The sequence below is a fragment of the Antennarius striatus genome, chromosome 16, assembly GCF_040054535.1.
Source record: "Antennarius striatus isolate MH-2024 chromosome 16, ASM4005453v1, whole genome shotgun sequence".
Classification (NCBI taxonomy): Eukaryota; Metazoa; Chordata; class Actinopteri; order Lophiiformes; family Antennariidae; genus Antennarius; species Antennarius striatus.
Window position 1 is genome coordinate 17,641,347 of NC_090791.1, and position 144,179 is coordinate 17,785,525.

At 42.9% G+C, this 144,179-nt stretch overlaps 3 protein-coding genes and 1 long non-coding RNA gene across 6 annotated transcripts; 3 read left to right on the forward strand and 1 right to left on the reverse strand.

The window, feature by feature from the left end:
- Positions 1 to 37,305: 37,305 nt before the first annotated feature.
- On the reverse strand, positions 37,306 to 91,547 carry plppr2a (phospholipid phosphatase related 2a). 3 transcript variants are annotated; one of them, XM_068336948.1, is made up of 8 exons: positions 91,418 to 91,547; positions 83,402 to 83,517; positions 63,977 to 64,165; positions 44,261 to 44,381; positions 42,342 to 42,592; positions 41,981 to 42,157; positions 41,084 to 41,211; positions 37,306 to 40,219 (listed from the first exon to the last, which is right to left on the reverse strand). In XM_068336948.1, the coding sequence occupies exons 2-8, from the start codon at positions 83,468 to 83,470 to the stop codon at positions 40,111 to 40,113; spliced, it is 1,044 nt and encodes a 347-aa protein (XP_068193049.1). In that variant the 5' UTR covers positions 83,471 to 83,517; positions 91,418 to 91,547; the 3' UTR covers positions 37,306 to 40,110. The 3 variants fall into 3 exon arrangements, with proteins under 3 accessions (XP_068193049.1, XP_068193051.1, XP_068193050.1); XM_068336950.1 differs by having other exon boundaries at positions 41,068 to 41,211; XM_068336949.1 differs by having other exon boundaries at positions 37,306 to 40,493; positions 41,068 to 41,211.
- A 6,502-nt stretch (positions 91,548 to 98,049) lies between these two features.
- Positions 98,050 to 122,030, forward strand: LOC137609556 (paralemmin-1-like). Its single transcript, XM_068336651.1, has 8 exons — positions 98,050 to 98,233; positions 112,433 to 112,484; positions 114,201 to 114,281; positions 117,072 to 117,163; positions 117,363 to 117,468; positions 118,177 to 118,201; positions 119,435 to 119,515; positions 120,214 to 122,030. Exons 2-8 carry the CDS (start codon positions 112,440 to 112,442, stop codon positions 121,062 to 121,064), a joined length of 1,281 nt encoding a protein of 426 aa, XP_068192752.1. The 5' UTR covers positions 98,050 to 98,233; positions 112,433 to 112,439; the 3' UTR covers positions 121,065 to 122,030.
- A 1,970-nt stretch (positions 122,031 to 124,000) lies between these two features.
- On the forward strand, positions 124,001 to 129,654 carry LOC137609909 (uncharacterized). The gene is made up of 3 exons (XM_068337268.1): positions 124,001 to 126,133; positions 127,960 to 128,033; positions 128,322 to 129,654. Exons 1-3 carry the CDS (start codon positions 124,027 to 124,029, stop codon positions 128,418 to 128,420), a joined length of 2,280 nt encoding a protein of 759 aa, XP_068193369.1. The 5' UTR covers positions 124,001 to 124,026; the 3' UTR covers positions 128,421 to 129,654.
- Positions 129,655 to 141,231: 11,577 nt separating this feature from the next.
- Positions 141,232 to 142,597, forward strand: LOC137609085 (uncharacterized). Its single transcript, XR_011038294.1, has 3 exons — positions 141,232 to 141,392; positions 141,750 to 141,881; positions 142,209 to 142,597. It is a non-coding gene; the product is annotated as an uncharacterized lncRNA (long non-coding RNA).
- The last annotated feature ends 1,582 nt before the right edge of the window (positions 142,598 to 144,179 follow it).

The window sequence follows — 144,179 nt, forward strand, 5'->3', positions numbered from 1 at the left end:
CCACTTGGAAAAACATCTCCCTACCTCTCCTCCCATCTACACCTCTCCCATCCTGCCCTCAATCTTAGGTCCAGTAAGCTCATCAAACTCTCCATCCCTAAAGCCCGTACTGTCTTTGGTCACAGTGCTTTTCGATTTGCTGCAGCTAATGATTGGAACACTTTTCAAAACATCCTCAAACTCTTTGTCCCCATATCACTCACTGCTTTTAAACAAAACCTGCATGAAATTGTAGTTGACAGCTGCACTTGTTGAGTCTCTCTCTCTCTCTCTCTCTGTCTCTCTCTCTGTCTCTCTCTCTCTCTCTCTCTCTCTCTCTCTCTCTCTCCTCTCTCTCTCTCTCTCTCTCTCTCTTTCTCTCTCTCTCTCTCTTTCGCTCTTGCTCTCGTTCTCTTTTGTATTGTATTTATTTTTACCTCAAAGGGCCACTGCTGTTTGTTCAGGCTGCATTTGTAAATAAGAACCTGTTCTTAATTGCTTGCCTGGTTAAATAAAGGTTAAATACAAAATAAATATTGTCTGCATTTCTACCAAAGTCCATTCTTCCATTTTCTGTCACTGCTTATCTTGAGCAGTGTTGACATCCCAGCTGATGTCGTCTGAGAGGTGAGATACATAGCAGGCCCAACAAAGACAATATAAAAGCAGTTTTAGAATCACCAGTTAATCTCTTCTGGGATGACATGCAGACTCCTCACAGAAAGGCCCCAGAACCTACCACTGCACCACCACATGACCTTACTAATGTCACAAAATCACCATAACAGCGTCCATGTGGCAGTGGGGTCTGGTTAGAACTCAGTGGCTGGAGAGAGAGAGCGCGTAGTTCAGGGAGGGAGAGCTAATAACAATGTGGCACTGATTGCTCTCTGGTGGGCAGACATTTGTTGAAGCTGAAAAGATTGCTTATTTAGAATGCGGTTTTGTGTTGAAATTCAGACAAAACACCATCTCTGTGTCACTGAGAGTACCCCATGAGTGGAGGCATAGAGCAGCGCTGCAGTCTAAACCTGTCGAGCCCATCTGCACTTGATTCGCATCACCATGCAACCACACGGTTGTGTTAGGTAGTGACTGAGCTCACGGCTCCATGTAAGCAAGGACAGAAAACGCATAAAGCAACGTTGATGAATAACTTCAGAGCCCTCTCTTCCTGTAACAATCCGACTGAGAACGCAGAAACGTGCTCTATAACATGATGAGGTTATTATTTTTATATTCAAGTCAGAAAAAGTAGCATTTTGCCAAACACAGCATAACATAGAGCAGAAGAACACACTCAGTCACCACTGTAGTGAAAGAGGAGATGCGCTCACCCTGCAGGAAAATGTATGAATTCATGAGCAGCCTTCGCATGGTGCAGTCAAAGGAAATGCACAGCAATCCTTATGTGCTTCATCGTCATGTTATTGACAAAGGTGACCGGGGGGGGGGGGGTCATTGCTGCCTGCTAATAAGTTGTATTTATTCTGGAGTGGGTTGTTCTGTGTCATGGCAGCTGTCTGACATCTTTGTTCTGTCAGCTCTGCAGAATGAATAGCTGATTCAAGGTTGCCTGTCTGGTTCCACCTTACACACACACACACACACACACACACACACACACACACACACACACACACACACACACACACACACACACACACACACACACACACACACACACACACACACACAAAAGCACACACACACACCTCATTCTCCTGCATTGAAATTTCCTGCATGTTTACTAGGTAGCCTTGGGAGAGCAAGGGTAAAGTCAACACAATGACAGATATTTGAAAGATAATTACAAATGTATTGGTCCTATTGAAATGCACTGAAAAGGAATCATTCTGTTGGTTCTATTAAAGCCGTGCCTGAGTCAGAGCTGGAGAATGGAACGCACTTTGACTGAGAGAGCAGATATATGAAGCTCACAATGCTCATGAAATATGGAGCCAGATGCAGCCTTGAGATGAAAATGCTGTAGGAGACATCCTCTGCATCGTTCGATACGGCCAGTAAGCAGCATCAAAAATTAGATTGAGGTTTGATTCGATACAAATTTAAAGAGAATTAGATTTTAATGTAAAAATGGTAATTTGTTTAATATTTCCTTTCCCGTCTAGCAGAGAGGAAATAAACCTGATTGAGACAGCGAGGGTGTGAGAGAGCACACAGGGATGGATAAATTATGTTTGTGTCGATTTAAAAGGGGCTTTGAGATGGAATGAATCAAATCCCTCCTCTAACAATGAAGAGCCTCACAGATTTACTAAAGCATCATCTGCAAGCAGATACAATATCAATCACCGGGAAGTAAAGAGCTGTGGGGAAAATAATTCAGTCTGATAATTTCAGATAATAACCTAAGACAGGAGTGAGTGTCCAAACAGGGCTGGTTGTGTTACCAGTCCGTTTCTCTCCCGTTTTGGATTGTGAAGTGAATCTTTGGGGCACATTTACACAAATAAGTAAGCATCTGCTGCGGAGACGCCGATGACAGAGCGGCGCCTTCCTCCAGGCTGAGTCTCCTGAACTCACCTCAACCTCCAGACCGACTGTGAAGGCAACACATGACTCATTATATGTAAATACAACTTATAACTATAGCATGCTAATCAAATCAATGCACAAAGTCTTTGTGTTGAACTCCCTGAAGAGTTTGGGGAGGCTTTGGTTACCCGATTGATTTAATTAATATAGTCAGGCTCGCTAAACAAATCATTAATTTACATTTTCAAGCATGGAATTTTCATGTCCCCGACGACTTACTGTAATTAACCTGTAATGATGATGATAATGAGGACAACAACAGCATTGTTTATTAAATTAGGGTGTAATTTAATCCAGAAGGCTACTTAGAGCCCGAGGGAGTGAAGGACAGGCAGGAGCTGGGTGCAGCAGAGGCCTGGAGCCGGAGGGGTGTTTGGGTTAGCACTGCCTTTGTTGGTTCAGTTTTAGACAAAACGTAAAGTCTGCAATATATATTTTTTTTCTCAACCTTGAGGGCATTTCCTGGAAGGAGAAAGGAGTTTGGCTTTAAGCCCAGGACAAAGAGGTGATTGGTTTTGCAGTGGATGTTCGTATGCTGAGCACAGACGTGTATTTATGTAAAGTAGAAGCAGCAACGATACGGAGCAGATCCGTATGAAGTCCATGTTTGCTTTTAGTTGAGGGAAACACTGGATCTGTTGAAAACAATAGACGTGTGCACACACAGTAATCATGGTGATTCTATATCTGATGAATTGAAATAGTGAATTTATCAGGCTCAGTTTATGATATTACATGTCATAATAAGCCAAGCTGGCATGACACGTTTCCTTCTGTTTGTACTGTCTGCACTACAGAGCTCATCAATACCAGAGTAATCCTTTTTATTTATTTACATGTCTTTCCCCCCGACTGATACTGATACTGACCTTTCTACAGGGACGTGCAGCTTCAGCATCAATCTTTCAGTGATATGTATTAGAAGCGTTTCGTGGTTCGTGCTTCAGCTGCAGACATCATGGAGCTAAAATCAGGTTCATAGGCTGCAGCTGATTGAAGGCGAAGCACGTGGGTCGTGTGTGTGTGTGTGTGTGTGTGTGTGTGTGTGTGTGTGTGTGTGTGTGTGTGTGTGTGTGCATGTATAGCACAAACCTTTCAGGCATCTCAGTTTCCCAATGACATCATGATGGTCTGATCGTCACCCTTCATCATGAAAATCTACAGCTAGTGTTTAGAACCACGGCAGCATCACTATTATTTAGAACAATATTTCATTAGCGGTGTTTTTTTCTTCAGGATCTGGATCAGTAACTGTTAAAGACATCAAATTTGAGGCCGAACTGGATCAACACAGTTCCAGCTACACACTGATCTCAGTTCAGTCGGAATCATTATTAACATTATTATTTGTTATCTGGTGAGTGTTCTGTGAGAGCCAGCCTGGACCCCCGGATCTGGAGGATTTAATTTACCCACATCCAGACTCTGTTGTTGTGGTGTTGTTTTTGTCCAAGCATTGTAGATAATATACAGTAATTGTTATGTGATGTTATATAACTTGATAAGTCCTAACCTGTCACCTATGAAATGTTGGTCAAAGTGCTTCACACCGAGGTTTACATTTACAAAGCATTTAAAGTGACAGAATGAACAGGAAGAACATAGAGACAGGAATGAAAAATTCAAGTAAACTTGACAAAAATACAGAGAAATGTGTAATTTCATGATAATGTGATTATGTTAATAATGATAATAAATAAAAAAGGAGGAATCATTAATATTAAGATAAATTGAATATATAAAACTAGTAAAAGTAGGTAAAGAGAAGAGAGCTTTTAGGTTTCTTCTAAATGACCCCGTCAGCTGTTTTGTTTTTTACTTTGGGTGGCGTGTTCCAAGGTTTGGTTCTTTGTCCATAAATTCTGCATCCCCACAATTCTTTTTTCACATAGAGCAGCAGCTGGTGATTGCAGTGCTCTGGAAGGCAGCAGGGACTTAGCAGTGGAGCTCGGTGCTCGCCCATTAAGAGCTTTGTACATAAAGAGAGAACCTTGAAGCCAGTTCTGGATGTAACGGGGGCTCAAGTCCGACTGATAGTCTCTCTCTTCTTGTTCATTCTACGATGGGAAATGAGCTGAATAGAAGAAATAATAAATATATTATAAAAATAGCAGCGCTCGTATTTTTATAGGTCTTTTTTTTTTTTTTTTAAATTGCCTCAATGTTATAAGGGTTGTGTTGGTTGGCGCTAGTGTTTATATATATTATAGCGTTTAGTTTCATTTCACACTTAAACCCTCACATGTACAGAAAAGATCTTGGAATTGAAGCAATTATAGTTCTGCTTCTGATTAGTCAAAAAAAAAGAAAGAAAGCCTTCTCCGGCCATGTGGACAAAAGCTTCAGCCTTTCTTCTCTGGAGCCATGAGACGGAGGAAATGTCAAGGCTCTACCACGAGGCCAGCGGCATTTGGAGCTCTGATTGGATATTTTCTCCGATAACCTATAAAACACAATCAAGCACTGAGAAAAGGCCAGAGAGGATATTAAATTATCTAGAGAGCACACATAAAGCAAAAGTGGGGGGGGGGGGGTAGGGTTATTTTAGTTCAGTAAAAACAGCATTTGATAGGGTGGAGTAAACTTACCTTGAATCATCTGTTGCGTTCAGGATCAGGAAACAAATGGAACGCCCATAGCAGGAACCTGAATGCGTCACAGATGAATTGGCTGGCATAATGACAGGCTTTAACATAGAACACACCACGGTCATGTTTGCACAACGTTTAGTTTACAGACGTCAGGAGACACCGATCATCCTGACAAGGAAAAACTGATGCTCCTCAGCGCTCCGGCTTTCAAAGAGAGTTTAAATTCATGCTTTTATTAAACACTAACATCGGTTGTAATCCCCAGAAAACACTTGGAGGAATAAATAATTGTGCTGTTGTCTTTAGTCAATTACAGTAATTATTAACCTCCCCTGGGCCCTGTGATGAATGTTTGAACTTATCAAAGCACAAAATATTTAATTATCTCAGGAGGAGACTAATTAGTGCTTTATTGTAGGTAGTGAGTCCAAAACAGTTATTATTCCAACAAAAAAAACGACAAAACCAAGCGATCTAGAATAGTCTTTGGTTAAGTTGTAATGTTTCAGGCAGAACACGACGGTTTCTGTTTTGTATTGAATGAATCAAAATAAATTCTGGATGTTCTGGATGAACATTCATGCTGTTATGTCTGATGTATGTCTAGGTGCTGCCAGTGACCTTTAATTTGTTCATCAGGGAATTAAGTAGTAAGGCCATTGATCATTCCATTCATTGTTTGACTGCTGGATTCAAAGACAAACTGGACACACTGGAAATCCTTGGACTTAATAAGCTCCTTTTTTTGGCTGCTACAACACGAGCATAGGAAATATAAAGTGCTGTATAATTAGAGCTATTGATATTCCAGTTGAACCAGAGGAGCAGATGCCCAGTGGGGCTCCTGGGTGCCAACTGTGATTATTTTTGCATTTGGAGTATTTTAGATTTGGGATACATTTATCACCCCTAAAATAAAAATTTTTTTTTCCAAAAATGTGAGAAATTAGAAATCTGTATTCATGAGTTTTATGTCCCTGCTCTAAGCACATGGAAGAAAAATTGCAGCGGAAAAAGGAACTGTAAAAATAAAAAAATAATTTTATATATATATATGTATATATATATGTATATATATATGTGTGTGTGTATATATATATATATATATATATATATATATATATATATATATATATATATATACAGTATATACTCTATATACTGTATATATTTTATATTTTTTGCAAAGAGAGGCTGAAGCTCAAGTTTAATAATAATTAAGCTCCATCCATTATGGTTATTTTCTCTGGCCTCTCAGAGGAAAGCAGCACCCCCCCCCCCCAGCATTCAGAATAATATAATCTTAAATGGTGTAGAATTTTAGATAATTACAGAGTTGAACGTTTTTTTATTTAAATTAATTGCCACAATGTGCACAAAATCAACACAAGGATGGTTTTCCTCGAGGATGCACCACAGCAGATCTCAGGCTCCGTTTCACACCTTGATGCCCCCCCTCCCCCCTACATTCATGTAAGCTTGGAACCTGCATTAAGCGTTACCCCTCCAACACCCAAAAAAACAAAAGAGCTAGCTGCGTTCCCTCCAAGCAGATAGTAAAGCATGAATAATTTGTGTACGGTCCCTGAGAGCAGCAGTGTGTGTGTGTGTGTGTGTGTGTGCAGTGTGTGTGTGTGTGTGCAGTGATCACACATGAAGAAGTGATGAGAACACAATGTGAGCAGGACCCTGACTGCATCATGCAGTTGTGGTTCTGATCACAAACACAAGATGGCACACTTGATTCTGACTTCTGATGCCACTTCAGAGGGATCAACTCTCCTTTCCTTCAACATTACATTACATCAGGAAAATACTCCCAACAAATGTAGTTGTTTTTTTTTTTTAGCAAGTAGACAGTGAGCAAAATAAAAACTTCCAAATCCCACCGGACGGAGCCCATCTCCTGCAAGGCTGAATTTAAAATGCAGCTTTATGCCACGTTACATAATGCTGATGGTACTAATGTAAAGCAGTTGGACTGAAACGGGTAGCTAGATCAGCCTGTGCCAGGTCCCAGTATGTGTGTGTGTGGGGGTGTGTGTGTGGAGGTGTCAGAAAAGAATGAAGGGGGGGGGGGGGTGCATAAGTTTGTGGAGAACCATGCGCAATCTATTCTATTGTACGCCCACACAACTAAACTAACTACTGTTACAACTAACAAACTGCGGCAGAGATGCTGAGAATGGATGTGTGCAGATCAGAGAGGACGCAGGACACACACTCTGTCCACACAGTCCAGTGACACACACTGTCCACCCGTGTCCACTCACATCCGGTGGGACACACACTGTCCACTCATGTCCACTCACATCCGGTGGGACGGTCACATGTATAAATGGTCATTCAGTCAAGTTAAGGAAGTACATCTAGATGTCTCCAAGCAGAAGAGGCTGCTTGGAGACACACACACACACACACTCAAATATTTATATTTATATGTGTGTGTACGTGTCTGTGTATACTATTCATTTAAAGACCAGTTTATCATTTAAAGAGGAACTTCATTTCAACACCTATTTCTGCCTTCCACCCTCGTAGAAGATAAATGAACAGGAGAAACGTCACGTCACACCTTTTCTTCTTCCTTGCTGTACAGTTGGGGAGTCTGCTACAAGTTACACACATTTATTGAGTTAAAATATTATCACCTGTAAGTTCACGGCTTAAGGTTTTTTTTGGCATGTAACTAATCAAAATTAAGTTTGCGTTGAGAAAATAAACATATGTAAGGTTAATATTTAGTTTTTCAAATGTTCTTGTCTGTTAAATCTTGTTGTTTTGCATCATTTGATACGCACCAAAGGAAGAAGAGAAGAAGGATTTGGGATGCAGGCGGTGTGAAAGTTTGGAAAACAATGCTATAAAATGATAATGGTTGTATATAGGATATAGAAAATATAATAAGTAAAACAGAAAAATATACACAGATATCTGAACACTACTTTAACATCACACACACGCACACACACACACACACACACACACACACACACACACACACCATTCATATGCACCTGTCATTATTTACCTACAGCCGCTGTCAGTGTGATTTAACCCCACTTGTCCTCCGTGTCGGGGCTTTGATGAGCGCCATCAGCTGCTCCTCCTTTCTCTTGACATGTGAGCAGCTGGGGTCTTTTGTGTTATGACTCCCGCTGCCACATCTGGTGTGTGTGTGTGTGTGTGTGTGTGTGTGTGCGTGTGTGTGTGTTTGACAAATTCTGCCACATCTGGGAGGCGGGCCAGCTGTCTGGCTCCTCAGCCGTCCTGCAGACTCCCTCGCTGTCACTCTGGGTTACCTGAAGCTCACCCCCCCCCCCCCAGAGGTGAGACGCCGGCTTCGTGTCCACGCTCAGGGCGTGTGTGTGAGTCTGTGTGTGGGTGACAATCTGTGCATGTGACACCGGGTACATGCATGTCCTGCGGGCCGAAGGCTGCAGTCTTCACACCTCTCGGTTAAAAACACCCCCAGAGAGACACACCAGACGCTGCAGACGGGAGGGGGGGGTGGGGGTCAAAGAGGTTTAAGCTTTGCCAAATGTAGCAGAAGAATACACATCAAACTCCAGAAATACAAACACATGATGGAAAAAAAATGTAGTGAATGAGTTTTGTTTTTTTATCGCAGCTTTTATATTTTAGCGAGACTTGGTGATATATATGAACCAGCTGAACCCCCCCCCCCCACACTCCCAAAAAACCCGCCTGGAGTCCAGCCAGAACTCTCTGTCTGCTCTGGATCTCCCTCTTTCCATCGCACCAACCAAATATATTTTACAGCAAGTGAAATATTTAATGTTTCACACCCGAGGCGTCGCTTGTTTAATGGCTGCACCATGACATTAAACATAAAACGGTAGACATGGTGAGCATCATTTTATACATTATCCATGGCGCTGGGCAACTATCCTGGAATTTTAACTAGAATTTAAAGCATTCAGGCCTTTTTTTTCTGTTTGGAGGGGGTTATGAATTTGTAAAGATAGCAACGAGGAAGTTATTCATCTTGGTTTATTTCTTTGAGCATAATCCAATGAAAACAAAAATATATTCTTTATTTTTTTATTTAACTCAGCGATTGTAGAGAACTCATTGTAGCGTTGGTGCAACAATGAAATGCAGTTTATCATCCGATCCGTGGGAGCAGAGAGTCTACATTCATGAACACATGTGGACACAAGGAGCTGAGGATGCTGTCATTGAGATGATGAGGTGAGGAAAAACAAAGAGGATGGGCTTGTATGTTTCTTTGTGCAGAAGGAAACACACGTGGTCTTCATCTTCATTCATTTGCCGCGAGCAGAAGTTTTTCTTTTAGGGATGTAACTGTAACTGCATGGTGAGTGTGTAAAGTATTATTTGGCTGCACAACATCCAACAACTCGCTGCCGAATACTGATAGCTATTTGCAGCCCTAATGGAGACCTGAGGGAGATCAGAGAATTCTGGACCGACTCTCGGCTGCAGAAACACACACACACACACACAAACACACACACAAACACAATGCAGCGCACAGCACACTGGAAAACACAGTATGGTAGCCTCCCAAATCTCTCATCATCCTATCTGCTGTTTCAAAAGCATCATTTGTGTGTAATTGCGTGAAAGCCTTGGAGTGAGGTAGTACTACTATCCATGTGAGGACATTTCTTTTGGGTGAATATTGGTGAGCGCTGCCAGTTCTACCTCCAGATCCGTGCAACATGCATCTCTCCCCTAAGCACTCCACCACTGAAGAATCTTCACTCTAATTAACCGAAATTACAGCAATTAGCAGACCATTAATCACACCCTTATTAGTTTAGCCAGGCAGAGAGGGGGGGGGGGGGTGAGGAGAAGGGATGCAAAGATGGAAAGTGCAATCGGATGGGAAATGGAGGAGGAGGAGGAAGGAGAGAGAGAGAGATGGGGGGGGAGAGGGGTTCTCCTCTTGGCACTGGAGCCGGCTGTGATTTCACACTGCCTTCTGTTTCACATAGTGTAGCTTTAGGAGCAAAACAATGGCTCTCTGATTACTACGTGTCTAGTGCTGTATGGTGTGTGTGGTCATACTTGAGTTTAAGTGTGTATGTGTGTGTGTGTGTGTGTGTGTGTGTGTGCTGTTGAACAACACTTGTGAAGCAAACACGCCTTTGTGCAGTTTTTTTGTTTTTTTTTAAATGCCCGGTGCAAATTTTTTAGATTTGATAGTGGAAGTGAATATTTTAGTGAGACGAGTCCAAGAGACGGGGTTTGGTGGGTGGCAGAGAGGGAGTTGAGTTGGCATAAGTACTGGTATGTTTAAGCATTAAAAAGTGTGTGTGTATGTGTGCGTGTGTGTGTGTCTGAATGCATGGTGAGAATATGCGTGTGTGTGTGTGTGAGCCAGAGGGAAGAGGTTGAGGAAGGAGTGAGAGTGAAGCGGCTTCAGAGGACGGATTTCTAAACGCCCTCCATCTGATAGCGTCTCCCATCTCCTCTTCCCTCTACCCCACCCCCCACCCCACCCCCAACTTCAACTCGCCTCCCCTCGTCAGCAAGCGGGGTCAAATGTTATTCCCTCCTCGTTGTCACGGTTGCCAATCACCTCACATTCAGTAGCAACTGTTTCCAAGGCAACGGAGAGATCCGGTTGCCAGGCACCGAGAGGCAATGCATGTGATTGTTACTTATTTATTTAATTCTATCTTTATCTATTTGTTCATTCTAAATGCGTCTGCACTTGTGTTCACGTGCGAGCCCTCTGTGCATCAGAAACACGCGCACACACACACACACACACACACACACACACACACACACACATCTACGTGTCGCTCTCACATGCACACACACACATACATACATGCGCTGCTTGTTTTTTTTTGTTGTTTTTTTTTTTTCTTTTGCACCATTCACCCGGCCACGCCACACAGAGCGCTGCGACCCCCGGCGCTAACTAACCAGCTAACCCATCTGCATTTACCACAGGTGTGAAACGTGTGCGCTGGATGACAAACAGTGATTATCATCGCAATAAGGATCCTAATCTGAGCTGTGCTCTCCTTCCTGGCCTTCTGTTCCCTCCTCTCATCTGCCACGTCTCCTAGGAGCTGCAGTGATAAAGACAGGACCTAATGAGAGGGCTTTTATTGCACTGTGATTTCCTTCCTCCACCCCCCCAGCCCCTATATCCATCCCTCTATACCTGCAGCATCCTTTTCTCTCCTCCACCCATCCATCAATCCATCCAATCCCTGCAGCCACTCCAGCACACATCAGGCCTTTTGTTTGTCTCCATAAATATTTCAGGGTAATTGTAATGGAGTGACCCATCAAGGGGGAAATTACAGCTATCACCGTGTGGCCAAATCCAAGATGTACTCATTCATTCAGTCTATTGTCTCTATTTGCTTTAGTGCTGTGGTTATTACAGGGCTGAAGTATAGCAGGGGCAGCGTGGATGGGGGAGGAGGAGGAGGTGGAGGAGGAGGAGGAGGAAGGGGACGGCGGTTCATAGCAGAGGAGAAAATGCTCCAGTTGACCAGGTTGATTCTGGTCGGCGTCTGATTTGATGTCAGCCCATGTTTTGGCTGCGTTCCCTGTTGAGAGAAGTCCTCTCTGGTTTTTGGACAGAAAAGTTAAGAGATTATTCATCTTCATCATCAGCCTGGAGTGAGGAGGAGAATGAAGACGCTGCTGATTGGAGTACAGGCATGTAGGCAGCGTTATTGGATATACAGGACTGCAGATATGCAGTGTAGGCAGTTCAATTGTTCATTGGAACGACATAATAATGTGTGGAAATAGATTATATACTGTATACACACACACACACACACACACACACACACACACACACACACACACACACACACACACACACACACATTGCAGATACAGTTACGTTGTGTATTCACACAGGTTTAGTCTTTTAGAAAAGATGTTTTTCTTTGGACATGTTGATCCAGACAAGAACACGTCAACCACTATATTTTGTTGAAATATTCCGGATCATTTTTAGTTTTACACCTTATTTTCTTCTTCACCTCCACCTCTAGACGCTCACAGACATACAGTATGTTATCATGGATCTCTATTCATGTCATGGTGCCCAGAATATAAACCACAGGGACCTTGGAGATCGCATGTTTTTTTTTGCTTTTTGTCTCCCCTCAGGTCAAAGGTTACTCTTCATCATGGGAACTAAGCTGACACAACCGACAAACATTTGACAATCATTGTTCCCAGAGGATGAACCCTGCTGACTCACCATTCTCTGACTTTCCTTTTTTTTTTTTTGAATTATAAAGTCCACAGTTATAGTTTCAGGAACAGCTGTGAATATATAACAGGCAAAATATTTTTTAAAAATTAAATTTTTATAATACATGTACTGCAGATGATAATTTATGTTTTATGAATAACACATTTTTCAAATTCTTTTTTTAGATGTGTCAGAAATAGTTTGAAAAATGTGACAGCGGAAAAAAAAAAAGTGTTATTTTAAAAAAAATTTCAGTCAAAACTGAACCTAAAATGTTCAGCTGCTATCATCCAAAAAAAAAAGAAGAAGAAAAACCACAAATTCTCACTTTAAAAAAAGATTGGAAAAGGCAAGCTTTTAAAAAAAATTTTTTTTTTAGTGTTCATAAATGTTAAACTAAGTAAATATTAACACATCAAACTAAGAGGAACGACCCCGAACAAATCACACCTGGAAGGCTGGGAGGCAGCCGCTGCCTTGACACCAACTTCCTGTTTATATCCATGGTTCAAAAGTCTTTTTGGAGATCTTGATGTGACACACACATCAAATGAATTTCATACCCCCGGTATGGCCTGGGCTGGGTTTGACCCAGTGGACGATGTGGAGACATTTGACCTCAGTTTGTACTCTTTCTGACTAATACACACTGGTCAGAGTTGTCTCAGCGTTCCACACCGACATAGCCGCACCTTTCAGGACCAAACGTTGTGCCTTTAGCTGAAACCAATCACGGCTGCTGTGGAGCCATTTTCGCCAAGCCCGACATTTAAAATCAGATTAAAGTTTTATTTTTCATCGCTCCTAAAATGCTTACTGATCTTTGTGAATTCATGAGTATTGTAAGAAACTCCAAAATGTCACACGGTAATTCATTGAAAACCAGTTCCCCCTGGTGCCAGGGACCGTTCAAGCCCATAGAACAGGTTATTAAAACAGGTGATACACATTTTTATGCAGAAGAATTTACCGTCTGATTGTTTCAGCTCTGTTAATGATGCTTTCTGGGGGAGGGGGTGCTGCTGCCGTATTATAATGTGAGGCGTTTATGTTATTGTGCCACCTCTCTGTATATAGTCTCAGTATTAATCAGATATCATAGGAAAAAAAACAAACTAGTGGAGCAGGTAATCAGTGCAGGCAGGGAAATCAATTGGATCTTTAATTGCTGTGTGGAAGAAGAGACAGAAAAATTGCACAGGCACCCATATACACACACGCACACACGCACACAGACACACACACACAGACACACACACAGTGAGGGGGACAGAGGCTGATATGTGTGGAGTCTCTAGGGAGTGGCGTGGAGAATCCTCTTGGCTGGGAATATCCAGGGTTTAACACACAGACACAGTTTTTGTCAAAGGGCCTTTTACATGGATGAGCCCAGCATCACGTTCACCCACTGTGAAATAGAGGGATTTGAATAATCTTATTACACCCCATTACAATAACACTAATATGATCCAGTAACCTGCAAACTCCAGCAGAGAGGAGCCGCCGATGTGACCGACCCCAGAGCATCAGACAATCACAGAAATAACAAGTGTTTATCAAGGGAGCAGCGATTTTATTACTGTACTTAATCGACATTACAGCTCAAACAATGTATTGATTGGTGATTAGATCCAGACATCAGGTCCTTCAGTGACAGCAGCATCACAGTGTTATTAGTACATTATCACATGGTGGATGATCGGGATTAAATGTACTCTGACAACCAAAATAAAAGTACTTTTACCTTTTAACTTGTGTGGTACATGTTTTATATAATATTATGATATATACTAAGATTGTTGTCTGATTGTGTCAGTAGCATTTTAATACTGCTGCATCACTATAAAGTACGCAAAGGCAAAACCTTCAGGGGTTTCTTTTTTGTAATTGGATTTTTTTTTATTTAAATTTGAAGACAGAATATTTATCTCTGACAATTATTATTAATTATCTCAGTGTATTTTCCTTTAATATCCATTATGCACCGTTAAATTGGTTAAAAAAAAAATCCAGTAATTTAGCTAAAATGAAGACATGCAAATTAAACACTAGGATGGTGGATCAACATCTCTGCATGGATTTTCACAAACTGATACTTGTCGCCATCCGAGAACAACGATAACTGCTTATTTATATTTATATTTATATTTATAACAGACATCTTTTAAACCTGACAAGGGAAATAGTTAGAAAACAATTGCTGGAGCAAAATCTTGTGTCTAATAAATATGTGACTGTGTGGATGTTTGGCTCCGGTATTCGTTATGCAGTGTGTGTGTGTGTGTGTGTCTTAGTGTGTGTGTGTGTGTGTGTGTGTGTGTGCTGATTGGTGCTGAAGCGGCTTTGAAGAGTCTTCCTCAGGAAACAGCTGCGTGCTGCAGTTTAAATGACACGGCGAGCGCGGCGACACTGACCTGAAGCAGCCCAACAATGAGCTGAACGTCAGTCAGCGCGGCAAAGCTGCAGACTCAGGTGATAACTCTGTGAACAATCACCGCCGGGAGCGACCTCCTTCACATTGTGTTCACTCTGTCACCGATACATGGTTGTTATAATACTGATGATTAAAGCAACTGTTGGGATTCTTTCGCTGAAAAAATGAAACGGTAAAAAGCAAAGTTTATTCCCTGAACAAATCGTCTTTTAAAAGCTTATTGCGTGTTCTTTTTGGAGTAAAGCATGTTGTATTACTCGTATTTACAGTATTTTCCGCACTATAAGGCGCACTGGATTATAAGGCGCACCTTCAATGAATGGCCTATTTATAAAGCACATTGGATTATAAAGCGCACTAGATTATAAAACGCATCTGAGAACTCACCTTCAGCGAATGTTCTATTTTAAAACTTTTTTCATATATAAGGCACATTGGATTATAAGAAACTGAGAAAATTGAAGGCTTTTCAGTGCGCCTTATGGTGCGGAAAATACTGTATATGTTATAGTATAATTGGAAACACTGCGGTGAAAGTACAGTATTTTCCACACTATAATGCGCACCTATAAGCCTTTAATTGTCTTGATTTCTTATAATCCAATGTGCCTTATATATGATAAAAAAAAAGTTTTAAAATAGACCATTCACTGAAGACGAGTTCTCAGATGCGTTTTATAATCCAGTACGCTTTATAATCCAGTGAATTTTATGTATGAATATTTTTTTTTAAATTGGCCATTCATTGAAGGTGCGCCTTATAATCCAGTGCGCCTTATAGTGCAGAAAATACTGTACTTTATGTATTTGTTAGACGAGAACCTGAGTCCGCTGGCAGCCGGCCCCTCATATTGCTCTTGTCTGCTGCTAACAGGTTTCTGCCTTATTGCCCCCGTCTCTGTTCGGTCTCCTTCTCTTTCAGCACCCCCCTCCAGGCGGCCCTGAGAGTAGACTGAGATTTATCTCTGACTTTCTAAATGTGTTCCTGCCCGTGCCCCTACCTGCCTTCAAGCCTGTTTGCCCGCCAGCCTGTCTGGATATTGGATTTGCTCTTTGACTGTGACCTTATACACGGCGATCCACAGGAGCCGGTGCGACCGCTGGACCTTCTGTCCCGACGTGCAGAGTCGTGCCTTCCTGCCATCGCCCCCCTCCCCCCCCATAACTAAGTCCTCAACAAACCCCCCGCTTCCCCCACCCGTCTCCCACCATGTGCACTTATTGGATTCCCCTCTTCACCACACACTCTGATAAGGGCATCTGTCAAGCGGATGAACAATCGGAGCTTAAAAAGGTGTGTGATGCACGCTTGAAAGGATCTTACTTCCTGCAGAGGCCAAGAGGATGCTGGGTAGAAGAACAGGGGGGGGGGGGGGTCTCAGGATCAGGACTTCAGGAGAGGGGTAGGTGATCTTCATATCAAGTTTGTGCCCTGAGGAGGGGGGTGTTGTTACATCCGTTAGCTGTCGGCGATGATGGCTTCCGCTCAGCTACGCGTATTCTCAAGCAATAACATCGACATCTGTATTATCAACCCAAGAATACCCGTGGTCGAGACGGGAGCAAACTGTCACGCCACCTCACTCCCCTCCACCGTCTCTCCTGTCGCTCTCTTGTGTCCCACCCCCCCACCCCACTCCCTCTTTTCTCTGTTCCACGCTATAGAGCAGGAGAGAGCTGGAGGGAAGGGTGGGGGGTTTCATAATCTGCTGAAAGTGTCCAGGTCCTGCAAGAAAAAAAAAAAAAAAAAGGAGAAAGAACACAACTCTTCTGGGTCTGATTCAGGAAACAATTACAGCTGCAGCTGATGCTGATTTTTTTTTTTTTTTCCATTATCGATTAAGCCGCTCATTTTGTTTTTCCCCTCATTAACTAATTGTCTATACAAATTTAAAGAAAAGAAGTAAAAAAAAGACACATGTGACGAGGAAAACAACGGCAAAATCACATTTAATAGCTGGAATTGAGATTTGGTGTATTTTTTGTTCATCGAAATGCTAAAGCAATTAATTGATTTGGAATGCATTCCAGTTTATTTTTCAATCGATCGATGCATCGACAAATCGATTCAGCTTCGCCATCGCTCGTCGCCAGGTTACGCCTGTCGTCTGTAGACGCCACAGAAGCTTGTCTTTAAGAGACGGACGTTATTGATGAATGCTGAACAAATAAGCATTAAAAAAAAAAGGGAACTTTTATCTTTCTAATTGAAAGCTTTTTTTCTCTCTGCTGTCAGGTTTCTGTTTTTTCAGAGGCTCGGTGGAATGAGTGTTAATATCTCCTGTCACCTACAATGCGACAGTGTTGTTTCCGATGCCGTAAATATTCTCTACTCACTATTTCTCCTGCCACGCCAACTGTATCTGCAGTCTGCAGCAGCCGAGCAAAAAAAAAAAAAAAAAAAAAAGAGAGGAAAAAGCAGAGCGAGAATGTGATGGACCACTGCGCTCACATGAATAGTCGTTTTGTCATCACACACTAGGGTGCAATAAAGTTTAGGCTTTTTGTTTTTCAATGCTCCAAGCCCCCTGACTGAGTGTGAGCGGAGGAAAGTGGGAAATATGAGCTTTTGCCGTTCCTATCCCTGTGTTTATCAGTGAGCGCCACAGTTGCATCTGAAGGAGGTGGGGAGGGTGGGGGGAGAGAGGTCTGCCCCCGCAGTGCTACCGGCTCCAGCCCCCACATGGAAGGGAAATCAGGAGGAAAAAGGGAAAGGGGAAAGAAGAGGAGAGGAGAAGGTGGAAGATGTGTGTGTGTGTGTGTGTGTGTGTGTGTGTGTGTGTGTGTGTGTGTGTGTGTGTGTGTGTGTGTGTGTGTGTGTGTGTGTGTGTGTGTGTGTGTGTGTGTGTGTGTGTGTGCGTGTGTGTGTGTTGTTGTCGTTGGGGGGGGGGGTTCAAGGGAGATGGGACGAAGATGGGAAGAAGGCGTGACGACAGCGAGAGACGTAAAAAAAGTGGTTAAAGGGAGACTGGAATGGGGAGAAAACGGAAGAAGTGTGTGTGTGTGTGTGTGTGTGTGTGTGTGTGTGTGTGTGTGTGTGTGTGTGTGTGTGTGTGTGTGTGTGTGTGTGTGTGTGTGTGTGTGTGTCATTCATTTGATAGAGAGCAAGAGAGAGTGTGTTTGTATATGAGAGGGAAAAAAGAAACAAAGGGGTTGTGGGGGTGGTGGTGGTGGTGGTGGGGGGTATCAGCTGGGTTCGGACTGTCATTCTATGACATGATTGGCTGTGTCAGGAAGAGATAAGCAGTCTTCACACACACACCCCCCCCACCCTGCCCTCGCATCTTCAAGGCCTCGGAATCAAACGGAGGAGAACACTGCCGCGCTCCTCTGCACTGAAAAGAGACTACATGAAAGAAGTGATTCCTGCTATTATTCTAAACACCTCTGCATGTGAAACACCACACTTTTTTTCAAGAGATGGATGTGGAGGAAAAGGATGAAAAAAGGAAAGCAAGGAAGACGGAAAACGGGCTGGTTTGGAAAAACGTTAGGATTCTTCACAGGAGGTTGTAGTCTTGATAGCGCCCTTGTGGTTCCAAGGAACTGAGATCTCAAATCCCCGTGTCTTTACGGCGCTTTCTTCCTCTTCCTCTCATCATAATCTCTCACATTAGACAGCATTATAGGGAGGGGGGAGATGGAGCATCTAAGTTCCTCCAGGACTTAACATCTCAGCTCTTAAACGTCACGGTGGCCTGTCCAACCTGCTTCCCCTGACTCCGTCAGCACCTTCCCATGTGTCATCTAAGAGAAATCCCCAAACTAATCCTCCACCATTACTATAAGCTCTGACACTCATGTAAAGATCTGCGGGATTATAGAATAGGCAGGTATTATAAGGTATTACCAGGTATTAGTTTTTAAAGTAGCAGCTTAAAACCTTCACGACTGATGACGTGGAAGTCCAGCCGAAAGAAGTTCTTCAACATTAATTCTATTAATTCCACAAGTGCTGTCTTGCAGAGAAAAGACTGAGAGGATGGTGTAAAAAATTCAGATCACAGACGCTTTATAAAACCCATAACTTTGGACTCACACATTGAGGATTGATTGTGTGGATCTGAGCGAACATCGGGATGAGAGTAAAGTGTTGTAACGCTTAGACCCAGTGAGAATAGAACACACACACACACACACACACACGCACACACACGCTAGGCTTGTCTGAAACAGACAGACTGTCTGCGAGGCTGCACAAGCATCACCGGGAATCTCTAGTGTGCGCCCAAACAGCTCCCCACTATGCGCCGCATCAATTATTCAACATATTTATCTATGCAATTTGACGGCCTCTCCCCTCTAAAGCTCTGAACAAATTGTGGAAGCAGCTAATATCACTTCTGGGCCTGTGGCTCGAAATCGGTGCGCGGAGCAAACCCCAGAGGCCGAGCACAAGAGGCGGTAAACAATCACTTGACACTTTAGTCCTTATATTTTTTGATCCGTCTGGCTAAACGCAGGATGTGAACTTACGCACACCTCCGCTCTGAGGCGCGTTACGCTCTCAACAGGGCCTTCTTTTATGAAAGAGACAATAGTGGTAAAAGATGTGCACAAGAGACCTGTGGAGCTTTTCACCATACTAACAAATCAAAGCATCCCTTCCAACCCCCCCACCCCCCCATTGGTATGGATGCACATAAATACACAAATGCATGTGCACTCTAACAAGCACACCCCCCACCCCTACTCATTTCTCTCTCTTCCTTTTCACCAAACCAGCATTTAGCATGACACACGCCAAGGAGCCGGGGTAGCCAATTATCAAACAGATGTCAATGTATGCGTTACAATACTAAGGGGAGCCCAATTACCACACAGATGTTTTGTTTTCCTCCTCTCGCTCCTTGCTTTTTTCTTTCTTTCTTTCTTTTTTTTTTTTTTTTTTACCCAGCATCCTCTCTGCTCAAGGCCCTCTGAGAATGGCCCACCCCCACCCCCCCAAAAAACCCACCCTCCACAAGTCACACTAACTAAAGTGCACACATGTGCACACACACACGCAGCCTTTAGTGAGCCAAATGGAGAGGATGTCAATCAACAGGGTGGAGGAGAGCGGAGGGGTGGATGGAGGGGTGGATGGAGGGGTAGAAGGGGGAGGTGATGTGTGTGAATGTGGGTGGTGGGAAGCAGGAGGAGGAGTAGCTGTAGGGGCCACGGATCAGAACCAAGGACAGCTCCCAATGGAGAGATGTGTGCCGCTTTGCTGCATTACTAAATGGAAGTCTCCGCTGTTTACACACACATACACACACGCAAACACACACACGCAAACACACACACACACACACACATACACGGTCAATAATCTGTTTGTGTGTCTGTGCCTCTGCGTATTGCACATGCATGAGTGTTGTGTGTGTGTGTGTGTGTGTGTGTGTGTGTGTGTGTGTGTGTGTGTGTGTGTATGAAACGCTCACAATCACACTTGCATATACATGTGCAATCACATTTTCCTGAGCACTAAATACCATTTAGTAATCAACTGTTAGCTCATTCCTCCTTCTCCTCTTCATCCATCTCTCCTAATGGATTCAGCTTGAGCCAATCTTTTCCTGTTTCCTCCTCCTCCTCTTCTGCCCTTCTTTTTTCCTCCCTTCTCGTCTTAAAAAAATAAAAAAATAAAAAATAAAAAAGGGGAGCAGAGAGCCTAAAAGACGGGGAGCTAAAGCCGAGCCGAGCCCACATGAAACCAAGGAGATGGAACTTTATGTCTCTCTGCTGCTTGATCAATAGGAATTTAATGGACAAGGATTGAGTTCAGGGAGTTCATGCTTGCCAACGTGCCTGAGGGGCTGAGCCCGTGCGCGCGGAGAGGCAGGCAGGGAGTGCGCGCGCACACACGCACACACACACACACACACACACACACACACACACACACACACACACTGAAAAACAGCTATATTGAATTGCAAATTCTATAAATATATAATGTAAAGACTCAATCAAATCTATAGACCGAATGCGCTCCGATACAGACTTGAAATAATAATTCACTGATTATTAAATGACCTCCTCTCTAGGAGGGGAGGGGGGGGGTGGTTCTGTACGAGAAAGCCTGAATATTTCATTGAAGTGAGCTGAAACCAATCAATTGAAGAGGACACCACATTACAGGAGCCGCTCCCGCCTCTCGGATGAGCATGAAGAGCAATGTTTAGCCCAAATAGAGCCTGACATCAAAAACTTACACAAGAAGAACATAAAGAGAATACCAAATGAGGGCCAGAGAAGAAATCCGCCTCTTGTTGGCCCCCGCAACATCAAATAATGCTCAATTTCACAGCCACATAACTCTGATTAAAACGTCCTCTCCCGTTTATCCCCCCCCCCCTTTTACATTTACTTTTTCAAAGTCTTTTCTGTTCTCTCGTCTTTAAAACAGCCGCGCGTAAAATCAGCAACAAGCGGAGTCACGTCAAACTCTTGACTTCAGTCTCAGATTTTGGGATTTTAAAAAGAAAGAAAGAAAGAAAGAAAGAAAGAAAGGGATGAGAAGACAGCACCTGGTGAAAAGGATGGAGAGAAGAGAGGGAGACGGGATGATGGGGAGGCTTGGGGGTTTATGCCACGACATCGCTGTTGGCTTCTCAATGCGACTCCAAACCCTTTTGCGCGCTCCTCTCTCCTCCGCCCTCGCCTCCGTGGAGAGGCGGCTACGCGGTGGACACAAGCCCACCTGACAACACGGACACACTGTGGCCATATTGGGCCGCTTGTTCCTGCGTGACATTTATTCTATTACACGGCATTTTGTAAATCAAACGGATTAGAAGAAGAAGTAGAAGAATGGCAGCATATCTGGAAGGATTTATTCCATACTCACCCCCCCCCCATTGTTGGAAGTCTGTCAATTCGTCCTCATGCGCGCAAGTCGACGTATTGGCAATATCTGGAAATCACACTGAAGGAGGGGGGAGACGCCCCCCTCTCTAACTCTCTCTTTTTCTCTCTTTCTCCCTCCATCCCGCCCCAAAAAAGCCTCTCCCTCCGAGGAAAAAAAAAAATTACGCACAAGGGAGAGAGGGGGGGGGGAGAGAAAAAAGATCCCAGAGGCAGATTCTCTACACCCTTCATCCTCCCTTTAGATCCTGGAATCTGTGGCTGTGTTCTGTCCCTCACCTCTCATTCTCTCCTCATCTCTCTCTCCTCATCTCTCTTCCTCCTGCGCCCCCCCCCCCTACCCACCACCACTATTGTTGCGAACCAAACGTGGTCAAAGGGGCGCGGCAGAGGCGACTCAACGACTCAGGATTCAGAGAGGAGGATTCAGAGTCGGGGGTGCAGTGACAGCTCAGAGGGGTGTATTAAGCTGCTGATAATAAACCATCAGGCGCTGCAGAAATGAAGCGGCTCCATTTATGGTCACTTTGCGTCGCCTCGATCTTCTTTGTCTTTACTCCGATTGGCTACAATAAGCAAATTAAATCATATTTCTCTCACGGAGTTTTTTTGTTCCAGTGTAACCTCCATCAAGTGTTCAAAAGCCGGGTTCTCATTAGGGGGGGGGGGGGGTGGCAGGCTGCCTGGAGCGCTGCGCTCCGGAGCCGCTGCCCCGGACATGACCGCGTCGCCCGTTCGGCTAATTAACTTTTCAAAAATTACAGATGGTCCGTTCCCCCCACACACACACCCCCACACCCCCTGCATTCAAATTCTGGACGGATGTGATCGATATTTTTCTGTTAATTCCGGGGCCGCGCCCATCTCCTTACAGGAAGGAAATCAGCACTGTGCGTAAAATGAAGCAAAAAAACAAACAAAAACCGAGATTCTTTTCTTTATAATGTTTTTCCCTTCAAAAATCAAATCAAATCAAATCAAATAAAAAAAGAATAAAAAATAAATAAAAATGGAGCTGATGGACAAGAAGGCGAGCGCATCACTGCCTGGTGCGCAAGTAAAGGAAGTCTCACCGCCTGCCCATTCAAGAGCACAATCTGTGTGTGTGTGTGTGTGTGTGTGTGTGTGTGTGTGTGTGTGTGTGTCTGTGTGTGTGTGTGTGTGTGTGTGTGTGTGTGTTGCTGTGGCCCACTGTGAGCATTGCAGCTCCCTGACAACAACTTCTCAGTGACTGGCTCTATATCCATCCTAATCCAATCCCATGGGATTTCCACTCGTTGAATTTCCACAGCTAGAGGACTGGCAGGTTCAGCGGGGATCTCTGCTCCCCAAATCTCCCCAAACCTCGCCTCATCCGCCGGGGGATTACACAGCTCAGCTCCCCGGTAGCTCTGGAAGTAGAGGCAGTGTACTCCAGTAGTAGTAGTGGTAGTAGTAGCAGTGGTAGTAGTAGTAGTGGTAGTAGTAGTGGTGGTGGTGGTGTTTCTCCATCATTGCCTAACAGCTCTGATGAGGGGTGGGGGGTGGGGGGCACCTGGTGGGACTGCACCACCATTCATCACGGTTTATGATTTGTCAAAGTGTATCAGGATGCAGCGTTTCACCGGGCTGGAGGGGCATTGATGGAGGGTCCACACACACACACACACACACACACACACACACACACACACACACACACACACACACACACACACACACACACACACACACACACACACACACTTAATCAGCTGTAACATTACATAATAGTGCAGAACGCCTGTCAGTCACACACCGGCTGCATCTTCCATCACAAGCATCACAGAGTGGACCCAGTGTGTTGCAGGAGGCAAGAACCCCCCTCCCCTCCCTGCCCCCCCCCCCCACCAGTGGTCAGCCGGTGGTTGTTTGGGGGCGGGTGGAGCTCAGACAGGACAGTTGTGAGTCCTGTGGCTCGCCTGTTTCCTGGCTCTTCGCTTCTCTAATTTCTCCTCTCCCTCCTCCGCTCGCCCCCCCCCCACTCAACCCCCCCACCACTCTTTTGCAGTCTGCTCAGATCCCTGTGGTATGAGCACATTTCTCATTCCCTCTCCTTCTCTCCCTCACCCCTTCGCTCCCTCAAGATTGCTGCTTTATTAAACAGACTTTCCCTATCTTTCATTTGCCACGCTCCCCACCCTGCTCCCCACTCACACACTCTGTTTTTTTATTTATTATATTTGCCCCCTTCCTGAATGCACACACGCACACACACACACACACACACACACACACACACACACACACACACACACACACACACACACACACACACACACACACACACACACCGGCTATGCTGCGTCAATGCGCTCCTTTCTGCACATACGTCTACACTCCCACCATATGCTGCTCGGTACAGAAGAAGCTACAAGAAAAAAAAAGAGGGGGGGGGGGGACGGCTCCTCCATTGTCTCCTCTACATGTCTGGTGCTCAATCCTCACTTCACCTTACCTCATCTCTGTCTTTGTTCACCCCCCTCCGTGGCTCTTATGTGCTCCGTTCATGGCTCTCCCCTCCCCCCCCCCATGCTCTCTCCATCTCTTTCAGACCCGGGGCAGCTATATTTAGCGGCAGGTTAACTGCTCCTGTCAAAGGTCTGATTTGTATTCTCTGCATGCGAGTCTGACTCGGGCCTTTGCAGCAACACAAACAAAAGGCCCCAGTTTGAATATGCACTGAGCCCACTGGCTTAGGAATCAAAGCCCTCTCTCTGCCCCGCTGCCAGTGGCGCCACCTGCTATGGAGAGGGGAGAAGGAGGTGATGGTGGTGATGGTGGAGGGGTTGGGGAGTTAGTTTGTCGGGACTCAAAAGTCGAGCTCAATCCCTTCCTAACGTACACATTCATCCAGGGAGGAGCATTCCCGCTCAATGGGCCTACTTTCACTGTGTTGCACCACACACTGAATGTGTTTGAAGGAGGGGGGGTGGGGTAGGGAGCAGGTGGGACCAGCGCACCTTCCCTCTCTGGATGACAAGAAGAATACGTGATGGCGTGAGGGACAGGACATGAGGATAGAAAAGGAACCTCTCTCGCAGGAGACGAATTGAGAATAGAAATCTCTCTTTCCTCAAAGTCAGCCCCCGGCTGACGTGACAGGGGAGATTAAAGTGAAAGGCACATACATTACACGCTACCGTACACGGATGGACACATGGGGAGTCCGTGGAGTGGAAGTGGAAGTGGAGGAGAGGTGTGAGACCCCCCCACCCACCCCCGGTCTCATCTGGTCCGGTGGCGGCTCTGGGTGACAGGCTGAAATGGCTACATCAAGAGGTGCCGTCCCTCTGATCCACATTACCCACAAAGCAAAGCGACACCAGCCATCCTGACAGCTCGCTGTCAATGGAGGCTAAGGCCTGCATTTACCGCTGCTAGCCCTCCCTGTCATGTTCACCAGTTTATCACGGCAAACAATGACGGAAGTAGACAAAAGCAGATTCTCGTTTTTCAGCGGGAAATCAGTTTTGACAAATACTACAAATGTTTCTAGAAGATTCTATTAGGCGGCAGCGAGATCAAATATTTCTGACTGATGCTTCCTGTCAGGAATCCTGTAGTCCATAATTTCTGTTTTATTTGCCACCTGTCTGCCTGCTTCAGACTTCCTGTTCTCTGTTTTCCTGTTGAATACCTGCCCTGTCCCTACTGGTGTCACCTGTGTCTGCTTTCCTCCTACACACATTCATAGTCTGGGTTCTTTACCCAGTGCACCATCCTGCTGTCTGCTCCAGCCTTGTTTACCTACGTGTTGCTACATTTAGTCTGGTGTTTGGCTGCAGTTGGAGCCTCTTCTATGTCATGCAGCTTCTGGTGCAACAATAACTCTATTACAGTCTTTAATATGCACCTGAACACTGTTGTCCATACTGAACACATTGAGTTTAACCCTAGAATACCATTGCCAAGTGATGACCAGCGATGTTGTTTGGTCTAGAGACAGTGTCACTGAGGAAAAGACAGGAGGCAGAGCTGGAGGTAGCAGAGATGAAGATGCTGAAGTTCTCTCTGGGAATGACCAGGAAGGATAGGATCAGGAATGAGTACATCAGAGGGACAGCACATGTTAGAGGTTTTGTAGATAAAGTCAGAGAGACCTGACTGAGATGGTTTGGACATGTCCAGAGGAGAGACAGTGAATATATTGGTAGAAGGATGATGAGTTTTGAACTGCCAGTCAGGAGGCCTAGAGGAAGACCAAAGAGGAGGTTTATGGATGTAGTGAAAGAGGACATGAAGGTAGTTGGTGCGAGAGAAGAGGATGCAGAAGACAGGGTTAGATGGAGAAAACTGATTCGCTGTGGCGACCCCTGAAGGGAGAAGCCAAAAGGAGAGGAAGAATACCATCGCGTGATTTTCATCTGAGCAAATGTATGCACATGGTTTTCAACATGTTGTATTTGTATGAATGTCATGGATCTGGGCAGCTTCAGCGTTGTCTCTCTTTAAAGATGTGGATGTTTTCCTACCCAGACTGTTCCTTCACAAGGGAAGCCTCAAATGTCCTGGAATCAGTGCACCAATCACCAAGTTTCCAGTACAGTGCGCCCTCGGGCATTTCCGCATCAAAGCTCGAGACTTCACCTCATTGCGGATTCTGCCGTACGCGCATTCTGTTGGCTCACGGCATCCAGAAGTGTGCTACTTTCCATGACTCTCGGACTTCTGTGGGACACAAAAGTGCTCTAAACAGTTGATAAGAGTGTGGGAAAAGGTAATACAGATAGAAGGTGGTTTACTATCAGTATGGGGAGGGTTCATAAACGTTTAAATTGCCGTAAATAACAAGATAAATAGTTTGTCGCTCTATTGCAGAATTCACCAATCGTTTGTGGTTCCTGGAACGCATTAACCGCAAAGAAGGAGGGCACACTGTGTTATTATTTTATTTATTGGGGTTTTTTTGTTCCTAATTTCTCAGTAATTTTGGAACTTTTGAAACCCCCACCCCCAACATGTCACAGTTGCAAATAAAGGCACTCCAATTTGTCATGTCTTGTCATATTTTTACAGATTTTGTTGAAAAGTACTTTTTGTTGGGTATATTATATTGGGTAATGATCACCCAGCATTGGTAATGGTGTTATTATTTTAAACGATAGTGTTCTAGGGTGCAGAACACATTTCTCAGCAAAAATTCTCTTAGAGTAACAATCATAGCAGGAGATGTTCCTTTCCTTGAAGCAGAGATCAGTTAATGATGGGCTGGTTAGTCAGAGACACCAAATACAGATTAATCTGCTCCAAACAGACAGTTAGAAAGCAAAAAAGAAGAAGATATTACTGTTCTAACACTTATAGAGCTATAGAACATGGCTGCTTCTGCAGGTTAGCACATGGGGCTGCTGAGCTATGACTGGACAATCCCTTCCAGGGGAGGGTCTTCAGGACACTCGTCCCCTGAATTTTGATAAACAAGAATTGGATGTGTCTCCTGATGGATCAGAGGCCCCATTGGTCTAGCTGTTGCACTATTGAGAGACGTCGCTGGTTCAAACGTCAACGAGACGTAAGGTTAGGACACACAAACTCTCCAGCCAATCTCACCTGCAGCCCTTTAATCAATTTAAACTGATTAAATCACTGAGAAGTATGAGAATAGATGAGCAGTGATCTGACGCCTCGTCCGTCACAGCAGTAATCCGTCTGGAGATATTGGTAAAAAAATAAACAGGGAACACTCTTGATTCTGGTCTCGGCCCCTAGCAACAGGATGTAGCTTGTCAGATCGCTTAACCCTTCAGGTCTGAAACACCAGTGAGTGTGAATTTTGTGTTACTGTATTATGATGTGAGTGTGAGATTGGGGCCATGTGGCCGGTGTTTTGAACGCAAACAGTGACAGTTGGTGTCCAGTCTGCTCAGTTGGGTCCTGGCACGGCCAAACGTTATCAACAAACATGACCAGTGGTTGGATCCCTCCATCCATCCAGTCTCTACACTCCTTTACAGGGTCAGAGGAGGGATGGAGCCCAGCAGACAGCTCTACACCCCGGACCAGTCACCAGGTCAGCATCTCTGTCAATGAACGACTATCAGCTCCCCCAGATTACAGGGACCCCGGAACCCAGAACCATACCGCCGGTGACACGCCTAACAAAATAATAATCAGAAAAATAAAACGGCTTCTCGATCTGCGTTACATCTGAGCAGCATCTCAGACTCTCAGAGCCGTGATAATGTGGAAAAATGAGCAGACATGTAATGAATACATTTCCTGCTTGACAGAAACGTATTTGAATATTATTTCAGAGATGTTACACTTCCTGCCTGAAAGAGTTCTTCAGCTTCAAAAAGAAAGTTTCACTAGGATTATTTTGTGATTAGAACATTTACACGACACTGATTCTATAATAAGGCTTAGCTACTGTATGTAACAGTGATTGTGTTTGAAATACTGTAGGTTCCACTGTGATTCTGTCCGTCTGTGAGGTTGGTGGGTTGGTGGGAGGGCTGTGGGCAGGAGAGTGGCGCTCTGCTGCGGTTACAGGATGATGTCATGCAGTCCATTAGCTGCTTTTGTGGTACATCCAGAACAATTTCACCCACAGTCACCATTTAACTTCATCATGTTTACTGGATGAGCAGGCAGAAGACAGAAGGAAGTGTGTGTCAGTGTTTGCGTGCTGTGTCATGACACATTTATGACACGGCTGATACAACACACACACACACACACACACACACACACACACACACACACACACACACACACACACACACACACACACACACACACACACACACACACACTGCTGCTGGTTTCCAGTATAAACCTGATTCTTGCAGGTGTTCTGGTCTTTGTCAGTCAGCTCGTTCACCCTCTTCCTCCTCATCCTTCTTTCCTCTTCCTCTCCTCTTTTCATCCATGAGCTCCATGTGAAACAATTCTCGTCTGAAACGCAACCCGAAAAACCTTTTAGAGAGATTTTTTTCCTACATGTGGTCGATACATCAACGTTCTGCGGAGCGCTGCCTTTTGTTTTTCACAAATTCTCCAAACTTTTTATTTCTTGCATTTCCATGGCAACAACTTGTGCCTCGTCTCAAGCCCATCTTGTGAAGTGTGTATTATTTCTTTGACAAAGTCCACAAACATATGAGTTGTACAACATGTTTCTTTTGCCAAATACAAATCAGACTATTAATTTTTTTTAATTTTCCATGGCAACGGTTTGGAGCTGGTCTTGGCCTGAGCAGCTGGGGAGACGTTTGTCTGGATATCAGAGCATACGTTGTGCATTTCATGTAGCTTGAATTCATGCAAACACAGTAGGTTTAACTCAGCAGGGCCCGGGAGGGGACGTCTCTGATGGCTCTTTATTTATAGGAGTTTGGGATGTCAAACTATATTGCTCCGATCCTTCAGCTACGTTGACAGGTCGTGCTTCTGCACAATCACAACACCAGGGGCAACTTATAGTGACAGACAAATGAACAAACATTTACAACATTTTACAGATGCTTCCATTCCATAAAACAAATCATGGCTTGGCATCTCCGCCTGCTGTCCCTCCCTCCTGTCTTTTCTTTTTTTCTCTCAGTCTGTCTGTCTGAGGGCTGAATTGCTCCACCAAGCTGGCACCCATAAACATTGAGCGATCTTTGTGTTTGCAGCCGTCTTGAGGAGACTGGGAGATGTTTGGGGGCTTTATGGATATCGACTCGTCCTCTGTTCCCTGATCCCCGGTTGTCCTCCATCAGACTGGAGCCCCCGAGTCGGCTGGAGAGCCTACACACCTCCCTGAAACAGCCTGAACGTGTACATGTGTGACGGGTAGCAGGTCTGTCGGTCAGTCTTCCCTTCAGTCGGACCGGCTCGCAGAGACATTCGATGCTTCACACATAATTAAGATTATGATATGCTTGTTTTTCATTTATCCTGATCAGTAGGGTGAAATAGTGCAAATATGACAGCTGCAGTGCGGTTGACTTGTCCTACACCCATCAGCTTGTTCTCCTGTCAACAGCTCACTCAAGGGGAATGTCCTCAGTGTCTATTAGCTCGCTGTTTGTCTGTGTGTTTACTTGTGTGTGAAACATGTCTTGGACCTGTCATCAGTCAGATTTACTCCAGCAGCGGCAGGCAGGCAGGGGTGAGGAGGGGTGAGGAGGGCTGGGAGGCAACGACGCTCAGTCCCACAGCTCCTGTTAGTGTGTGTGTGTGTGTGTGTGTGTGTGTGTGTGTGTGTGTGTGTGTGTTTCAGGTCAGCACCTCACCCACAGCCCACTGATGATGACCATGCCTGATGATGTCATGGTATCGATCAGCAGGGCGTCTGCTGTGGGATTTGGTGTCAGAGCCTGGAGAGAAGGGAGAGGATGGGCTGGAGGGGTGAGGCAAGAGAGAGTGTGTGGGGGGTGGGGTGGGGGGGAGGGAAAGGTAGGGGGAGACATGTATAGATAGAGAGAGAGAGAGAGATAGATAGATAGATAGATAGATAGATAGATAGATAGATAGATAGATAGATAGATAGATAGATAGATAGATAGATAGATAGATAGATAGGTAGGTAGGTAGGTAGGTAGGTAGGTAGGTAGGTAGGTAGGTAGGTAGGTAGGTAGGTAGATGGATGGTGGACCTGGGGGTGTTGTGGGGGGAGGATGTGAACCCATCATTCCGTCTCACGCCGCTCTGATCGATGCGCTGCTGAGCATTAGGACCACATTAACAGTGTGAACGCATCGACTGGTGAAATATCGGAATAAACATTCTGTGCAGCCACATCTAAAACGGCGTGTGCGGCGTCACCCCCGTCCATAATGAACTTTAATGAACATGCTCCTGCGTGAGCGGGCTTTTATGAAGTGGGTGTAGGATCATAAAGGTGCGGTGGGTCGAATCCAGCGGATTGTATGGACTCTAAGAGTCCAGCTGTGGGCTGTCTACGAGAAGAAGAAGAAGCAGAAGCAGAAGAAGGGGAAGAAGCCCTTCCTTCACCTCCTCCTCCTCTATCGCTCGCCATCCTCTTCCTGGAACCTGCCCATGCAATTGGATTTAGTGTCTATCTGTGTGCCTGGCTTTTCTCAACCCTCTCTCCGCTGCTCCAGCGGCACTCCACTTCCCTCTTTACTGCCCTCCGAGGCTCGTCTGTGCATGCTAATTGGACGATAATGCAGCCGGTGTGGTCCACAGCTATACCCGACATGACGGTGCAACAACAATGGAGCTCCTTCAACGGGCTCGCCGCTGACTGCCCGTCCACGCCGCCGCCGCCGCGTGGACCGGCGTGTGCAGGATGTAGCGTGTGTTTGCATATTTGTGCGTGCAGAGAGTGATACCCGGGAGTCTGGTGATACAGTTGCTGTTTGTGTTTAGATAAGGGAGCTAAGAGAGGGAGCTGGGGGGCTGGGGGGGTGGGGGGGGAGACAGACAGGCCATTGTTTACCTCCATCGATCGATTACACTCCCCTCTCCGCTAGTCGTCACGTTCCTGTCTTTTCGACACCATCCATCCATCCATGCATCCATCCACGCATCCATCCGTCACAGCTGACCCGTGACACGCTGACGGTTGCACCTTTTGCCCCGAGCTGCCCCCACCCCCCCCATCTGCAATTCCCCCACGTTCTGCTGGGGGGAGCTGAGTAATGGCTGGAGGAACGGCTTAATAACATTACAGCTGACATGAGGGGTGGAGAGCGGGGGCTATGCATACAGGGGTGAGGGTTAGTGGGGGTCTAAGGGGGTGGTGCTGTGAAGGAGGGAGGAGGGTAAGGGGGAGGGGCAGGTGCATCACTAATGGCTTTTTAAAAAGGTTACAGCATGTCGCTCCCTCTTCATAATGGGGCCCTGGCTGTGCTGGAAATGCAATTTCCGGGAAAGATAATGCAAGGAGTGAAGGGCTGTGTGTGTTTGTCTGCATGTGTGTGTGTGTGTGTGTGTGTAGGTGTGTGTGTGTGTGTGTGTGTGTGCGTGTCGAAGTTGGGGGTAGAAAAAGGAGGATGGGCGGGTGATGTGTACCTTGTGCTTACGTTGAAGAGGAAAAAGAGAGAGTGAAGACAGAACGATGGTGGAGAAGAGTGGAAGGGAAGGGGGTGGAGGGGGGGTGGGAGTGCAGGCGTGAAAAAAAAAACATGGGGGGGTGGAGGAGGTGGTGTGTGTTTGTGTGTGTGTTTGTATGTGCGTGGGGCGGGGGGGGGGGATTTACAGATTGTCTTGGATGCTTAGAAAAAGAGAACAGAGGAGTCAGAGGAGGAGAGAGGTGGAAGGGTAGGGGGGGGGGCAGAACGCTGGGGGAGACGCATGGGCGATGAGCCTGTGGGTGAGGGCATCAATAGTTAATGAAGACGTTATCTGTGGACACTGCCAACGTGTATCTAAACAAACATTATCCCTCAACCCTTCAGCATCCTGCACGCTTGGTTAAAGCCCCGTATACTAATTAACCCCCGCCCCTCCCCCCCCCGCTGGATAGCAGTCTCAACTCTGCCTGATTGAATCTCTCTGCTTTTTCAATGGGCGACTGTAATTGCTAGTCATGTTAGAAGGACGATTTAAGTGTATACATTATGTTCCTGTCGGTGCTGCACACTTTGATGCTGTAGTAATACTTTCAATTTATTTCACACCCTCTGCACAGAACACAAAATCAATACCTCACGGTTATGTGTAATTTCATTGAGTCAGCCTGTAGTTCTGCCTGAACAATTATAATTTAACTAAATTAATATTGAGCTGACATCTGGTAGCTGTGCATGTGTGTGTGTGTCAGAGAGTGAGAGAAAGAGAGAGAGAGAGAGAGAGAGAGAGAGAGAGAGAGAGAGAGAGAGAGAGAGAGTGTGTGTGTGTGTGTGTGTGTGTGTGTGTGTGTGTGTGTGTGTGTGTGTGTGTGTGTGTGTGAGAGAGAGAGAGAGAGAGAGAGAGAGAGAGGGGGAATGCATGTGCATTATTTTCATGAAAAGAGAAAAGAGAATAAGAGCAGCAGAAACATAAAGATGCTCTCTCTCTCTCTCATACACACACACACACACACACACACACACACACACACATACACACACACACACAAACACACACACACTCCTCCCCTCCGTCCATCCCATCATGACTCATGCTGCTCGTCTCTCCTCCACCTGACCATGATGATGACATGTTGAGCGTCCTCCATGGAGCCCCCCCCCCCCACTCCCCTCGCCGCCGACCTGATGGCCCCCCTTCAACCTGCAGCAGCATCTTCCAGAACCAGGTCCTGTATCCCGTCACCGCGGAGACGACACACACACACAGGACGGAATTTGAGATTCAAGTGGGAATGTCTGGCTGTTATAGATTTTCTGCTTCCCTCCTCGTCGGCCACCTGCCTGTGTGCACTGATGTAAGACTCGGGTCCAGGAATGAGACCATAAATCAGGGCCGGAGTTAAAACACAGTGGATTTTGTTAACGCTGGGATGTAATCCACAAATCATTCAATCAGTGCTTTACTCCGCTTCCATTTTACAAACAGGCTACTGTAATAAACTAGCAGTAACTGTGAGACAACCACAGCTTGTGACATTTTTATCAACTCCACTGATTTAATTGGGCTCATACATGATCAAAAAATATTTAAATGTTTTATTTTGAAAGATTAAATAGTGAACCTTTAAGGAATTAATCTAAAATTGACAACATGCACATGGGAAAAAACCAGGACCAGCGCCACATGAGGTCACGTCCACACGGGCTGCAACCACAGCCGTGCTGTTCTCATCAGGTTTCAGAAGAACAATAAATAAATATAATACTTGTGATAGATAATCTGTGTTGGAAGCTTCTGAGATCTGGAAAAAAAAATTGATAGCATACAGATGGAGTGATGGATGGAGTGACGATTAAACCCCCATTCCAGAGGGGGACGGAGGTGATGGCAGGCGAGACTGCAGGAAGAGCTCTGAAACAGTCCATCCATCCATCCATCCATCCATCCATCCATCCATCCATCCATCCATCCATCCATCCATCCATTAGTGATCCATTCAAATACATTTACTAAGCCTGAGCAGTAGAATAAAGATGATCCTCTCCTTGGTCGTCGTCGAAATTAAATGCACACGAAAAATAGTTCTGACATGATGGATCAAATGGATGTAATTTTTATAATAGCAATGTTAATTCTAGTCTTTTTTTAAACAGTAAAAGACTTGACTTCACATACAGTCCTGTACCGTCCTTCTCTAATGGTGCTTTGTCTTTCCACACACTGTATTATATACTTCTCATAGCAATAAACTCTAAAAATGTAATAATAGAGTTTCATTTTATTTTCAAAGCAAACACAAATACACCTCCAGAAATACCCTATGTATATATTTTCCTTTGCTTTTATTTCTATGGCTTCTGCTCCTGATACTCATCTCCAGTCTATAAATCAGTCAGCACCGGGATGCTATTAAAACATTTAAATACACTGATCACGTTTACCTCGCAAACCAAATGAGCATGCTGGTTTAAAATAAAATTACCTAAAATTACCAGAAAACTCCTGTGACTGGAATGCAGAGAAAGAAGCAGAAAAGCATGGAATTAAAATCCCAGCCAACTAACAGTGGGAGCCGCGCTGCCCACACTAATGAGGCTTGTATGGGCAGAAAAAGATGCAGAAAGATGCTGCAGGTGCGATTTCACCAAGGAAACAGCGTCATCCTTTGAACCTCTCTGACTGGGGTGTTTAGTGGCGCTTAAATTCAGTCATGCTGAGGGTTTTTTTTTTTAGTAATTGCAGGTGCATCTCTGTAAACTCTGGAGGATTGTGCTGGTGGTAATTAGTGTCAGCTGTACTGTAAGGTTTCTTTGATCAGTTTTTTTTAAGTGTAATTCATGGATAGTGTTTTTCTGCATTTTAGTTTTGGCTATGAATTCCTGAAACAAGTCAAAAAAAAAAAAAAAAAGCCACCCTCAGTGGAAAATCAAGCATGCAGAGTGAAGGGTTTTGGAGACACTGATGTAAAAAGTCATTTTTTCCATTATCTGTGACATTAAGAAAATGGATCTCATTATGTCTCATTAGCGTACACAGGTGCAAGATCATATCATTAACCACAGTGATTGTTCCTTTCATTTCATGACACAGCTTGAGAAAAAAAAAAAAAGCAAGATGAGAAAGATGGGTTTGATGCCTCACGTGACCTACATTGCCATCTTGTGGATGCAACCGGAAACACACGTCACATCCTACTGTCGTGTGTGTGTGTGTGTGTGTGTGTGTGTGTGTGTTCGTCACCAGACAGTAAAAATAAAAATAAATGTTTGCTTGAACTTTAAATTTCACTTCATTTCGTCTCATCTAGTTGTCTATCGTGCGGAACAACAGCAGCTTCCCTGTGCTGGGGGTTGAATTATAGTGCAGGGAATTCATTCTGTTTAAATCAACACAATTAGAATTCCCAGTTTATTATCATTTCTCTTTTCTGTTCCGGCGGATGCTTGGATCAGAAGATTCTGACTCAGGTGAGGTGTGCAGTAGTACCACATCGAACCACGTGGTGGCAGCACCGAGCCTCACCTCCTAGCGGGGCTTGACCTCTACGGATGTAGTTTTACTGTAGTTTTGGTCTCACGCCCTACAGATAACTCAGTTAACCAGGTTTAGAGAGTTCTATCTATCCGGTGAGAACTACCTGTCGGATTAACTTTTTTTGTGTGTATTCTGATCAATTTTACAGTCATTTTGAGCTTTTTCTTGAGCTCCGATTCTAAAAAAAAAAGGCAGTGTAGAGTGTAAAAAAAAAAAAGGAAAGAGAAAAAGAAAGAGGGACCACATTAACACATCCAGCTCAAAACAGATTGAAATCCATTCAGACAATGTTCATGTAATCATCATGTGTTTGTTTTTATGGAAACAGGACACATGGATGCTTGACAACACTCCCGTCACAGTGCCCTCCATCGTCTCACCCAGTGAACGCAGACTTTTCTCGTTTCCTGGTGACCTTTCTAAGCATCAGTGCTGCCACATCATGTTTTTAGGGAACTAATCGAAAAAGAAAAAAACTTTTTGTGAAGTACACACTCAAATTTTGGTTGTAAATCAAAATTAATTTAGTGGCAAAACATTAGCTTTCAAATTGTCACTTCAAAACAAGATGATGACATTTATAGGGCTTTTGACAAATATTACAAAGACATAGTTTGTCCCCCATCAGCATCAAGCATCATCATCACACAACAGACTCAACTTAATGTAGAAAAATTGACACTTTAAAAACTTTATGGGGGCACACATTTCCATCATCCATCCCATACAACCACAGAGACACACAGCATGCTATCAAAATGAACATTTTATTCTAGCTGACATTAGTTGCGCTAGCGGCAGCATAGTTTGGCATAGTGGCATACTGGTTTTTATTCACCCACCAAAACAGACTTCCAATAGTGTGAGCGCCCCCCCCCCCCCTTCATGATTCACGATTGAGTTCGACGTGATCTGTGTGCTAAACGTGTCTTTGAACACAGAGACGAACACATGTCTCCAGTCCCTCACAGCAGGCAGACCTGCTTCAGGACCGGCCGGAGAGATGGGGGAGTGAGGACGGCCTCCTCTGGACAGCGGCGTTTGAGTCCTGACCCCCAACGGCACCTCAAGCCCGTCCGGAGTGGGGAGGTGTGGGGGGAGAGCTCCAGAAGTGAACGGCTTCAGAAGCAATCAGAACATAAGCAGTCTGAAGGTGGGAATAGTAATGAAAAGACATTTAATGTGCTATCTCCAATTACAGAGGAGTTCATAATTATAATACCAGCTGGTGCATTAAATGAACTAATAAGCAGAGATTGGTGGATTACAGTAGGAATTACCATGGAAACAGAACAACCACAATCCTGAGAGTGAACCAGATGCAGATCCACCTATCAGAGCATCTCCACAGATGTCTTACAGCGAACGTTGCTGTCCAGCAAAAACAACACCGCCTGTTTCCCAATCGGATCGCTTTGAAACGTTAACGCTTTCAAAGTTTAAAAATGGAGCCATAAAATAGTCGCACCTTTCAAGCTTGGAACGTTGGGTCGTCGCTGAGTCGTTATTGAGAGAACACCAAAGTGTGTGTCCCGTCCACGTCTCTGCAGCTGAAGTCTCTGCACACACAGACGGGTGTGATGGGTTCAGCGACTCTCTTTGTAATGGTTTAATTCTACCTCAGTAAAGTAACAGAGTACTTCCTCCATCGCTTTGTAAACAGAACTATGTACCATGAAACAGTACTGTATCACTAAGTAGCACTTTGTAATACACCAGCTTCACGCCGAGCATATTTCTGACAGTAGTACTGATGAATATCACGCAGTAAAGAGACTAGTACTGCTATAAGTACTGTAGTACAGAGTGGGTCTGATGAGCCCACAGACACTCAGTGGACATAAATCCAAGCCATCAGGTTGTTAAATCTGCTCATACCACAAAAACAGACACAAGAACACACACACACACACACACACACACACACACACACACACACACACACACACACACACACACACACACACACACACACACACACACACACACACACACACACACACACCTGTGTACACAAACACTAGGTGAACACATCAGCACACGCACACACACAAATCACACCATCTCCGAGTGCGAATGTAGTAAGAAAACAAACAGTGCACATCGACACCGGCAGTGTTGGAAAACCGTTTATTGTTCTCATCGCACATATCTTTACAAAACAGAGGGTTTGTGCAGCGGATCAGAGGAAACGTGCCCCCCCCCCCAGAGCTGCAGGTCTGAAGGAGGTCGGTGTGGTGTTCACACGTCACTCAGTTTGCTCTTTGATCGGACCAGACGCCACTGTTTGGACACTCAGTCTTGTTTGTCACTAGTGGAAAAATGTGTGTTTCACTTTCTGCTGTTGCATTTTTTACGTTTTAACAATATTTTAAGGCATTACTTCTTCAAGACAATGAAGGCGTAAAACGCAAACGGGAAAACAATGCAACAGAAGGATTTCGTGCAGGAACGGTCAAAGATGTGTCGCTCACTTTGCAGGCCGCTGGTGTTTGTGTCATTGCACTCGGAGCCGCCATTCTTTATTAGGTACAATATGATCAATAAGTGTGCAGAAACTCTGTCACATGGTAACAAATGGACATCCAATGGCTGTATAACACCTATAGCCACATGTTCCTCAGGTGTCCCAGTGACATCTGGAAAAATCTACTTCCTATCTTGTGCATGAGTTTTAAGGGATGAAAACTGAACTCTAATTACAGTTTTATTCATTTTTCATTGTCAGCTCTGCAAAGTCTGATAGATTACACATTCAGAAGAGAACGCCAACGACGCTGACATAAAGCAAATGTACCATCAAGTGATCGTTTTGGATGGATTACTGTCACGTGATCGCCTGCATGGCTTCATTGTTTGCAACGTTTCAGTGATTCAAATTCTTAAAATGACCCAAATTATGTTCTCAAGATGTAATCATTTGGGATCCCCGGTTCAGCTTCTGCAGTTCTGTCTCACCAGGCGAGACGTGAGCCATCAAAACATCTTCTGTTAAAATCAGTGAATAAAAAAGAAAAGCAGTAACCACTGCTGGATCGACTCCAGACTTCAGTTTAATTTTTGGCACATGTTTCCATAAAGTTTCATTAAAGTTCATCAAACAGTTACATAACTAATTAAAGCTCCATATAAAGTAATGGAGCATCCCTTCACTCCTTACTGAACGGCTGCTTACATCCACCTCTCCTCCCCGTTTCATTGTGATCCAACAAGTAGTAAATGTGTGATGAACAAAAATGGCAGAGAAAGAAAAAAAAGCTTAAATAAAAGAAAATAGAAAATAAAAGTGTAACTTTGTCTCTTTATCCAGATCCAATTCAAAATTTATTGGACTTCCTGTTTTGTTTACCCCGAGTTACTGGAAACATGAACAATGAAACACTGAAAGCTGTTCAAACAGCTTGTGACTTGTTTCTGTTAGTTTGACATATGATGACTTTCTCGACTTTAAATATTTGTTGAGTGAGCTAGCAGAAGATCCTAAATGCATCTGGAGACGGAGCATCAGTCAAGCTCTAATGAAAATTCAAACAGAAAGGTCTTCAAGATCATCACCTCTTGAAGACGCAGTTACAAACAAAATAATCGTAAGCTCTGACCCAGTCCGGTGGACGCAAAGCCTCATTCAGATAGTGAACACTGTGGCTGTTTCCCAGCCAAACCAGAGCTGGTTCACAATGAAGCATCTTCATTAACACAGCTCTCTATCATCAGCAGAAATACAACATCTTTTTGCCAATGTCTACATCGAGTGTTGGCGATGCTTGCTTGTGTAAAAATCACACTCTCAATACAAAAAATGAGTTATATACAATATCATACAAATGGTTTACAATGCTGAAAAGTGAATCGAGAGGAAGGGACGTACAGTAACACCAAGGTTAGAGGGAAAAACATCATTGTGCTCGTGTGTGCTTTAAACATGTTGAATACAGGGGAATAAAAATACATAGAAGCAGGGAGGGGTGTGCAAATCAAAATCAGCAAAACTGTCACGCCACAGGGAGCGCTTCTAGCAACCGTACTGTATATACATGTTCATAAATAAATCTGTTCATAGAATTGCAAAAAAAATAATCACAATAGTTATTTTGTTTCAAATCTGGAGATTCCAGTTCAGATTGATGAATGTTGTTCATGAGCAAGAAAAACAAAAGTCTGCTGGTATCAGAGAAAAAGATTTCTGAGTGAAGGCTCCGCATCTCAGAAGAGGACAAATAAGAAATATTTGTACATCAGCAAAGATGCAACTTTCCGTGAGAAAAACCTCAAAGAGGAGTGAAGATGTGAAGATGTCTGGTAAAGAGACATGAAGAAGACTCTCTGATTGGTGTGAAGCTCATGTGGAGTTGACTAGGGCGTGGATACTCAGGATAATGAGGCTGTAAACTGTTTGAATGCATTTAGATAAGGAAGAAAACAGACTGTGTTTTTGAGTATGGCTTTCTAAAATGATGTTTTACAGTTTAATCTCAGCATCAGACATATCCCCTCAATGGGTTTCTTTGGTCCAACCTTTGGCAACCTCCTGACAGCTGACATCAAAGCTGCATACAGGACGTTCTTTGCCAGGTTCAGATTCCCGTGTGGGACTCCATCATATGGATGAAAATTCAATCATACTGTTGTAAAAAAAATTCTCGGTGGTCACAGTTTGAGTTCTACACAACTGAGTTCATACAAAAACTTCAACTAATTCTGTTTAAAAGAAAAACAACAAAAGATCTACTTGACCGTACTGAATGTTCAGCTCTTTAGCCTGCTGGGTATCCAGCAAAGAGACAGTTTTTGAAGAGTTTGCCTATCGGTTCCCCGGGTTTGAGAGGGCAAAAGGATGAGGAGAGTCTTAAAGGACGTCTAGACCTGCGTGGAATAGGAGCGATGCAACGCTGCATGGCGGCCAGCTGGATGTGCGGCACAATGTGGCGAGTGCGGCTCGGTTTGGTCTAGACTTCGCTGGAAATGGAGCGAGACTGTATGAGGACATCGGGGGTGGCGGGGAACCGATAGGGCTGATGGTCATGTGATCTCGGTGAACGTAGATTCCCTCGGAGTCTGCAGGGGAAAGAGAGGAGTAAGACAGAGAGAGAGAGGACGGGGCAGAGAGAAGGTGAAAGAAAGAGAAAAGTGAAGAAAAAATAATCAAGAGCAATGCATGATGATGGACGGGAAAGAGGAGAAAACAGACGCGTAGAGCCAAAACAGAAATAAGGCAACAGATGATAGGGGGAGTGAGGGGTGACGATGACAGGCAAGAAAGGGTTAAAGTGGGTTAGAATGGTTGGACGTAGGTGTTGTAAGGTGGGGAGGAAGACGAGAGTGCAGGATGCTGGAGGAGAGTGAGGGACAAGGGAGCAGATTGAGAGGAGAGAGGTAAGGTGGGAGACAGGGGAGAAGAGGTCAGGTGAGGGTTAGTGACGAGACGGACAACAGAGGACGCTAGACATTTCCTCATGCTAGATGCTGCTCCGCCCCTCAGATGATGCCTTTGGACAATGAGGCAGAACAAACAACCTCAGGCAAATTTCAAATTTCTCTCCAGCCAGCTGCTTTGGGCTGTAACAAAAAGCCGATCTGGAAGACTTACCTCAAAGGCATAAATGAGTCTAAAGCCCTGATAGCAAGGACATGTCTTAATGGTTCAAGAGTAAGGGACCTAGCATTCTCTCTCCATCCTCTAAATGCATTGATCAGCCGACAACTCGGCTCAGAGACTTAAAGGATTCGCTCTGATGGTCTTGTTGAGACTCCGGGTGCAAGTGGGGCTTAGAGCATGCTCGTTTAGGGATTTGTTCTCTTTGGGAAAAAGAAGAACAATGGATTCAGGAAAGAGATGAGGTATTCCTGTCTCAACCTGTCTTTTGCAGGGGCAGCTGTGGCTAACACCCACCCCCGCCCCTTACCTGAGGACCACTTAACTTTTCGAGTGGACTCTCCACACAGGGCAGCGTCACCATTGGCATTCCCAGGACAGACTCTGGGCGATGTGGTCGTGGTGGAGGAGGACTTGGCTGCAGCTGTTGGAAGTTGTTGATAACACAAGTCACCTGCAGAAAATCAGAAAGGAGGAGAAGTTACCCGTCACGTCACACATCCCCACTTAGTGGTTTGTCAATCAGGTGATACAACGCGTTGGGCATTTTATTGGGCAAACTGGTAACTTAAGAGCGTGGAAAGTGATGGTGACAAAACCAAAGAAGCTTCTCTAACAGGCTAGGCTTTTGGGTGATTTAGGGTCGGAAATTTTAAATAATACTGGCAGAAACTGTCCAACAAGACGCTGGGACAAAGTCCTCCATGTTACAAACCAAACAGCTGCTTCAAACAATACCTTTCACTTTTCAGTCTACAGTCGCACAGCGACATACCACCAAATCCAACAGAGACTATAATTATTTTGTGGTTCCACATCACATATCTGTCATTTTGCCCCTCGATCCTTCTGTCTCTCACCTTTACCCCAATTTATCTTCCACATCCCACCCTCATCCAAACTAGTCAAAGTAGAGGACAGTTCACCTTGAGTCTTCGATCTGATGGAGGCTACTGCATGTTAAAAGGCAGTTTTTCCTCATCATGTTTTCCTCTAGTTCTTGTTCATGGTGGATTGTTGGGTCTCTGTAGGATAAAGTGTTGATCTAAAGCTGCTCTTCTTCTAAATTGTCTCGACATAACTTGTGTTGTGAGTTAGTGCTATGCAAATAAATTGACATGAACTGAACTGAATTCATACCAGTCCTCAAAGTAAACCAATGATAATAGATAGATATGCCAGACCAATTTAAAGTAAGATTTCGTAGTCTTGTCTCGTCTCACCAAAAACACAGCAATGGCTCCTCCAGTAAAGAATCCAGCCAGCACATCGGCCCAGTGATTTCGGTACTCAGACACCCTGACAACACCGACTAGCATGGCCAGACAGAGCAGGGTGAGGCTGATGGTGGGTTTGGTTAGCCGTGTGCCTTTGGTCTTGAACACTAGTGTCACGTACATCTGCATACAGGACAACGTGCACAGTAGAGGCACACAAGGACAGGAGGCAACACAAGACATACAAGTATGTATGCATCGCTACAAACTACTCAGTTTTTCAAACAGGAACATTATATTTCCTAAGTAAACTCAAGAAAGTGGGTTCAAATTACAGGTGTTTCACTTCCGGCATGCTCCAACCTACCACTGTGTACACTGCTGAGTACACACTGAGCGCCGCATCCTTCGAAGGGAAGGATTTACGTGCAGACATGACAATCAGTGGGTTGCCTGTGCAGGCGCGGCGCTCTGCGATATACTGCATCGTGGACTGGCAACCTAATGCTGTGTAGTTTGGTCGACAGGCAGACAGGAAGTGAGGCGTCTGGTTTCCTGTTACCACCTGGCCGGCATTGGCAAAGATGGTGGTGGTGAACAGGCCGAAGGCATAGACACCTAGGGAAAAATGAGTGGACGGGAGAGTTCAAGAGAAGGTAAGAAAAGTTCATGTTCCACAGATAATGAAACCAAACCAGCTTGGACTGAGATGTTCTAGCACATGGGGTCCATACGAGGACGTCCACAGCTGTCATCAGACACCAGATGAAGAGCCTGAGGTCTCAGAAAACACTGGACATCAGCGGAAAGGCATTCATGAGGCATTCAGACGAAGTATCCTCAGAAAGAAATACTTCATTAACATATAAAATTATACACTATAATAATATACACACATATTAATTAGCTACAGCTGGTAGTTTCTTATGTCATTTCCTGACAGGTTTTCTGAGACCTGGCACCTTTTCTTCTGATATCTATGACCTGATGTCCTGATAGACGGTCTGCCCAGTGTGCTGCCTGCCAATAAATGTTTTACACTGACGAAAGATCGTTACAATCGTGTGAGGGTACACAACAGCTGAAATCTGTGAACCACCATCATTTGCCTCAGTAAAATAAGCTGTGCTTAACATTAGACAGAAAAAACAAAAATTTTGTTCGACTGTGGTGTCCGCATGTCTGTTTCTCTAAGTGATGTGATTCCAGTATCATCCCAGTTCCCATCACATACGGCTACAAATCATCTGTTCAGTTAAAGTCTCACCATAGGGCACTAAAGTTAAACCAAACTGGCCTGATATACTTTTGAAAAGGTCTCGTATTAGCTGACTCATACTTGGTGACTGGGGGATATTTTTGTCTCATCATTAGTTGCCCACCAGAGACAAGCGTGTGTAATTGTCCAGTTGTACCACTCCTTTGTTTCTGGTGTGCATGACTTGATCTCTACTTGTCTGTCTCTCTTCGTTAGGAAGACCAGTGAGCTCTAATGGGTAAATTATGGCAGAAACAGGAGCCATATTTTCGAGCCTGATGTACTGCGTGTCGACTGTATATTAAAGTTACTGCTCGCGGTCAGCTCAGCCTGGGCACAGTTCTCTAGAGTCTTACTGACTTCACAACTGGAACCCACTGACACATGTCTGTAATTGGTCCTAAATCTATTTGAAAGCTGCTCCAATGACGTGTGTCGCCCTGACCTAGAGGTTATGATTCAAACAGATGCTGCTCATGGATAGAGAGTGGAAAGCACTGCCTTTATAGGAATGGATCTATAATGGGCAGATGGAGGTGAGAAGTTAGTATGAGAACAGGCATGTGAGTCATGTGAGTGTGACATTTGTGTCAAATGCATGAAACCTGGCAGCTCTGGAACAGCACCACTAAATAAAGCAGTCTGTAACAAGTTTTACATCCTTAAAATAGCCCCAACACATTATTATCAGCTGAGGTGTGAAATTGTCACTGAAGTCTCAACCTCAGCTGATTCAGTTGATGCAAATTTCATCCTACTAAATATTCACGATTGCCTTCCTGCCTTTATCCTTGAATATCTTACCCAAAAGATTAGACATGTATTCCAGATTCTCATCCAATTAACATCTACATGATTCCACCTAATAAACTTTCATGTGCTGCAGGTCACATTTCAAAAGTCAACTTTGTATTTTGTGTAATGTTAAACATTTATGTTCGTTAGTCTCCCAGTGAAAGCCTGACCTGCCACAGATATTAAAATGTGCTTTGACAGGCCTGTAAAGAGCAGAGGGATGGCGTGTTCACCTAGGAAGCGTATTATGCGTCTCAGCAGGGGGTTGAAGTAGCAGCAGTCTGCAGTAACAATGGTCTTCTCCTGGGTTCCCTCAGCCTTTGTGAAGAAAGCACACACCTCTCCAACAAGAATCTGTGCACAGACACACAATAAACACAAAGGTGTCCAGAGTTTAGAATGAATTGGAAAATAAACAGGTTAGAAAACACTGTGGTAATACAACGGAATAAATCTGGTGTACAGTAGACGTTTTAAACTGTCAATATATTTCACTGAATTCAAAGTATTTTACAGTAGTACCTCGAGACACAAGCTGCTCAACATACAAGTTATTTAAGTTACAAGGCGTCACTCTGTCCATATTTTTGTTCAACATACAAACAAAAATCTGAGATACAAGCCATACTTTAGGATGTCACTGCTAGCTGGCGGATGAATACAACATCAGCTGAGAATGGATCTCGTTCTTTACCACATTTTGGAGGATGGATATAACATACGCTGAGACCGGATCTTGTTCTCATTGGTGGAGTAAAGATGTAGCTTGTGTGTTCTCGTGACTTTTATGTTTCATGTCATACTTCATCATTGCTTATGTAACATAAACAGTGCACCCTCGTGCATTTGCGCATCAACGATTGCGACTCTACCTCATTACGGATTTTTAGTTGGCAGTCACGTGATACCAGATACACATTCTATCAGCATCTGGAAGTGCGCTATGTTCGGTCAGTCTTGGACTCTTGTGAGATACAAAAGTGCTTTAAACAGTCTATCAGAGTGTGGGCAAAGGTAATACAGAAAGAAAGTGGTTTAATGTCAGTATGAGAAGGGTTCATAAACGTTTAAACTACCGTAAATAATAAGATAAATAGATCTTGATCGCGGATTCCTCAATCGCGTGGGTTCCTGGAACGCATTAACCGCAAAGAACGAAGACGCACTGTATAAGTAGCTATACACAGGTAAAGTCTGTATGTCTACTGGTTGATAAAAATGTTGTTGTTTTTTCATAATTTATGGGTTTGGGGGCTTTTTTCCAAGGCTGGAACAGATTACAATGGTTGTAGTTATTTTAAATGCGCAAATTTATTTTGACTTATGAGTTGTTTGACTTATGAGCTCAGTCATGGAGCGGATTAAACTTGTATCTCGAGCTACTGCTGTATTAGCAAGCATTTTGGGACTGCACTCCCACAAAGGTGTCACAACACACAAAAACCTCTTCTGCAGATAATGGTGTGATTAATGACATTCAAGGTGGAATAACCACAGCAGCACGATCCCATGGGAGCTGAAATATGTTCAAGGTCCTGAATGATCCTCATGCTCCTCACACACACTGTACACCAGGTTCTTATTTTCTCTTATAGTTAGTCATTCTAGCAGTGAGTTTTCAGTGATTGTGCGGAGATGTAATCTCACTACAGTCTGGAAATGCACTTCCACTTTTATTGTCCTCAGGCTTGTAGTAGAGGTTTTGGTCAGGGATTGTGTGTCTGAACAGCTGTCTTCTCTAGAAGAATCATTCCTCAGCGGACTACAGCTGAGAGACTCATCAGCATAAGAGCCTACAACACTCAAAGATGTTGGCACACTAAAACACAGCTCCCTCAATGAATAATTATCCATGGCAGAGATCTGCTTCATCTAAAATCATCCTGGCAGTTCCAATATTCTGCAGTGACAGTAGTGGGACCCTCTTTAACAGTGAACGTGTTCCACATAGCAATAATAAACCTGGAAGAACTTGGACAGAATCAGCCATTCGTCCACCACAGTGACAATGTGTGGCCCCAAACAGGAGGATGTTAAAGAGCAAATGGAAAAAATTCAGAAAGAACAGAGACAGAAAGACAAAGCAGGAGAGAAGGCGATCATGCTCCCGTGCCGTGCCTCTGGTCATCTCAGAGCAGTTCCAGCCAAATCAAATGAGCTAAAAGCATGCAGGGAGCAGCGGTCCTGTGGAGTGCACGGCCTGCCAAGAGCCTTCTTCCATTAGTGAAACACAACCCTGCTGGGCGTTCCATGGCAACCTCCTCCACACTAATATGAGCGTGAAATCAAAGCTGGGGGGGTTTAATCAGTATCTTCAAATCAGAGATGTTAAGGGCCACCGTCACACCATGGAACATCATTTAGCAGGCAGTTAAAAGACAGCACAGAGGTCGTTTCCATGGGGACAGTTGGACATCGGATGGTTTAGGCATGTGTGTACAGCCAAATGTGAGATAATGGTGGTGTGTTGTCACTCGTGAACAAACGCTCTTGAACTTTGCTTCAGGAAAAGCTATCAAGCAGTGGGTGTGCCGTTTCAGGAGCTCGTCGTAGTGTTACTACATCTTTTTGGTCTTTTAATAAATATGAAGACTTCTGCTATGAATCCACAGCAGGACTTTGAAGAGTGAATTCCCCAAAGATTCAGTTTTTTTTTACAATAGTTCAGGACTATCTTGACACTTTCCAGTAAACAAATGAAAATAACAAGCTAACAAGAATAATGGAATTTGTAATTATTGACTTTTAATGTAAATTGTTTTCACTTTAAACATTTAAATAGTAGTAATAAACTGCAATCAAAATTAACACAAAGCATGTGCCAAAGTCTCTCGGGAAGTAGAATAATAAATGATTAAATTACCAATTTATTTAAGCTCATATCAGTAGCCGGTGCTAACAAGTACACAAATGAAGTGTTGGTACTTGGGAAGAAAAAAGGATAATAAATAAGACTTGTGGAGGTTTAATAAAAGTATGAGACTAATGGGAAAGCTGAAGAGGAAGACCAGAAGAGAGGCAGAGAGAACAGGACAGACTGGTGATGTGTTATCAGTGATACTGCAGGAACGCCTCATGCATGGACAGCATCCATGTGAATCATGAAATGTGTTGGTTTGACCTACATCTCTAAACTATCTCTGTCCACAGTGGAATTTCCTTGAGCTTCCTGTTTCTGCCCATGCAGAAGGATGCCAAGGATCCACCATTATATGTGATCAGGCTGTTGTCGCACTCTAGAAATGATAGGATGCTAATTCCTTGAACATCGTTAATCTAATCTACACAATGTTGTTACGATTCTATAAATCTGGTCGGGCAGAGTGGGAAGAACTAAGACCTGTGATACAGGTATGGTTCAGGTGCAAAACAAGACAGAGGAATGAACGATCATCAGTAATGATAAATACTTAAATGAGCATTAACTGAATACACAAACATGAGTTCAGTGACTTTTTGTCGGCACAAGGAAGCTGAAGGATTCTGCTCCATATGTGGAAGTAATCAGATCTTGATTTGTGTCAGTGGGTATTAGTCAAATGTGAGTGTGCATTCAGAGAGGCCCTATTTATGAAGCATGTCTATTAGAGGGACATAACTGGGGATGTTTTACCACAAGTAATGAGATGAATTAAAGAAGGCTGTGGAGATAACTCAGGGAGTACAAGAATGAAGGCAGCAAGAAGAGGAAGAAAAGAAGGTAATAAAAAGCTTAGATGAACACATTTATACACCTTTCTACATATTTTATTGACTGTTTCTGAAGATATGCAAATTCAAAAAATGTGTTTTTTTTCCACATGAAGACAAATACTGCTACAAGCTCTTTGTAAAGTTATCGAGGTTTATCAAGACGCCTGATAAGTAAAACCAGTGGCATGTGTACATATTCTGTATTTGACAGATTGTCCATCGCAGCAGATTTGTGAAAACAGAGAAGATACAGCAGAGAAACAGTCGTACGTGTTTCTATTGTGTGGTAAAGGTGTTAACAGACCTGGGAAAATAAGTCACAGCTTTCAAAGCATTTGGGAACTAGTCAGTACTCTAGCCAGACCAAAGTTCTGTTGGGGCAGGTGAGGTTTCCCCATGGAGTTTCTTCATGCATTTTGTGGCGGCACTAAAATCACACTTGCTTCATCCAAGACGATCTAATCATCTCGTCTATAGCTGCTTCTTCTGCTTTCTGGATCACGGGTTTGCTGGAGCCTATTCCAGCTGGTGAAGGTTAGGAGGCGGGGTACACCCCGGACATGTTGCCAGTGCATTGGGGAGCTACACTTGTTCCTTTTCTAAAAAAAAAAAAAATCTGTGATGGAGCTCGCCTCAACAGGAGCCTGACACTTTCTACTTATAGGAGACCTGCAGGCTTGGCTCTTGGTCATTCATCAGCACGATGAACAACCTCAGCATGCAGCAGATCACAATGTAATGATGTGGATCATAACCCGACCCACCTGGTGAAAAGAACAGAGCTCTAACAAAAGCTTTCTCAAACTCTGTTCTTTCCTGTCGGAATGATTCTACTAACAGGCAAACAAATCAACACTGGCAACAACATAACCCCCTGAGCTAAGTTCATAAGTGTGTTTTACTACAGCAGCACAGTAGAGAGATGCAGAACTGATGCTCCGTTTCATGTGCACACAGTTCCAAACATCTATAACCTTTAAGGCTACATTTACATCTGAATGAAGGAAGATGGTGCATCTCCCATATACTTTAATAGTAAATGTTGTTACACAGCAAAAAACCCGACTCCAAATGGCTAGAATGATTATCACCCATAACGATATCCAACACAACCCTTTATCATAAGATATTCAGTCTTGTATTGCATACAAAGAGCAGACCCATTTCTGTGATGCACAGCTCTGCAGCCACAAGACTTAAAGCTCGTGATGAAATTGGGATGGGTATTCATGTGTGAAGTACAGAGACGCCTAGCTGTGACTAGCATCCCATTATCTGTCATCATCTATGGCGACCTCAATCTTTGCACTGCAGTATGTATACAGTATGTGGGATTTCAACTGAAGGGTGATGTGAAAGACACTACGGCCATCAGAGTCCATCAGGATCACCATCACCTTTATTCACAAATGGTTTCACCAGGATGCTGACTGTGTGGAAAGGTTGCTAACAGCAGAGGGAGTGGAAATACAGACGGAACGCAAACAAGGGCACGGAACTCAAATCCACTGACGTGATGAAGGATGACGACTAAGGAAAGAGCAGGCGTTCATTCATGGATGGGTGCCTACAAAGTTCATATATGCCAACCCACCCACAATGGTTCCACTAGAGAGTGGGATACTTACTCAAACCTTACTACATGGGCAGATTCACACACATACATACAGATGAAGAAACGGCACAGCGATGCCGTTCTTTCCATAAAACAGTGTGCTTGCATATTGTGACCATTGTTAGCCCGCTGAGAATCCGCCCTGGCACTCAGACACTCTCTTCATTGATACACAAGTAATGATTTATTACATCTCACACAAGCAAAGCCTCTTTATCAGGGTGGAAAACAACCACCAAGCCCTGCCTTATTTCTCTGAGATCTAATTTGGTCTTTCATATTTCATTTCATTTCATTTTTCCATCCTCGAAAAAAAAGTCTTGATTTATTATTTATTCTGCCTCTGTTCCTTCTTTTAGATTTTGTGTGCCCTCTGTTCCATTCTCTTGCAATCCGCACCAGTGGGATTGCAAACTCTTTTATGTTTCAATAAACATGCTTTCTTCCCTCTCACTGCCTGTTTGTCCTTTAACATCTTGCACAAAATTATTTTCTCTCCGCTTAATCACAGATTTGGGGTCAGCCACATGCCTCCAGCGGCGGCATCATCTGCTGGATGCACCTGAGTTTACCCTCAGCACTAGGATTACAAACCAAGGCACTAGAACTTCATTACAAATTCTGTTCCATTTTCTCAAGAAAAATAGTGTCAAATAGCTGAATCTGAACATTTTGAACTCATGTGTTTTGTTGATTGGAGAATGATTGTCTGCTGACAGACTTAAAAATAAAGAAAATAGAGTATGTAAAGACACATTCTCCAAACTTGACATCAGAATCTTAAGGATTTTTTGTTCATTGAGTTCAGTCCAGTGTATACATATGTATGTGTGTTTGTGTGTGTGTATAGTACTAAATACCGGATATTGTGGAAATGAAGCATATCTGATATCAGCCTCACCACTTGCTTTTCACACCCATAAGTATATTAGGGTTGTGTTTCTGTGACTGCTAACCCTCATACAAGATTAAAAGCATTAAATGCATTAAACGCTTGAACATCAGATGACTCTTACCGAGTGGTGGTAACAGGAAAACCATTTTCTTTGCCCCAGACCATAGCCCTGGCCAAAATGTATCATGTAGGAGTAATGGACCGGGCAGCAGCCACACTGAGCTGTTAGATGAAGGGTTTCAGGTGAAATGCTGCAGGTCTCCAGCTCCTCAGCAAACTGGCCGACTGTTGCTAATGTTCCTGCTGTTGTACAAAGAAGAGATTAAACCACGTGCAGCAGGAAATGGTGTTGTAATACGTTGCTGCATGATGGCAGTAACCCAATTATTGACTGAGCTCTTTAATATGACAACAATAATAATAATATTTGTTTGGCTGCTCTCTCCCTCTATTGGGTTTGGCCTTAACGTGGCAAGGGGGGTTGTGTGTTCCAGTGACCCTAGAGAGCGATACCGTCAGGAGCTTGCTCCTGGTAGGGTCATCCATGGCGGGCCGTGTCAGCACGCTGCAAGGTAGCAGTCACACCAGCCGACTATCCTGCAGAGGGCTAACAACCAACCCAAGAGAAACCCTTTTGTTACGAAACTGACCAGAAAAAGAAGCCAGACTGCCCAACATGATAATGGACCCCAGCCTGCCCCGACCGACAAATACGAATCAACCTCCATGTGTCGCCACATGGAACAACCAGACAGTCCTTCGCCCCAGAGCTGCCACTCTGCTGTCCCAAGAGCTCTGACGCTATAACATCTCTCTGACAGGCTCACAAATGGTCACCACATTCTCCTTCTCTGCCACAACAACCTCTGCGTCTTTGACACCTGGTTTCCCCGGGAACAGATTCATCACTGGACATGACCCAGTCCAGATGGTCGAACCAGGAAAGCGCTGGACCACATCCTCGTCTCCCGACACTGGAAGTCATTTGTCACCAACTGCCGTGTGCACAGAAGAGCAGAGCTTGTTAATACTGACCACTGCCTGCTGGTGGCCCAGCTTAAGTTAAAGGTGCAAGCTAACCAGCACAACAAAACTCAACGAGACCTGGACTCCTCCCTACTCAGTGATCCAAACATCACCACTGAATTCAGTTGCTCCATCCGCCGCACTTGCGATGCCCTGGCTACCAATAAAGTGACAGACTGGCAGACCCCCAGTGATAGTGTCATCCAGTCAACTCATAATGTCCTTGGATGCTTCCGATCCTCCCCCAAAAAGCCTTGGATATTGGTGGCGCCAGGCCAAGCTCCAAGGTGACCTGATAGAGTACTGGTGACTGGACCACTAGCGCAATATGGCCATAGCTGAGGACAGAGAGAAGTTCTGGCAAGCAGAAGCTGAACACCTAGAGTAAAACACTAACAACATGAGTCGTGTCTTCCCTCTGCTGCTCCAAGCCCACAATGGCTCACGTATCAAGACAGCCCTAGTGAAAGGTTCTGATGGCAATATCATAACAATTGAAGAAAACTGCCTCGCGCGCTGGAAAGAGCACTTCAGCTTCATTTTGCAGCAGAGTTCCACCCCGGCTGATCCCACCATCCTCGCAGCTGCAAACACCACAGTCCCTAGCTGTGGCTGCGTGGCCGCTCCTGACGTTTTCAACTGCGTCATTGACCATGCAATGTGCAGGGTCTGTGCGCAAGTCCCAGGAGTGTCCCTTGGCCACTACCACCTGACTGACCTGGAGTATGCTGACAACACCATCCTGCTGAGCACATCCGACAGCCAGCTGAGAAATGCCCTGGGCATATACAGCGAAGAGGCAGAGAAGCTCAGCCTCCAAGTGAGCTGAACCAAAACCAAGTTTATGTATGTTGGTGACAGACCGGATCTTCCTCCCTTGCAGCTCGGTAATGACATTGTAAAGCCCGTCAAGATCTTTGTGTATCTGGGGTCCATAGTTACAAACGATAGGGACCTTAAACCAAAGATTCTCTGCAGAAGAGCTCTGGCAGCATCAGCTCTGCAGTCTCTCTGGAAACCACTCTGTAAGTGGTTTCCAGAGAACATCTCATGCAAGACGAAGCTCCAAATTTACAATTCTGCTGTCCTGCTCTACGGCTCGGAAACATGGCCCTTAAACAAGACCCTGGCTGCCAGTATAGATGGTTCTGATAGCAGGGCTCTTAGAAACATTGAAAATATCATGTCACCAAAGCAGGTTTCCAACAAAGTGCTTAGAGCCCGCACTTGCCAGCTCAGAGCACCTTGCCAGGCTATGCAATATCATACCCGCTGGTTTGGACTTGTCCTCCGCCTTCCCCCAGCATCCTCCAACAAGAGCCATTCTCCAGTTTGACCTGAGGGCCGCAGGCTGGAAACGACCTTGAGGCAAGCCCCGCACCCGATGGCTTGACGTCATTGCGGGTGACCTTTGACAACAGGGAGTTGTTGTGGAGGATGCAGAAATCCTGGCACAAGACCGCCAGCGCTGGAAAAAACTGGCTCATCTGGTTTTTGTTGCGCTCATGCCTTCTGTCCACACGACAACGCAGATATGCGGGAGGAAAATGCCACTTTTTGAAAACGCTGGCCAAAGTGAATTTTTTTGAAAAAACGCCAGGTGTGCGTTGTCAAGTGAATGCTGTAACTGAAACTTTTTATAGCCGGGGGATGTCTCCCTGTGATGAAAACTGCTGTTATGTCATTGTGTGTGACCCGTGTCTATATGTACACACAGAATGGACGGAGTTAAAACCGGCTATTTTCTGACGTTGTTCTGCTTCTGTTGTTCTGATCAACGCAGTTATGCAGTTACATGTGGATGGGGATTTTTTCAAAAACGCTGTCGTGTGGACTCAAATTTTTTTCTGTGCGGGCAAAAAAAGTTCCGCTTCTCAAAAAGATCCAGCTAGGTGTGGACGTAGCCTGATTGGCTGCACTCTGAACAGACACACCAGTTCATCTGTTGCATGTTTGACAAAGCGGCTCAATGAGTGCTTGTTGTATTATTATGCACAAATTAACCTCCAACATCACATTACACTTGTAGACGAATCAGGTCTGACCTTGAGGAGCCTGGACTTAATGCAAGCTGTTTAACAGCGGGTTATTCAGGTCTCCATCCCCAAATCAGGATGCAGAGCAGCGTTCAATAGAGATAGCGTCACAAAGCAACAGATCTCCATGAACTACCACCTACTTTCAGTCCGCAGCTATTCCTGACTGGAGACAGACAAGCACACACTGCACTACCTTTATAAATCTTACATCACCTGCATTGATAACAGAACAAAATATTCCACTGAGAACAAATGTGATTGTATGACAAATTCAATGCTGCACACAACCAAACCACAGCTTTGGTTGGCCAGGCAAACATATGAGTACAAGACTAGGGAATGGCAAGCCGGGATGACCCCCTGTTGTGAATACAGATTGGTCACTGGAATTCATGAGAGATCTCTAAGGCGCTGAGTGAAGCGTGGCAGTCCACCAACCACGCAGGAGGCCCGAGGTGTTTCTCTTCCCTGCCTCAATGAAAAATGGATCAAAGCAAAGGAGAAGAAATGACAACCGCTGTTCAGTCTAATCTCATTTTACAGGAATGAGTGAGTTCTGTCAAAAACTACTAGATAGGCTGCAGTAAACTATGAACTCTCAGGGAGTGAGGTAACGACGCTGAGACGGAGGGAACAAGGGCACTGTTTGATGACGCAAATATCAAAACAGTCCGGTAATGAAGTCCTACGCGGTGAAGAGTTAGATCCGAGATGTGATTGTGTTCCAGACAGACTGGAAACTGTGAAGCCTGTGGGAACTCATGTGTGTATATGCATATCAGTAGTGTAGATAGTTAGAACAGATACTGTAAGTTTAATATACTGTGAAGAAAACACGTACCTCTTCTTCCCATGAATAGACTCTATCCGTTTCTGACTTGTGATTTTAATCTTTTCTTTTTCACCGAGATGGTTTGGTTTCTATTTTTAACATTATTCCACTCTTAACAAACACGTTCCTTATTTCCCTTTTCCATTATAGAATGGAGAAGTCAAAGGACAGAGCTAAGAAAACCTTCATCCAGGCACATATGCTCCAACGATAGCCAGAGTCACCGATGCACCTCACTCTCATCATGGAGCCCACAACACCATCTGTCTCATTGACCTGAGTTAGACGCTGGCCAGGAGACTGCAGTGCAGAACACAGATATTGATCCATATCTGCACAGTGGTATAAAATATGAGGATTTGGAGGTTGGGTTTTTTCCTAATTGCTTGTAGGTCTGCCGACATTATGCACATTGAAATGCATTTGATGATGACCCCGATGAAGGCCACAAGCTGAAACTTATCTGTTTATTTTATTTGTGTTGAAGCGATATTCACCATAAGTCATTCTGTGAGGTTGGGGCTGCTGCATCCATTGTTTTCACGTTCAATCCCTGGAATGTGCAGCCATGCGGGGGCACAGGCCAGTGTCAACTGTAGGCCGGACAAATGCAGAAGGTTGTCGCAGGAAGGGCATCCAGCGTAAGAAACAAATATGAGCGTTCAACTAAAATGGAAGAAGGATGATGCACTGTGGCGACCCCTAATGGGACAAGAAGAAAGATGTTTTCTAGCCATTTTGTTTGGATAGCTTGGTGTAATCTGGGTCGCAACCATTCAGAGATGTTATCTGAACATATCTGAATATTAAAAATTGTTAGTGATCGGCTGCACTTGAAAGAAGAGCAACAACTATGAGGTTCTAGAAGCTCCTGGACATGAGGACCACTTGTTGACATGATGACCATACCTGCAGGGCTGGTGGGTAGGAAAATATAGCTGACGATGTAATTGCTGATGTAGTGTGAAAAGTTGTATTTTTTATGTCCCTCCTAGTGCCTTCTATCTAACAAGTGCCACAGTGCTTCTACGCTAAGTGATTGACATTCACTAGAACAAGCATGTAAGGAATTTGGGTTCAGTATCCTGGCTAATATTGAGTGCAGCTCGAGACTGAAACACTGACCTTCCAATTTTTTAATGACCCACTATTGTCTGCTGCCTTCCACCCCTACCGTACTGGGATTTTTACTCCCGGCAACATTTTATTCTCAATCACTTCTCAGATTACTTCTCAGATTACTGTGATGGACTCGGACACATCTTCATCAATGTTTCCTAGTGTCATTGTGTGTCTCTCGTATTTATGCACCAGCATCAGATCAGGACGTGGGATGTACTCAGGTGCTTTTTATTTATTCCTGTGAACCTACTTTCTGGATCTGTAGGCTATCTTGGGAGTTGCTGTTCTGTTGTGGATGGCGCTGCTTCTTGCAACTCCGTTAATGCTCAGAGAACTCGTGGCTTAATCTATTTATCTCACCTTGTCCTCCAACATTCTCCTTCTCAGTAGGCAGTTGGAAGTCTCTATTTTATGTAAGCTGAGTTTAGAAAGAAAAAGAACAGACAATCATGTGGTACATCAACCAAACACTGCCTGTCAGAGATTCATTCAGGCGACTTCTCCGTCCACGTCATGCTATGACTGTCTGGCCGCTGCTTGACCTCCATTACTCTAATGCAGCCCTGCCATCCTCCTGAATTTGTAAGCATTTCTGCCCCTCCTTGCTGCTGTGATGTTGGCAATGATCCCAAACCCATTCTCACTCAGGTCAGTACTTACACCATAAAGAATTAATGGAGGAAAAAACTCTAAGCGCTCAACTAAAGTTAGTAAAAACTGGAAGCTAATTAAGCTCATGCATCTTTTAAGAATGTATTTGCATTTGTACCAAAAATGTCTGTAATATGTTTTCTGGTAAACTTGTAATAAGTTACAAAGGTCTTAACATTTCACTCTGTAATTCTGCTGACCCTCAGAGGTCACAACTGTCCTAGTAGCTTGTTGTCAGTGAGTTCTGAAAATTTGTGTGACCAAGACTTAATCATGTTTTCAAATTTGTTTTTGAGGCAACGTACCAGATAGAGTTATAAATCATGTTTTAATATTATAAATTAACCTTCAGAAGAAGTTTAATGTAATACTGGAGCTGAAGCTTTGCTTTACAACGGCAGACGTTCAAAGATGATTAATAACAAGATTATTAACCCAGTGTGATTTGTGTCAGTATAAGCTGATTCAAACATTGAATTATTCAATAAAATGGAAATTCTGAGTAGGAAATTGTGTTCAATTCATCATTTAAATTAAGATTAGCCACATTACATAAAAAATGATTTCCTTTTCATTAAATAATAAAATTAAATTAAATAATTCATTCATTTTCTGTAAGCACTTGTCCAGTGTTGGTTTAAATGCAATTGACTTAACATGACTATATATCGTAAAATTAGTGTCTGGCATGTAAATGAACTTAGAATGAAGACCTTTGTAACCAAAGTGCAAAACGGGGGTCAGCTCTAATGGCTAAGAAGATATCTAACATATAAAAATAACACCATACAAGAACATTAATGAAATAACACCATTTTGCTGACCTTACTGCGGGATGAACAAGCAAGCATGCTGACATAATAATAATAACATCAGGAAAGTTTCTGCGAAATCAAACAACGAGATAAAACTGATTTCGCTATAAATAACTCAACTGAAATGAGTGACATTACACATTTTCAAACTGATCTCTGCTTGAACTCAATACCAAACCTCTTTTTCTCTTGTCTGACTCACAAATGTCACCAGCTTTACAAATACAAATAATATCGGTGTGCTTGATGCTGAAATGAGCGGCAGCAGCAGAAAATGCCTGGTGGTTGGCAGGTCTGTGAGGGTGAATGTGGTGATAGCTACTAGTATTGTGTTAATGTAGTAATATCTACCGCAGGGCTAATGTGTTAATATCAGCTCACACATACATGGCCCAATAAACCAACCAATGGCAAATATACTTATACGACTTTTGCCAAGTAAAGATGAATGTTTCAAACCGTTTAGTCTGGCTCTGTCCAATAAGATCCCCCTTACCAACACTCTAAACCTTTTGATATATTACTTTACTCAAATGTTCTAAAAGTTGAAGCAGACTCACTAACTCACTCCTAGGTGAGGCTTTACCCTACATTGTGACACGTTTGCGGCTTCTGGCAAAAATGAGCGTGGCATGAGCCTGATTTAAAAATGTGCTGGGTCTAAGGCCCATGGCCCACGTTCAATCAGCCAATCAGACATGTCAGACTCCTTTTGCTGACAAACAGAACACAATCAGAGGTTGCGTCTAGTACTTATTGATAGCTATATTTTGCATAACATAGGCTCTGACATCATTTGAGTCTGGTCTTGAAACGGTCTGTGTAGGTGCAGCGGTTGTGTACTCCCTCGGTGTGTACTCCCTTGTGACTTCATTGACGAACACACTGACGATACCTGGGAATACTTCATCTACTAACCTCATAGGCTCAGCTGATGTTCCACAGACAGAAGAGGTCAAACACTGCTGCATTGACTCAATAGCTGGATTTTGCTGGTCAGAGGGTTAATTACTTTCTGCTACCTTTCAACAGCAATAATTAAACAAAGCTTCTGACTACACCTGGCTTTTAGGCCAACCCATCCAACAGCTGCAGGAGTGAGTGTTTTGGGTGTGAAGGTGACAGATACGTCCACTGGAGAGAAGAGGTGCACTGTGCACACCATATAGGCAGGTAGAGGACAGGGCTCATCCTTTAATAGTGTCTAACTATAGTTTATTAAGATAAGAGGTCTTTCTCTCTGTCTGAGCCTTCATGTCAGAACAACTTCACATTCAAGACTTTCATTCTATCTGAGCAAAGCCTCCTTAATATCCTGCTGTGTGATTGGAGTCCCTTTGACAAGCTGAGAAGCTCGAACACAAAGACAAGACGTGTCAACTTTGATGTGAGATCAACAATGATGTGAATAAAGTTCAGAAAAGGCGATGCATGAAGATGGGGCTGAAGTGATATAGAGAAGGAAGTACCTGACATGAAGAGAAGATAATGGCAAGAGAGTGGGTGATATGTAGAAGTGTCAAGTGCAGCAAAGGTTGAACAGAAAAGGACAAGCAAACAAGGTGAAGAAAAAGGCAGTAAAAACCAACATGATCAAAGAAAGGCTCTACAGAGGAGCATGAATCCCATCTGTGCAAACAGACTGAATCTCTGCTAGACAAGTTAATTCATCCTGGGGTAAACTGGCTTACAAGCTTCATTAGTCAGACTTTCAAGATGTCCTTGAATTGAATTTTCAATGTTCTTGCAAATACAACAGTTGCTGTGGTGTAAAGTCAAATAGTTTTTTACTGGCACAGATATATCCAGAAAAAGTAAATAGACTTCTAAAGATTGCTTGTTCTTTCTGTCTGAACAAAATATGATAACACAGTTTGGTTTTATCCACTGACAAATGAGGAGCTGCTTGTGTTCCAAATGTTTCAGGAACACTAATGTGCCTTTGTTATCAGCATAAATGGCCTGACAGGCAACGTAACTGTTCCTGCAGCAGAGTTCTGCACCTACTGGGGTTTTAGGACTGTTAGAAAGGGAAGGGTAATGTAGTGTACAGAGGAGGATTACTGGAAGTGATGGATTACAGCCACTGGTGGATTATTACAGTATGTGCATCTTGATGTGATCATTTTAGTCTAAACAATGACTGCACATAATCCATTCGGTTTTTAATTGGAACAATTGACTAATGGAATGGATAAATTATTAGAAATTCCACTCGGTAAATAGCATAATAATTCAACAGGACCACGAAATGCAGTCTTTATAATGGCAAAAGCAGTTTTCTGAAAGACTTAAACAATATAATCTCTAAGAAGATTTTTGGAGAGCTATTCCATGACACTGCATTAATTTGTGAGTGGACTTTAAAACCCTTTGGCTTTGACAGCCCTTTCAAAATAACCCAACATCAACCTCGACATTCAACATAGAAAAAAGACTGTTTTAGTTTGATTGTTTGCTTCATTTCATTTTTGTAGCAGTACTTTGGAGCATGGCTCTCATTTAGTGAGATTACAGGATGTTATATACAAGCACATGGTGTATATGTGGCCAACAGATTGATGTGGGAAGGCACTACATCCCCTCTTCTCTGGTAACAGCGGATTGGGTCCTTGTTCTGAAGCTTCAGAAGATGATTGATGGCTTTAATTAGATGCTGGGACCCCACTGGGAGCTGACAAAGAGCTTGTGGGCCCTGCTTTGGACCAGGAGGATGTTGTCTCTGACCCAAATACACAGGTGGCTGATTTACCTCCAGCAATTCAGCCATGGCCATTCAGTCGATTTAAACAGTCAAACCTCCAAGTTGTAATCCCACCTTTTATACTGCTTGTATTTTTGTGTATTCGATGCTATAAAAATAGAGGTGACATGCTGAAAATCAAATAAAAAAAATCAAACTCTTTCAAGTCGAGTGTCTTTGCAACAAAACGCTATGATAGATCTAAACCTTTTACTTCAAATCCAATAAAAGGTCATAGCTCTTTTGGCTTTGTCAATGGCTGGCTTTTGCTTTATCAGCGAACACAAAGGTCTGATTTGCTGCTGCTCTGGAGAAAAGGAACCCAGACTCCTCAGAAAACCACAGGCAAATGGCAAAGCCCACCGGCACCAGGCTGGCCCTGTTTCAAGCAGGCAGGGCTGTAATTCACTTTTCTGCTCAGTACAAGCAACCAAACCTTTGTCATACAGGTTAGGGCAGATTAGTTGGTGTAAATAATGCACCCCGACCCAGATCAACTTACGAAGTCATTTACCCTCAACCGGAGCAGCATGAACTGTTAGCAGAGCACGGCGCCCTGATAAATGACGTATATTTCAGGAATGCTGAGCAATAATTAAATGGATTAAATGAAACTGTGTTTAGTGGACACGTTTATTTGATCCTGTTGTAGGGATGTCATTCTTACCATCACGTGTCTCACTGATTGGAGAATGAAGGACTCACCCTTAGGTTTGTTCTCCAGGGTTGTTGTTCTGGTTTGTTGCTCAGGTTTGTTGCATAGGAAATACTGATAGCATTCCAAGACCTTTTGGCCTTTAGGGGAGATGAACATTTGGTGAACCCCTTCCATAGGATTTACCCTCCCACACACACTGACTCTGTTCTTTTGTTTAACTGTAAATGAGGTCTGCTCACAGGATACAATCAGCACTTGCTAAATAACCTCAGTTTCCCAGCCTTTGAAGATGTAGTTTATGGACCTTGAGGTTATCATGCATTTACCATTTGTCTCTTTCACTGTCCATTCACCATTTCTTTCTCAGACTGTCCCTTTTGAATTTAATTACATCCCTGTAAAAGAGTCATGTGACATCATGCCTGTCTTCAACAGTATGAATACCACTGTCTTGAGATAAGAATTTGTCCTGCTCGTACCGCATTCACCATTGTTCTGTAGTATTGGAGAACGACCCGTAAGTACTCTGTAAGTAAAGTACCGTGAACTTCCAACCATCGTCTCAAGAGTCATCTGTATGCCCTGATCATCTAACGAACGCGCTGCGGAGCTAGTAGGTTGGAGTCCGCTTCAAGACCCTGTCCCGTTCTTACTTGTGAATGTCTGAGCCTGTCCAGGTTTCTCATAATCATGAGACAACGGGTTCTACAGTACTTATACCTATCTATATATCACCACTAAGTAAGTAAGTAAGTAAGTCTGTCTGTCTGTCTGTCCGTCCGTCCGTCTATCTATCTATTTTTCCATCCATCTATTTATATATTAATATATCTATTAATATATTTATTTTGGTGTGTGTGTGTGTGGGGGGGGTCACAGTTAAACTGAGTGCAGGAACAAAATTTGCACTCAGATGATTGCCATAGGGATGAAAGCTGGATCTTCATGTTAATTCTCCTTTCTTCTTTTCCTCTCGGCTTTTCCCTTCAGGGGTCGCCACAGTGAATCAGTTGCCTCCATCTAGCGCTGTCTTCTGCATCCTCTTCTCTCACACCAACTACCTTCATGTCCTCTTTCACTACATCCATAAACCTCCTCTTTGGTCTTCCTCTAGGCCTCCTGCCTGGCAGTTCAAAACTCAGCATCCTTCTACCAATATATTCACTACCTCTCCTCTGGACATGTCCAAACCATCTCATTCTGGCCTCTCTGACTTTATCTCCAAAACCTCTAACATGTGCTGTCCCTCTGATGTACTCATTCCTGATCCTATCCTTCCTGGTCACTCCCAGAGAGAACCTCAGCATCTTCATCTCTGCTACCTCCAGCTCTGTCTCCTGTCTTTTCCTCAGTGACACTGTCTCTAGACCAAACAACATCGCTGGTCTCACCACAGTTTTGTACACCTTTCCTTTCATTTTATCTGAAACTCTTCTATCACACATCACACCTGACACTTTCCTCCATCCGTTCCATCCTGCCTGTACATGCTTCTTCACCTCTTTTCCACACTCTCCATTGCTCTGGACCATTGACCCTAAGTACTTAAAATCCTCCACCTTCTTGATCTCTTCTCCCTGTAACCTCACTCTTTACTTGGGTTCCTCTCATTCAAACACATGTACAGATTCCTGTCTATCCTCGTCTGTCAGCCTGTCCATCACCATAGCGAACAAGAAGGGGCTCAGAGCTGATCCCTGATGCAGTCCCACCTCCACCTTGAACTCCTCTGTCACACCTACACACACCTCACCACTGTCTTACAGTCCTCATACATGTCCTGCACCGCTCTAACATACTTCTCTGCCACTCCAGACTTCCTCATACAATACCACAGTTCCTCTCTGGGCACCCTGTCATCAGCTTTCTCCAGATCTACAAAAACACAATGCAGCTCCGTTTGGCCTTCTCTGTACTTCTCTATCAACATCCTCAAAGCAAATACTGCATCTGTAGTACTCTTACTGCATCTGTAGTACTCTTACTTTATCTGTAGTACTCTTACTTCATCTGTCTGTGTGTGTTTCTCTGTGTTTCCGTCTGGTTGTCTGTCTCTGTGTATGTCTGTCTGTGTGTCTGTATGTCTCTGTCTGTCTGTCTGCCTGTGTGTGTGTCTGTGTGTTGGCAGGTTTTCACATAGATTGGGTATCAGGGCTCAGCTTGCAGCAAGAACGACTCATTAGAGTGACGCCTACAGGGTGTTGTCAGACGTTTTGATGCCTTCGTGAACATTGTAGTAAAGAGCTCTTTGGTCTGCTTTGGTAATTATATATAAATTATTAGCAGCTCAGGGTGGAGGGTTCACGACCAGCGTAGAGTCAGTTCACCTGAGAACTGCCAAGGTCCCCTTGAGCATCCCTACCTCTATATTATTTGAATGTTTACAGGCCTGTGTGTGTGTGTGTGTGTGTGTGTGTGTGTGTGTGTGTGTGTGTGTGTGTGTGTGTGTCTGTGTGTGTGTGTGTGTGTGTGTGTGTGTGTGTGTGTGTGTGTGTGTGTGTGTGTGTCTGTGTGTGTGTGTGTGTGTGTGTGTGTGTGTGTGTGTGTGTGTGTGTGTGTGTGTGTGTGTGTGTGTGTGTGCGTGTGCGTGTGAAAATCCCCATTGATGGATTACTAAAGGAACTTTCTTCTTCTTCTAAACTTCTTGACAAATCTAGCTGCTTCCCACTTTTATAATGAAAAACCTTCTGAATAAATTGTGAGCCATCAGTCAGTCTGGAATGAGAAACAAACCTCTCACCTCTCAAATCCTCCAAAACCTTACCGTCATCCCTTATAGCACTAGTGGTGATGTCCATCTATTTGAACACTAATCATACACGTGGTTTTGTTCTCCCATTGGTGTGAACATTGCCACCAGTGAACACAACTTCCTTTTCTTTGGGTGTTTTGTGGCCGTACAATAAACTGTGCAGAGTGGTCCCATATTATATAACCCACAACCTTTCCCTGAGCCACTAACTGCTGCACACAAACAGAATCTGTCTGTGCTGCTTGTGTAAGATATTCTTGTCTTTGCAGTAGGTGCAGGCTGATTTTTTTTTTTTTACTTGTCTATGCATGTAATCCAGTCAGGATATTTGTCTGGTTTTTATTTTGGCTGTACATTGGCTGTGTTTTAGACATTCTATGGAGCTTTGTGGTCTGTTGGGGATGTAAGCTGTTCAGGTGTGTGTTGGGGCACAGAGTGCCAGGTGTTTTGCATTTCATGCTCACTGCCTTCCATCTCACTTGGGGCTCATTGTCTCGTTCCTCACCTATCATCCCCAGTTTTCTTTTCAGACATCTGCTGCCTGCCGTTATGTCTCAGTCTGAACTCCAGCGTAGGACTTGCTTTTGTCTCTCAATTGTTTGTCTCTTTGACTGATCTTGTGTGCAGCTTCTTCTTTCCTGCTTCTCTCTTACTCTAGTGACCTATTAAATCTGAGGCATCATGGCTGATTCCTGATTCGTGCCTATGTGTTCTCTCTATGCGCACACACACACACACACACACACACACACACACACACACACACACACACACACACACACACACACACCACACACACACACACACACACACCTGCCTGTCAAGCGTACTGGAGGTTACCTTCACGCAGCTTGCCAATCTGTTCACCATGTCACTGATCAACACACAGAAAGATGGCTTATTGTAAAACTGCAAAAACAGGAAGTGGACGTGTGTCTTTTCAGAGGATGTGAAAACACATGGAAAACAATTGAAACGACACAACTTTGACAGATTCTTACTTTCTATTACAGCTTCATCCTTTAGTCCAGTGAATACATTCACACGCTTGCACTTCAAACACACCACCTCCTCTCCACCTTTACTTATAAATGCCCCCAACTCTTACCATTAGGGTGGGGATGGCAGTAACAAGCGAGTAGATGAGCACAGGGGGGATCTTGCTGTTGTCGTCCGGGCCGGGGTAGGGCTTGGAGAAGGTCTTGTCGTAGCAGAAGAAGCCCTGGATGTGCACAGGAAAGGTGTCGGTGTACTCAAAGTAGTAAGCCAGCAGCACCGTCCCAGCCATGATCACCAGCTGGAAGTAGAACATTATCCCTCGGTTAGGAGGTGAGAGAACGAGAGGTGAAGTAGAGGATGGAGAAGAAGAGGAGGTGGAACAGGAGGAGGCAGAGGAGAGGAAGAGGGGAGAGCCAAGTCCCTGTTCCTCTCTGCCACGGAGAGATGCATAGGAAATACGGACTGAGAGAGAGAGAGAGAGAGAGAGAGAGAGAGAGAGAGAGAGAGAGAGAGAGAGAGAGAGAGAGAGAGAGAGCGAGAGAGAGAGAGAGAGAGAGAGAGAGAGAGAGAGGTTCAGAGCGAGGGGGGGCAGGATAACAAGACAAGAAAGACAAAAGGTAATCTGCAGGAGGAGGCTTCCCTCTAAAGGGAACAAAAAATAGAATGAAATGGGTTCTGTGGGAGCGCAAGCAGCAAAAACAAAGAATAGCATAGGGAGCGAGCAACAGAATGAGAGACCAATAGAGTGGGAGAGAGATAGAGAGGGAGGGAGGGGGGAGGCGGGAGGGAGGGAGACAAAAATGGGACCAGCCTTATTCTGCCAGCACCGATGAGAAGTGCTCCTGTTGATCTGCTGGTGGTGTTCATGTGGAAGCTGTGTGAGGAGGAACACCATCTGTGTGGTCAGAGCAGGTGGAGCGAAGTGTGTGTCTGCAGACGTGTGGTTCTCCTCATCAGCCGCTACAACACCGATTCTAAAAATCCTTCTGGAAACCATGTCTAACGTGCGTTCCTGAACAAATGCATGCCAATGTTGCTCCATGCTGGATGTGTTCGTACCCGTATTGACTGCTCGTTCTGAGCACGGAGAAACTTGCAGGTTTAAGTTGGAGTGATCATGACAGGGAACCAAAGACAAACACGCCTCACTGACAGAAGGGACAGTAAAGTCACTCGTACATTCTGTGTAAAAACGAATACATTAAAACATTAGACATTTTGTTTGAGTCACTTCAGAAGTAAGTGGGCCAACGAAATAACCAATTATCACGTTGTAACAGTGTTAACGCTGTTAGCAGTTCTCATTCACACATCACACGGATTGGGAATAACATGAACATTGATCTGAAGGCGTGTTTCTGAACATCAGATGAATCCATTATTCACCCTTTGGTTTCAATCTTCAGTGAAACTCTCAGTTTAGTCCCTAAATGCTTCACTATATTCACTAGCTCGTCGCTAGCTGCCTGCTGCTGAACCCAAAGGGCCAAAACGCTGAAGGAACTGATTAAGAACTCCTTTGAGAAGACACATGACTGGAACCCGTCTCTGGAGATCTATCGATCACAACACGACTGACGATTCGTCTGCACAGATGGGGAGTTTCCATCATTTCCTTTTGCCCCAGTATTTGAGACTGTCCAAACTAATGCTCCCTTATGGGGACGTCTGATTGGACAGAATGAGATGATGGAGAGGAGAGACAGACGGTGGCAGCCAGAAAGCCTCTGGGAAGTTCAGGGATGTCACGTCAGTCCAACCGGAGACACGACGACTCTTACAGATGTGGCGCAAACACACCAACTGCCTTTGTGAGATGTAAATGAAACCCAACGCCCACCAACGCACACAGGAAGCAGCACAGATACCTGTAAACGTCTCACAAACAGACCTAGCTGGCCTGGTGTGTGTATGAATAATTGTATTTGTTTTTAATTCCCTCTATTTCTTTATCTATTGCTCCCCTGAGAAATATGGGTTTTGCTATCTGTGGTTGTCATGGTGAATGTACAACTGAATAATCCAGTTTGGAGTATTTAGTGTGCTTCTGCGTCCGACATGAGACAATGAAGACCCGTTTTCTAAGGATGGTGGAGATGTTACGCAATAATTACACAACGGTTCCTGCTTCTAACAATGTGTGTGAGCGTTTTTCATGAAGCTGTGTGTTGAAGGTGAGGGGATGCACACACATACATCCAATGGAAGCTCTATGGTGGGTTTGCTCTGGGCGAGAGGGGGTGTTGGATGAGTGTGACTCAAGAAGCCTTCACTTGTTTTCCTGTCCCACATACGACATTTAGCCAGCATATTGTGAGTAGGTCTGACTCATGCTTGTGACCAAACCAAATTCACAATTCACAACACTGCCTTAAAATAAGCATAATAATTTCAGTTCAGCATCCTTGCTTTTCGTCTTGGAGCCATGGAACTGAAGGGAGAATGACATTGAAGATGTGATTTTTTGCCTGGAGCTCCTGCTGATTTGTACGTCAGAGTTCATGTTACTGAACTTCAACTCTCATCTGTGTTCGTAAAGGAGCATCCAGGAGACATCCTTTGTGCTGTGTGGGATTTCACACCATGACATAATACAACACAGAAGTCCTGTGGAGTTTGTGCATTCATGGGATTTCAAAAAGGCTGGCAGTACTTGCAACATGAGTACACAACTACATACTGACATCATCACACGGACTAGTGGTAGGCAGTGGTTTTAATGCAGCTGTTATACGGGTGACAGCAGTTCTTTCACGCCCTGACAGCTTCCAGTACTACCTTGTCCTCCCTTTAGCACCCCTTCACACTGCCCTATCCCCAATCATCTAGAGACTCCCGTATTCCCTTTCTTCCTTTTTTCTTCTTCCTCGACCTCTCATCAAAAAGAGCTGTCAATAATAGAAAAGGGGCCAGATATCAGAGTTTAGAACCCATTGGAGTTTGACATAATTTAGCCTGGATATTGAAAGGAAGATCAATAGCAGAAAGAACTTGTCAAGATGAAAGGTCGTATTAAGACAGTTCAAGTTGGTATCTGTCTCAGGGCAACAGAAAACTGTCTCAGAGGCATGAAGGGTGTGTGAAGACAGGAGAAGTTCTTTTATCCTTCTTAAGATGCTTTCATATCACCGCTTTGAAAATCTTCTGAACGCTTGTCAGATTATCAAGCTATTACCGCACTTCACCTCATTACACAGTGACATTAAACAGATTTTCTTATTTCAGGTATTAGGTTATTCTGACGGAGCTTCAGCTCCTGCTACACAACGATGGGACGTGCTAAAAGTCGTACAGGAAATTAGATTTCCATTGATTTCTGTGAGGCAGTAGGAGAAGCTCCCGCTGCAGATAGGAAAAGGTCTTTTCTGGTCTTAATATTTGATCTAAAATGAAAAGCTAACAGCATGTAATTAAATGTACACACTTAGATTTGAGTTGCTATGACTTCGCTAAAATAAACTTTGTTTTTAGCCCAGTTATTGGCAAGATAAATATTACATGTTTTATTCTCCAATAACACTAATTTACTTATTCCATAAGGCTCTGTATAGTTCTTGCGTTTTCCAAGTTTTCCTGCCTCACAAATTTCAATAAGCTAAATGCACTTGGGTAATATAAACTCAGAGAGAGCCCAAAACAATTGAGCTGCAATCATTAATTGTGTTTTTTTTTTTGTGCAAGAAAGAGATTACAATTGATGTTGGTCCAGTTTGGGCTCCTGCAGAGGACTCTGTCGGGTTCGGGTCGGACATGAGGGGCTTAAGGTCATATGCTAAAGAGGATTCCTTGTTGGTGAGGTCTGACCCGCTTGACTCTGACTGGCTCACCCTGATAGTTTGACCCTAATCCTAAAAACCTCACACCTCGTGCCTAAACCCATCCAGCCAGAGAATGCAACACATTCTGACCAATCAGAGGCAGACCAGGGCAGTTCTACCCTTTGTCATCTTTTGGGAAAAAAACTGGATCAACTGCTTCAAAGCTGCCAGGTGGTGTTACACAAACCTGACCTGTTTTCACACACCGTCACATTGAAAAAGTGAGCCTTTTGAGAAATAAAATAGATATAGGTTGAGTCATCCGTACACTCAGTGTGTTGTGATGTGCAGCAAAGATACTGATTTGCTACAACCTCTGCTACCACACTTTATTTGTGTAGATAAATGAATTTATTCTGAGGCGATTGTCTTGAAGAGGATTTCCAAAGTTGCTATCAGACGCCTGTGTGTTTGTCACAAAGCGTGCCATCTGATGATGACTTTGATAACTTGCTAACCAACAGTCTGCTGAATCATTTATTTCTGTGTTCTAGCAATTTTCAGCGTTTATTTGCCACAAAGCTGGCTGTAAAAGCCCCAATATATCTGCTGCTACATGAATAAATGACTGCTTGATGCCAGAAAGTTATTGTTGTGATTCATCACAACAGAAGAGTACACAACTGTCACAGTTAATTTTGTTAGTATTTAAGATTTTATATATTTTGTTTGTATTTAAGCTTTTGGGTTCTGTGCTTCCAATAGTTCTCCTTGCTCCTCTTTTTTATTGTGATGCATTGCTCGCTGTCATTGCAGAAGAACCAAAGCTCTGTGTGATAAATGGTGGCATTCAATACAAAACATAATCCCATTTAAACCTGAGATATCCAAAGCCGACCTCATCACTGGTGACATCATGTTTGCGGTAACTTTTTTGGGTCTTATAGTTGCAGTGTCTGTTTTTCATGTGATACAGAAAAGAAGTAATCCCAAACGTAAACAGTCCAAAACAAATATCAACTCAATTTGTGAGTCTTTCTTTTGAAGGTCTCAGTCCTCAGCAGGTATAAAGGCCTTTCTACTGGTCAAATGGAGGCAGACGAACCACAGATTAATGTTGTCTTTTCTGGAGCAAATTTCAGAGCTATTCTTAGTGGTTGGTGATGATGGACTCTGACTTTGGGGTTTTACCACGGGGTAAATGCTAACGTTACTGTATCGGTACCGGTGGGTGGGTCAATAGATACCGGGCTGCACAGAAAAAAACCCTACAAATTCAATGAGAAAGAGAGCTGCTGTTTATGCTGTTGGTATCTTTTATTTTGTTGTATTTGTCGGCCACATTTTAAAGGATTATCCATGAAAATATGATCTGACGTCAAACTGGTCCGTGGTGTAAAAACAGGTTGGAGACCAGTGATTTAAAGGACATACCAGCAGCTGTCTAACAACCAGCAGACCTGAAATGTTTTTAAGTGAGCAAATGTGATGTTAGTTCTTTTAAAAAGTTCTGAGTTGTAGTATAAGTTATAAAATGAATCCAAGGGAAATATTATGGAGGTTTATTTTATTGTCTTTCCACATTTATAGTATTTCTGAAAGTTTAATTAACATTGTAAAGCTGTATTCACAGACATTTCTGCTCACATTAATCATAGTGTGAAAATTTTCCATCCGATGCTCATGTAATGTAATCTTTGTCATCTATTTTTTTTGCAGCGAAGGACAGCACAGCTATTTTCAATTTAATAATTTACGGACTGTAAGCACATAAGCTGATGAAGGCATCTTAAGGCTGAAGTCAGCAGGAACAGTTCTGTTTGGTCTTGGTGGTACAGAGTCATGTTTACTGCAGGTAGATGGATCTAGAACTAAGTCTCTTTTGTCTCAGTCCAATCATGGGCTCTTCTTATCCATTTCTGTATTTTCAGCATTAAACCTGCTTTCAGAGACGCTAACACACCCGATACCATCAGTGATGCCTTTGAGCTTTGTGCTGGTAACACCAGGACTTCCAGAGACCACTTGAACCACGGACACATGGTTCCCTCATAGATGACGACGAGCACGTTGTGATGGTGCTGATACGTGCTTGTGTGTTAACTCGTGTGTTTCTGAGCCATGTAGTAGTAGGCGTCATACAGGCAGGTTGTTTGTTTGATTCCCTCCCACCTCAGGGTGAAAAGGGTATTCACTGTTCTTTTTCCTCCTCGCCCCGTACGGACTTCACCAGATTCTCTTTTATTCATTTTGGTGTGTAAATGGTGAAATCCTCAAACTCTTTCCATTTTTACTCGTGAATGACCGAGTCTTAGAAGAAGACCACTTTCAGTCGATGCATCCACTGTTGAACATGTGATGTTCCAATCAGCGTTATATAACTTGTGTTCCTGCATCAACTGCAACCATCAGCGAGGTTGAAGAGGTTCAGACACAATCTCTGTACAGTGTTCAGCTGAACCGAGTGTTGAAAAGCATGACGTTTTATTTTGGTATCACAAAGAATCCACCTTTGTTGGAATCAGGGTGGTGTTGGATGCTACACCTCTTCTGTTTGGTTCTGTATGGGTAGATCTCTACAGTAGAAGGAACAACCAGAGAGCGCTAACATGGGTTAGCCACATCTGTCAGGCTGTTAATCTCTTCTTCTTTTTTTTCATTAGTTCCTCTGGAGTTCCAGTCGTACCCCTGGATACCATTAAAACCATGTTGTTTGAAAGAGCAGTTTTGTGTTTCACGGAGGAAGATGGACGGTGATGCACAGGGGTCCATCTTCCGACACATGCTGTCCATTACGAAGCCTGTCTTCAAAACACACTTCACTGCATCAACGCAACATCACAGGGGTCCTGGGGGAGCAGGAGACCCCCAGAGAATGGAAGAAGGAAGAAGAGGATTGGAAAAAAACAGAAGAAGAGAGGTTCAAAAGGGCAGAAGAAGAAGAAGAAGGTGGGGGAAGGACAAGGAAGGAAAGAATAGACAAGAATGCGATTCAAAGAAAGAGGAGGTGATAGAAGTAGAGAATTTTACACTGCGGCGTAGAAATTAAAGGGGTGTTGAAGAGGAGTAAAACTCATCAGTCCTCTTATACATATTCTTCTCAGCCGCTGAATTAACTCGTGTTTCAGCTTTTCTAATTTTCACGCCTTCTGTGACGACTTAGATTCACTTTACAAATTAACAAGATTAAGTTATAAATCCAAAAGATACTCTCATAGCAGCATCTCAAAAACACCATCAGTTACTGACGGCAGTGTTTCTGGTTTCCTCTGTCAAATGTTTTAGAAGACCTTGTTGGATCTTGATAGACTGTGACCCTGTGTTGTTTTATAGTGACTTGTTTCCACAACCAGCTTCCTGAAGCCAGAATCCTCCTACAGACATCCCTTTGCCAACACAACCACCAACCCCACCCACACTTACCTCCCACACATCCCCATCCTCCACGTCTCTTCTCTACCTTTCATTAAACAAGAAAAAAAAAGAAAAGAAATCCCAGACACAATTTCAAAACCAGGAAGATATCTGTCATCCTAATATGGGTTATTTTGTGTGAACTGGACGTGACAGGCAGTCAGCGCTAATTAAAGCTTCACAGCAGGAGTTGGAACAGCACAGTAGTCTGGGCTGATCTCTAATCAGTCTTTCTAAATAGAACAGAGGCTCCCCGCTGAAACTGGGACTGAAAAGACTGGGAGACAGAAGCAAAATAAAACTTCTGAATTAGCCCCACGGGGCTCCAAACATCTGACTCTGGCTATGAAGACATTACCAGCTTCATTATTCAACCTTGTGGGTTTTTTTTCTCAAATGAGATTGGGCTATCTTTACAGTTCATACTTGTGATTACTGCTCGTCACAAGCAGTAACCATTGAACACAACACGACTACAGAACACTCACAGCCTGAGCACTTCTCGGCATGCAGACTGCAGGGCTGTGGATCAAACCGCTGACCTTCTGATATGCTGATGACCACGCTATACCACTGAGCCACAGCCATGTGTGTGTGTGTGTGGGTGTGTGTGTGTGTGTGTGTGTGCAAGAAGCCACATGACCTCTGATCTGACTGTTCTCATTCATGTCACATATCCAGAAAGCAGAGATCAAACACCACGTATTGAAAATGACATAGTTCTGATTTGAGGAGATCAGATGTTGAGGTAAAAATATAATTGTTCTACTCTATCATCAACTGGAACAGAGTGGGACTCAAACAAATACATCCGCCACCCAACCGGTCAAGGCGGACGGCCGCCCAAAAGAGTTTGGGTCCTGCCTGGAGTTTCTTCCTCAATGAGGGAGTTTTTCCCCGCCACTATCGCTTATGCTTGTTCTGGAGGGTTCAGTTGGGTTTCTCTGTCTGTTAAAGCGCTTTGGAATGTCTGTTGCCATGATTAAGCGCTATATAAATGAAACTTGATTGATTGATTGATTGATTGGTTGATTGATTGATTGATTGATTGATTGATTGATTGATTGATTGATTGATTGATTGATTGATTGATTGATTGATTGATTGATTGATTGATTGATTGATTGATTGATTGATACACATTTGTGGTCCTGTTAGTTTTGTTAGCAAGATTCCTCGAGAGTCAATCTCATATTCCCCACCAGGGTCTGGATTTCCAATTCATGCTCAGGCTTTCCTTCAGGCGGGGGCGGTGAATTTGTTGGGATGCAGTGGATTCATGAGGGTGACGTGGATTCATGAGGGTGACGTGGATTCATGGGGGTGACGTGGATTCATGGGGGTGCGGTGGATTCGTGGCTCTGGACCACCTGAAGACGGGCCTGTGAGCCTGAATGGATTGGGGACCGTCTCTCACATACCGTCAGTTGGGATGTCACCCCCCACCACCGCCACCTCCGTGGGGTTTGTTGCCCGCATCAAACACATTATTTACCCCACGTCTCTTTTTAACATTCATCATTGCTCCCTGTTGAGATGTTGCTTAAATTATGACAAATAGCTGCATTAAAATAATAATGTTTGGAGCTGGCTTGTGCATCCAATATATATTCATACTTTGACAGAGGGGAACATGATAAATAGACTTTTTAAGAAGAATAAATGGCTTGCACCAGAACAGCACCCGGAGACGTTTGACAGTTGTTTGCACATTTCTGAGAATGAGAGAGAGCAAAGGAGATTTTATTGTCTATAAAAGTTTCGATGAAATACTTAAGAGGGAGAAAAGTGGAGGAAGGGGAGCTGGAATGAAAAAGTGGCAGAATCAACGGTGCACTCAAAGAGATGTTCTGGTCCTAGGAATAGATGAAAGAAGAGAAAGAGGACGGAGAGGGAGAGGTGTTCAAGGAGCAACAGGGTGGGAGGATGATGGTAGCAGGGTGAGATGGGGTGAGGAAGGATGACAGATAGCTGCTTGGTGAGTGTTGTCCTGTTTGCTTCCAGCAGCGACTCTCTGAGGAGGCAAAGGGAGAACAGACGGGGACAGACAGAGCAGAGGGAAAGAGGGAGACCCGGAACAATGAGTAGAGAGATGAGGCGATGAGAGGAACATACGCTAGTCGTCCTGGTTCTCCACACCGTTTCACGGCCATCGTGTGCGCCGATGAGCCAGCGTAACAACAAAACTCCGGGACCGATAGTGGGTTGCGTCTCTGTATGTCTTCGTTGCGGTCAGATACCAACCCCTGCAGCGCATACAGCTCCATAGGGAAACCCCGCGCATGCACATTAAAGAGATCACACTGGAGCTGATGAGCTATTACTGTCCTCTACCTCCGGCTCCTGTGTGTGTGTGTGGGGTTTGTATGACTGGTGTCACTGATGGGTAACACACAGCAGCAGGTAAAAGAGCATGAGCGGTTATTTATTTAGTAAAGACAAAGGATGTGTTTGCTTCTGTCTGGAAACTACATACAAAATTTCCTTCATAATTTTAACATTTACCTCTACCAATGAAGTTAAACTGTGTTTTCATCAGTGTTTGTTTGTTTGTTTGTTAGTTTGTTTGTTGAATGGAGGTATTTCTGTAAACTTGAATGTGACACATAAGAGAAAATCAGATTTTTGTGCTTATCTGAATAATTTTTCTGTTATCTTTAAGGACTTTTTTTAAAATCTTACATGAAAACCGCTGACCTCAACTATTTTCTCTCGACAAAAACATTAGACTGGGATGCTTGCAATGTTTCAGTGAAGCATCAGGTCACGCTCACACAGGGATGGACGGAGTCTTTCATCCATACACGACTTATTTGTGCACAGTTTCTTAAAGCTGATCGATTCAGATCAAATGAAGATGCATTACCGGAAATCCCTGGAAGCAGAGTTGCTATTTTTCAGCCCAGACACACCTAATGTGTGTGTCCAAAAACCCTGAAGTGAACACACCCCTAGATAATTTACGAGGTAGATTATCATAAACTCTACTTTTACCACTGTTGCTGTTGAGACTGTGGGTTTAGCGTCTAATCCAGCATCAGTGAACCAAATGTGGGTGGTATGGTGGGGCACCGAGTAGTGCCTTTGCCTCATGGCAAAGAGGTTCTAGGATCAATTCCCTTCTGTATGGAGTTTGTATGCTCTCCTCGTGTCTACTCTACTCTACTCTGTGTGGGTTCTCTCTGGGGTCTCCCCTGTCCTCCCACCTCCAGTAACATTCAGCGTAGGTGAACTGATTAGACCGTCGGTATGAGTGTGTTCGTTAGTGTTTCATGTGGATGAGTTGGCGATGCATTTGGGGTGTTCCCCGCCCCTCGTCCGTAGCCAGCTGGAATAAGCTCCAATAGATCCATAACCTGCAAGGTGGAAGAGCAGTTGAAGAAGAGACGACTATGGACGTCTCATGACATGGATGGATGGATGGATGGATGGATGGATGGATGGATGGATGGATGGATGGATGGATGGATGGATGGATGGATGGATGGATGGATGGGTGGGTGGGTGGGTGGGTGGGTGGGCCATGACTATTTTGTTAATGATTTGAGGAAGGACATTATGCTACTTAATGAAGAGGGTGGATACTACTGCACTACTAGTTCGTGTAAAGGATAATGAATTTCACAATGAAATTATCTGAATTTGTTCAGTTTATTCCATGCAAGCAGCTGCAGCGCCATTTAGGTGCAAGTCTTAAGTCAGTCTTGTTCTAGTCTGTGCAATATGAACTAAAAACATCAGCAGATGTTTCAGGGAACGGAACCAAGACTGGTGAGAATGGCATTAGATTTATAAATACATGGGTAGAGCTGATTTTGAGACCATTCGAGACCAATTAAACATAAAAAACATAACTGATTATAAATTTATGAATTAAATAAGTAAGTACGACATTATCCAGCAGATCGGCAGTCTTTTAAAATCACACATAAAAATATCAAGGACAGAATCACGTCAAGCATCTGCCCATTGACTGTCTGGAGCCTTGAACTCCGTTAGGGTCACCAAAGTTTAAAGATTTAAAGTCTCAGCTCAGACTGCAAATTAATCCTAGAACCAGGAGCAGAATACCGAAGACTTATTTTCAAGGTCGGTTCAGACATTGGGAACATTAAAATGTAAGAAGTCCTGAGAACAGGGTGGTGATTTGAATCCAAAGAATGATGGTCTTCTATGCACACTCTTTCTAGCGCTGTTTTAAACATCAGGTGTGTCAGCAGTATTTGTAGCCAGAGTAATACATATATTGATTGGCACATGTTTAAAGGGCCATGTCATATTGAAAATACAATTTTTACCAGCTGTAATACCTGGTGGTACGCTATAACATAATACAATGTAATATTATAATATAATATAAGATTACGATAGAATATAATATGTTGCTTGATAGTATAACTACAGTTTTGTGTGTTTCACAGCTGATCACAGGTGTCATGGAGTCCACTGAGTCACTAGAGGTCAACAAAACAAATAGACTTTAAATAAGTCCTGTTGAAACAGAAGCAGACATCATCTGAATATTTCTACAGCTTTCACATTTGAGCCCCTTTACAACAATTTCAACTTTTAACCGATACAGAAATAAACACAAAGCTAAATGTTGCTAACAGACACTGTCGATCCAGATGATGTCATTCAGTTGCAGTAAATTGCACTGGCGTCAGATTACAGCATTATCATGTAAGGAGACATCAAAACAAGATGTTTGCAGTTGAAAGACTAAAGTTGTGGTGATTCATTAGAACAATCTAAAATAATCCATCGCAGCTTTCATCAGTGCAGGTTTGGTTGCATGTCATCCTAATTTCCCTTCGGGGATTAATACAATTCATTAAAAAAATTTATGCATGATGGATCTGCTCTCTGATCAACTAAACAAACACACCAAACTGGTCATTTTCATGATGTAGAAGATTCTGCTTGTTACATCTGTTTATTTTGATAGACAGCATGCGTTTTTTATTTGACTTGTTATTTTGAATTTGAAGATGTGTCTACATTGACCCAGTGTCTGTGTAGGGAGGGTCTTGTTTCTGCAGAGGCTTCCTGTCATAGGTGTGAAAATACGAACATATCACCCGCTGCTGAACACAGTGGTCTATTTATAAAGACAGAGGAGGTAGCCAGAGAAAGAGTGATGCCTTCTTTTTTGTAATCACTGCATGTTGCTCAGGTGTTAATGAGGCTTGTAAGACTTTGTGTGACACTAATGAGAAACATTCTTCTTTTCTTCCCTGTCAACATGAATTAAGTGAGAAAAATAAGCAATGAAAAAAACTTGGTGAAGGTTTTGTCATAACTCCCACATCAGGTTCACACGTGAAACAGTCCACAGTTTGCAGGAGCTTCAGCTGCGTGACAGCAGTGCCCTCTGGTGGACGGATCGTTCCACCCGTCACTGCTCCACGCTGAGACACGTTCACGCTGCACAAATATAATCTTACACAGAATAAAGACACTGCAGGAGGCTGCAATAGAAAACTAAAGCAACAACACAGATTTCACCACTGATCTTCATTTGTATCACAATCATTCATTCATTCATTCATTCATTCATTCATTCATTCATTCATTCATTCATTCAGGTAAACCAGGTTGCTCCAAATCTCTCTTTGTTCAAACAAAAAAAGATAATTTACTTTATACAATTATAATTCTGGTTTTATTTGTATACCTAAGTTCTTGATAAATAATTCTAAATGATTATTTAGCCTGTGGAGTTTGATAGGTTTATTATTCCTGTATAATATTTAAAATTTAAAATGTAAATTTAGACTTGTGGTTTTTTTCCAGTGAATCTCATTTGAAAGTTAAAATTACGAGTTCTCATCATACAGCAGCAGAAGGCAGAAGTAGAATTCCATAATTATGATCCCTGCTAACTCCTTCCCCTTCATAATTACTATACAGCCCTAATGAGACCGTACTATGAATGCCCAAATTGCATGACAACATTGGTCATAAAAATAGTAAATGTCCACATCTGCAGCTGTCGTAGAAAAGCCAAGTGATAAAATTGTGGTGTAAATGGAGCAGCATTTTAATACAGGACAGAAAGTGACAGCACACAGTGTATCGTGAGAGAGGCTGCACCCCACAAGATAGACAGAAAGGTTGTAAAAAGTATTTACATCAGCGGAATGGAGTTTTATGTTTGCCTCTTCACTGGTCTGGATAAATGCTTAATCAGAGGCTCTTCACAGTAAACAGCTGCATTATTCAGTACACGGATTAACCAATTTACTTGTGTGTCCCAAGATGACACAGAAAGATTGCATTAAGGGTGTAGAAAGAGCGTTTATCCAGACAGCATATAGAAAACCATCAATGGATCGTTATTTAAAATATGCCAGATGTATGAGATGGCATCAGCAGCAGAGTTAAAGAACATGGTTGGATTGCTGGAGAGATGATGATGTTAATGAAAGCTGATGTTGATCAGTGCTGTGTGAATGGCTGGGTAAATTGACAGAAAAAAAAAAAAAAAAAGGATCACTACCGATGGAAATGACTGTTGTCGTGGGGATCAAAATGGAGGGAACAGAACAGACTCATAGAACAAGATGGCTGACTGAGAAGTATTTACAGAAAAGGTTGTGACTTGTGATTAGGGCAGAGAGGATGAGAAGATTCAGAAGAAAGAGAGCAGAGATGAAGAATGAGTCCGGCTGATTGGTTTCCATGGGAACTGCTTGATGAGGTGTGGGGCTAAATAAAAGAGCGGGGTCTCCTGGCCTCGTAAGGATAAGTGTCACTGCTTTCATATATTAAATTTTGAGGGTGAGGAAACACAGCTCTCTTCATCACTGACCAAATATATTACTCTAATTTAAATAGTTTAGACGATCAACAATGGATTCACATCCATCTATTAATTTAATAGATTTAACAGAACCTGACAACACAAGCTAGCTGAAATATGATTGGATAAAAACTCTACCATAATATGCAGCACTAGAAGCAAGGCAACCAAATGAACAAAATGTGATGTGAAGTGAAAAGAATACGTGGACTAATTTTATTTATCAAAACAAATTTAATTTACTTTTCTGAGTATGTTCAGTCTAGCAGAGAAGACCTGTCTGGCCCTGATGGTCCATCTCCGCTAACTACACATTTAACAGATTCTACTAGATGACAGCATGGTGTCAGTCTTTTCACCTGACTCTCAGCTTGAATACAAAGGAGTGTAGTTGGCAGCCAGCAGCTACTCGCTAACTTTCACTTCATCCGCTTCTGTTCCTGGTTCAGAGGGGTGTCTGGCTAAAAGTCTTTTCATCTTACATGAATATATTATTAGTTCCCTGACGCTAAGCCTCACACCGAGGGTCAGGGACACAGGAGGCCTGTGGTTAAACAAAACGCCACAGGCTTAGGGCTGCTTTAGGTAGACTGAAAAGAAATGCATTTTTGGTCATATTTTCTAAAACTCAGTTTTCTTTCTTTACATGACAGCGGTCCCAACTACTACTGATGGGCTGGGCTGCTTAGGAGGCTGTGACGGAGAAATGTATGAATGGCGTATGGAAAAACTGTCAAGCGTTACGTGAACTCTTCTGCTGGATTTGAAAGTGACGAAGAACTTGATCAGATTCGGGAGAAAATAGTGAAACTGGCAAAAAACCTCTCCTTGGAGAACTCACGAATGATCGCGCTGTAAGAAGAACTGATCGCGCTGGAAGAAGAAAGAGTGGAAGAAGAAGAGAGAAGAGAAGCAGAGAAAGAAGAGGAGGAAACAGAAAAAATGTTCACCACCAAAGGCTTGTCAGAAGGCTTTTCCCTGTTAAATAAACTCCGTGCACACTTTGAAGAAATGGACATAGAACATAGAAACATTTGCAAGGATTGAACGGATGGCAAACGACGCTTTCCGTCCATATCGTGAAATTTATGAGGAGAAAAAGAAACAAACAATTCAGACAAAGCTCACAATGATAATGAAAAGATCGTCTCCCGCTCCCACCAACCCACACCCTGCCCCAGCTGACGATCCGGACGACCCCCAGCCAAGCACCAGCGCTGCTGGATTTAATTTTTACTTAAGAGTCGATTTACGACCAAGTCGAGTTACGACCGATCTGTCGGGACCAATCGCGGTCGTAAGTCGACGACTACCTGTATAATCCTACGCGAAACAATATGACTGCTATATCCCAATCCACAGTCCAAATATTATTTGTAGAAGTCCTCTCTGGCTGAACTTTAACGACTAATCAGAGCTGGAGGGCGTGTCTGATAGGGTGTGGAGGAGCTTTGAATGCAGAACAGGAAGTCAGCATGAAGGGTGGGGACAGTACTTGGAAGAACCACTCTTTCAAACTTTCAAGCGAAGACCCCATTCACACACACAACATTTTTGCTGAAAACCAACACTGTATGTTGTTCCTTTGGGTTTATCAAAGATTCTGCTTTTACACCATATCTTCTTTCTTCTTTTCCTTTCGTCTTTTCCCTTCAGGGGTCGCCACATTGAGTCAATTGCCTCTATCTAACCCTGTCGTCTGCATCCTCTTCTCTCACACCAACTACATTCAGGTCCTCTTTCACTACATCCATAAACCTCCAATTTGGTCTTCCTCTAGGCCTCCGGTGTTTTCAAATAACTTCAATTTGGCCAGCGTTCTCAAAAAGCTGCGTTTTAATCCCGGAGATCTGCATTGTAGTGTGGACGGAAGGCATAACCTAGCGTTTTCAAAAAGATCCAGCACTGTGTGGACATGGCCAAAGTCTGGCCTCTAAGACTTTATCTCCAAAACCTCTTACATGTGCTGTCCCTCTGATGTACTCATTCCTGATCCTATCCATCCTGGTCACTCCCAGAGAGAACCTCAGCATCTTCATCTCTGCTACCTCCAGCTCTGTCTCCTGTCTTTTCCTCAGTGACACTGTCTCTAGACCAAACAATTCTGCATTTACACCACATAATGTTCATTTAAGGCTGGTAGAAACTTGTATGTACCAAGCAGGACTGTTGTCTTCACCTTGGGTGGACATGTGATTAATCTGCTCAGGTGGCATTTTGAAAAGTTGAAAACGATATTGTCATGGAAATAAATGATCAAAACGCAACCAAAGGGTTCTGTTTCCAGAGGAGGCTGCTGCGGTGTCAACAAACCTGACAGGCTGCCCTCTTCTCAGTCGATTAGTTTTTATTTAACTCATAAAAAAATTCAGTTTCATGAGTCAACTCTCCCAGCATGGACAGGGACAACAGACGAGAGCCTATAACCATGAAAGGCCTTTCACTCATATCCACGGCCGTGACTGCATAACCTCCTCTAGCAGAGATTACACAGAAAGCCCTGGGAGGAACACTGAATCCTTCTCACTGCAGTGTTGACAGCACTCACAATTAAACCCTTTCCAATCAATACTAGTAATCTGCTTTAAGGTAGAAGAGAGTGTTAATGGCTCCAGGCAAGAACCTCTCGGAACCCTTTAGAGCCTGAATCAGAGTCAGGGTGGGGATGGGGGTTTGGGGGGACTGCTGGTTTGTGACTTTGATTCTTGTTAGCAGACTGGGAACTAGTCCAGGGTGTTTCTGTGTGGATGGATGCTTGGATGTCTGCAGCAAGTGTGTGTGTGTGTGTGTGTGTGTGTGTGTGTGTGTGTGTGTGTGTGTGTGTGTGTGTGTGTGTGTGTGTGTGTGTGTGTGTGTGTGTGTGTGTGTGTGTGTGTGTGTGTGTGTGTGTGTGTGTGTGTGTGTGTAGATAGTGTTCAGCTCACTAGACCTGATGGACTAGAGAAATCAGCCTACCTTATTTATCTGGATGACAGCAGCTGGAGCCGTAAAGAACAGTAAAGAATATTCAGAAGAACCAGCCGCTCCAAATACTGACAAAACGCTTAATGGTTGTTTTCACCCCACCAATTTCATCACTGCAGTTTGAGAAGAGGTGACGCATCAGTGCTTCAAGGTATACGCCTAAAAGGTGGTTCTCTAAGCATAATTCATAATACCTTACATTTTCATCTTTCCATCATAGTACTTCAGTGAAGATGAAGACGTACATGAAGATTGGGGAAAGATATACAGAAAATTGATGGCTGTGTGAAAGAAAGGGAGTAACTTTTAACACTAGAGAGAGAGGGGGGGGGGATCCCTGGGATGTTGCGGTCTGCTTAGCAACAGCATCAGCAATGAGATCAAGTCCAAACCCAGTTCATGCTGTGACTGATTGGTCTGACTCCATCTGACATCTGCGTGGGTCTGGCTGACAGATGATAAAACACAACATGTCTCTGTGTACAGTAAGTTATCCTGTACAACTAACCTTACAACATGTCCACTCTCCAAAAAATGATTTGTATCTAGACAAAAGAAACGACTTATGGTGACACTCCAGCAGTTTAACGCTCTTGTTTCTACGTGCAGCCTGATGATGTAATGAGCAATGATGGATGCTAAAGTAATATGTGCAGCACAACATTTTACAGCAACATTAAAAAATACATTTAGCCTCACACAATGCATCCATTCACCATAATGATAACTAATATTAATGAGTCTTGCATTGTTGTGGTGCTCAGAGTAATCCAGAGGATATAGAGGAGACAGCACACACGTCCATCACAGAACAATTGTTTTGTTTGTTTATTTAGTTGTTGGGGTTTTTTTGGGTTAGCGTATTGTTAATGATTCCTTCTCAGTTTAAAAGACAAAATATTCCGTCTATATGTTAAGGTAACCACTAATATGATTTTATCTTCATGGTACTGGGTAGACCACCTTTACGCTGCCACACAAAAACATGGGTTTCCTTTACTTCCATAAATAAGCGTAGACTATAGATATCAGTTACCTCAACTGATCAATAGCAGAATCTATAAACAGGAAGTCTTTCCTCTACGTTTTCCTGAAATCCATGAGCAATGGTTTAAAACCCCGCGGGGGGGTTTCTGAGGTTGACCCATCACCCATTGAGTGAGCAGAATCAACTAGAGAGCAGTCGGTCATCCCTGCTTTAATACAGTATGTGTCCACAACTCAGGTACTAGACAGCTACAGCTGGTTATAGGTGGTCATAGCTAGTTATATGTGGTTATAGCTAGTTGTAGGTGGTCATAGCTAGTTATATGTGGTTATAGCTAGTTGTAGATGGTCATAGCTAGTTATAGCTCATTATAGGTGGTGAGAGCTAGTTATAGGTGGTCATAGCTAGTTATAGCTAGTTATAGGTGGTTATAGCTAGTTGTAGCATACACACACTCTCTCTCTCCTCACTTCTTCCCTGAAGGGTTTCGTATCTCATAAGTGGGGTTAATTTTATATATTCTCTCTCTCTCTCTCTCTCTCTCTCCCTCCCTCCCTCCCTCCCTCCCTCTCTCTCTCTCTCTCTCTCTCTCTCTCTCTCTCTCCTTACTTCTTCCCTGAAGGGTTTCGTATCTCATAAGTGGGGTTCATTTTATATATTCACGCTTGTTGACCAGGTTCTAATCTTTGCATGGATGGATGGATGGATGGATGGATGGATGAATGGATGGATGGATGAATGGATGGATGGATGGAGGGAGGGAGGGAGGGAAAGAGAGGGTTGATGTTCAGTGAGCTTCTGGACTGCTTGGTTTGTCTAATTCAATCGTGGGTTGTCTGATTACCTCACCAGTTCTTGCTTTTTTCCACCTCAGTGATCATCTGGAGAAGGTCCAGAAGCGTCCATTACGCTCTGTGCCAGCCATCCGACTGCTCTGATAAACAATGTGGTTCATTTGTTTGTTTCCTAAAGCACTGTTTGTCACAGAAAATGAACTGCAGCTCCAAAGCCTACACTACAGCTGCTGAAAACCCACTCCATGACCTGTGTCTGGGTTGTGACATCACAACCACTTCAATGAATAATGCAGTTAACACTAAACAACGGTAGTTAACACGGGCCCAGCTGCTCTGGTCCTGGACCAGGACATGATGAGGGACACAGACGGACTGACAACACCAACTACTGCCACTATTCAGCATGAAATATTTACTGATAATGGTTAGAGCGTTGAAATTTGAGCAAACAGGGGATGGGTCAGGGGTAAAAGGGGGCGGGGGTTGTCAGAAGTTCAGGCAATCCCACAGATACCTTAGTGAACAGGAACAGAGATTTGATCAAGACCAACCCCATCCACAAACACCTGGAGGCTCTCCACGCAAATGACATCACATCAAATAGATGATGTGTTTTATGTTTCAAGTAGCACTAATGTAATATAACAACAACAACAACAACAACAACAACAATAATAATAATAATAATAATGGATTAGATTTATATAGCGCTTTTCTGGACACACTCAAAGTCGCTTACATTGGATCCATTATTCATTCACTCCTCATTCATACTTATCTGAAAACTGGGTTGGTTTGAGGATCTTACCTCCACAAACAGGAAACAGGGGACGATGGAGCTGCTGCTCTTCACGCCTGACTTCTCTTCCACGGCCATCTCTCCGTCTCTGTGAACGGCTCTCAGTCCTGCTCTTTGTCCGTGTCCTGAAGGAAGACAGTGAATCATGTCAGTCCATCTGAGCTCAAATCCCCAAATCCAATCAACGCAAATGGTTTGATTCAGCACGGGCCTTCCCATGACGTCTGAGCTGTCTGCAAAACAGATGCCATTTATTTTATTACACACCTTTAAATGTTTATATGCTACATCCATGAATATTGAACACTTGGCGCTGTGGGCCACGTACATTTTACAGCTTAGTTTAGAGTCATGGAGGACAGAGTGGGTGTGTAGTGATGTCATTATTCTTTCATCGTTACCCCCTCCTCACCAAATAATCATGTTTTATCAAAGCCCACAACTCAGGAGTGAGCGCTATCGGCAAAGAAAAATGATAATGTTTTAAACAAATCATATCATCACAGAATAAAACCAACGACACAGCCAGTGATGCTCAGTGCAGCGCAGCAGAACTGATGTTTCCATGAACTCATGAATGCAGTCAGTAAGGCGGCATTGACCTGCCTATGCAGGCATTATGTTGAAGCAGCGTCAAAATGAAAAGAAGGGAAAAACTCTGGCTTACTCAGAGAACTGTACAAACAACATTATGGCATGTTAATACAAGCAGCTGCACACCTTATAATTTGCCGTGCTATACAGTAGTAGGTTGGGGCAGAGGTCGTCTATAGGACCTACAGGTTGAACGTGTAGGTTTAGCATTGCAGTCAGCTGCTGTGTTCCCCTGTGACGGGGGCTTGAACACAACACAAGAGGTCGTCTATAATTGATACCCGAAGTTGGACAGACCAATCACTGTACAGCGTGTGGTGTTCACTGAAGAGAATCTCTATCAACATCCTCAAAGCAAATACTGCATCTCTAGTACTCTTGAAGAGAAACATGGTGAATATACAAAATACAGCCATTTAAATAATTTATGTTCCTCTATAGAACTGAAACAGAACACCCTGTGGTCAAAAATCTGAGAACAAACGTCTCATTTTGGATTTTGATGCCTCCAAGCTGTTCAAGGTGGGATTTCAAAATAATTCTGCCCTAACTCCTCATATACGGTGGGTTGCTATCAAACCCAGATGACTGATTAGTGAGCGGCACTTGGCCAATACTCCGAAGGTTTCTGCATTGTGGATTTTTAACAGGATTGCATGACATGTTCTGGAGGGCAGCAAATGCAGTGTTGGGCTGTTGGTACTGCAGCGTTACCAAGGGGCTGTTCTGTTACCATGGAGCTGTTGTGTTACCATGGTGCTATTGTGTTACCATGGTGCTGTTGTGTTACCATGATGCCGTTTTTACCATGGTGTTGCTGTGTTACCATGGTGCTGTTGTATTATCATGATGCTGCTGTTACCATGGTGCTGTTGTGTTACCACGGTGCTGATCTAGGTGATCTAGCTGACATAGCATTTATCATCTGTCATCTCTGTGTGACTACAGGGTGCCTGAGGATCAAAGCTGATATTTTTTGTTTCAGAATGTGTTCAAAAACTCACAGTCTGACTGAATTTGAGTCCACACCACTCTGGAGTAATGAGTCATGTTTAGAGCTCTACACCAATGCTAGAGAAGAGTTTTTTCATAGGTCAGGTTAGAAATTCACCAGGATGTCACTAAAGTATTGAACATTGAACAGCATGGATCCAGTGCTATGAGTGATGTTTTCCGCAACTGCTATTGGCAGACCAGAGTAAAACAAGAGGTCCGTTAGTGTGAAAAAGTGCTCAAGGACTTTACAAAAAGGGTGACGTCCAAGCCTGAACAAGTTGTGAAGTGGAAATAAAAGATTGGAGGTAGTTAAGCAGCAGCACGCACAACAGTGTTGTGTTGGAGGGGTGTTCTCTATCTGTGATGGATCGGCCTGGTCAGTCCCCTCATTTTGATGTACTGTACTGGTGCAAATCAAGGCAAACTGGTTGGTAGGAAATCTGGGGCCACCAAAAAGTCATGGGGATGAATCAGAAATCGATTAAAAGGCACTGGTGCGGAATTCTGAAAAAGGTTTTCACTGGGAAAGCTGGGTGCTACTAGGAGAGGTGGGTGCTGTTGGGAGTAGTGGGTGCTACTGGGAGAGAAAAAGCCCCTGGGTGAATAAAGTCCTGATTCTGCTGTGATCAGAAACGTTCACCAGCAGAGCTCGGAGATCATTTTGTACTTTTTGGATTAAATGTTTCGTTCCCTGTTCCTAACCAGTAAGAAATGAACCACAGTTTGAAGACTGTGAGGAAAATTATCAGTCTCTGGTGAATGCAGAGGTCAGACAGAAGTTAATGGATCACACACAGTTGATCATACATGAGGGTGTCTGCAATTGATATGACTAATAGATATATACCCTTAAAGCTAAATGATGAAAATCCACTTGGCTTTCTTGTGAACATGAGTGTAATTTATGAGATTGTCTACGTGGGTTCTCTTCAGTTTCTTCCTCCCACCTCTAGTAACATGTAGCTTAAGTGAATCATCACTTCCAAATTGTCTGTAGGTGTGACTGTGTGCATGAGTGTTGTTTGTCTTTCATGTGGGCCTGCGGTGCACTGGCGTCACGCTCAGAGTGTCCCCTGCCTCTCGCCTGGAGGCAGGGGACAGCTGGAATAGAATCCAATGACCCATAAAAGTGGAAGAAGCTGGTGAGAAGACGAATGAATGACTGAATGTCCAAGACACTGAAATCTTGCATGAAATGTGAAACAGAAAATCTTGTCAAGCTGTGAGCTTGTGTATTTTATTTTCTACCTGTTTCCACTAGTTTGCAGGTATTGCATTGAAGTTGTAGTTTCAATTAACAAAGAGCCATGAAATTGATCAATACCATCATCCAACACCTCTCCAGAAAATGAGTGAGCTTATTTCAGCTTATTTCTTGACAACAGTGTGCGTCAGTGTAATTCTGTTTAAACTGACAGAATTAAGAACGACGAGGACTTAAACTCTCTGCTACGAGGACAAAGGAGAGAACTGCCAGCGGAGTGTTCAGTTTGATCCCTGTTGGGAAAAGAAAATAGGAGAACTCGGTTTTTTATACATCACTGAGCTGCAAACACAAACTGTTTCTTCAGAGGCTTGACATGGGTCGCGGTTGGACAGGTTGGACAGGCATTAAACATACCCACACTATTCAGAGACACACTATTCAGAGAAGACAGGAGAGAAGAGAAACGAAGAAAGATTTTCTTGCTTCAGAGTTGTCAGTGGACCTCCATTTGGCTGCTGGATGGTGGGTTATGTGTTCTGGAGCTTTCTTCAAACCTAATTCTCTCTACCAGAGTAAAATAGGCTTGGGAAATGAATAAGGCATGAAGTCAAGCTCTCAGAAGCCCACAGAACATCACCATGTGCCAACCAGACTTTCTTCTTTGAATCTGTGTGGACCTGGGAGACTTGTCCAAAAAAAATGTCAGGGTCAACCAGCAGAAGCCCCAGGTAATGGAAAACAACAGGAGATAAAGAAAGGAATCCTTCCTGTTTCTCCTCCACAGGAGGTGAATGGGACGTGTGACTGTGTGCTTCGTTCCCTCAGTGGGAGGAAACTCACGGACGCTCACAGAGACCCGACCACTGGCTGAAGAGGTTGAGGTATGAGCTGTGACCCGGTGGTGGACGATATCCTGAAGCAGAGACGACTCTGAGGATGATGAGTTGGACACCATCTCACAGAGAAATGGAAATTACAGAGCTTGTTACTGTCTTTGTAGTCTCTGCAGACTTATGAGCTGTCCCACGCACATTTGGTACAAGTTCATTTTTCGCAGAAGGCTTCTCTGAGTGTTGATCTAAGTGACAAGTTTTCTGCTTAATGAGCATGAGAAAATCTGTCCAGTTATCAGCAGAAGACCGGGAAACCGACAGAGAGGCTTTGTTAAGACTGGAATCAGATTCCTGTTATGTATTTTGAATTGGAAAGTAATCGTGTTGCTTTACGACTAAAGTATCTGAAGACTTGATACTTTTGTTTTGGTAATCAGAACATTTTTTGTGGAGATTTGTTCAAATAAATCAAAAGCCTTCACACACAGGCTTATCATGTCTATCATTTAAAGCTGTTATCATAGTTTTAAAGTAAAGACAGGGTACCCAGGTCATAGCTGTTACTTAATGAATCTACAAAGGATTATAATCACCCAAAACTGTTGGCTTAATAGCAAGTTACAAAAGTGAGCTGGACTTTTATAAAATAAAATGAAATGAATTAAAATTCATTATAAAATGAATTGTGTAATTATTGGCCACTGATACACAGAATATGTGTTGCCACATTTGTTTCAAAGTATAAAAGAGACAAATTCACTCAAAAAAGCTAACAAAATTAACAATTAGCAAAGGATACCAAACAGGTATTCAGTGGAAGAAGGCATTGCAGTCACCAAAATAAAAAATTACAAAGAGGAAGATCACACAAAACAACAGGAAGAAGATCCATGAAGCAGAAATGTTGCAGATCATGAATGTGACTCCTCTGAGTCAAAGAGGGGAAACGAGACACAGGTGAGACCAGTCATGGTGGGTCACTGAGTCACACAGGTGTAACAAGAACACAGGTGAGCAAGAAACAGAACACAAAGAACAGCAAGACTGAGCACCATTATCAGGTACAGGTAGTGATGTGACGTTCCATATCGGGGCTTCGAAGATTGTGCCGAGTAGGGGAGGGGGCGTTTCCTTGAAGCACGTATTGAGGCTTGCTTCATTTAGGGGAGGAACTGAAAAAGATGACGTCTGAAGTCTCGCTACACGGCTGATACCACCTGACTGACTCAGGAAGTGGTACGGAGTTTGCCGTGGGTTTTGACAGCAATATAAACTCATCAGTGGGCGGCATGGTGGCACAGCGGGTAGCGCTGTCGCCGCACAGCAAGGCAGTTCCGGGTTTGCATCCCGCTATTTGCAGAGTTTGCATGATGTCCCTGTGTATATACATCTCCCCACCTACAGTATATATTTGGATAAGCTCACTTGAAAAAGTCTAACGCTGTCACCAACTCCACCCACTACCTGTCAATCAAGCACCCAACTAATCACAGCGCATCTGCCAGAAGGAATCACGTGAACAATGTGGCGTAAGGCGTCTGCTATGTTAGGAGAAGAAATACTATACATGGACTTCCCAGTTAACATAATTTCAGAGTGTCATAACTGTTCCAACAATTTTTATGTTTTTGAGCAGAAAGTCCAAACAGCAGGAACGAGACAGAAAACGGCAACGAATTCTGGAACAGTCTGTCCGGCTGTGGTTTCCGTTTGGAATGGAAAAATCGATGTAGTATCAAAAATGCTCCTTAGGCATCTGACAAGAACGGTCTTTAAGTAACTACATACAGTTCTGTTCATGTAGTCAGCTAACGGAAGTATCACTTCTCTAATTTTTTTTCCACTTGCTCTTTTGACAGGTGCCTTTTCCTTTAACGTTAGCTCCTTTCCCAATCTCACCATTAGTTAGCTTTCTTTCTCCAGTCAGCCTGCTAACATTCATCTACGGCTTTGCAATGCCCGCCCAGTGCAATCCATGATTTACCAACACGAAGTCGTTGATTTTTGACTACCTTGGGTGCACTTGGTTTATAGTACCAATACATTTGTTTTCATATGTTTGGTATGAAGTCTGATATTATTGTTTTATCGTGGAATTTCCACGGGTTCCCGATAGTACATATATATTCTCATACATTTTGTCAATTAATTATTTGGTCATACATTTTTTTTGTAGTATATGGTCATTTCCGAGAGCCAAAACAGAATGTCAGAATGGATCACACATGAAGACACAACAATTTCCTCTAATTGTATCAAAGACCAGCAGGTGGTTTCATGTTCACATGAAGCATAGGTACAGGTGAGATTCACCTGCTAAACAGGAAGGAAGGAAAATGTAAGGAGGCACATGAGAAAAGTTTCAAAATAAAACACAACATGATCCACTCAACTTTCAAGCACCACAGTTATGATGAGATAGATAGATAGATAGATAGATAGATAGATAGACAGACAGACAGACAGACAGACAGACAGACAGACAGACAGACAGACAGACAGACAGACAGACAGACAGACAGACAGACGCGTGCGTGCGTGCGTGCGTGCGTGCGTGCGTGCGTGCGTGCGTGCGTGCGTGCGTGCGTGCGTGCGTGCGTGCGTGCGTGCGTACGTACATACATACATACATACATACATACATACATAATTCGATCCATTAAATGTATGTGTTCATAATCAGGACGTCCCGTCCCAACAGCTGAAGGTTGAGCGTCCATCTCTGGACAGGTGACTCTATCGTTTGTGTGTGTCAGTAAGTCATTATGTTCACACTAAACACACATTGTTCTGCTTTTGGCAGACATTTGCTCACCTCCAGATCTAAGTCTAGTCAGGGAGAGGAACTGATGACTGTTACTGAAAAAAATATGTTACTAGGCAACCTGTATCTGGCAAATGCTGTGATGCTGTGTGTGTATTTATTATTAACTGCATGAAAAAAAGAGACAGTCCAGCTGTTATTGATCTGATTAGTTGGGCCAAGGGAAAAGGGGCTTAATCTGATAATCCATCCATCAATCACAGGAAGCCTAAACAACCTGTCCACACAGACAGTGATGGGTGTATAGACCCACAGCTGAGAAAATAATGACCAGAAGCACAAAGAGAATAGAAAAACACAGACACACAGACGCACACATCATGACAATCAGAATAAAAACATTAGGGAACAGAAATCAAAATGGTGAAGATGAGAGGAGTTCCACTGGGGAATGTTACATTGGTATCATCTCTCTCTCTCTCTCTCTCTCTCTCTCTCTCTCTCTCTCTCTCTCTCACACACACACACACACACACACACACACACACACACACACACACACACACACACACACACACACACACACACACACACACACACATAGAGCAGGACATTTGAATATTCTGCTGCACAGAGGACTAAAGCGATGGAGACCCAGGCAGCCATATGTCCTCTCTGTGTCTGCAGTCCACCGACCTGCCCGAGGACATACAGGGCACACGCGTGTGCATGTCAGCTTGTGCATGCACCATACACACCAGCTCATTGGACACAGTGGTCTGGCTCGTACTTGATGTTACTGCCCTTTCTGCCTTGCCAAGCGGTATATTAGCATGCATTCTTCTATCCATGAATGTACATTTGTGCAGCATCATCAGTGGAGCAGTAAAGCACCATCTCTTCTATTTCTGTGTGTCACATGCAGGTACATAACTCTTCCATTATCTAAAGGCTCAATACTTGCACTGCAGAGCATTTGTCATTGTGGAGCATAGATGGGAATAGTCTCCTACCTGCAGCCCTACACCGTCCCTGTCGATCTGAGCACAGCCTCACATCCCTCACTTCTCTTTTTTTGTTTTCACGTGTACTGTGTGGCCATTTTGCACTGCCACAGTCACACACGGGTCCAACACTGTATCATACATACATCCTACATGTGGCGCAGGAAGTCCTATTTGCTCTAAAACCTGAGTTGACTAATGTCCCACTCCTCAAGGCATTCCCTCACTACTATTAATAGAGTGAAGGAGGAGAGTAAAGCCATAATAGGATTTACTCAGTGCTGGATAATGAGAGCTTCTGTTTGGGGAATACCAGCACAAAACACAAAATACCACAAAAAGACACTCCCCTCACCATAACTACACACCCACAGACAGACACACACACACACATTGACACACACATACACATACACACACACACACTCTGAAAGATACAGGGAAGCAGTTGCTACACAGAAAACGTCAAACGTGACAACATGACTCCCCCAGGAACACCGGCTGCCCAAACCACATGGACGAATGGAAGCCTGCCATCCATCCATCCATCCATCCATCCATCCATCCGTACATCTATCCATCCATCCGTACATCCATCCATCCATCGGTCCTTCCCTCTCTCCTTACCTCAGATACCTCGTAGCTGGCGGATGCTGTGGCACCAGATTCCTAAGCGATGGCCATGTCAGAGCAGATGATGTTAGAGTGGTGTGAAAATCTCCCTCCACCCAGCTGCCCGTCTCCTCTTCTCTCCCCTCGACTCCCTCCAGTTCCCTCCTGCTCCACAGTGAAGTGTGAGAGACGGCGGCGGCGGCAGCCGTCACACACACGCACACACACACACACAAACACGCACACTCACATACATACACTCTCCTTTTAATTAGCTTGTTCCAACAACCACTGATGGCTAATAAATTGAGTGGCTGGAATTACTTCCTGTGCACCGTGAGGTTCGATGACGAGAAACAGGAGAAGGAGAGAGGGTAAGAACATGTGTGAGATATTGAGAGAGGGAGAGAGGGAGGGAGAGAGAGAGAGAGGGAGAGAGAGAGGGAGAGAGAGAAGCATGTATTATGTGTGTCAGCTCATTTGTATTCAAGCCTGTTTCTCTCTCCATCCCTTCCCTCCTCTTTCCCTTCCCTCACTCTATCCATCCCTCCTTTCCACCTCAACACTCTTCCTTTCCTATCTTCCTCTCCTCCTCTTCATGAATGGACGTAGAGGACATGAACCTGATCCAAACCTCAGAGGATAGAAGAAGAGCTGCCGCAGACACGCGTGTGCATAAGTGTGTGTTTGTGCCTCCCCCCGCTGGGTTAATGACACCAAGCTATTGATCTACCGCTCCTGGATCACTGGTGACATCACGGGTCAGAGCTGGTGACCAGAGACTGGTCAGAGCCAGTGTTGGTTTTAAAGGTGAATGAGAGTCTGGAGCTAAAGAGGAAAACATCTCCAGCCGTGAGGAGAAGTAAAGCAGACAGAACAAGCTATTACAACAATACATCAAGGTCTGCTTTGGAGCTGCTGAGGGGACATCCTGCTGTTTAAAACTCCACTTCTGACACTATTTCTCCATGGGGGGGGTTTGAGGCTGTGTAATACTGGCAGCTGCAGAGAAGACAACTGCCTGAGAAGAACTGATACCGGGTGAGGCTTTCTGGTCAAAGCCAGCAGCAGTCCGGATGATGTCCGGATGAGCATATGAGGATGATGGTGGTCATTGGTCGGCTGATTGTGATGAATCTTAATGATTCGGATGATTATTTAATTCTTTTCTGGTGTCACGAGGATTTTAAGCGAGATTTCAGATCAATTCTGGGTGGATCATCTTTGAATTTGGTTCAGCCGTTCATGTTTCACCTTACGTTTCCATCTATCAGACTTTGGTTTATGACTAAGACCTCCTGAGCCAGTGACATTCCCATCAGCCTCAGCTGGACTTTGTGTCAGTGGTCATGAGTGACTACAGTAAACAGTGAATGAGAGCCACACAAGTGCTACAGCTCTTCATACTTCAATTATCGCTGTGACAAATCTTTGAATGGTGACATTAAGGTTTAGCTGATATTAATGGCTTTATGCTACTAGTCAGACCAGCAGCTATCGTGAGGGAATCTTCAGGAAACCTCCTACAAGAGAGTTTCTTCAGTGGTCTGCCCCGATACCCGGGTCAGAATCCAGACCACTGTGGACCTCCACCATAGCTTCCTCTGACTGATCTCACAATCTCATGCCCTTACATGCCATTTCTACAGCAGAGTGGACAATGCTGACATCACTTCCTGTCTGACTGAGGTGGGATCCAACAGAGGAGGCTATCGTTTCTTTCACTCTTTTTTTCATCTTCGTGGAGACAAGACAATCGTCTCGTCGTCAGCTTTTATCTGAAATTTGTGAATTATGAATGAGTCTATCCCACATGGCTGTGGGCGGGAGGCGGGGTACACCCTGGACGAGTCACCTGGTCATCACAGAACCACACCTACGGAAAATTTAGGCTTTCCCATTCACCTAAGTTGCATGTGTTTGGATATTGGAGGAAGCCAGAGAACCCAGAGAGAACTCATGCAGACAAAGGGAGAACAAGTTAACTGCCCCAGGTGGAATTGAACACCAGACCTTCTTGCTGTGAGGCAATGAGGTCTATTTGCCTGAAAAAATATAAATCTGATCTTGTCTTAACAAGCATCTTTGATCAGAGACAAGCAATCTGACCACTATCCTCCTGCACAGAAACAGGAGGACAGGTAGACTCCTTCAGCTCAGAAGGTTCTGAACAAGTCCAGAGGTTAACCACCAGCATTTCTGTTAGGTGGCCTCCACCAAGCCAACGCTTCATCAATATATCATTACCTCAGAGACATTAGTCGCCACTGGCCTTTTTTATGTGCACACAGCTTCTGACTTATGAATGATAAGAATGAGGCATGGTTGAGGTAGTAGGGCAGTCTCAAAAAAAGAAACCATACAAAAAAGCATAAAAAGAAATCTGCACAGATGGAATGCAAAAATAAGCCCCAAACCTCCTCAGTACATGTAGGGAGGAATTTAATCAAATCTTAATGGTATTTTCAGGGTCTGTCCCTGAAGTCATAACCATTCCCTCTCATCCCCTTCAAATCACAACCTCACTAGGTCACACTCCCCCCTCCTTCGATGCTGAATGTACAGTCCCACCTCATATGGGTCTCAGTGGGATTGTCATGGTGGTGGATGAGATATGGCCCTTGCATCGTGGAAATGAGAAAGCTGCCTGTTATGAGGCCGTTATGGTTTAGAGCACATTGGATCCCCATCCCATGGGACTACTCTCCTCCTAGCCGTATACTCTGTCCATCCCCCATTTGGCTGCTGCATCGTCACACAACAGAAATCCTCCAAACTACACCTTTTCTGATGGGTAGAATACACCGAGAGCAGGCAGGCAGAAGGATGGAGAGAAAGAAAAAGACAGAAAGAGCAAAAGGAAGGAGGATGTCTCTGACAAAGAGGCTGCTCAACGCTGGCTTCGTGAATGTGTCGCTACTACAGAAACTTTGCATGCATAGTAAACACGTCTATCCAATGGGACGTAAGTTATACGAGCTTAACACATTTAGTCACTCATGCACGGCACATTGCCGTAAATGCAGTGAGTGGACTGCATGCATGCAAGGATGCAAGCATCCACGAGACCAAAGCTGGATGCTTTAAATGTAATGTGTACAGTCAGTACATGCCTCGCGTCACTCACTTCAGCACTTCTGCTTCAGTTGAACATCACGTGAATGTTCGGACACGACACATGGCCCACGTGACGAGCCCGAGCTGAGACGCATGAAGAAGCAATCGAAACACTCCATCATCCGTCATCCCCATTCATTAGTGTCACGGTTCGGTGTTGCTGCTCTGCTGTCCCGGGGTGTGGCAGGAGGAGAGGCCGAAGTTTTGGGCGAAGTCTCGTCTCCAAACCTGGACTTGATCAGGCGGATTAGCCTGAGACATTTTAAGCCTGACTCTCTTTTGTTTCTGTGCCAGATTGTTTTGTACCCTTACCCGAACGTCTAGTTTGCTTGACTTTGTGAGTTTTCTTGTTTCCTTCATTTTTCATTGTACTGAATAAACTACGGAAGAAGACTTCTGTACTGTTGTTCTGCACTTCGGTCCAAACCCTGCCTGTCGTGACATTAGAGCCAAATCATTGATTTTCATTGATTCAAAATGATCAGTGGACACCATCATTTTAACATAGATGTTCTTCAAATATGGCCTTCACCTTTTACAACTAATGCCTGCATGAAAAGAATTTCTATTTCCACTATTTGATTCATTTCGTGATATATTTAAACCATGAATACATTCATACAGTTCAGATCACCCTCTGCTTATTTTCCTCTAACACTCTCAACACATGTTGTTCTGATGTCAGCTGATGAATTGACATGTTTTATCCGATTAGTTTAATTAACGTAAAAACAAAAGACCTCATGTTTAATACATGAACAGTTCAAACTGCGTAAAGCAAAACAATGAGAGGAGATCCCAACCTTCAAATCCATTTTCACTGGCTGCAAAGTAACACAACTTATTACCATCACATTTAATTCATGCACAGCTCTCCAAACACAACCCCCATGGTCCACACACACACCCACACACACACACACACACACACACACACACACACACACACACACACACACACACACACACACACACACACACACACACACACACACACACACACACACACACACACACACACACAGCAATGATCTACAGGGGCAATTCATTAATCAGCTCGACAACAAAGGACCACATTCCTACACTATCCCGTCTCCTTTGTCCGGACCTCCATCCCGCTGCAGACACAAAACAAAGCTCTTTCTACAGATGATTCCACTTAGCATCATATATATCTGTAATAACATATTGTTGTACACACAATACTTCCACTCTAGATCTGGGTCTAAGTGTGAATATCTGATTTAAATTTTTAAAAAAAAGAAGAAGCCAAGAACACATGATCTATCCCTGCAGATGGAAAAATCGCCTTAAACAGTAACTGAGTAATATTTAGTAAGTGTTAGATGACTTGTAAAAGTATAGCGAAGCTCAATGAGTTTGAACATTTTCACTTATAAAATATTTAACTTAAGTTTTACAATACTTTGACCGAAAATCAAAATGAAGCTCTGTATGTTAGTGACTTTGTTTCATAACGCTCTCTTATCTGGGTGTTTTATTGTAGAGCTGATCTGCATAGTCTTGCGGTCTCTGGAAATGCCATTACTGTCAAAATATAATGGCATGAGGGCGAGGTTCTGCAAATACGAAGGGGGAAGGGTGGCCACGGCAGGTGTTCTCCTCGTTCACGGTTATTGGAAAATAAATTCCACCTTATCTGATTTGATGTCCTGAGCTGCAGTTGGCTATTATCACCCCCACCCCCTCACGCAGGGCTCCTGCAGACCCGCTATAAACCCCTCAGGCACAGAGGGAAATGATGCATGTCACAGCAAACACACCAGATGGGGTCTTGAAGCAGAGACCACAGAGGCAGAGCAACATTTCATAATGAGATGTAAATAGAGAGCGACTGGGATGGGAACAGAGAGGCTCATTTCAATGGATGGCAGTGCATAGAAATGTAAGTGACAGGTAGCAAACCTGCAGGAAAACCACTGCTTTTTAGGCACAGGAGTGACCATGTGTGTTTTCTCTGACTGCAGCCTATTATTAGAACCACGGCAGACAACTCTAAAGCATTGAGAATTTATATTCTGATGAAAACAGTGAAGTTAAAGTGATTTTTGTTCTGCTCAGCTGTACAGGCTGAATACCACTCATTTTACTCTGTGGTTTACTCTGACAGTTCGTAGACAACATGCGTGTGTGTGCGTGGGGGGGGGGGCTCTCACCCATGCAAGTCATGGAAATCCTCAGTGGTTGAAGGAGAAGCAACTGGGCTTCTATTTAGGGTTTGGAGATGTTTCACCTCCCTGCTAGCTAACAGCTGGGGGGGGGGGGCACTCAGCCGATACCCCAGGCAAATGTCCAGTTACCTAACGAAATAAAAGACTGATAAGATCTTCGAATTAGAAATGATTCCTAAAAAAGACATCTCTACTTTCTTTCTTTGTTTTTGTGCAAATTCAGACGAACCTCATAAGATCTCATAAGGTCTTATAAGATCAATATTTTAATTTAAAGGAACAGGATTTCTAGATTTCTCTCACAAGGTGGAATTTATTCAATGTAATTGATTATTATGAAGACAAATGTAGAAAGGTGATCAGAATTAGTGATGACATCATGTTTTTTCTATGTAATCCAGTTTCTTTCATGTGTTTCTACGTCTGTTGGGTTTTATTTGCCTCTCGATGTAAATTAAAGGCTCCTGTTCCATCAAGACTGATCTTGAAGTCAGAAAAGCATGCAAGGTTGAATAATAAAAATGATTTAATGAGCCCATTTTTTGTTTTTTTTAAATTGTGTTTAACTGCAGTGAGTAAATATAAAATTCAACAGATGTGTGGAAACTCAAATGAAGTACAACTAGAAAGTACTTTACTCAATTACTTCCCACCTCTGAGAAACAGAGTATTGATCTATAAAATGATTTATTCATGAATCTGAGTAAACAGTGATAAAACGTATGTACCTGTTTAGGGTGACATTTCAAGTAAAAGCAGGATTCTTCTGTAAATATTTTTACACTTCTTTTACCTTCCATCATTGCAAGCCAGACTGTTAACACAATCAGTGAATATATTTACCTCATGGGTTAGTGAAAACCAGAAGAGCTCAAAAGAGAGGGAATATAACAGAGGTCAAATCATCCAGTGGACAAAGAGATGTTTACTGACGATTGTAAGACTACTGGAGGATTGTTTATGCGGTCCTCAAAAGGCCTAACATTAGAGAAGAGACACAAGTGAAGTCAAAGTTGTCATTAAGTGACACATAATCAAAAAGAGTCCTGTTCTAAAGCAGGAATGAGTCACATGTGTGTGTCTGTGATGAAATGAATAGTTTCAAAGCCTGTAACTAGAATACCTGTGTATTGATTTGTGTGTGTGCGTGCGTGCGTGCGTGTGTGCGTGCGTGCGTGCGTGTGTGTGTGTGAGTGTGTGTGAGTGTGTCAGTCCTCTCTGTGATTGGCAGAGGGTTGGGGTGTGTTCCTCCTGCTCACTGAGGGACTTTTTAGCACAGAGCAAACAGTAAAACTAACGGCCTTCCTGTTTTGGCATTGGCTGTCTGTTCACTGACACCAGCAGCGACACACACATCAGGCTGAAGGCGCCCCTCTTGTCGGTGTGTGAACTTCTGGTCAGTTTGGGCTGCTGAGAGCCTCTGAGACACACCGCAGGACGACGACCCCCTGAGTCTAAATGAACCGACCTGTGAGGTGAATCTTTAACATTCCGGTGAAGTGAACGCGTCGGATCATCAAAGGTAAGAAGCTTCAGGTTTGCTTATTCCTAACAAAGCTTCATTGGAGAGTTTGTGACTTTTCTCATTGTGTCACGAGACACCATCAGAGCACAAAAAAGCTCAGATGTATCACAGGAAACTAAAGCTATGTACAAAACGATCGCTGGTGTGAATGAATCCAGCTTAACTAAGGGCTAAACTGGATTCACACCACAGTAAACCAGCCCCTCATCAATGACTGGGAATGCATCCACACCAGTGGACACCCCACCGACACCAGTGACCTCTGTGAATGGTAGCAGACACCGTTAATATAACCCAACTGCTAAGAGACAGGAAAGGACGCTGTCTGTCGCCAAAGCCTCCAGGACCCCGTTTAATCTGGGGGCTTCTATTAAAGGTGGTGGCTGCTGTCCACCTATCAGCATCACTGTCACCATCAGGGCCGCCTCCACCTTTACTCCATCTCTCTAACTCGTGTCCCGCTGCTCTCTCCTCTGATTTCTGTGGCAGGAATCCCTCGATTTTAATTAAAGAAGGAGATATACGTGGCGTTTTGTGTTGCTCATGATGGCAGAGATGTGAGTGGAACTTTTTTAATGTATAATGTCAAAATACAACATCAAAGGTGGTAGAAAATATCAGACCAAAAGAAATGCCGTACAGGTTTAAAAGTAGCCTCAATTTCAGACAGAATTTCCACCACCTGACAAGAAGACAAATTACATTTATATTCATTTTTAAAATGAAATCTAGAAATGTCGATGCAGTAGTAGGACAATTCAGTAGCTGAAGATGAGATGGGGAAATTTTTTCTGTACTATATTAAAAAAAATAAAACTTAGTTGTAAGCTTAAAATACATTAATAATAAATATTATTGAAACTGCATTCATTAATAAAGTACAGTACAGAACTGGGAATGGTTATCTTCAGTTGACTACTTATCCAAATTAAATCACTCTTTGCAAGATTAATATTAAAAAGCTTTATTATCATCATACTCAAGACAATCAAATTGTAAGGTAAGATGGAGAGTTGGTCCTGAGCCGCTGCACCCTGCCTAATATTCCTTAGAAGCATGTTATTTCTTCATGTTGTGGGGGAAACTGGAGTACTCTGAAAATCCACTCTCCCACAGAGAGAGCATGCAAACTCTACACAGAAAGGCCATGTTGGAAATGCTGGGGTTTGAACCCATGACTTCTTGCTGTGAGGCAACAGCACTAACAAGTATGTCACCGCGCTGCCAGATGATGAAACCATGACCAAAATCCACCTGGTGGTCTTTCACCATTGAATAACACAAAATTCTTGGATCATTTTTGTGTAGATCTGCTATTGACCTCCTTCGCTGAGACAATAAACTGTAGCTCGGTCGTTAGAAAGTAATTTCCTTTTTGTTGAACAAAAAGGTTCAATTGTCCAGTCTCAAAATGTACAGGAGTCACTTCCTACATGGAAAGACACCAAACACTTATGTGTTCATGGCTCCGCAGGCTAATCAGGCCTGTTGTATTGAAGTGTTTGCCTGCTGGAGCGTTTAGCCGTTGTGTTGATGCGACTCCATCCTGGACCTGTCTGCTAGCATCTGAGACGAGAGACGAGTTAAAACTGACTCTCTGACATCTTTACAAGCATCCAGGTTGAAAGAGGCTGCGGAGACCTACTATGAGACGCCCACATGTTGAAGCAGGGCGCCTCATTAGTCAGGAGTCGTGCCGGTGTGGGCAAAGGATGAAGAGGATGGGTGGGAAAAGGGGAGAGATGAAGGGAGTTGTTCTCCACTCTCCATCTGGACGGAATCTGTAAAAGTCTCCCTGCTGTGTCTGAACTCTACCAAGGCAGTTCAAAGTGTTCAAAGTGACACTTTCCATAACTAATAGTTAATAGTCCGAATATCAGAGATGGTTTCAGTTATAGATTTGTCTTTCTCAACATGTTGTCCCATTTCCATCCTGCTTTAATGCCTTGCAGAGTCAGCATAAGTTTCTGTTGTCTTAACGCAGATAAAAATATTTTGCACACCGTCTTCAGCATCAAGACTCCAGAAGATCTGTGGTGCTCCTCTGTGATGACCGCACTCATCTGAGGAAACTTCACGGAGGAATCAAAGATGCAAAATTAAACAGCTTTGTGGTGAGGAGAGGCGTAATGTCAAAAGATTAAAATAAAACATTTACAGAGTTTGCACGTTCTCCCCGTGTCTGGGAGAATTAATTGGCCGTTCCCAATTTTTTAGAGCCAGATCTGAAGTAATCCGAACACTTTGAGGGGACGTTTTGTCTCCAGAGCATTGATTTACTTATTATTCCTCATCTCTGACCTGCTTGTTGAGGGTTGAGGAAGTTAAACCTAAACACACAAACACCCTGATGGATGACTCAGTTTTGCAATAGGCGGTAACCTGACATGCGTCCCACTCCGGCCCCCACCCCCACCGCCACACACACTCCCAGGCTGTTGATGTCCATCATGTGGCTCAAACCAGTTTAAAAAACTACACAAAGGGCTGTTACTCCACGACCTGTGAATCAGCTCTGCATCATGATGGATCGGCACCGCTGGGACACGAAACCTCTGCCCTGCTTTTATTGGCTCTCTTTGCAGATAACAGATTTTTGACTCATTAGTGATCGACAGCTAATCTGGTTTCTGCCATCACACACTCAATCTCTCCCTTTTGTTCTCTTTCCTGTTGTTAGGGTGCTGTCACAGTCCTACACCCACCTCTCCGTCTTTTACTCTCTCTCTCTTTTTGCATAATTTCTGAGGCTTTCTTATTCCACTGAAGTATTATCATCTCTATCAGGTGACCCAGTTAGAGAGGAGGCCTGCATTGCAGATAAAGTCAGCATGGGGCTCAGGAATCATTTATGCAGACATTGTCCACTCATTCATGGTGAATCTGCAATCAGACCCCGCTGTAGCTCAGAAAAGAAGGTTTTCGAGCACAGCAGCACCACGTCAGTGGGAATGAAGCCATGGGAATGAAGGTCAGAATGAAGCTCTCTGGCTCGTGGGTCACATCCCACAGTCAGATCCAAATGTTGTCTTTGCCTTTGCTGCGATGACGTAAACTGTGTTTCCATGTTTTGTTCTGTTCCCTGAGGGATTCCAGTGTCAGTTTCTGTGGATGTAAAATCCTCTTCAATTGGACATCATCTTCCATGAAGTCTACTGCTAAATTATGAACATCAGCATATCTGCATTCACGCATAGATTATTGATGACCTCATGGGCTGTACCTCTGGGATTGGAAAAGAATCCTTGACACAGAAATGTGTCATGATGCTGATTAATGATCATATTGATTGAGAAAAAAATTTCTGAATGAAAAGGAAAAATCAGGGCGACACGGTGCCACTGTGGGTAGCACTGCTGTCTCACAGCAAGGAGGTTGCAGGTTTGTGTCCTTTCTGCGTAGAGTTTGTATGTTCTCCCCTTGTCTGTGTGGCTTCTCTCCAGGTTCTCTGTTTTCCTTCCACCTCCAAAAACATGCACCTTAGGAGGATTGGTTGGTTCCAAATTGTCTGTAGGAGTCAGTGTGTGTGTGAGTGGTTGTTGGTCTTTTGTGTGGCCCTGCGATGCATTGGCAATGTATTCAGGGCGTCTCCCCACCTCTCACCCATAAGGCTCCAGCAATCCCTGTAACCCACAAAAGTGGAAGAACTGGAGAATGAATGAATGACTGAATGAATGAATGAATGAATGAATGAATGAATGAATGAATGAATGAATGAATGAATGAATGAATGAATGAATGAATGATTGAAGGAAGGAAGTATTACCTGAAGTTACATTTTCAGAGAGTTCTTTGGATTATTTTGTATGGAACAATAAATACAGCAACATCTGACAGTACGCCCGACTTATGTGCACCCTTTATTTAAATTCCTGTGAGAAATAATTCTTGCACATTGCAGGTCTGAGATAAAGTTTTAAAAAAAACCTACTTAAAACCACACCTCTCTCATACGAGTGCACATAAAACTTTCTCCACTGTTTAAATTTTTCCCCAAAAATGCCACTGAGACCTCTTCCTCCGTTCATGACAGGGAATAACTACTAATAACCTCTCACTTCATTTGGTATTCAACTAAATTAACTGGTGTATACAGGTAGAGATAATCTCGAGTGATCATCTAATCTCTTGTGCGCAATCTGAAAAATGAGTTCGTGTTGGAGAAAGCGACTTTTGGTTCAAGCAAACCAGGTTTTTAAGTCACAGTCGATCAAGCGTTCGTGAGGGAAGCGTAGTAGCCATGGATTATTTTCATTTGGAAAATGACTGGATTATGAGTTTGGTCTTTCCTCCTCCATCAATTAAATGACTCAGTCTTGAGCTGAATAACTGTTGTAACTGTTATAACACCTCGTGTCTCCACAGATCAGTAATTAAAACAAGTCTATATTGAAATAATGGTCGCAGGCCAGTTGTCAGCTCTCTGTGTTTTAATGAGCTCTGGGCTTTGAAGGGAGATGGTTTTTCTTCAATGGGCCCCAGGTTTCTCTGTGACCGAGAACTTTGCTTGACGGCAGAGTTAAAGCTCTAATAACAGTAGGAGGTTTTTATACTTTATAACAGGAGGAAGGACCCATTCACTGATGTGGAAGTGGTGGATAAAAGAAGCAGAAGCTCATGGTTCAGGAAAACAGACCCAAAGCACTATTATGAGAGGATTCACTGCCCAGAACAGCTGTGTGCGATAGCTGGCTCCACAACTCGCTCGCATAGCATTAGCTCTGAATTGCTATCAAGCCACACATTGAACTGTCGATCACACAGATGGTTATCATCTACTGTCTGGTACCATGCAGGCCGAGCCTGGAAATCAGAACATTGAAATTTAAATGTTTCCTCAGTGTGTTGAAAAAAAAAGAACAGCCCCAACCTGCTAAAACTAGGGGAACAAAATTGAAGAGCATCATATAGCATGCCCTGCAGTTACGTAGTGACGCCGTATGGTGAGATATGGTATGGAGTGCTATTATGCTTCTACTGATGTGAAACGATGATGACAATGTGTGTTTCATAGATTATCTGTCCTACATGGAGATTTAACACCCTTTAAAGTACAATTAGCGCCACTCATTGACCTTCAGTAAAGGCTAATCCTGTTTCATGCAGTGTGAATCCAGAATGTGTGACTCTGGGAGCATCAGGGTTATCATCACAGGGACAGACATGCGTGAAGGACAGAGAAGGGACAACAGTAGATATGAAGCAGTAATAGGACCTCATTGCATTGGTGAAATACAGAGTCATCCATCAAAAATCAGATGACTGTGGATGCGCCCCGCAGCGCTCCACGCCCCCCCCCCCCCCCATTCAGAATAAGGGAATTAAGAAGTGGTGCCACATCGACTGAGACAGAGCTCAATCTGGAATCTGAGTAGGAGGACAAATAGACGCTGATGAATAATTACCCCTCACGTGTGCCACGTCAACTTCAGTAATTGCTCCACGTTGTTGCCCTGAGCTGGTTAGCATTCCACGTCCTCCTGGCTACTTCGTGGGCGGATCAATATGTGCACATTGGAAATCCTGTTTCCTTTGGAGAATGTGGGTGAATGAGTGTGTCATACTACTGTGTAGGCAGCAGCAGCACTTTGATTTCCTTTTGGGGGGTGGGGGGTACAGCCTATGGAGGGTGCGGGAGTTTCATAGAGTCTTAGCAGAAAGATTAGCCTCATTCAACAGCCAATGAAAGATGCATGATTGCGGCGGAGATGACTTTGAGAGATCCGGCTCTATGGAAGTAGAGACGTCTTATCGCTCTGCTATCAACACTTTGAGCAGAGGAGGCTGAGTTATGTGCGTTTAACACTTCTGACAATTTTATTGTTCTTTGTAGGAGTGTGTTACTGATTTGGGGCCCTGGAAAAATCTGGCATCAAATGTTGATTATAAAGCACATAGTGTTACGCATAATTACTTTGGCTAGAGTTTCAGCCTCTTTTCAGCTGTGCATGCGGTCAAAGAGCGTAACACGCTATGGCAGTGTGTTAAAGTCATGGTGTCATGACTGATGCTGGTTCACCCTCTCTCTCCGTATCGCCTCAGGCTTCCATTATTTAACTGTTGCCACAGTCGCTTGTGCTTGTGCCTCTGCTGCTGTGACAGCCGTAGCAAATCGAGCTTAGTTCAATAAGTGAACCAATCTAAAGCTAATGAGCAGCTACTTGTGAATGTCGAATGAATTCAGTACGACGCAATGATCTCATGAAGCTCAAATAAACAGAGCGCTTTAACTGTAAATGACCATGTGACTGAAGTAACAACCAAAGGTGTCCAAGGTCGAGCAAGTTCCAACTGTTTTTTATTTACTTATACCTTTCTATATAATATATGTGAATAAATATATTGTTTTAAGTTGTAGGTATGTTCTCTTCCATGTTCTAAATCTCCCAAAATTCCCATGGCTTAGTTCAGCTCAGAATCCCTTTGCTTGTCCAGTCCTTCCAGTCCTTCTAATCTTTCCAACCCTCTGTTTTTTTGTTTGTTTGTTTGAATTTTTTGTTGCTAGCTAAAGTCCATAATGTCTGACTACACCTGAGAGAACTTAACAATACCTCACAATCATATTACCAATCACACAACAGCCTTTTAATTTTTTTTTGCCCCTCTCATTTTTAAATTGAAGATGAACAATGAGCAATGCAAGACCTGAGTCCTCTTGGGACTCACTGTTTAAATAGTCATGTAGCAATCCTTCCAGCTAGACTAAGTCAACCAGTCAAGCTAAATCAGCAACCATAATCTATCCTCTTCATAAATAATCAATACTATCTATAATGGAAAATCCTAAATGGATGGCATCATATAAATATGCCACAATATCTTATGTTACATCGCAGAAAACGCACCTGCAGGACAGTTAAAGTCAGGATTATGTCTGAATGTAGTTCAGTCAATCCCAACCTGCTTAATCAAGATCCAGACAAACATGACGAACATATACAAAGACACGAACAGACATCTGCTGCATGTTTGAACAACTATGTGTGAAAACTCTGCAGAGACTTTGGTCAAGCTATTTTGGCATTTAGCTGAGGTCTGCGCTGACCTTTGACCCCTCGTTTTTAGTTACACACTACACCACAGGATCCAGGGGAGGCTTTGCCAAGAGGAATGTCAGCCGTCTCCCCTACCGTAATAACAGGGAAACACGTCTCTGTGTGTTTCAGCCCTGGACCAGAACTGATGATCCCTAAACACACTGAGACACTGATATTGGTTACACAGACAGGAGACTTCAGTTATTCATGGGGGACTTTAGAAGGCACAATAGCAGCAATATGATGACTTAAATCAGTGGTCTCCAACCAATTTTATTTTTTAATCCACAGATTGATTTAATGTCAGACAATATTTTCATGGACCGTCCTTTAAGGTGTGGCAGATAAATACAACAAAATAAAATGATAAGACCAGCATAAAAACATTATAATAAATGTGAATCCAATGTGTATCGACTTTATTAGCAGCGTCCTCGTAACGTCACACCAATATTTGTTTTTTGTTGGTTTTGCTAGTTTAGGAGTTTACATTTCGCGGTAACGTGTTCAGTGTTAACAGCCGGAGCGGCCCCTTTAAGAAGGTAGTCATGTGACCGACAAGCGTCAAGAGTGACTCTTAGACAGATGTGGAGGAGAGATTCCACTCATTTAAAACAAAACATCATTCAGAATCAGACAATAAATAAAACAGAAATCCAAATCTGAAGTGTGAGTGTTTTTAATTTCTTTCAATCTACATATTTCATTTTATAAAATAAATGCTATTTAATGTGCAGGTTTGAAGTGTGTCATGCGTCATACATTTAACTAACAATCACACTGCTACTCACCTCAGTAGCGACTGCAGGAGGATTTGAGACAGTTAAGAAATCATCTAATTTTTCTTTTTAACAAAACACACTTTCTGTTTCAGAGCGTGAACACTGAGACAGAAAATAAAGCTCACAGGGGAGCAAACCAGGAGAGAAAAGTGCCAGCTCACAGTCTGCACCGGTGTTCAGCTACATATGTCACCGTTCTGTTGTTAGGACGAGGGAGGGTTGCTGCACAGAGCAGCGTTCACCCTGCTGGAAACACGGGCATCCCTTTTCTCTAATTAACAAGTACATGACAAAGCTGCTCTGAAAAACAACACAACTGAGCACACAGCGGCAGCGTCTGCTGGGGCTTTGATACTGATTTGAGCCAATGATGAAGTAAGCCAGGCTGACATCCGGCTGCAAGCAGCAGACACACACCATGGCTCACAATCTGTACTGCAACATGTCAGCTCCACAAACACAAAGTCGTCTGAGAGAGGAGCAGGACCTCCAAGCAAAAGTAAAAACCCAATATTCACACTGAACACCTGCATGATCTGACATACAGTGGAGAGAATGTAAAGAAGAATGTGAATGTGGATGTGCGTTTACACTCAGGCCTGCAGGTGTGGACAAATTCGAACGCAAACACACTGCATGATGAAGAGACGGAATCAATAATGAATGATTGGTGTGTGATTTTGTAGCAGAAACAAAAACATTTGCAAAGCATTAACATCATAAATTCTCCATTTTCTTTCCAACAACTTCCATCTTTGAAACATTTTAGCTCATTGATGACGTTCAGCGTTAAGGTACAGTCACAGATCTAACAGACAAATCCATCCTCCAGCTTTATATTTTCACTTTGAGTAAATATATATTCAGGTGTTGCTCAGTAATAGGAATGTAATAGTTGGGGAATATCAAGCCCTAGTGGACGTTTGTGGTCTCAGAATAATTTTGTTCCGTTCAGTCTCGCTGCCTTTAGAGCCTTCAAGGGTCGTTTTGAGCAGCAGATGCTTGTTAACTGTAAGAAAAATGAAGTTAAATAATCATAAACCCAGTACATGCATAATAACCAGAGATTATGATAAATACTGGATTCATTCAGAGGCTTCCATACTGAAGCTGCCTCTGCATGATGTGTGAATGGGCAAGTGGTTCATTCTCTGGTCCAACCACATCTTAAATTGTTTCTAGAAACGATTTTAGCTCTAAACAGTAAAAATGGAAGGTCAGGAGGAACCTGGTGTCCAAAAAAGAACACAACGACAGAATAAACTCGACAGACAGACATTGCAAACAAATTTATTTTATCACAAGGGACCAGACAAATGATACAAAAAATGTATTTTTCTTGTTCCTTTTTGAAAGAGCTTGTTTTCGGCGGACATCCCTCCGTTCCTCTGGGGCATCACTGCTGTGAAGGTTGTCCTGAAGATGAAGGCATCACGCGGGTTTTTCCTTGCAGATACTTCTGTCACAAAGTACTTTAAAGCTGGAGCATACTCTTGTGTACCACCGGTGCTCAGACGCTTCACACACACTCTCCTGTGATCTGAACATGAAAGTCGTGCGTTAAATAAAACGACAGCTATAAAAGACCGTTCTGAAGCCTGTGGGACGAGATGTGGTGGGAGAGGAAACTGTGTCGCCCCTCCTGGAAGACATACAGACTCTGAAATCTTTCCCTTTGTGAAGATGTTCATCCCATACAGTCGCACAATTCATGACTGGGCACCAGGGTTGGACAGTAACGGAGTAAATTTACTTAAGTACTGTACTTAAGTACAGATTCTGAGGATTTTTACTTTACTCAAATACTAGAATTCTTTCAAACTTATTACTCTTACTCGAATACATTTCCAAGGCAAAGATTTTTACTCTTACTCGAGTTAATTTCTGAGAAGGCTCATGAATACTCGTTACTTTTAGTTTGCCTGTTGTTGTTTTTTGCCCCCCACCCCCCAAAAATGCAATTGGCCACACGCAGTGTTCGTCAAAGAAGGAAACCTATCACAGTACACGTTCTCAACTGGGATTTACGTAAAAGCGGAAATACGTCATCCCTACCCAATCAGCTCAAAACCAAACCGCGGTGGCAGTGGCGACTGCCGAAGAAGCCTCCATTGAATCTGATGAACATGATGAGCCGGAGTTCTATGAGGCGGAGGAAGAAAACCCACGGCCTCATCCTAAAGATATGTTCGAGTTTGTAGAAGTGAAAAAGGACAACGCGGACTCAGACAAGAAAACGTACATTTTCAAATGTTTATTGTGTTTGCCGAAGAAAACTGACAAAAGTCACACCTAGAGACCTCTTGTCACTTAATTTTACAGCACTACAGACTGACAGAGACTGGCGGACACAGGGCCACTGAGACACACAGACTGGGGGGCAGGGGGAGACACACAGATTGGGGGAGACGAATATTGTGGTACTGGGATATGTCCTTCCTGTAAACATTGAGTTGTTGAAAGCAGAGGTTTAGTTTGTTGTAAAGCAGTGGTTCTCAACCAGCAGTCCACCAGTGTGTCCTTTGGGGGTTCCAGTTGGTCCCCAGTTAAACGAGCTGGTTGGGCCTGTATGGCTCCATTTGGTCTTGTGTGTGTATGGAAGGGGGGGTTTGTTTAATAAAATGTGAAAATGACATAATTGTCCTCTTTGATGATTCCATTAATTTTATTTCCATTTTTATAGATGTTGGGGAAGACTTGGTTCAGTATAACATGATGGTTCTACAGGCAAGCACATCAGTGCAGGTGGTTTCAAAGAGTTTTCTCTGAAACAAGAGATACAAGTTACTATATATAAAATTGTAAAATGACAGTAATTCAGTCAGGTCCATTCTCATCAAAGATTAAAAAAAAAGGAATTTACTCTTCTTCTTACTTTAAGTTCATTTTAAAAGCATTTACTCTTGAATACTCAAGTACATTTAAAAGCAAGTACTTTTTTACTCTTACTCAAGTAATGTATTGACTGGGCCACTCTTACTTGTAGTGGAGTAAATTTTGACCAGAAGTATTTGAACTCTTACTCAAGTACTGGGGTCAAGTACTCTGTTCATCTCTGCTGGGCACTAAAACGTCCACGGAGACAGAATAGTCACGTCTCCCTTCACCCCCGGTGTGACGTGAGATCTGTTTGAGCGCACTAGAGGGAGGCGCATCATCACTTCCCTTGATTTCAGCGAGAAGTGCTACGCTTGAACTGTATTTCCTTCAAGAGAGTGTGTTCCAGTACTCACACTGCTATTCCTCTGCTTTATGTGCTCTTCTAACTGTGTATAACACGCTTCCTAAACATGATCACATCCACGCCTACAGGGAGATTTAGAGTCACTAATTCAGTTTGGTACTGCATGTTTTTGGCGATGGGAGGAAGCCAGAGAACTTGGACAGAACCCACACAGATAGTCCTGGTCCCACTCCTCTCAGCCGGTGGAGTGGATGATAAGACGCTGTGTTCTTCTTTTAGTGTCAGAGAAATGTCTTGTTTGTTTTGCTCCCCAGATCTGTTCATCCTCACAGCCAGCCTCCTCCCCATCAGGCAGTGAGTGGGTGACCTCAGCGTGTCCAGAGGAAGTGATATGTACGGTCTTGTGTCATCAACGTACATCATATTCCGTCCATCAGAGTCTGTTTCCACAGGGCTGCAGTGAGAATAATGATGTATGTGAAAGGCTGACCATTAGGCCAACGAAACGTCGACCAGCCCTGTCGCCACCTCTCATCTCTTTAACCTCCAGCCAACACATGTTTTATATTCCCCCTCTCCGAGCGGCGTTGTGTGCTGTCATGAGCAGATAGCACTTCCCCCGGGGGTCGTCGGTGACCTCGTGCTTCTCATCCAGCTTCTTTCTCATGTTGAAACGGAGGAAAACTCCCAGCAGTGCTTGCGTTTGATGAGCAGTCACAGCTCCTCATTACTCCTCTGTTCACACGCCACACAGATGCAACACGGTCTACCTTCCACCTGAGCGCTCCATGCTAGTTGCGTGTCAATCGTTGTGTGTGTTTGTTCTTTCCCCGTCTTTCCTCTGATCTTTCCTGAGTTTTGTTCCGCGTTTGAAATCACACAGATTTTAAGTGACAAAGTTCTGTCAGTGAGATTTTAACACTACGGTAAAAACGTCACTCTGCTGTGACTTCTGGAACTGTGACTCCGACTGCATCTCAAAAACACAACCTCCTTTTGGAATAGGTAACAAACACCAGTCCGCCGGCACAGAGGACGCGCTGATGTCTAATTTCTCCACGTTACAGAACACACAAAGACACCAGGACTCCTCAGCTTCAAACACAACACAGACATGAAAGGTTAATCCTGTGGCTGTGCAGCTTTGGCTCATCAGACAGCATGTGGGGCCTGAAGCAGATATGTCCTTATCCGTGGTGAACTAACAGTCATTAATGGTAATTTATTATACAACTCAAAGGCTTCTAATCTGGCTGCCTTCAAAGAGGTCTTCAGCAGTGAGGCGCTCTGATGTAAGGCAGGCACCAAGTTTAAAGTCACAGGATTATGAGCCAAGGAGCATAACTAACACTACTTAGAATAAGCTTCTGTGCATATCCTAATGTCGAGAGCGAAATCCAAATTGAATAGATAGCATCACGGTTAAGAAGCATTTAATATGATCATCGACCGTGTAATCTAATGCTTAAAATTACTTTTACTTTTCCCCCTTCTTCTTTCATAGCTGCTAAACTATCAGGAGAACTTACACGGAACTATATTAACTCCGCCAATCGTATAGGAAGTTTTAATATATGCATGAAATCAGTAGAGAAAACAGATATGAAAGTGTGATTCCAATAGTTTCGGTTTACGGTCTGGGCCAGTGTGAGTTAAGTTCAGAGTGCAAGTTAAATGTGTAAGGAATGTGTGGATATCTAAGTATAGCTTCACGCTACGAGCTCCACTCCCTCCCACTGGGACTGGCAAAGCCAAGCCCGCGTTTGGCAGCAGCTCAGATATATAATCTGTTAGTCTGGTGTGGGTTGATCAATGTCTCTGTTTCTGTGAGTGAGTGTTTTCTATCAATCATTGCTCCTTCGGGTTGGCCTTCTCATTAACATGGAGGGACATGGAAAGATGAAAAACTGTTCTTCTCTCCAGCTTTTAGTGACAGAAGTAGTTTATGATAAGTCTGCTGCCCCAAGTCCAGGAAACAATACCAACGAGAATCAGAACCTCATCTGTACCCTCACACGTTCATTCATAAAAATAAAACAGGCAAACCAGTCAGCCAAATCCACCAGTGGACCCATCCAAGCTAAACCCATTATAATGATGCTTTTTTTTATTGGTAGATATTTGACAAAATTTACACACTTCTATTTTCAGTAATAAATGGCAATGTTTTGTGAGAAAGTATAAATGTTAAGTCTGTTCTCCACGTTTAGCCCACTAGCATTTTTTAATTAGCAACACAGACAGCTGAGGCTGTGGGAAAGACACATGTGATTACATAAAGTCTTCATTCACTTTAGACTTGATGATAGAGGAGATGAAAGGTGGAGGGATCGTCATTCTTCATCCTGAGGGGGATGTTCTGTGTCAGATGTTATATCCATAAAGTCCATATAGGGAGATTTCTGGAGTTGTTTGTACATAAAGATCTTGCGGTAGCACCACAATAACGATCCATTTGTATTCATTTGTACTCATTGCAGTGCTTTCAGAAAGCATGCTGGGATTCTGCAAGAAATAGAGGCAGATAGTATAAAACACCGGCATCAGGGTGTAGTGGGGGGAGGCTTCTGTATGCTTTTAGAAAAACCTTTGAAATAATATATAATATATACTTAGAATATATATACTTACCTTCCTGTCACATATCAGTAGAGCACATTCTCTGCTTTGAGGGTTTGGATTTTGCATCGTCTCCAAATTTGAGAACGGTTTTGGTTGATTTAGCTGCTTGTTAAATCTCCTAGCTGCAGGTCAAACATGTACTTTGTACAACTACTACAAACATCACAGCCTACTTCTGCACAGAGAACAGAGATCATTATTGTCAGCATAATTCATCTTCATGGAATTAATGATTTTTTTTGTTGAATGTTATATAATATCTACTGAAGACTATTTAAGCCCTTGAATGTTTAACGGTCCTGTGAAGGAGCATTGGATTTCTTTGTTCTCCCTGCTGTAAAGGCAGTACGTATTATCACACTGCTGGAGGACATTATTGTGGAACATGCTGTAACATTAATCTCACTCTCAGTTGCATCGTACACATGGCTGAAGATCCAGCACGACAGCAGCTTTAATTAATTAATGTTGCCCTTCCAAGTATCCCATTTGGCATACTGTAAATATATTGATGCCTCATGTTCGTGTGGAACAGATTTAATGATTTCTATTTTTTATTGTTCCTTTCCAGGCCTAGGATGGACTTGGCAGAGAAGTACCAAGAAAGGTTGCACGTCATCGAGGTGAGAAACTCTTTCTGTCGTTACTTTTTTTTCTTCCAATTCAGTCTTCCTTAAACCAACATGAAATTTCCCCTCATTTCAAAATACAGTCAAACCTTGGTGTTTTTAACGCTTCTGTTCTCCACCAAATCAGTTTTCGACCAGAAAATCCGAGAATTTTACGTCTCTGAACTCGACCAAAATTTGTCTCTCGACCAAACCGAAAGAAGCCGAGCGTACCTGAACGCGACTCACTTGGGAGCCGAGCGAACTCGAATGCCCAGGATGTTTCCTCCGTAGCGCATTCATGTTCAAAGTTCGATAGGAAACTTGAACAGTGTCTATTTCTACCCTTTCTTATTTATGGTAAACAGTATACAGTGCAGTTTATTGTGTAAACCGAAAGAAGCCAAGCGTACCTGAACGCGACTCACTTGGGAGCCGAGCGAACTGCCCAGGATGCTTCCTCCATAGCGCATTCATGTTCAAAGTTTGATAGGATATCTTTTATTAAAATGAAACACTGTCTATTTCTACTCCTTTTTATTTATGGTAAACAGTATACAGTGCAGTTTATGGTGTAAAATTGTTTTAAAAACCTTCGAAAAAGTTGTTTTTTAGACTTGGAACGGATTAAAATTATTTACATTAATTATAATGGGAAAAATAGTTTCGGATTTCAAACAACTCGCTTTTCGAACAGCCTTCTGGAACGGATTATGTTCGAAAACCAAGGGTTGACCGTATGTAAACTTACCCTACCGCCATTGTTATATGCCACTTCTGTGGAAGGGTACAATGTGATGTGTACAGCCTGGAGTGAGTATGTGAGACCATTACCCGCTGTATCATCTGGCCGTAGCCCCAGCAGACTGAAGGGTTGCAGTGCTCGACCGGTTTGACCTCTCCTGATAGTAAAATGACAAAGCAACCCACTTCAGCAGAGGCAGACAGTGAAGGCCTGCAGTGGACCTCAGCTGCATGTTAGCAGTTTGCATCAGAGCAGAAACAGCGTCAGCATGCATACAATGTGCTGTGCCACTGAACTATTTCTCTCGGCATCCCTGCACTCTGCCAGCTGTATATCTCTGCTGTAATCTGTAGGTCACGTCTCCTATAAATATCCCCCCCGCTCCCTCTCTGTCGTTCTCGGTACTGCTTTCACACAGAAGAAGTCCTTGTCTTCAGGGACCATGAGTGGAAAGGGGTGTTACCAAAGAATTACATTGAAAAGGGGGTGCAGCTCAACACCATGAGTACAGAGCTCTTAGATCATGTTCTGTCTCCTTGTAGCAGGGATACTTGTTTTTAATTCAGAATAAGCTGTTTTTCTGGAGTAATTCAAGCTGTTTTTTGTTAAGAGATTATCTTCAAAGGGATTTTACATTTAGGGTAAGTACTGATGACATTTCTACAATGATTTTTTTTTTGTTTTTTATGTGCAAAAGACCACATAAACAGCTGTCAGGCCATATAAAACCTCGCATTACGAATAAGATGGCGTCTAAAGACATGATAGAGAGTTTGTAACTGATACTGTCAGTGAACGCTGCAGCAGCTTGAGTAGAGTTAAGTTTACTGAGAGATTTTATCTTGATGTCCGGAGGTTGATAATGTAAAGTTCATTCTTACCATCCTTCCTTTTCGTCTGTGCTTTAACCACTAAGTTATGGAAAACGAAAGAGAAATGTCGGATTGTCTCAGGGGCTTATGTTTGTTTGTGTCCTGTGTGGTCAGGAGAGGCATCGGCAACAGGAAGAAGAGAGGAAGCTGAGGAGAGAGACGACAGAGGAGTGGCTGACGACAGCTCAGAAAAAGGTGACAAATGATAGAATCCACCTTCCAACACCTCTCAATCTCACTTATGAACAATTTGTTTTGTTTTTCAGCCTTGCGAAAACCAAATTAAAACGCTGTTTTTCTACTCATCGAAGTTTCCCAATTGCTGGTGATAAACCAAACTTGTAACACCTAAATATTCTCCATTACGAAACGCGAAATGAAACACTGTGAGAACTTTTGTTCTCGTTTTATTTTCCCTGTTTTCCATGTTACAAACTGACCATTGGGTGTTCCACCCTTATGTCATGTCTTACGACTGCTGCTTTCTTGCCAATGCTTTGCTCAGATGTGCTGGGTGGGGTCTCTTGGATTTGATTACGGTTCTGATTTACTCTCAGCATTTTAATTTGAATTTAATTACATGGGCATTAGCATGTTTACTGTGTACAAATCTCCCTTATTTCCTGCATCAGAACTGGGGATTCTCGCCTTTCCAATTTCAAGCTGACTAACTGGAAGAAATCAGTCTAATTGACTTTGGCTAAATGGTTAAATGTGAGAAAGATTGTATTCTCAGTATCTCTACAGCAACGGTGCGGAGAACTGAATCAATAACAAGGTTGAGGCTTCACGTGGTGGAATAAGAGCATCACGAGGTCATCGCTCCCGCTCATACCATCGCCGGGAATGATTGACAGGCTGTGTTTTAACTTCAGGAACAGGATTTCCGGGGCTTGGGATGTGGGGCAGAGCTGCTACACCATTTCAGTGTCAGTCTAAAAAACAACAGCAGCCTGCTGGCCTTTGTCCTCCTGAGAAATATCCAAAATGGCAGCACCACAGGCCTTTTTCATCCTGTAGAGAATCCAAAATGGCAGGGAACAAGAGTCAGGTGGCCAGCAGTAAGTCTAGATCCCATGACCAACTGGTTCTGTTTGTGTGTCAAAGGCTTGGCGGGCAGTGTGTTTGTTTTGGTTGTGTATCTGTTATCCCTTGGGGACTATGAACAAGAGTAGTGACACTACACCCTTCACCAGACCGGTCAATCACACGCAGTAACCCTAGTGTGGAATAGGGAGTATGTTGGTGATTGGGTTTCTCACTGGGTGAGATGGTGCTGCGGTGCAATGGCGTCGTGCCCAGAGTGCCCCCCCCCCACGCCCTGTGCCAGCTGAGATAGGCTCCATTTCCCTGTGACCCGCTACGGCGGATGTTAAGCTAACTAGTTAGCAGCAGCCCCAGTTCACATTAATCGATTGACTTAGACTAACCAAAACATAAATTGGCAGTGTTTTCGTTTGTGTACGTCCTAGCGTCCTAGACGTACATTTTTTGACAGGGATGCACAATCACCAGACAGCGTGCTCTACAGTCACTTCCATTCAACAAAAATATTTACAATTTACAATATTTACGATATTTACAATATTTACATTTCTTCACTCAAATCTCAAAGCCGGAAAATGCCATTATGTTTCTCGCGCACGTTTCTCGTCACGAGATTCATCTGCGTGATTCTGCCATATTAAAATCGACCAAACAACACAACGTCTGCGCGTTTTACACACTGCAGTGAGAGCGAGGAGTTGGTTAGACCCTCTAGACCAATCATAATCTGTAGCTTATAATTGGAGAGTCCTGTTGGGTTTCTCTGTATGTTGAAGCACTTTGAAAATTCTGCTGATGTGATTAAGCGCTATACAAATAAAGGTTGATCAATCAATTGATTGATTGATTGATTGATTGATTATCACATGCCTCCAAAAAAAGATGCATAAGTTGGAGAAAAAGCAAGTGACAATGAGTGCTTTCTTGAATAAAAAACAATCAAAAGTGAATGAAGAAAAAGAGACGGATATTACTACAGATATTAATGAAATCTGTTCGGAGAATATTTTTTACAGCTTGGTGCAGTGTCCACAGGAGAATAAATGAATTAAAGGCAAAGAAATCTATTGAGTGAAAAGAAAAATCTTTCTTTATTTCTAAAACTGTTTTTTTTAAATGACTATCGGGCTTTAACATTTTGATGAAACTAATGTAATTTTACTCTTCTTTTTCTTTTTACTCAAACAGTTATGATGGTATTAATAAAAACAATAAAATTAACAGTTGCTCAGTTTTTATATTGTACTACTGGCAAAACTCAATCCTTGCATACGATTCTACCTTATATTCTATTACCTTTGGGATGCATAAACGTTATATTTTCCTTGAAGGGAATCCCAGGGATGCACTACTTTATTGAGGCCAAATGAACTCTGACTTGGTTTGTCCTCTTTCTGGAAAATCAGAAATACAAACTATTGTAAACATGCTCTGTGGTCAAACTGGGTTTTAGACTAAAGACAGACCTTATATATACTTTTCACACATGTTATATTTAATAGTTGCACTAACTCCACATTTAAGTAAGAGAACTTTATGTTGTTGCTTTAACATCTTCTTAAGGGATGAACGTAGGGCGGCAGTGGCTCAGTGGTAGAGCAGGTCGTCCAATAATCACAAGGTCGCTGGTTCGATTCCCGCTCCTGCCCAGCCACCCGGACTGTGAGCTGACAGCGGGAGGTTTCAGCTCACCTCCTGAGCATTGCCGAGGCGCCTTTGAGCAAGGCGCTGTCCCCCTTTATAAATTGCTCATTACCAGGAAGGAGCTGCCTGCCACTCTACCTCCCACTGCACGCTTACAGGCCCCTCATGTGTGTGTGTGTGTGTGTGTGTGTGAAAGTCTCTCGTTATTTATTTGAGGTCTTTTTCTTTTTTTTCTTGTTATCTCGTTCGTAGCCTGACATTATTGATTTGTTTCCCCCTCCTGATCTCACACAGAGGAGGTTCTTAAGGGAGCAGTGGCTCAGTGGAACATCTTCACCTAACATCTCTACGCCCCGTCACGACGACGACACAGACACCCCTGCAGTGTGAGCCCCTTTAACAGTCAATCATTCACTTATTCATCACTACAGGTGGATTTATTTGACATGAATGGAGCAAAGAGTCCAGTATTTATACGCTGGTGCGCCAACCATGATAGGATTGAACCGAAAGAGACAATGTGATGAATCATGTTAGTTCTAATGTGTATGTGTGTGTGTTTGTGTGTGTGAAACAAAACATAAGTCAGAAGACGTCTGAAGAGGAGAAAGCAGCTGTTACCAGAGAGAAGGAGCGAGTGAACGAAGGATCTGTCTGTTCAGCCGCCGCCAGAGCTCCAGACATCCATCAGGTGAGATCGGTAGAGGGTTCTACACGTGTCCACATGTTCACACTCACACCAGCAAGTAATAGCTTCTGATGGTCTTCATCACATGGAATGAAATAGTATCTGACAACAGCCAGGTTTTTCTTGCATTTACTGCTTTAAATGGAGCAAATTTTTGGAGATAAAGTCGGAGAGGCCAGACTGAGGTGGTTTGGACATGTCCAGAGGAGAGATAGTGAATATATTGGTAGAAGGATGCTGAGTTTTGAACTGCCAGGCAGGAGGCCTAGAGGAAGACCAAAGAGGAGGTTTATGGATGTAGTGAGGGAGGACATGAAGGTAGTTGGTGTGAGAGAAGAGGATGAAGAAGACAGGGTTAGATGGAGGACACTGATTCTCTGTGGCGACCCCTGAAGGGAAAAGCTGAAAGGAAAAGAAGACTGATTTAAATCGAGCAAATCTATCATACAACAGCTTTTTATCTCTAAACTCCACCATATTGGCCTTCGTGTGACACTCGCCACCAACAGCTGGGCTGCAATGGCTGCTGGGTCAAATAACCGCAGCTTCTCTTAATGTGATGAGACTTAGCCTGGTCCAACACCTCTGATGATGACTGTGAAATACTTATGGTGGGGAGGGCTCCTGGTTGGGGGGGGGGGGTCAACACTGACTGTTTTAAATGTCTGCTGATGGAGAGCACTTACAATTGTCCTTATTCTTCTTTCATAGGCTGGCAGTGACGAGGCTGTACAAGGTAAGACATCAACAGGCTGTAATCATCATCAGCTTCCATCTCCTCTTAGCCAGTCTCATGGCTACGCCTGCCTAGAGTCTATTCTCTCTTGACAGATGATAATTTGCCGTAACTAAGTCTTGGCGTAAGGAATAGTGGTTTTAATCAGGATGACAGAATGGAGCCATGGCTGAGGAACAGCTCTGCTCCGACTGTAATCACAGTACTTACACTCTGCCTGCATGACTCATCCTGCAGGCAGACAACAACAACAACAGCATGCAGGAAAACATGCATAAAAAGAACTTTCAGACAGCTTCCACTGTGTAAAGAAAAAAAGGGTACAGAAACCTTAAATGATTAAAAATTCACCGATATGATTAAGGACATACAGTATACTTAAACAGGTCAAAACAAGCACTTACTATGCAGGGATGTACTGTATAATGACAAGTCATTTTGGTTATTCCAGTTTATTTCAATTCACTATGTAGGTAGTCCTCAGCCTACAAACACAACTGGTTCCTAGAGGCCGTTTGTAAGTTAAATCCACTGAGATTTTCCACCACACTCACATGAATGATGCGCTGATGCACTTCCTGATCATCAAAGGTCAGACACGCCCCTTTATGCTTGCTTACTCTTTCACTTCCATTGATTTTTTCAATGAACTCGACCAATAGAAAAACATTCAGAATTCAGCGTTGGCGTCAGTTAGTGTTTCCAGACAGAAACTCAAACCGGCCAATATTGGTTCCTACTTATACCCGAGCACCAATTTGAGTTTTCTTTCAGGTAGTCTGTAGTCTACATGCTGCTCTAACTTTCCTGGCCTGAATTGCCTTCAGTCTCGATGTTGGTGAACGTCCCCATAAACATAAATACATTATGGGTTTGTTTCCTGCTCAGAAGTTCACAGAGATGTGGATAAAAGAAGAAGGAAATGCTGCAGATGACGCCAACAGGAAAGAAAGAAAAGACCACATGAAGTCTAACATCAGAGCAACCTGTCTGATATCTGTTGAGTCACTTTAAACGTGACATGAAATCTGAATCTATAGAGCGTTAATGTTCCGTCCCTCTGTGGGGATTGAAGCAAATAGGGAAACTACAGTAGTTGGATCTGGCGGCACGCAGTTGTTTGTATCTACAAATGTTCATAAGTCAGATGTTCATATCTTGAGGACTACCTGTGCTCATATTATTTTTCACATTTTCATACATGTAGCACAAGGTGTATGTTTTCTGTTTCAGTGAGTAAAGACGCTGAGGATAACTTCACCACACCAATGGAACAACGGATTTTTGCGGAAGAGAGGAATGATGGCCGATCAGGTGAGACAAATAGACTTTAGCTGAAGACAAGCAGAGGGGAGTGAGGTGCAGTTACCTCATGTCTGATGATTGGACTGTCACCGATCTGTTACTCTTTAGTCCAAAAGGTCAGGGTTATGGAGATGGACGTTCGCTCTCATGACAGAAAGAACTTCACTGTCTGACTCCTTCTGTTATAGCACTGCTGGAGCAGATCAACAATATTTCACCATGGGGATGGGATAAATATGACCTAATAAACTGGAATTTATTCTCCAGACTATCGATTAGTTGATTAAATTAGTCTGTACTTCCCTTGAAAATGATGGTGCTTTTGTTTGATGTGCTTCTGGCCTCAGGGTATGACCTCACGATGTCACTGACGTGATCGACCCAAGAAAAATGTTATATTTAGCCCGAGTCCTTGTTACTATAGCTGAACAGCTGTGTGGAATAAAAACCAGTGTGTATATCTCTGTATATCGTGTATTGTGACTGATCACATTGTTGTAAAAAAGCAGTAATAAAGCTGTCAACCTCTCATTATTTATTATATTCTAGTCAATTATGCCTTTAAAGACGGTTTGATTCCACAAAAAACAAGGATGCACTATAGAATGCAAATGTAATTGTTTATTTGTAATTTATTCTTCAGAGTTGTACTCCTTTTTGAATTTTATCTTCAAATTTTTTGAGCTTTGTTCTGTTTGTTGTTTCAGTTCTGGGAACGTTGGCAGTGCAGGTTGAGAGAGACCCCCGGACCGGTGCCACCGTTGTCAGGTCCGTGACTCCTGTGTCGCCACCAGCCGGTGCTCCAGTAGCTGTTCCACTGTTTGATGACGGCAGGAAAAGTATTCACGCGGTCAGCGGGGAGGGAGTTGAACCCTCGACTGAAGAGCTCGGTCAGATCTTGAGTGTTATTGATGGTGTTGGGATGAAAGTACTGCTGGATGAGGTAACAGTAACACCATTCAAGGGAGAGGCAAAGATCAAGAATGAGGATGTCAACACAGTTCCAGAGCGGCAAGTCATGTCTGATCCAACTCGTCATCGTGAGGAGGACACGGCACTGAAAGAAACCTCTAAAGGGTCTGAGCTAGAAGCTCAGTTGAAGGTGAAGGACTCCGCTGAAACTACGGGAACTGTGAAGGAGAATGAAGATAAGAGAATCATGGTGGATCAAAACATCGCAGAAGAAATAAGCGACATGGAGGTTCAGAACTTGGACGAACGCCCCGTCACTCTCCTGTTCCTGGGATACACTGATTCTACACCTGTACAAGATCAAGACCAGGAGAACTATGAAGGCATGCTCACAGCAGAAAGAGTGATCATCAGTGATGAAGGAGAAGAAGAAGTTGTAGCATCTGCTTCACCTCAGGTGAGGGAAGCGTCTCAAGAACATCCTGAAGTGTTTCAAGACGTTCCCCTGGAAGGAAATGGAGCAGCAGGAGTTAAAATCCAGGGAGAGGAAGGAGATAAGAAGCTGCGTGATCCATCTTTACTCACTACAGCTGAAGGAGGAACCACGTCCAAGAGCAAGACCTGCCAGTGTTGCTCCATCATGTAGGAAAAGATTGTGGAGACTGTCCTCGCCAGCCTTAATCCTTCCATTTGTTATCTTTTGCCTTTCATCAGACGCTATACCGCATTGCTGCCTTCATGACAAATGTGAGAAAATATGCTACCATCTGGTGTTATTTTGTTTTTGGCCCTGAGAATCCAAAGCTTCGCTTTATTTTACCAAAGAAACACATTTATTATTCTGTTGTTTTTTTTGTAGCGCCTGTAACTGACTACACTTCTAAGGAACTTTTAAAATCCACTTCTTCCCCCTAGTGGACAAACCTGACAACAACTTCTAGGTGCGTCTCAGACGTCTCTCCACCTTACCGTCTTTTCCATGCCTTATCAATACAAAAACGCTTTGAGCGTTTTCATCAAATGTTGCAGGAAAAAGTTGAGTCAAAAAAGCAATACTTCTATGATTTAATGTGTCGACTTTCATTTTCATGAGTAGAAAAATATTAACACTTTTTATACTTTTCATCATTTGACTTTTTTCTCCACTGCTCCTCAGGACTGCAATAAAAAGAGTACTTGTAGACTATAATATCCTACATTTAAGATGTTTGTGAAACCTTGACCAGATAATATTAGTAGTAAGACCAACAAGCTGATTATAGTAAAGCTCCCTCTGACACTGTAACGTGTACGTGTTACTCCTCAGTTTATGCATGAACTGTATGTCTATCTTTGTGTTTTTTGGTGCTGACATCACGGTCAAATACTTGGGCTCAGCAGCGAGAATTATTTCCTGAAACATGAAACAATAATGGTGACGTCTTTTTAGGACTAGTCAAGAATGTTTTGAATTGCTGCCATGGGAGAATCTTCAAAAATACCAGCAACAGGCCTTCTACCTTTAAGATCTGTTCAGCGTTTTATTATTTTTATTACAATTATTTGGTGTAAAGGTGACACCCAGCATGTGATGTGAAATGTATGATTATGTAGATAAAACACAATCAAATGACTACGTTCTGTTGTGTTCAATATGTTCTTAGAGATAGAGAAACACACACAAAACACACACACACACATACACACACACACACACACACACGTAAACATTTATACATGAAGAAGAGGAGAAGAAAAGAGGATTTGCTTGACCAGATGACACAGAGGACAGGAAGGTACAGGTCCTAAGTAGCTCAGCTGGATCATTCATATTTCCATTGAGCTCAGTATTATCATACTCTAACGATCCTGTAGCGCTCCAGTCAGGTGGGTCTCATCCTTCAATGTTTACCTTTGAGCGTTTTAGTTTCACCATCACTCTAACTTCTTCCTGATTGAGAGCTAGAAATTATTCTAAATATTTATCTGAACCTAGACCGATAAAACCCTCAGGAAAGTTCAAGAACAGACTAGGAGCAATAAAAACTTTGTTTGCTTTATACAGTATATTGGTGAGAATGACGACTAGATCACCCATTTCAACATCTGTACCTAAGCACTGACTAAATGAAACTGCATGTTTTCTGTCATTTAACAGTGAAAATGTCCCCTGAAAGAAGGGTGGAATAAACAGGTTAAGCTCATTAAGGTTCATTAATGTGTCCTATTGCCTGAGATTTAGAAACATTAAGATGCTGCAGTTTGTAATCCAGAAAAACACTGTGGCCACATTAAGCCCCCAAATGCATGAGTATAAATCACAGATTAATACAGTACGTTCAGTTCACAAATAGATGATAGGGTTCCAGTGTACAGACGTGCACTGGGAGAGGAATCCTTGTTACTTCACTGATCACAGAACACAAGCAGTAAAAGTGACTGTTGCTCATGGGAAACCACGACATGAGATTTATTATACCTGGCCAAACAATGGGAAAGCCTCATTCACTAAAGGAAACTGAGCAGATGAGAGACTCTTAGTCAAAGTGAGCACACACTTTACTGGGTTTGCCACTTAAAAAAGGAAAAGGCCTAAAGCAGAGGCTCGTGCAAAGCTGATTATTTGAGCTTTGTTGGCAGAATTGGTGGTGCTTGGTCACAATCAGGGAGAAAAGTCACAAAAGCAACACAAAAAATAAAAAAAATATTAAACTTATTTTGGTGCTTGAATGCATCAGTTGTAATCTTTTAGAGAAAATGATTTGAACATAAGCACCATGATAATTTATAAGTAATGAAGTTTCTGATCTAATCCTAGTTGTTTACATCCTCTAGTCCTAACAGTAATGTTGAATGTGTTTGCCTCCTCATAAAAATTTGTCGATGTTGATCTTAATGCTTCACTTGCTTGGTGTTTTTCTCTTCAATGCTTTTCTTGACCAGTGGACCATAGCAAGCCATCAACAGGAATGTGCATCTGAGAATAGATGTGTGTCTTTGTCAAGACACATGACACACATGACAAGAAAGAAAAATATTGCCCTCTATCACTAAAATTCTTGCAATTCCAACTCAAAAATATAATGAAACACTCAAACCAAAGTCTTCTCTCTGTCAGAAAATAACTACCTCTGGTCTGTAAAAGCAAATTATAAAAGCAACGACTTTATTTTATCACGACCCACAGTAACATTTTATTGTGTCTCTTAGAACATGAACAACCTTAAATGTTCAAAAGCTTGTAACCATGGAAACAAGCAATCCCAGACCCAGCTCACAAGGTCTGGTCTCTCAGTATGACTGTGGTCTGTGGATGAAGACAGAAGCCAACACTCTAACAGGCTACACAAACAAGCTACTGTGGTGATAATCTCTAAGACGAAACTTCAGTCACTCCTCCTCCTGCCCCAATCACCAGATACCACAGCCTGATGAACAATGAGGGGGCAGATGAAGTCTTCATCCCACCACCACCTCTTTCCATCATGGCTCCCTCTCTGCCAGCTGAGGGCAGCACAGAGGCAATGGTTAATAATCCCAGTGTGACCCCTATAAATTTGGCAGCTGACGCCACACAGGCTAAAGCTAATCCAAGTGGCTTAGACTGGCATCATGGTGAGAGTCAGCTAATGGCAGTACACAACAAGGTGGATGAAGTGATAGCAAGTAGAGTACAGGTTCCTGTATGTTTTGGCAAAGACGAGGACTTCTCTTTTCCACATGGTCAATATCAAGCATCCATGGAGGACACAGGTACTGTGAAGGAATCATGTAATGATGCACATCAAGAGAATAGAACAGGAGATGAATGTTCCACTGTGAGGCTTGATGAGACTGTCATTTTGAGCGGAGGACAAGAAGACTGCAGGAAAGCTAAAGCCGAGGAAGACGACTATCCTCAACAGGAACCTTCAAGCCCTGAAGAAAATCCCTGCTTGTCCCTTGACAAGCAGGGAGACTTTTGTAGTTTTTATGACACTCATTCAAAAATAACCACGGAAAATTTTGACTACGATAGCATGGAGGCAAGTTCCCCAGCATTGTCTAGTCTAAGTGTGAATGAAGATGACTTGGAGACCTGGGGGCCACCGGAGTGCAACCAAAACTGGACAGAAGTAGCAACCAATCAATTACAGGAGCCGGAGACCCCAGTGTCCGATGAAGACACTGACTTGCGATCTTTGAACTATAGCGTTGTAAAGCGTGACTGGGAGAGGAGAGAGAGTGGTACTTCTGAAATACATATGGCTAAACTCCCCATTTATGAAGATTCAGAAGATAGGGCGATTAAAGGAATGCATAGAGATGGAGGCTGGAAAATAGCTACTGATATCCAGCAAGGAGAGAACCTGCTTCAGCGTCTGCAGCAGGTACAACTACGACAAGATGTGTGTACACCAGAGACTACCCACAACTCCCAGGAGATCCAAGAGATGAGAGATGAGGATAAAGGTGTTCTGGAGATGGATGAAGAGGATGTGAAAGCAAGAAAAAGGAATGCAACTGGTGTCAATGAGAAGGAGGACAGTAGTTTGCATAATGTTGACGATAACAACGAGAATAATGATGATTATGAGGATGACGATGATAATGGTAGAAGAAGGGTAAGCCTGATGGGGAGAGAAAAGATTGAAAACGATGGGAATAAAGATGTTGACACAAAAGGAAGGACATCTTCTTGGACTGAGCCTGTGGAGTCAGACCAGTGTGTAACTGGAACAAAAGAGGTGGGTGATTCTGATGATGATCAAATTAGCAGCTGGGCAGCTGCGAATTTGTCTCCAGTCATCCACGAAAAACCTTCCAGCCAAACTCCTTTTACATCCATCCAACACCGACTTTCAGCTGCTGAGACCACTATTGAGAGGCAGATGTTTGAGGCAGCCCAGGAGAAGCAGAACCTGCAGAGAGCCGGTGGCTTCTACAACCTTGCAGAGAATCCAGATATCCTAGAGATCCCCTTTAAGATCAATATCTCTCTTGAGCCGCCTGCCGCAACTAATGCAGAGCCAAGCGAGCGCAGTGACTGGCAGTTCTCAGAGCAGAAGATGCAGAAAGAAATAAGCCAGGAGATTCAGAGAGAACTGGTACTCGTCAATCTGGGGAAGATCCCAGGGGTGTACAGCAAAGGTGAAGTCCGACAATTAAAGGAGACAAAACTGCTGTTTGAGGCTTTCCAGCAGGATAATACAGAGGGTCCAACAAGACACAGGAAATCTCCAACCTTACTGACAAAAGGTCAGGTTTACCCATCTGTGCTAGAGCGCACGCATAGCCTAGAAATGTTCTCGCTCAAAAGTCGCCCCATTTTCAGAGCACACTCTCTCAGGCTGCACAAATCAACTTCTGAAATGGAGAAAAGTCTAGAAAGCTTCAGAATAAAAAGACCAACTGTCAGTTCTCGAGGGAAAACATGTTTATTACACACCCCAAAACCAGACAAAAACCTGTGCCTGAACAGAAGCATGGACTCCATATGCAGTAAAACATCAGCCGTGGAGGGTGGGAAAAAAACGTGGGAGGTAAATCCATCGCTTGAATCCCCCATTCTCAAACAAAACCCCTTCTACAAGCTGCGACCAGCCCTGGCTCTGCAGCCAGAAGTAGAGAAGGACATCAGGGAGGCCAAAGAAAGAGAGGAGGAGCTGCGTAGACAGAGATGCACTCTGTATGGAGAGAAGAGGAGGAATAGTGAGGACATAGAGAAGCCACTGTTCACGCCAAACTTCAAACCAGGTCAGTCCACATCGTCTCTGTGGTGCACGAGTACCAGCTGGACATGAGTTCAGATGACAGGTTCTTCAATTTTAGGTCCTACTCAACTACATTTCATAGCAAATACTTTTGATTTCACTACATTTTCTTAACAGGATAAATACTTTACAGAGAATTTACATCAAGCTGTTAAAAAAAAGATCACTTCTTAAAATGTAATTCAATTTTAAGATCATACAGCCAACAGAATGTGATCTATGCAAATCACCATACAATTTATAAATGACTTGAAACTTTTTACCATGAGTAAAAATACTTCTGTTCATTCCAGAATTTCTGAACCTTGTTTACTTAATAAGTATCTTAATGATTAGATAAATTTTTCTTGTAATGAGTGTTTCTGCTATCACACTGCTTTTATTCCTAATGGAAAAAGGATGAACATTTGTATTCAGTGTGGGACCAATAAGTAAATTGTGTGTGTGTGTGTGTGTGTGTGTGTGTGTGTGTGTGTGTGTGTGTGTGTGTGTGTGTGTGTGTGTGTGTGTGTGTGTGTGTGTGTGTGTGTGTGTGTGTGTGTGTGTGTGTGTGTGTGTGTGTGTGTGTTCAATATAGACCATTTATAATTTTTCAGTATACAGTTGAAAGACACTCATTGATTTGAGCCACATCATCTACTTCCTTTTATACTGTACTAGTATATCTAGTAAGAGGCTTGTTTGCAAATCACAGACTGAGCACTTTAATGAACGCCTCTTCGCATTAGCATCACATGCTATCTGAGGAGTATTATCGACAACTTAGTCTCAGGCCTGTCACAGATGGTTAAGGGGGCATCGCTCTGGCAGCATCCTGATCCGAGTGAGCGGCTGCCAGAGGGCTGACTGACAGCATGAAGGCTACTCTCTGTGTGCTAACTGGTCCAGGGGCTATCAGTGGTGTTGTGCAAATGCAAATGCCCTCAGACAGTTCATATGTCTCATTGAAAGTATGTTTGGTTTGAGTCCATAATTTTCACATTGGCTGTGTGCACAGAGGGAGAGCTGGGAGGTCCGATTAACACAGCCAGCCAGGGAGCGTGTCATTATGTAGCACCATGTTAGTATTTTCAGCCACAGCAACTGGATAATGATGTGTGGGTTGACTCAAGGTGAAGATGATGGAGCTTCACGTGACAGCAATATATTAAGAACAAGGCAGAGCTGAACTGAAGGAAGAAGTTACCCGTAAAGGTCAGATACACTGCAGTGTGATATTTTAATCATCCATGACTCATTACTGAAAACCCAGTGGTGATGTTTTATCTGGAAATAACACAGCAACATAATGCGTGACTATTCTGGTCATGGGTTTCAGAAAGTTTCTGTGATAAATCATAATTTAATCATAATTCTTGCGAGATCGGGAACCTGCGCAAAAAATGTCATCAAGCAGGTTCTACAACTTTTTTATTCTTAGCGGACAAACTATCATGGTCAGCTGGAATGACAACTATTATTAATGCTTAGCTAATTATGCTAACTTTTATGCAAGTTTTTAATGGTTCCAATTGACTTGTTTTTAAATGAGACATTGAGAAAACTGAGAAATTTATCATGCTAAAAGAAAGACTCTAAACCTTCATGTCCCTGGCAAATAATAAAAAAAATACTCTTCAACTGATGGTCCATTTAGAAGGCATTGAATGATCTAAGTTGTGATGCTGTGGCTGTTATGTTAGCCGGGAAGGCTAAAAGGGTTTATGCTTGAGCACAGAAACACAGCAGGTTCAGTCTAACAAAAGGAGTTTTTTATCTGCTGCCATTATGTATCAAACACCTTCACGTGTTCCTGTTCCTGTCCTTCAGATGTCAGATGGCAGTCCACGGGGAAACTGGAACGGGTGTGGCCACCTCCGACCAAAACATCAGAGAAGACACAGGTGAGGTGTCGGGTCTCTTCACCAAAGAAATTCATTGGATCGGTTTTCTGTCCAAACTGACCCTGTGTCACGTGTGGTAATAAAGTATTACTAATGTAGGGTAATTACTGCAATGTATTGAGCAGGTCTTCTAAATGTGACTCCGGTTGTGATGATGGATCATGGGGTTTTGTTCTATAAAATCCCAAACCTAAAACAGTGAAAGCTCTGATGTTTATCCGTGACTGAAGTAACGGAAGCTGCTCACCCATCTTAAACCCTGATCTTTTCCGTCTTATCTCACAACAGGAGCCAAAAGTTCAGAGGGCAGGGGGTCAGAAGACGTCTTTATGGCAGCGCTGGGAGTCAGGCCTGGTCAACGGCCAGACGTCAACCAAAAAGAACTGACAGCGATGTCTGCATCACCTGAAATAGAATATCAAGGAGCTGCCGTGCTAGAGCTCCAGTCCAGGATGAGTTATTGTAACCAACATCCTGAAGCTAGTTCAGTTCAAATGCTTTCTTCTACTCTGCTTTGTGTGTCAAATGTGAGTTTTGATATATTTAAACACTAGTTTGACTCGACACATAAAGCAGACATTTCACTGTAATCATTAAATCCTTTTTCTCTTTAAATCTCTGTCAACCACCTGATATAAACAACAGTCCTGTTTGACGGTGACACTGTTGTGACGTCTGGCTGTCCTGCAGCTGCTAAATGGTTTGGCAAAATCCAACTGTTTTTTTTTTCTTTCTTCTGAGCCATGTGAATAAGACCAGGAGACTTTTGTAAAAAATAAGCTTTTTAGCTAAAACACTTCAGATTGCTCATCATGTTTATTTCTACAAATGAAATAACATTGTGTTATTGCATGTACATTCAAATCAATGCTATGTAGAACAGATTTAAAGGGACAGTACACTGATTTGAAATCAGGTTCAGATTCACTCGTCATAACTAGCAGGCTTATCCTGTAGAAACAATACAACAAAACAAAACAACAAAAACCAATGATGATGTCATTACAATTAGGATGGTCATCTTATTAAAAGGAAAAATGTAAGTTTAGCACCTGGAAGACATAAGTGATAACTGCTCAGGGACAGTTTTATGAAAGACATTGTACAGTTGCATTGTGGGAAATAATGGGGCTTGAATCACATTAGTTAAGAAAATGTAAATAAATGTGGCAGGCTTCTCTGTTGTGCTTTATGTGGTTCTTTATATATGTTTGTCTTTTGTGGAATTATTTAAACTTATCAGACTGACAAATAGTGGAACAAGGTCTCCCTGTATAAAAAGATTGTAATAGTTATAGTGCCCTCTAGAGGCATGTCTGCTCAGTGACAGTGGAGAAGCCTGAAAACCTAAGAATGGATGTTGTCATTACAGCATAGAACACAGTTTCATGGTAACCGAATGTGTCGGATAAGCTTCCCTGGTCAACCTGTGATCACATTTACTAAAAAAGAGTTTGGCCTCCAAGTTCCAGACAGAAGCACACTGCTTAGCCTCGTCTAAGTACCATCTGTCCGCCCAGTGGCTCTGCCAGCAGAGGAAGGACTTTAGCTCAACCCTTCTTGGCTCAGTGTTATCTGGCTTCCCTTCTCTACCGACTGAAAAAACAACAGACATGATTACGACCGAGGTTTCAGCTGTTATGAGGTTTCATGATGGCTTTCCCAAGACAGCCTTGGATGTCAGAATTTTTCTTTTCTTTAAAACTTCAGTAGAATTTAATTTTTCTCACAGAACACAGAACAAGGCCCATGTTGTGCTTCATATGGATCCAACCTCAAATGGATATTGCTATTGGTTTCTGCTATGTGGGACAGAAGCCTACTGCAGGTCAAAACTAGGATATACCTTTTTTTGTCTGCCTTATCTGTGCTGGTGCTTATTTTAAGGCCAGCAAACAGTCGGGCCAAGTCTAAGGTGTTACCGAGACATTTCCCTCTAAAGTTCATGTGGTTTCATTTATAAATGGTTGGAGTCCCAAAAAATTTTGACTTCCGTTGGCTCTGTCAGTGACCGAAACCCAGAACTGGACTAAATGACCATTATGATGTTGTACAAAGTAAATCCAACTTCAAATCTAGCAGTAAAATGTGATTTTCTTGCTGTTAAATCATTAATAAAATTCTCTCATAAATAATATATTATTATACATTAGTCAAAGGAATCGAGCCTCTGAACGACTATGTCCACTCATGCAGGATGTTTGCAGAATAAATAGTTGAAGGGTGAGATACTTTGGGAGCAGCGGAGAAGAAATTACCTTACCATATAAAATTTTCAGTGATGTTTTTTTCTGTATAGTCATAAAAATTGCATTTGCTTCTTCAGATTGTGCACATATTGTGCATTATGTTGTTAAGTGTTTCTGTTCTTCATGCAGACAAAAGGTTTCTGTATTAGCCAAAAGGGGGCAGTAGAGCCTCTACAATCAAGAGACATTGACAGCAAGTTTTCAGAAGTCATTCTGGCTGTTAATTCCCTTCCTGTGTAAGAATATGTGCTAAAGATCAGTAGATCAGTGTTTTAATGACAACACAACAGTTGTTATCTCTAACAGGTTGAGTTGTTAACACAATGTCCCTTTATCCAACATAAATAATTATGTTAGCTCATATTCTTGCTGAGGATTGTTAAACCCAGATGTCACTTCATGGGAAGAGAAGAGGAAAGGCAGGAAGGGTTATGTAATCTCTGTAAATCACCCACTGATCAGTCAACGTACAGTACAGAGCAAGAGGCACACGCAAAAAATGATCTTTTATGTGTTGTAAATGATGATTTAAAAAGTTGTTCAAGAGCACATCTGCTGCACCTTTTGTAAGAACATGTGGGCGGGAATTCTTAGAATGTTTCTTGCACTATGTCATTCATACACTGGGTCTATGACAGAGACACAAACTTAACACAACACATTGGTAAGATGACTCTCCCATAATGTTCCTTCTGTAAACAGTCATCGGGTCAGGTTTGTCTGACTATTAATCAGAAACAAATCTGTTCAGGGAACATATTCAGGGGCGCAACAGTCGTTTTTCCTGAAAGAAAAACGTATAAAACAGCAAAACAACAAAAAGAAGAAAAAAAAAGACAAAATAGTGCTAACAATACCGTGACAGGAGCTAAATGAAGACAACACTCCCCAGTCAGTGCTATTATTGTATTCCATCCTGCACTGAATTCACACATACCAAAAGCTTTGTGAGTGCTGATTATGGAGTAGAACAGTGACAGCTCTGACATCACAGCTCCTTCAGCTCAGTGAGTTGGAGCTCGACTCGACGCTGCACCAGCGGCAACAACCTAACGCAACGGACAGATGATGGATGACTCATTCTTTCCACCCACATGGCTTCCCATCATCAGGACCCAACACCCAGGAAGTCTTGCCTGATTCCAGAATAAACCCATCCACATACTTTAAGCATTACTCGAGTCTCACTCACAAGAGGAGCAAATATTTAGAATGAATGCTAGAGAAAAATGCATCCAAACCTGGGTGGTGGATTATAATGGCATTTTACTTTTTAGTTTGCTTCTGCTTATGAAAATCACACGTTACAATGCAGAGTGCATGGTAACAGGAGAGCAGACGTAACAGAAGACATTGGATAAACAGTTGGAAGGTTATGATGCTAAAGTTTTAACCCCAAAATACACATTTAATACACGTTGCAGTTAGAAGTACCGTGTTTGAAAACAGTAATAGATAAATGAGACAACTTATTGGTTACAGCTGAATGAGAACAACCGATAAAGGACTGTAATACAAGGCGTGGCATGTGGGCTCAGAGACTGTAGGAACAGGAACAGAGGTGGTAGCCGGGCGGCTCGGAGGAATTTCAGTGAATCTCCTGAGTTGTACCTGTTCATCGCCTGCATAGCCTCCACCAAAATAAAGGTAAGTTGCTGACCATGACCTTTGCATCATGTCGACTGGTGTGGATGGTTCCAACTGAGCTGGGTCGCTGTCGGCTGGGTTCATGTTGGCCAGATGGTTGAGATTGTCACATTTAAATAACAGATGGAGCCCAAAAAGCATGACCGGAGAGAAGGCAGGGGGGAAATCAAAGTTCTTATCTAATTCAAAGCAGAGTACAGAACACCTGGTAGTCAGTCCAAGCATGCAAACAAATCCTGTGAGGGGCAGGTTAACAGGCAGGAAAAGAATGACAACATCCAGGATGCTCCATGGCGTTTTAACAGATTAATACAGTATTTTCTGCACTATAAGGCACACTGGAATATAAGGCGCACCTTCAATGAATGGCCAATTTTAAAACTTTTTTCATATGTAAGGCACACTGATTATAAAGTGCATCTAATTATAAGGTGCACCTTCAACGAATGGCCTATTTTAAACCTTTTTCATATATAAATTGCACTGGATTATAAGGCGCACTGTCGGTTTTTGAGAAAATTAAAGGCTTTTAGGTGCGTCTTATAGTGCGGAATATACTGTAAACTTCTGTGTTGACAGAAGTCATGGCAGTTTTCCATACACTTCATAATGAGGTGTTGGTGGTGGTTGGGGGATGGGGGGGGGACAGAGTCCATCTGACACATCTGTGGGGTGTAGAACCATTCAGAACCAATGAATTTGAGCGTCACTTGTGTTTGGAGAAACGATGCTTCAGACTGTCTCTTTCCTCAGGGGGAGGGGGTTTATGTTTAGGTTTATGTTGCCGGGGCTTCTTGACTTACTGAAGTGAAACAAATGAATAAACACTGGGTAGTGGGAGCATGATGTAAGGACAGAATAAACTGACCTCAGATGGCTCCACTTAGATGAACCATTGTCTCCAACAAACCCTTCCATTTCCATTCTCACTCCCCTCCGCCTTCCCCCATCTCTCGCCTCCCACTCTCATTTTGCACACAGAAAACTCAATTGTTTGAATCCTCGATACAAACGGTCAACAATGAAATGACCCTAATTCTGAGTGTGAAGAGATAATGACCGTTTCTGTTACACGACCTCCCTCTCTCTTTGTCTCCTTGCTCCTGTGTTACGTACTGTCGTCATCTCTCCGTACTTTCTGGATGCTGAAAGATTTTCTCTTGACACAAACATAGAAGATAATATCACCATGTTTATCCAACATTATGTCAGATACAGTTGACACAGTATGAAGGGTCAGTGATGATGAAACAACATTGTTACATCATCAGATAATAATCAATTATCCTCAGTCACATAACATTTGAAACAAAACAAGGATAGCTGATAATGTTTTGCTTTGCTCTTCAATTTATCAAGTTTGAGAATATGAAGCTTTTTGGTCTTAACTCTAATAATAAAATGTCAAATGTTAACCAGCTTTAAATACTGAAAATGAAACAGACATTGGCTTTGGGATGCTTTGACTTTCTCAAGTCAAGAAACCCTACATTTAAATTCACTTAAAAACCAATTAAATATAATACACAACATTAATCCACCAAATCAGTGATGACTCTAAGGTGTTTGCTTTGACTTACACCAGCCATATGAACACGTAACGCAAACGATAACAAATTACGGATGGAAAATGTTTAAAATGTAGCCAATAAATTAAAAAAAATCTAAATAAAGTTGGCTAAATATGGCAAGGGGAAAAGAATTTCAAAGCAAACTGGGAAGGAATGTCACTCTGGAATACAACACCAATGACCTCAACCTACTCTGTAATTCCTGCCTTTCCAAAAGTAGCTGGTAACCACAGTCTGCTTCAGCACTGCTTCAGTACTGATGGATTCAGGAAGATGCAGATAGTTAAAGTACACTCTTGCTTGTCTAGCAAGGGTTGTGGGAGACATAGAAGTCTGGTGAAACATTAAAACAGCCTGACAACTCATTTTATTTCACATGATCAAATAAAGTTTAAAAATTGCCTGAATTTATAACCTTTATGGTCTTATGGCTGTGTGGTTTTGTAATAACAGCGTATGTACGATTGCTTAGGAGGATGAGTGATCAGACGGGGTGAGTGGAGTCATCTCAGGCTGCACAGATCAACTCTTCCATTGACATTTTAAATGCGTCTCTCTTCCATTTGCTGCTGGTTGTGGTTGGAACTGTGCAACATCAGCAGTTCACTTTGGGTTAAGCTCTTTCATCCGACTCTTCAAACATCTTTTTTTTTTCACATGGTTTCTCTGTGGTGGAACTGCCTCTCCTTCTATTTTGGGGTTTAGAGGAAAGCGTATCCTCACAAGACTTTCAAGCAATCGTTTCGAGCATCGCTGGGATTAGGAGGAGGTAGAAATGTGCACAAAAGTGAAGATAATATCACCTCAAACTGGAACCCCTTCCGTGAAAACAACAATCCATCAATTGTTGTTGGAGTTTCTGCCATCATAATGACATTAGATACACAAACTATAGAAACTTTGAAGACTCCATCTACTACTTGCAATATTTTAAACATGAAGTTCTAAAACTATGTGAAATATTGTAAAATAAAGTATATAAAAGTTAGTTCATATAACAAGTTCTGTTCCTTCTTTGCTTGGTTTGGTAGCGTGGTGAAGCACATGAGGTATGACCACTATGAAGAGGATAGAACACAAACTTTAGCACTACTTTAAGAGTTAGATCAAATTATAACATAATGAAAATGTATTTTACATTTACCTTCATGCAGACAGAAGATTGTTAATCTGTTAAAATGCCACGGAGAATTCCTGGATGTTGTCGTTTGTTCGCAAAAATCCAAGCCAATTTATATTTAACTAAACTTGAACTTGCAGAAATTCTTTTAAAAAGTATCTACATCAGTAATTATAGATATGTAAAATTCAGTTCTACCAGGTAAAAATAGATTTTTTGATATATTGGTGTATCATAAAAACTATTAATATAAGTTCTGATCAGAGCTGATGTAGATCAGCTTTTCAAGCATCTGAAATTAAATAGTAACAGGTTGAACTTTAATTCATTCTAGTGTCAGTTATGTTTAAGGTGCCTACCACTTTAATTTTAGATGTCAAATTCATTATTGTAAAAACTGACAAAATGACTTGGCTTTGCTAATGAAGGACTGGTGATGTAAGAGAACATGTGGAGAACATGTGGAGTAGAGTGACATATTGGAAAGCAATACGCAAATTCTGACGCTGTGGCAGCTCACAGCCATTACTCCCTGACAGGACACTGTGGTGACGTCAGTGGAGTACGAAACCCTCCCATGTGACAAGCTTGTAAGGTGCATACAGGCTAGTCGACCAATGGCGTGGCATTACAGTGATAGGTAAGAGAACGTCTTCTCAAAATTTAGGACAGAGTATGTGAATTATTGTCAGCCTCTACACAAAAATGTATTGTAGCTCTACACAAAACTACACAAAGAAGAAAGAGAACACAAAAAGAACAATGTGTGACCTGCGTGATTTGAAAAGACACACTGAGGTTGTACACACATACACTGAGAGCGGAGGTAGGTAGCAGGAGGTGTGTTTGTGATTATGTCTCCTCTGGAATTGATCTGTGGAACACAGAGTGGCACACAGTCACCACAGATTATCACACAGATAAATTACAACTCACTCCAGAAACACTTTCAACATCTGTCCATATTTACGTAGCAAGAAAAACAAAGGCTTGCAGCTTTAATTATCTTTCCGTGGTAGATTACCATGGAGCAGTGGTGTGACAGCTGATGTTCAGCCGGGCAGCACCAGGTGAACCCGGACACCGTCATCTGGATTGAACAAGGTGGAGACTGGGCCCTCTACGTATATATTTGTGTTTCTTTGATTTTTAGCAGCTTATGTAACAGGAAAACAGGCTTTACATAACCAGTTATGGAAATGCAAGCTGTCATGCCCTATATCTGCCCTTCGGCTGGGAACTGAAAAAATGAATCATCTGACACCAGATCGGTTATGTTATACGGCTGTGGTACAAACCCTCTGTTCATACTGTGATGAATGTACATCTGTTTTGTTCTAAACCTAATTTTATTGTGACGGATGTAAACCAGTGCCCAAGTTGTCTGAAATTACATGCTGATAGCCTTCGGTCCGGCAGCATGTGACACTCCATCACCGTTCCGATCTCTGGAGAAAATGCACTTTCATGAACTTTCACTGCTTATGTCTCTATTTGGTTTTATATCTCAAGGACCTAATAGACATTATAAAAGAACTGAAAGCTTCAGAGAAAGAGGATCTTTTATTTTTCTTTGCCGAATGTTTAGGGATAACTTTTAATCAGATAGTTTTGCCCCTATAACCCCATATTTATTACAAAAAATTATAAATGACGACTTCAGGTCCAAACATCTGAATCTGACAGATTTTGAAAGAAGCATCTGAATCTGAGTAATTGTGTAATTGCTATGACTTTTAAACTACATGGCCTTCGGATCACAGACAGGAATGAGGAAACATTTGCATTGTTTTATCAAAGCTATGGTTGTTTGTCTTGATAATAGTGATGAGTGTTTCTATTCATACACAAGGTCTCCTTTTACATCATGGGAAATAGCTGAGAACCTGCTCAGAACTGGACATGTCATATCTGATTCCACACACACACACACTGGGCTACAGCATCTGATCTAATGTGTATGGTGACAATGAGAGGTGTTTAGATTGAGGAAGCCTTTTCTGGCTGCAGTACACACTTCTCTAACAGTGTGTTGGTCAACACAGGAAGTGGGTCATAAATTCAACATCTCGTCATGTTTTCCACATGAGTGCTATTTTGAGATATTGAGCTGAGGGGGAGAATGGGATTGTGTTTTGTTTTGTTTTTTTGTGGATAAAGCGTCAAAAGAAAATATGAAAACCTGTTAAAGAACACATGAACCACATGTGCATTTCATACGATCCTTCATTTCTAGTTGGACGCCTCCTTTTTTGTTGTTGTTCATGTTTTGACACAGACTAAACTCTTATTTTAGTTGTAGGTCTTTCAAGTAAAGGTGATTATTTGTCAGATTATTTGTCAGTCCTGGATGCAAATGGCCATTAATATGTTTTAAACTGCTTCTCAAAGCACTGCTGTCAGTAACTGTGAAAGCTGTGAGAAGACATCATTGTACTATATTATATAAACATGTTTGATCACAGATTTAAAATGTGTTTTTTTAATTAAATCTCATTACTTTTGTGTTCTAACAATTGATTTACTGTTATTTTAATTAATCCTTCCACATTCTCCTCATAGAGGCAAACCCATATAATATATGTAATTAGTTTTATCAGTCTTTCATATGATAACCTCCCCTCTACCCCCCACCCAAAACAGCCTCCCAAAATGATCAGAAGTGGTTGCTTTGGAAACAGTATGACGTGTTTCAGTGCCCAAAAATAGAAACATATGGAGAGAAGCGGGTCTGAGGATCTTGGCTTGTGCCTCACAATAAGTCTGAGAGTCTTTCCTGATGTTTTCGTCTGACGTGTGTCGGACACCAACACACTTCTGTCTGAGCGTGGAGCGGCCGCCGGAGTCTGTGCTGATGTTGGAGAGGTTACCTTGTTAGTGGTCCCAAATAAACCATCACCTGGCCGGGTGGGAAGCAGACTGGAGTCACGACTGATGCAGGAATGACTGGAACGTTTGCTATGAGAGCAAGTACAAATGTCTGAAGTGGCGACAAATTATCTGTAAATACAGGTCCACATGCTCCCAGACGCGCATGCACAGGGTCTGCTTGTTATGAAACAGGCCCCCAAGTCAAACAAAGTGAGTCATAGCCTATTAATAGCTACCGCAATACATCTCTTATGTGTTTGAGCCATGGACAGAGCCTGAGCTGTCTGTGTTATAGATAAGCTCTTACATAAAAGTGTCTCTGCATGCATTTCTCAGGGGAGCAGTGATTCATGAAATGAGCTTTGCTTTATTTTGAACTGCATTTTTCTTAGTCAGCAGCTAAACATGAAATTATAATCAAGACAGATCTCTTTGGGTGTATGGGGAGAAGTTTTAGTTGTATAACTTTTGGAAGAAAAACAGAGCAGATAAAAGTGTTGACATAATATCTGCATTTTTTTGTTGGTCTCTTTAGGAAACATGTTCTGTTGCTTTCCTGCCAAGAGAGGAAATGTTTACAACTCTCCTGCTGCACTATCTGATATATTTTAAAAAGCCTGCTAGCTCAGAATGACATAAAATAGAAGGAGAGGAAGAATAACTTTAATTATGGTTTGTCCAAAAGGAATCAAATCTACCGTTTGGCACCTTAAACCTAAGTAAATACCATTTTGTGTTGCTGAATCCACAAAGAATATTTCAGAGATATTCATCTAGGGCTAGGCTATGCTAGCCTGATGCTAAATTTTAGTAAAATTGTAATAGTTGTGACCAGCGACACGTGATGAGGTTCATGGTGAGGCACTGTCTTCATCATTATCAGATTTACAAACATATGAACCTACAGTGTAGCTTATTCACCATTTAATTAGCAACAGTGAGTGGGTTACGTCTAAAGTCTCACAATTATTTACACATAAAACTGTAACACACAAATAAGCACATTTGATTAAGAAAAACTTTGTTATGTTGTTTCCTACATGTTTGTGTATACGTTACGTTTACTTATAAATGAAGTCCTTGCGCCGCTCCTTTGGAACAAAAGCATCAATAACTTGATTGTAGCTTACTGTCACTTATTATGCGGCCGAGGAAACCCAGGAAGAATCCCTGGGATCACCAGCGCCTCCTACCATCAGGCGGGAGAACTGCGTGACTCACTTAGTGCTTCTTTTCAATTAAAAAAAAATAAAAATCCGTTTTCGGATCGTTCAACTCAAAAGGACGTTACAAACATACAGTTGTTGACAAAAAACGCTGTACATTATATACATTAGCTATGGAAATGTCATTCATATAGCATTTATATAGTATAGCATGTAGTATTTCTCTTTCCCAACCAACAGGTCAAGGCGGACGACCGCCCTCCAGAGTCTGGGTCCTGCCCGGAGTTTCTTCATCAATGAGGGAGTTTTTCCACGCCACCGTCACTTATACCTGCTCTGGAGGGCACTGTTGGCTTTCTATCTGTTAAGCGCTTTGAAATATCTTCAAATGTGATTAAGCGCTATATAAATAAAAATTTGATTGATTGATCGATTGATCGATTGATCGATTGATCGATTGATTGACTGATTGATTACGGTCTCACTATTTAGCATACCACCACAGCTAGTCGAGTCATTGGGCGATCCATGGTAAGGCTCAGCTGGCTTCTGCCTCACCGCAGGTCTCTTCTCTGAATTTCAGCGGTGAATGTGTTCCTCATTGATGCTCAGTGATTTCACCAACTATGAAAAAGTATCAGAATCTCAACAAATCAATAGAATATCAATAGAACTTCATCATGTTTTTATCTTGATGCATTAATCCTAATTTATCTTCATGCTGTAATCCTAACCCAACTGTTCTTGGAATCAGGGCCATATCTGATATTACACAGCAGAGAGCAGCTCCTCTTATCTCTTGTAGTACTTGTTGCCTATAGCACCGACTGCTATCAGCTCAGATAACATCATATATTGTGAGTGAAATTAGGCCAAGCTGGCGAGGCGTGCGCCGTCAGTGCTGCAGACTTCCGCAGAACACTGTGTCACTGCAGAGGGATTTTCCTCTGAGCCAAAATGAAGCTCTCAGGAACAAAAGGACTTTCTTTAACAGCATCAGAGGGCAGCGCACACGTAGCGGCAGCAGGAGGGTTTCAGGATGCTGCAAAGTCAGCACAGAATGGTGGAAATATGTGTCTAACTAATACTGTACTGGACACAAATGAAGTGAACTGTTTGTGACCAGTGGACCAGATCTATGTGACCTTCTTCCTGCGTCAGCTAACTGTGTCAGGGAAGTGAATCATGCCCCCTCCCCCCGCAGGGGAGCTTTACGTAACATGTCTTCACCCGTCAACTCTGAGTAACACCTCCCGGCTCCTCTGTCTGACTCCCAGGGGCCCTTTTTGAAAGCCGGTCAGACCCTGTAAACAGCTCCGTCTATGCCACCCACTTGGCAAGGACGGGGCAGATATTTATATCCACCCCGCTGCCCGCAGGTGCTCCAGACTGAATCCACCCCACAGCGGGTGAATCACGAGGAAAGCCAGGATGCAAAATGATTCTGTTTGAGGCTGTCAGCATCAACATTGAAGCGCTTCATACATGTCCGTGTTGTGAATAGTCTTTACTGGTCGTGTTCACACTCACACCAGAGACACACAGCAGGCTGAGGGTGATGAAGACGATGTCTGAGCTCGCATTCTGTGGGTTGAAGGTCACATAACTTATAATTAGTTATCAAGGGAGTTTGATGGAAAGGACGATGCAGCTTCATCAGAGCAACTGAGGGAAGAACTCTGTCTTGAAAGTTTATCAGGTGATGCTCATGTCTGAGACTGTGACTGAGACAATCTAGAAACAGGTTTGAGGAACACAATAAGCCTGTTATTTAATTTTTATCTGTTTACACATATTTCCTCTCTGAATATTTGGTTTTTAAATTTTGAAGCAGGCTTTACTCATCTTCCTTTGGAAATTTCTGAGGTTAGCACAGACCTATGGTAGCACAGTTCACAATTTCGATTGTAAGACTTTCATGCTATTCATACCTTTTCTATTTTTATACTGCCAATATTGGCAGGTAACTCTGAACTTTTAGTTGCCATCCCTGTTGCTGATTTTAACTATTTTCTAACAATGGACTTCCTGAACTTTCAAAAGTGAAGTCTAAAAATTTCCAAAGATTCCACTGAGCTTAAGTAGGAAGTGACTCATGCTGCATTTGACCTCATATTTAGTTTTGTAAGTTGTACATTAAAGGGTTGTGTGTCCTTCTGTCCCTACAGGTCAAAGTTTAGCTGTTCCGTAACAGCTTCTGCTAGAATGGCAAGAATTCAATGTGAACTTACTGAGCTCCTGGTTCAACCACTTTTCTAGTTCTGTTCCTGCTGATGTCAGTCGACTGCAACAGACTTCAGTGTCTTACGCATGCTGAAGTAATAAACTATGAGGAAAATTAAAAAATCTTATCACAATGAAGATTGAATCTTTTACATCAACTTTTAAATGATATTCACATACGTTCAGTATAATATACAGTACAGTTGTTGTTATTGTTTGTTTCATTACATGTATATTCTGTTTGTTTCAAAAGTTTATTGAGTAGAAATATTACACACACATATTTCAAAACCTTCCTTAAAGTGTGGTATAACTCACTTCCTGTTGCGTTACTTTCAGTTCTTTTGTTTCCCCACTGACTTTTCTGCCTGTCTGTGATTCTAAGGCTTCAGACTCTGTTCCAGATGTAGTTTAGAAATAATTCATCATGTGAGGTACAGGACAGCCACAGAGGCAGAGGTGTACATGGAATGTTCTTCATATTATCACTGAGTTTGATTGAAAAAGAGACAGTAAGTTGTCACATATAAAACGCTCATTTATGGTTTTATTGCAGAAGGAGTTTCATTTCAGCTATTTAAAACATATAACTGAATATTAAAATAAGTTTTTAACTAAAAAAATTTGTAGTATTTTTGTTTTTTACTGCTTTGGCATCAGTTATTATCATTTAATAATAAAAGCACACTGCGGTTTGTGACACTCTGCTGGACTGGAGGAGTGTAATTACAATCTATTAATTTATGAGCGACCCAGATTGATGTTCTCCTGTAAAAACAACTGTCAACACAGTTTCGCTGCTGCCTGCCAATCGTTTTATTGAGTTGGAATGTTATGACGTCTGGACGTCTCATTGTATGTGTGTGCAGCACACACAGCTGGTGCTGGTCGGATGCTTCATCACTGAACTGGTTCTATCTCCAAACGGGAGGACACACACCAGCTGATAGAAAACAGTCTACTGTGGACAGAACATAAGACACAACACAAGCTTTCATCAGGTTTGTACAAAGACAAAGACAGAGGAAATACGGTGTCACTGTGAAATATTGTTTATAACACACCTACCTTATTATTGGTCAATATTTGCAAATATTAAGTCTGTGTGTGTCTATATGTGTGTGTGTGTGTATATATGTATATTATATATATATTTTTGAGTATATATATCTTCATATATATACACATACTGTATATATACAGTATATATATCATCTTTTGCTTTCAGCTTTTCCCTTCAGGGGTCGTACATTTGTGTGTGTATATATATATGTACATACAGACATATTCTTACATATGTATATATACATCCTTTTCCTCCACTATAGTTATTAAACTTTCAGGTCAGTACTGACGGAACCACAACCCACCTCCGACCCCCCACACCTGAACCTGTGATTCCTGGCCATCTCTAACTGAATCATCATTCTGAGGTCGAACTCCAGTGATAGGGTCCGGGGGGGTTGTCCTTCAAACCAGAAGCGCCTCATCCACCGTATACTTCTCTTAGTGATCAACTCCCTGCCAGCACCAAATACAATACTTCTGTTGATGATAAATGAATCGGACTTTATTTGTTTCGTGTAATGTTGGTCTTTTTGTTCTCTCCTGACTGAAATAGCTGGTTTGATGCTGTTTGATCCCGTTTGCTCCTGTTCAACTGTTGAAAGAAACAACAATTGAGCTTTGTGTCTCCTAGTTTACTGTCTTCAAGTTAAATGTATTGGGCCCGAGAGAACCCATGATGACACCAGTGTAAAACGAACATTGAATGTCCCTGTTTTATGTCATCCGCTTGGTCTGTGTTATAAACCACATAATTTTCCTTTCAAGATAAATGTGTGTGGGTTCTTAAGGGTTAAATATTGGACTAATTCTTTAAAGTGCTTCAGTGTTTACATTAAGTGAACTTATAATTACATTATTCAAACACCATACAATACAAGTCTGAATGTACCAAAAACCAGAAACAATGTTTTGTGTGATTTAAGAACCATGTGGAAAATTCCACATGAATGAAGTCTTGGGTAAAGGGCTCAGAGTGTATCGCTCTGTCAACTTCAACATGTTTGCTCAGGAGGGTTCCATGTGCAGAATGATACAGAACATGCAGTTCGTTGTCTCCTATGAGCACACAAACCCACAACCACTCAGTGTAAGGAACGGGGGGTTGCTTGAGGTTTTCAGTCAAAGCCCTCGTGCTGCTTTCACACAGCCACGTGTCAGATGCCACTCAAAGTACAAGTGTTGGTGTATTCAGCCCATCAGCAAAAACACAAAAACACATGTATATGAACACACACACACATACACACACACACATAGGTACAGTATGGGTTATCTTCCTAATGCAAAGACACAACACACAACTGACCTCATATTGGGGAAACGATGTGACGCACACGACATCATTCAAATAAAAAATATTTATACTCCACTCCTGATGGTGTTGCGCTACTCCACACTATCTTAGAGCTGTCATTTAATCAAGACTCTTTATGGATCCTGTAGTTTCTTTATGGTTTCCTAGAAGGGAACTGTTATCACTGTAAATTATTTAAGGGTTCCTGGAAAGGAGTGAGCAATAAACATTGAAATATGTGGAAATAATGTGGAAATTTAACACTCTCAGATGGACTGACAGGGGGTTGGGGGTGAGGGTGGAGGGCCCAACGTATTTCTGCGTTGGAATAATGAGTAAACTGATTAAAACTACTGATACTGCAAATGCACCACTTGAGTGAAAATAATATTACTCATGAAATGAGTCAGATGTCCAAACAAGTAGAGAATTGGTAAGTTTATAAAAATCAATTAGGTAAGCACAGATTTGACGCTTTCACCCATGTAGAAATTGATTTTACTCTTCATAGTTTGCAGTCCTACATAATCCACTGCTGAAAACGATGGCTGCAAAATGTTTGCTTCAGCAGCTGAACTGATCTTACACCTTTAAGAAAGTAAATATAAATATGAATATATCATGTCATCACACCACAAACAGCCACTTAAAGATTATTATGTTTTAATGTGTAGTAATGTATTTGTGTAATTTAGTATATTATTTTTATGTGTACCGGGGACCAGGCTCAAATTTATCTGTCAGGAAGGGAGAAGATGCTTTGCACAAGATTTAACTACGAGCTCATTCCATCTGCAGCACCTGGACAGGTGGATGACAACACATCCAAAGAAATCTGCTATACATAAGATAAACAACACATTCTAAAATTCTGAAATGTCCAATAAAAAATGTTGATATAAAACTTATGAAACTTTTTTTCCTGTTATTTGTGGAG

Excerpts from the sequence above, each read along its gene's own strand:
- plppr2a (XM_068336948.1), bottom strand. The coding sequence starts at position 83,470 with ATGGCCGTGGAAGAGAAGTCAGGCGTGAAGAGCAGCAGCTCCATCGTC. Across the intron at positions 64,166-83,401 it reads CCTGTTTCCTGTTTGTGGAG|CTGGTGATCATGGCTGGGAC; the intron begins GTAAGATCCTCA and ends TTCTACTTCCAG. Across the intron at positions 40,220-41,083 it reads GTGGAGAGTCCACTCGAAAA|ACTCCGAGGGAATCTACGTT; the intron begins GTTAAGTGGTCC and ends TTTCCCCTGCAG.
- LOC137609556 (XM_068336651.1), top strand. The coding sequence starts at position 112,440 with ATGGACTTGGCAGAGAAGTACCAAGAAAGGTTGCACGTCATCGAG. Across the intron at positions 112,485-114,200 it reads AAAGGTTGCACGTCATCGAG|GAGAGGCATCGGCAACAGGA; the intron begins GTGAGAAACTCT and ends CTGTGTGGTCAG. Across the intron at positions 117,164-117,362 it reads GACACAGACACCCCTGCAGT|TCAGAAGACGTCTGAAGAGG; the intron begins GTGAGCCCCTTT and ends ACAAAACATAAG.
- LOC137609909 (XM_068337268.1), top strand. The coding sequence starts at position 124,027 with ATGGCAGTACACAACAAGGTGGATGAAGTGATAGCAAGTAGAGTACAG. Across the intron at positions 126,134-127,959 it reads CACGCCAAACTTCAAACCAG|ATGTCAGATGGCAGTCCACG; the intron begins GTCAGTCCACAT and ends CCTGTCCTTCAG. Across the intron at positions 128,034-128,321 it reads AAACATCAGAGAAGACACAG|GAGCCAAAAGTTCAGAGGGC; the intron begins GTGAGGTGTCGG and ends ATCTCACAACAG.